Source organism: Pyxicephalus adspersus, chromosome 5 (genome assembly GCF_032062135.1).
Source record: "Pyxicephalus adspersus chromosome 5, UCB_Pads_2.0, whole genome shotgun sequence".
Classification (NCBI taxonomy): Eukaryota; Metazoa; Chordata; class Amphibia; order Anura; family Pyxicephalidae; genus Pyxicephalus; species Pyxicephalus adspersus.
This window is the reverse complement of record NC_092862.1, coordinates 110,085,519-110,229,697: the sequence shown is the minus strand read 5'-3', so window position 1 is coordinate 110,229,697 and position 144,179 is coordinate 110,085,519. Positions and strand designations below refer to the sequence as shown.

Here is a 144,179-nt window from a genome sequence, read left to right as displayed (position 1 = left end):
GACTTTGTTTTTGGAAAATCTATAGATATGGCAAAATAGTGCCTTGTATACTCAAATTACATGGTTTCTTTATGTGGACTCATACCCACGTAAACCCTTTTTATGAAGAAATTCTCATCTCGCTGTCCATTTATATATCTATATTAAATGAAACGTGGTGAATTTGTGTACAAAAATGGTTGATGAATCAAACATTTTGCTTTATATTCAGAATACTTTCCAGCTCTGAATGACCTGATAGGCAAAGTCAGTTAAAAAGGGAAAGGTGCAATGACTGTGGAAAACACAGTGAGGCTGGGCACACATGGCTTTTTATGCTAGTGCTACTACAATTGTCCAGGAATAATTGCTAGTGATTAGCAATTGATCACTGTAGATGAGAAACAATGAAGTCCAACATGTAGGAGTGATGAATTGCTAATGATCCTAGTATGCTCAAAATGTGTGCAATCAATTGCAATAAATGTATAGCAATCTCTAGTGGATAATCACAAGGCATTGTAGGCAATTGTAGTAGCCTGATCACACAGAATAAAATCTACCATGTGCGCTAAGCCTAACACACAGCAAGTAATCAAATTTAGAACTACTGCTGTCAGATAAGTAAAGGATACATTCTGATTGTTTGGGTCACTGTTGTTTATGCATTACATCCTGCTTTTTCTATTTAAAAAAAGCCATGGGGAATTTTACTCCTTGCTGAAACATAGAAATAGTCAATAACATGCAGACATTTTTTTATGCAAATTGAACTGACTTGAAACTGAAGCAATGAAACTCTGCTAGTATATAGTTTGATTGGCTCAGTTTCATTACTGCAATTTGCTTGACTTTTGCTTGTTATTTTCATATAGTAATATGAACATTTTTTAAAAATATATATTTATTTATATATATTTTTTTACCAGGCTTGTCACTTATTTGGAGGAGTAAATGCTTCTGTAGTGTGCCTAGAGTACAGCTTTAAGATTAAATTAATACAATGTTTGTATATAAATAAACAAAAAAAGGTTTCTGTTTTAAAGGTTGATAAAATATTTAGGACTTGGTTAAACAAAATGCTGTAGCCTACAGAAACTTTCCTAAGGCTAAAATATGTTGAAACTCACTGGTAAAAAATAAACTTGCAACTAAATAATGTCTTAATAATGTCGCTTATAAGTATTAATGATTCAGGAGAATTTTAAAAAGCATTTTAGATAAGAGCTTTAAAAACATGAAAAACATATGATTCATGTATTTTGGTTTCTGGATGAATAGGCATCTTTCATATTTTTTTCATGAGAACAAGAAAAATGGATGGATGACTCTAATTCAAGTCCATAAAAAGAAGTTTGCCATTATTATGCTTCAAGTATTATGCACACTTTTAACACACACAATTTTAAAATATATTTTATTTATTTAGGATTAAGGTTTTGTATTTTGTTAAAAGTCTTTTTACTATGTTTATTTATTAGAATAATGACAACATATCATGCTAAAGGCTAAGACGTGACCTATTATGCTAGTTTTACGTTGATCAAAGCAATGGTCTGTGTTGCTTGGTACAGACACACTGGGGACTTTCAGATATTTTAAAGAAATCCGGGCTTCTGCTGTGTTGCTTTGCCTTTCAGGAAGAATAGTAATACCTCCAGGTAAGCATGCTTAAGTTAATTTTTAGCTACTTGTGTCTTAATATTAGGAACTTATTTGAAAGATATTGACCTCACTTCACAGAGGTGACATGACATGGATGGAATTGTGGCTTCCCATTGTATGCAAAAAAATCCTCCAACTTTAACCTGATTTGCTAGGATTTTTGTGCTGTCTTGCTAGAAAATGTGCTGGGAATTTTTTGTATTGTTTTGCATAACTTTGCTGATTTTAAATTAACCAGAGTGGCTGCTATTGTTGGTTTGTTTGTAAAACTGGAGGTAAATTTGCTTCCTTTCATATATCTTACCTAATAAAAAACTGGAGTGACCAGGGGGAGCTCTGATGTCACTGTCCCACTGTCGCACGTCTGTGGGCCAAAGATTTACTGTTAGACTTGGACACTGTCACAGAGGAGCAGGTCACGTGATCCCACATACCCAACAGTGCCAAGTATTATTCATAAATGCAGAGAAACGACATGTAAGGAAGGGCAAGTAAAGTGAGAATAGGTGGACTACAGGATGACAAAAATGTCCTGCATTAGCAAGATGGCAGTGTGAATCTCCTTAGCAGGGATAAAGGCAGCTATAAAAAGGCACTATCTAAAACTACAAAATATATATAATTTTATTTACATAAAAAATGTATGTCCATACCATGAATATGCAGTTTCCATTATCAGACCTTATTGGTGTTTAACTTACATTTCCAGTTTATATCTACCTTTGTGGTGTAAATGTGCATGGCCCTGGTAATTAGGATGTCCGCCAATCTTTCTGACCCCTCCACCCTTTTTCATTCACCTTCCCAACACCACACATGACACCACCTCCCTTGGAAAGTGTCTGTAATTTCTGCCTTATTGTCACAAGTTAAAATGTAAACATTAAACAACTAACATATCTGTATGTTTATAAAAACATAACCATAACAGTAAATGCAAATACAAATTACCTTTAACATTAAGTCCAACCCATTTTACCTTAATACAACACCCTTTCATGTTGCAAGTCTTTGGAGGTGCCTCTCACCACATCATACCAACTGGGGGGCTGCCCCAACCATATATTATGTTTCCAGCCACAAAGGCCACACCGGCTCGAGAATAGGAGCACTACTCAAAGCCCCCTTCTTATCTGCCACCTTAAAGGTAGCCCAAATTAACCATAACCTTTTGGAGATCACACCTAAGTCCTGCCACACACACCATCAAAAAATGCCCTCTGAGGACCTAGACCACTTTTTGCCCTTCTCTTTTATACCTAGAAAATGGGCGGCCGAGAGAGAAGCTTGTTCCCTCACCACTATCTGACTCCCCCACTTCCTCCTTATTTCCCTTTTAAACATTTATTCTGCACCTCTTTCTAAACTTTCAACCTATGTACAGCCCCTCAAATGTGTAGGCTTATCCTGACCTACCCTGCTTTATCCATTTCTCCACCTGCCCCCCCCCCCCTCCTTTGCCTCTGGTTTATGTTTTTTGCCCCCTCTTTATGTGGGGCATTAACATGCCTTGCTTTAACGCAGTCCTTTCATTTTAAAGGGACTGTCAATGCACCCTAGTGCACCCCAAACAGTAATACACCAAACAGTAAGTCATAGTGCATGGTCTGTTATCTTTATCATGCAATCTTGTATGCAGAAAACTAAGGAATGATATAAAGTACCACAACTTTTAAAAATCCTAAAACATTGCAATAGTATAAATAATGAACTTATTGTTAGCTCCTACTGGGCAAAGCAGAACATTTGGAAGAACAGTTGACATTGCAAGCTTCTACTCACTCTAATGGCTTAGCAAATCCTTTCCAATGCAATCACATTTGCATGCAGTGGTAGTGACTGTGAATGAAATAATGTTAAGGATAAATATTTTAGGTGGTTTGTTAGAAATATATTGAAAATATATTTACAAAATATTGAAGACAACTTAAAATACATAAAGGCTTGGTATTGGTGTCTGTTATTACAATTAATGGATTTTTTGTAAATACTAATGGCATTACTCAATAGATCAGCTGAATTATTTGCACATACACATTTTTATTACTAATATAGTTTTATTACTATTATAGCCAGTTCACTACAGTTATTGCATAGATTACTTCTTAAATAATATAAGTCTCATGTTGTCGATAACACTGAGGAAAAGGAGACGTTTGTGGTTGTGATCAAATAATGTTTTTTAAATAATATGATTTATGATATAACAAAACTAGTTAATTGCCCATTTAATGTGAAAAATTCAATTTTAATTTCTTAGTAATATATGTTTACACGTAGTATTTTCATTTCTGTTTGTTATTCTTTTCTCTACAATCAAAAATGGATTTTTACATTTACTAATACAACATGGATCAGCTGCAAAATGATAATATAAAAAGCTGTGCTCATACGCAGAATTTTTAAGATGTGTACCATTCTGACCATAAAGTTTAGTTTTAGTCTCCTCACTCTAAAATACTTTTCAGATGTTTAAAGACTTGTCTAAATGCTGTTTGGCAAATTGTAAGCAGGCTCTTTTTGTGCTTGCAGTTTTTTCTTGCATCTACGCCCATTTTTGTTCAAAATTCAGTGCAGGTCTGAACAAATTTAAATTCACTATTTATACATAGACATTAATTCAATTCCAAGAAGTTACCAATCTTAGTTACCCATAGTTAGAACCTACCTGTGTTATCTTGCGTGTATGTAGTCAGCCCCAGGAATCAAGGGTATAAACTTGGTCTGGCCAATTTATGGATTTCAGTTATCATTATGTGGGAACAATTATTATCAGGGAACACATAATTATGTGATATAAAAAATTGCTTCATCTAAGCACACTTTCTAAATAAAAGGAAAGCTTCCTGCATGATAAGTCATATTTTATAATCAATGGCCAATATTTCAACAAATCTACTTTGTAAACTTATGAGCACAACCGTATTTAAAAAAAAATTAAAGTAACCAAAGGTGAACCATGTTTATAAATCTATTACAATCAGCTATGCTTTTCAACAACATTTTTTAAAAGTTTTCACTTTTAGACTTTCGTACCAGTTTTTCCATTTCATCTGTCTGTTTCTTTATTTACATTTTTGATCCATACAGAGTTGAATGAGGAATGGTCAGAACACGTGTCAGCTTTTTATTGATTTTTCAGGCACTGCTGAATTTTTGACCAGCTAACTAGTATTGGGTAAGTAATGGGTGTAAGACAGCATAGGCAATGACATATTGGGCCTGATTTATTTAAGCTCTCCAAGGCTGGAGAAGATACACTTTCAGCAGTGAACCTGCGTGATCCAGTAAACCTGGACTGGATCTGATCCAAAGTTTTAAACATTTGCTAACAAATAGCAAATAACTTCAAGGAAATCCATTCCAGGTTTGCTGGGACACCCAGGTTCACTGATTAAAGTGTATCTTCTCCAGCCTTGGAGAGCTTTAGGAAATCGGACCCACTTTCGGTGGCCATATTAATGCCATAATAAAAAAAAAGCTTAATAGAGTGACAGAAGTTCTGTTTCCCAGTTCTGTCTAAAACTATAAAGGTTCTGGCTGGGCCTATATTCTGGGACCTCCACCTCCAATCCACTATAAAGTTTCTAACTTATGAATCAGTGGATCGCTTTTCTGCAAAGAATGCATTACCAGCAATGGCTAGGGTGGCCATGAAATGTACAGAAAAACCATTGTGCTACAAACTAGGAACTCAATTGGCTAAAACCCAAAGTGGATTAACTTTTCAACCAAGATGTTAATTTGAAAATAAAATGAATGCACATTTAAACAGCTATCTGTATTTCTGATAATTATTTTGTATATGATTTGGAGTTTTCCTTTATGAGAAATGCTAAAAGAATAAAAGTGCATTTAATCCCATTGACACTTCTAAAACAAACACAATTTTTATCCTGTTAATAATATAAAATATAATGAACTGCATAACAAATAATTTATTTTTTCGTTAACAAATAACCAAGCCATTTTTTGCTTTCACATCTGACTTCTGCTCTGTTGACTGGTCCCATATGGTTGTAATATATGCCTCTTTGAAATGACTTCCTAATGGGACATGAAAAGCTCAGTGGCTGTGATACCCCCAACTGCTGCCGCCTGTTTTTGTAATCTGCACTCAGCAGTAGTTCGCTTCTGAAAACAACTGCAATGCCAATATTTTTTTTCTGCTAAAAGTTTTTTCAGCAAGTAAGTAAGCACTTTAAAAAAAGTAAATTACACTAGTTGAATTACTACCTATTACTATTTTTCTACTTCTAATAGAGAAACTTACAGTTGACATTATATGCGTTATAGCCACCAATTAAATGTTATTCCCTTTTTTATGATTATGAGCATGTATTTATCTTGAAAGCTACCTGTCAGAGGGTTTTAACATTTTTTTTCCTTAAATCACTAGAAACTTATGTTCTGCAATATCCCTCTGTACCATTTGAAAGCATAGAGCACATCATATGTTCATGACCAGGGTAGCTCAGAGACCTCCAGGCTGCCCTTCAGTGTAGGATGATTGGAAAGGACTATAGCAGCTGTATTATTATAAAGATAATATAGATTGTATAACCATATCTATATACTTTATAATACATACATAAAACTTATAGTATTTGTGTCAGCATTACCAGCTCAGAGTTATAGCCCTTTTAACGTCCAAAAGTTCTGACAAAGTCCAGCTTACGAACAGTTTATAGCATGGGGTCGAGCTTTCAGACACAAGTACAGCTACTTGGTACAAAACTTAGTGTCTGCACTTGCAAGCTGCCATTCCACAACAAGACAGACACTACTCTGATAATGATTTATTGCCCAGATTTTCTGTCTGAGAAAAGCCAGATGTATACCCCGGTGAAATAGGAAAATACTGCCAATCCAAGATCCATCTAGATGCAGGTTCTAGAGGTCATTATAATTTTTCAACATCAAGGACTTTTATTGTGAAACCATTGATATTGATACCATTGATAATTTTGGTCTCCAGACACACTGCACCACGTTGGGGCTGATATGAATTTTTTACAGACCATCCCAGGGCATAACCACCTGTTTATATGCAGCTGATCTTACAACTATGAGGACACCAAATCTAACATGGGTCCCTCAACCAATTTCCAAGACCACCAAACACCAATACCATGACTCCAACCAGGTGAACCTTCTCAAGTTTGAAAATATGGGTAAGGTAGCAAGGAAGCAACAAAACTTTTACTGATTTCTTTTCCCTCTCTCTTTGCCTATGCCATTCGTGAACCCTAAACCACCACCCACCAATCACTTAATCAGTCATAATCTAGACCTTAACCACAAACATTTTCCTTAACCCTTCTTTATCTGTCCCCTTTTCACACCCTGTCATTTATTCCCTGTGCTTATTCCTTTCTTTTTCTTCTTTTTAACTCTGGGCCTATCTTTCCTATACATTTTGGGGCTCATTTATTTGTGATACAGGTGGTACAAATGTGTATTTCTATGAATAGGTCTTTAGTCCTAATAAAGTCACTAACCATAACTTGACCATAGTGAATGATAATTAGCTTGACATATGAGTAGTTACAACACAAATTGTACACTTTTGATAACATTTTTACATATTTTTACTTACTTTTACCTTTTACAATATTATTATATCCACTTAAAGTGATTTGTGTTTAATGAGTCTGCTAACCCAGGACCTGTGGGATTATAAGTAAGAAGAGAATTGTTCAAGCCAGATTTAAATTATTAGGCCTGATGATCATAGCAAGGATGGGAAAATGCTGAAATTGTATCTTATCTATCAAAAAACTAATACTATTAAGTCCAGTTCGGGCTCTGTTTAATAAACAAGGAATCTGACATTCCCCCATTCACTCTCTCACTCCCTGACATTCCTTGGTGAGAAGCTTGCAGATCCATGTGTTTCAATGGCAGTAAATTATTCCCAGCAGGTAATGTTTAGGGAATGTCAGGTGGCCTGTTTTAAAAACAGAGCCCTTTAAATTTATGACCCCTCTAAATTCATGACCACTTTAAAGTTATGCTTTATCCTAGGGAAAGTATCTTACAGCTTTTTGGAGAGTTTTAAAAGATTGTGAATGCCTGCTGTTTACAATTTATAACGCCAACTCCAAAGTGGAAAATTTCTAGACAAGAATTATGTTTGTAATAAACAAAAACTTCATCATAACCTTTTTATGATGAATTATATACAGATTTATTGGTTTGTTGTACAATAAGCTCAGCAGTATTATTGTATGTCTCTGTTGTTGTGCCAGGTGACATTTATCAGTACAGTAAAAGTGTTATTTCCTCAAGACAATATTTTGCTGATGTGGGTATAGGAAAAAGCAAAGCACAAAGTAGGTTTAATATAAAATGAATCAGCAATACAGTTATCCTTTCAAATACTTACAGGTAAACCACAGTAAAACTTGACTTAGATTAAAGCACAGTTCATTCTTGCATAAAATTCAACAGAAACCAATCTCCAGAGACAATATTGTCTATTGTGACAGAGTTTCACTATGAATGTCAGGGAACGTGTTAAAAAGGCTCCAGAATAGAGAGGAGATAGCTCTGTGTAAGTTTCTAGGAAGAAACCAGGTTCTTTAAAGCCCTGGAGCCGGCCAAGGGAGTGAAAGGGTGGGTTCCATGGCCCAACCCAATTCTAACAGGCTAAATATGCAGGAAATAATCAGCCAGAGGGATCCAGGCTGAGAGTAAGCAGTCAAAGGCTGAGAGAGAGCCAGAGGGATCCAGGCTGAGAGAGAGCCAGAGGGATCCAGGCTGAGAGTAAGCAGTCAAAGGCTGAGAGAGTCAGAGGGATCCAGGCTGAGAGAGAGCCAGAGGGATCCAGGCTGAGAGTGAGCAGTCAGAGGCTGAGAGAGAGCCAGAGGGATCCAGGCTGAGAGAGTGATCTGCAAGAGTCTGAGGAAAGATGATCAGCACTGTGTTGCAAGATGGAGGGTGCTTAGGAGGCAGCTCAGTTAGTTCCCAGAGCTGTGGGGGAACAGAGCTCGGCCTTGCACCAGCAACGAATACATGTGAGTGGAACATGCTTGTTTTGTGATGTAAAGACTGCCTTGTTTTGGTTTTGCTTAAACTGCTTTACTGTTAGTCAGAGAGGGACTATCTAAGTAAAGGTATGTAGTTGCTCAGCCGAGCCATTTCTTTTGTTTATTAAAGTGCTAATAAATACACAGGCAGGAGCCTGCTGTCTGATTCACTGCTGTCTTCTGACCCTGTTGCTACGGGTGATCACACACTATATAGTTATTTTACATGTCTTTTTTGCAACATAATGTTATCTATGTAAAAATACACAGTTGAAATAAAGTGCAAATGATTGAATGAGAAATATTAAGTGACCAGAATTTCTGATATTGTTTAGCCATTCTAGCAAGTGAGCAACCAGGGACCAGGTGTCCCCAGATGCCCCCTTTGCTGTATTGGCTGAACCCAATGACAGGTGCATTCTACACCTTTTTCTCACAGTTCTCCCACTTATGAAGCCACTCATCCTGTATTGCCCTAGTATACTTCTTCCCCCAAACCAAAAGTTTCTTGCAGACCACAGGTTGGGGACCACTGCCCTTGGGGACAAGATACAGCCTTCATTCTCTCTCCTGCAGTAAACCAAAAGAATGTGTACCTGTCTAGCATTGCACCTAGTTGCAGGCCATGATTGTCTTTAGGGGCCATGCCAGTACAGGCAGTGCAAATAGAAAAGAGCTTCTTGGTACCTATTATAATTTTTATCAATATCACTGCACTGCAGGACATATATAGGTATACTGCATAACAGCAATAAACAGTGTGTCCATTTAAGAATATTGTTATTCTATTTGGTGATGTTCAGAGATGAAAGACAGAAAGGTTTTTAAGTTCAGGTTCTGCTGTTTAAAGGCATCCAACATATGGCTATCTTACATATCACTTGCTCTGTTTTCCATGTCAGTATGTCATAATTTATTCAGCCTACAGTGTGACAGTGATCTGATTGATTAAAGTTCTCCACCTGGGTAATCCAGCAAACATGGAATAGATTTCTTAAAATCATACCATTATTTAGCAAATGTTTTCAGTCCTGGACCAGATCCCTTACAGGTTTGCCTGATCATCCAGGTTCTCCCATAATAGTCTATTTTCTCTAGTCCTGGAGAGCTTTAGTAACTTGGTCCTGGTGCTATTAATGGTAATTCAACTACATATATTTTATGAGAAATAAAATTGTCTTTTACAAAAGTAAATCTGAACATTAATATTGTTCTTTTAATAATCTTCCAACCAATCAATTGCAGTTAACTAACTCTTTCTTTACCATCTGCAAACCTGATATCTTAGTAATTTGCTTGGATCTTAAAGTACTAGTTCTTTCCTCAAGCTGAGCTTGAGGAAAAAAGGTTTTTTGTTTTTGTTCATGTTCATCTTTGCTAACCAAAAAGTCCAGAGGTCACATACTGTCCATAACTCCCTCCTAGTGTGTCATTTTGCATAAGGATCAGAGCAATTCACTGCACAGCACAGGCTCACCAAGTTCTACCAAGTATTCTCCCTTCATATTTAATTGACAGCTGAATTTAGTTAAACAACAGCTAATAAATGAGCAGAAGAGAGAGGGGAAGTTAGGCTGGGCACCGTTGTTTATGAAGAAGAGAGCACTAAACATTTAAGCATTCTCCAACTGTAATAAAGGCCAGATTTCCCACAACGTCAACTAAGCCATTGTCAAGGGCACCATGGCCACTAGGAATGGAATTTCCTGTGGAATTTGTGCAACTCCTGCCCAATATCATCATGGCTTCCCTCCCATAATCATCTTTCTACCAACCAGTGTAGCCATGCTTCACTTGCAGTCACTGGGCTTGATTTAGTAAAGCTCTCCAAGGCTGGAGAGAATACACTTCCATAGGTGAAGTTGGTTGATCCAGCAAACCTGGAATGGATCTGGTCCAGGATTGAAAACATTTGCTATCAAGTAGCAAATGACTTCCATGAAATCCATTCCAGGTTTGCTGGATCACCCAGCTTTACTGACAAAAGTGGATCCTTTCCAGCCTTAGATAGCTTAAATAAATCAGGTCCAATATCTCTAAACACCCTGGACAGAAACCAAGGGGCAGACTATGTATGTAAACAGCTAGTGCACTGTGAGCAGATAAGTATGAGCACCAGGAGCAAGAGTATGATGTATGGAAGTCCTGGTTGTTACTGCAGGAGGGCAGTGGTGATTTTCTCGCAGCTTTAGATTTCAATAAATAACAGAAAAGAAGTAGCTGGCCGTCTCCCCACCCAAGATAAATATGAGCCAGCAGCCTCAGGGTGATCCTTCCCAAAATGCTAGGGTCATTTGGCATAGTAAGTATAGAAATCAAAATGGGAGCACTTTTCAAATTCTATTCTCTATCCAAAGCTAGAAAAAAAGTTTTTGCTTCACATAAACCTGAAGTCCATCCATAGCTTGTTCAGCTGGTTTATTTCGGAAGTTTGAAAAATATGTTACAGAACATACAGTAACAAGGTGACACAAAATGACAAAAAAATGAAATCAAACATAAAAAGGAAGAAAACATTAATAATTAAAAAAACTTTGCAGGGACACAAAAGAGATCAATACATGTTTGAACAGCAGCATGGCCAGCGTCTTGTGTCAGAATATAGCATTCTTTAAGCAGAACACATCACATGAGAAAGCTTGTGATCTGCAGTACATAAGTTAAAGGAGGCTCCGGGTCACATAAAATAGTATCTGATTTGGATCACATTCTCAGACATATCCATAGCTAGAGGAAGAGCAAGATAATAATGACTTGTCACACAATACCAGCCTGTCAACACGAGGTAATCCTAGATTAAACAGAGTAGCTACAGCATCACAAGATGACATGGAATCAGAGATGAGAAGCAAGGTTTCAGTTTTTAGAATAAAAGTAATATAAGAAATGGTAATAATAGAAAACCTTCAGTTATTTTATACAAAATTTAAAAATAGAAATTAGTTGTACAAAATTGCTACATTTTTTTCTGATAGCATTGATAGCACTTTTAGAAGCTACAGGTGAAGGTGGCTGCAATGTAACTGTTTTATATAGCGAAATGTACAGTGATAGGTATTTTTCTGAGCACACCTTCAATGGCAATTTTAATGACACAAGTTATCCTAGAAGTTTTACTATTATAGCCCATATAAATGTAAAGTTATATTAAAACTCACTGTACATGATATAAGAATACATTTAGGAAACTGCTGCTTTATGTTGATGTAATATCAGGAATCTGTCTCAAGTTTTCAATCATTGCCAAAAGTTGAATTATAACCAATCACAGTGTTAAAATGTCAGAAAGGGGGTTACCATCACAATTTTAAGCTAGCCAAAATAAGATTTGGTTGCATACACTTGCAAAGACATGGAGAGGCCTCAATTTTGCATCCATGCACCTTTAATAAGTGCAGTTCCTAACCTGACTGAAGCTACTATCATTGTGCAGAGAGAAGCACCCCCCAAACTGGAGGATTATCTGGGAATCTTCTATTTGGACATTGATGGACCCCACCAAGGTAAGTAAAAGTTGATAAAAAGGAACATTATATGTTTTTTTTTACCTTTGGTGTGATGTGTTAATTTCTTGCTTTAACATGTCTTGCAAGGTTGGTCATATACTTTAAGATGTCTCTCTAAGTGCAAAGATACCTAAAGATGTGCTCATTGCATCCCTAAATTCCTGGAGTGGTGGAACCATCCATAATGATCATGTCAGTCCAGCCAATAGGCCAAAGTGGTGCATCCAGGGTGCAAGGTTCCTTTTTCTTTATAGAAAAACAAGTCATCATTAATTAATATATTCTTGCTTTAATGCAAGGTTTCTACTGGCATTGCTACTCCTTCTATTAGATTTTAAGAAAGTAGATACTCTGCATTTACAATAGCCAACTGAAAACTGTTAATATCTTCTTTAACGCCCAGGCTGTTTATCAGGTTTGCTATCTGTTCAGTTGCAAGAAATTGCATTAGATTTACCAAAGAGAAAAATATCACTGTATGCAATTAAATAACATCTCTGGTAGAAAAGGACACAAAGTGACTGCCTTTGGGGAAGGGATATTTCAAAGAAAACAAACAAATGTTCCGCTCTGTCTTCTGTTTAGGATATTATGAAGCTTTGTGTTTATTTGTCAGATAATTTTATTCTAACCCTGACAATATTTTACACAAACAAATGTCAAAAAACCAAAGATGCACATTGCATATATACAGTGTTTCATATCTCTATGTCTAGAAACTTACTGACATTTCACTACAAAAAAAAGTTGGTTATCTTGGTTTTGTGTTATGTATGCAGTATGATAGATTTTAAGAATTTCAGCAAAAATGATAAAAAAAAATCTCTCTTTTTTTTGCACATCTATTCAGCTTTCCTGACACCATATACAAGTAACAACTTTATTTTTTCTCACCCACGAGAAGAAGAAGGAATCTTGGGTTTTAGGAGAACTTTAATGTAGCTTGTAGCCCAATCACTAACTTCCTATGTAAGCTTTAAAAAACAAATAAAGTCAAAATTTAATCTCTGCTTCTAAAGATTACCTACATCATTATATTTTAGAAAAAAAAAAACTATTTAAAAATAAGTGCATGAAAAGGTTAACAAAATTCATTTCCTCAACATTTCTAAGCCTGCACCTACCAGGGAAAAGTAGAAAAGCTTCCAACTGCCAAGTAAAAAAAACAGGAAGACTTTGCCTGACAGATGGACCGACAATGAGCAACAGAATTCCTTAAAACTCTCCTTAAGGGTATGACCAAACCATGCATAATGGCTGCCACACCTAAACACCTAATGGCAATTCAAGTATGGTATATGAAAAACATATGTGTAGGTGTCCCCAGTAAAACACAAAGGGTTTAACTTGGGGCAGAATCTCATCACAGATCTCAACACTAGAATTCATGAGCTACATTCTGATAAAATTAACCTTTATCTGGCAATAATGCTTACTTTACTATCTATTATTGGGCTTTGCATACATATATTATATATATATTTGTTTTTTTTTTTTGTTTTGTTTTTTTAAGCATTTTTAAATGTCCCCATAGAAAACCCCCTCCCCATCCTGAATTTCCCCAACAATTTTGGTGACAATACTATGTTCATGTGTTTTGCAACAAACTTAAAAAGTTGTTAGGGAGTTTAGAAATTGCTGTTCCCTATTATATGTTAACTTTAATTTACATAAAAACTACATACTTTTTTAAAACTTTTTTTTCTTCTTGACACATGTTCCTACATTACTCATGCCCCACCCTATCAATTTTACTAAATAAACCATGTTTATCAACTTCTTAACTAACTAATATCAGGTAGGAAGAAAAACATTACACATGCAATCATCATGCTAAGTCACTGAGACCTGACTAAGCTCCACAGCACACCCATTCTTCTGTCCATGGTAGGATACACCCTGTCAGTTGGAACTTTGATCTCCTACAATCATTTTTTAAATTCACATCTCCTTATCTTTATATTTTATCTTCTTAATTTTTCATTTATGATGCTAATCCAATAAAATTACATAGAGTAATGGGCACAAAAGTCTACCTCATGACTGTAAAGTAATGTACAAACTTCTTTAACATGGGCATGATGGCTAAAAAATATAAAAAATCAAATATTTAAAAGATTTTTAAAAGACCATAGTTTTCTTTTCAATGCAAACCCTTACTCAATGAATGAATGACTGCTAATTTGAAATGTGCCTAATACAGAGAGGTGCCAGGGAATTCACATAGGAACAAAAATGTTATTAGAGTAAAATATTAGAGTATTAGAGTAAAATAAAATGCAGACCTAAAGGAAAGTATCATTGCAAATTAGACTTTAAAAAGACACTGACAAATGTCCTACTTTGCCATGTCTAGGATGAATTATGAGACTGAAAAGCCACTGAAATGGGATGGCAGGACAGCATGAGACAGCAGGCACAGATGGAAAAGATGATAGACATCCTAGTTATAAGGTTCAGAAGGAATTATTTTAGTAATTAGCCAAGGAATGAAGCTGTGCCTAATGAAAGAAGAAAATGCAATGTTTTTAATATTACAAATACCTGATTTGGATACGTTTGACAAATAAATATACTATAGATAATTTCATTCATATACATGTATTTCTTTTCCTTTTCAATATATTTATTATAAAGTTGTGATATTGCATCCAATATAAATACAAATGTTTATTTATTTCCTCAAAAATATTGTTTGCATGGTTCTGTCCCTATCTGTATAGCATCAAACATGACTTCTTTTTAAATATAACTAATACAAATTCTGTACTACTTTACTTGTATCTAACTAGCAAAGCGTCCCCATACGACTTAAATCCTTATATATTGGCCATCTCTTATTCTTTCCACTTTGATATTTCTGTTTCTTTCTGTGTCTTTTTTGTCTCTATTTCTGTAGAAATCCCTAAGCCTTTATTAGATAATCATCTTTCTTCTCTACTATTTTTCAGATATCCTTCTGTCTCATTCATTCATCTATTGCTTGCTATCTGCTTTCTTTATTGCACTAGCTGGCCTCACAGCAGAACTAGTTCTACTTTTAAAATTTTTGGATCAGGCAGGGCAGGGTAGGTCTTGCCTGTGCATGAGTTACATTGTCCTGGCTCAGCCAATCATGATAACTGAAAATTGCATCAAAGAAGAGAAGATGGAAGAAGATGGCGTTGGTTTACCACTGTTTCTCTGACAAATTTCTCCTATTGAGATAAAGGGACTTTTCAGGCAACAAAATATTTGATACAATCACAAATATTGATTTAAACAGACATTGATTTATTAACTTAACAAAAATTACAAAATCAGTGAATATTGCGAATATATATATATATATATATATATATATATATAATCGACATGTCTGCTTAAAGGGATCCTTGAAATTTTGTTATTCCTTCTAACCAGTACATAAAGATTAATAATTCCAGCCAGTTAGGAAAATTGACATGATATAATTGTATCTAAACAAGCCTACTAAACACAGGTTTTGCAGATCTGACTCCTGAAGGTTTTCTTGATTTTTACACAGACTTTTTACAGCTGCTATCTAGGTATTTCACATATATGACATCAGGGAGGGTGTAAAAAGGCTTATAACAGCCTATGAACAGGTAATTTGTGACTGGATAGGAAAAGAAATTGAATAGATAACTTTATATATTACACTGTGGAGAACCCAATATTTTTATAATACATGCTAGGGATTTCTTTGCACAACTGAATGTTTTTGTAGGATCTTGCAATGCCATGCTCATAATAAAGGATGCCAAACTTTAGTTACTTAAAGCTTCTTTCAAGAATTCTTGTTAGGTTCCCATAAGATTTCATCAGTGAATCTGGGTAATCCAGAATACCTGGGATTGATCTTTTCTAGGTTGAAAACCTTTGCTAACAGAAACCCATCCAGGTTTGCTGGATCACTCACCAATGAAAGTATATCTTCTTGGAGCCTTGGAGAGCTATAATAAATCAGTCCTATTGTCTTGTGCATGTAGGGCACCATGATGACACCCCACCCCTCCAGGTGGCAGGTCCATGACCCCATGCACTCACAGAAAGTGAGGTAAAAAATGCTGGGCTTTGATCAGCCCAGAAGAGGACTGATGCTGGATGATTGGAGAAGTGGGCCTGCAAGTGCCAGCACTGAAACACTGGTGGTTATTGCAGAGCTGTACTTCATATTTGTTCTACAGCAGGACTATTTTTTTTAATCTTTTATACTGTTTTGCCTTTTTTTGTCTTTGCTGAGGACATTTTTTGTATAATTAATAATAGTAGTTTTAGATGAAGGACAGGTTTGTGTCACTTTGACAAAAGGAAAGTGTTTGAATTGTCACTTGTAGAATAACTAAAGTTTTATCTTGAAAAACAGCAGTCTAAATTCTTCACTAAATAGGATTCTTGTGCTACATGTGTAAAAAAAATATTATTTATATTAAGGATGTCTTTAAATATGTCATTGTAACACTTTTAATATTTCGTAAGGCAATTTGTGCAACAGCCTTAGTGGTAATTCATAATGTTGATGTAGAATAGCAGTTGCTCTTGCATATATTTTCTATAATTAATAGACTGCAGTTCTGATAAATGAGAATAATAGCATGTTTACTATTTAGCAGGATATATGTCTCTATGCCAGCCTCGACAAAAACTGGGAGGCAGCTAGACAGATCTGGTAGTAAATTGTCAGTCAAATGTGGAAAGGAATCAGAAGCAGCATGATACAAGTGATTTCCCAAAGATGAACAGATGGCAACTCACATCATTAATATAAAAAGTGAATTTTCAGCTTTTTCCATCCTTTTTTGGAATTACATAGTTTGGATGACCTTCAAAAGTCAGTAAATTGGACAACGGCACTCAGCTAGTAAAAGAAAAAAGTAGGATCTTGACCTCTGCAATCTGTTACATTGGAGGTAACTTGGCCAAACAACTAATTTGCTTTAGGTAATCCTTGGAAAATTGAATAATATCATAATTCATCATATAACAGAAAGTGTGAGAAAAAAGAGGCACAGATCTAAACATAATAAAAATCACTGTTGGAGTTATATTAACATAATAAAGCTTATATGAGGTTTTATTGTAATGTATGTAATTGGTCTTAGATCTACTTTAATTTATCTTGGAATTGTCTTAAAATACCTCTTTATTTTAATAGAATCCAACTTTCTACCCTTCCAGTCCAGGCTCTAGGCTGATATAGATCAGTAATGGCCACATCTTATACCATGTATCTTCATGTACACTTGTAGTGCTGAAAAAGATAAAGCCGAGAATTGTATCAGGATTGTTGAGTTGGAATGTGCACTGGGAAAGCAATCAACCTATGGTGGCTATTAGATTGTGACACACAGATTTAGGCACAGTAAAACTATAAATTATGAAATTATTAGTGGAATGTTTATCTCATTATATTTCCATTTCCATTTTAAAGGGTCTCTTTCTGGTTTTGAAACATATGAAATGCTAGTATTCTGCCACTAAAAATTCATAATACTCATCTTTCATCTTTGTATTTCAGAGCTGTATGCCTTCCTTACAAAGAAAAAAGGAAAAGGAAATTTACCTTGACTTCTCATTATATATGTCACCCATTGAATAGAAAGGAAGTGGAGTTGCTTTTCTTCATTTACTGACACCCATCTAATAGATAGGAAGTAAGGCCCTCCAGTAGGCACTAAGCCTGAAAAAAACATGACAGAGATTCTTGTTCAAATTTCCTACTATAGACAAAACTAACAAAAATATTTATCTTAGAGTTTGGCTTTAAAATGTATAAACTAATTCAGTGATTCCTGTCTTATTCTACCCTGCACCATTTTAAACACCTGTTTTGGACCCATGTCATAAAGATTACAATAATGTCAGAGTAATCACACGTCCACTTGGCTCTTGACTATATAAATAGCTTCCAAAAGTTGTAATGTGAAGATTACTGCATGAATCCTCTTAGTAGAATCTCAGAAACTAGGAAATCACATATAATGTGCTTTGAAAGCTGACTTACTATCAGCATTTGGGAAGGATAAAAAATCCCATGTAATTATACCGTTATACATTTAAACCCTATACATGAAAGCATCAAACTAGGGCCATTAAGCAGGCATTTCACACCTCTTAAAAACATGGCACATGTTCCTGGATCCTAATGGTTCACAATAAACAAAGTCTCTGAAGCAATTGCATCATGTTGTGCTAGTGTCAAAAATCAATGTGGCATTAAATGTTTGTAGCCATGTTCATTTGGTATTTTGTTCCCAGTGGATCTTCCTCTTACACGCTTCTAGTTTCTTTTTACACCTTTGGATTTGAACGATGCATATGTTTACAATGTGAATATTGATACGTTGTTTCATGTACATTATACATGCATAGATGTAAATACCAACTGGAAAAATGTGAACAAAATGGGAAAAGATTACCTGGATTGATAATTTCCATAAAGCACAATCCATTATTATAGTGTATAACACAGGTAACTAAGCCACAGGCATTGGCCCTGATTTATTAAAGCCCTCCAAGGCAGAAGAGGATATGTTTACATGTATCCAGGTCATGGATCTGGTCAAGGATTGAAAACGTTTGCTAACAAATAGCAAATGACTTTAAGAAATCCATTCCAGGTTTGCTGGATCACCCAGCTTCACTGATTAAAATGTATCCTCTCCGGCCTTGTAGAGCTTTATTAAATTAAGCCTATTGCGTCATTTGCCATGTTCCAACAATGCAAGACAAACCTAAGACATGTTCAGACATGTAGCATTTCACCTGCAGAAGCTAATTGAGAATAAATGGGATTGTCCAGCTTCTATTGATAGGCTCTCTGAAATATTTTTTTAACAAAGGATGGGTAACTCCAAAAAGCCCTACAAATTAACACTCCATATCCATAAAACCACAATTTATTTCAAACCTAATATCCAGCTGACATTTTATTGGCTTATAGAACGAGTACCCAGACAAAGCAGGAGAGATTGTTACCAGCATCCTCGCTGTATGCCAAACATCAACAATATTAACAAAGGATGAGATCCAAATAATTGTTTCCTACTGATCTAGTAACCCCAAAACATCTATGGTACCTGTCTTTTCTTGCTCAACATATGGTATCTGAGTTTAGTGAATGCTCACTCTTCAAAGGACATTTTACTTAGCTTAGTGAATGTGGTGATTGTTCACTTGGCAATTCAGTATCTGAAGGGCAACAATAATGTAGTTATAAATAATTTAGATGCAGTAATTGTACAAAGTTGTAGACACACTGTAGTGAACCTAGACGCAAGTATTAGGGTACATGACTTTTTCCATTATTTACTATGTTATATACTTTTTTTGTACTTGATCTCTAGCTGTGCATAACTTTGAGGAACTGCTATAGATACAGCTTTTATATGTACTATTTGCCTTTTGGATATTATAAATGCTACCCCTGTTGTTTGTAATCCTTTAATGTGCACTCTTAATATTTGTAGCAGAGGAAGACTGGACTAGGGCAGAGGAGGCATCTGAAGTTATAGATTTTTGTAAACTTGCCTTTATTTTGACATCTTCGCCTAAATTAAAAAGAAAAAAAAATCAAATTTAATCTTTAAAAAATATGTTCATATTTTAATTTTACTAAGCTCTAATTCTACCCACTTTGTATAAATATGACTTGTATGTTTATGAAGTATTGCTTCCAAAAATAATTTAACAATATGTATGTATAATAATGTGATTACATCTTAGGAAAATCTGACATTATTTCGGAAAAAAACAAAAAATGGGAATAGTTATTTAATAGGAAATGTATGGTTAATCAACAATGCTTACAGATTAATTTAGCTGTATGACCTTAACATTTTTCAGGAACGCAGTTGTCTATATATGTCAATATGTCAATAAATGTAATTTAAAGAAGGAGTTACAGGTAAACCATATTTTGTTGATAGCTATGTGTTTCCCAATTTATACATTACATGACAATTACCACCGAGTAACATTAATGTTGGGTCACGAGATCATAGTAAAAGGTACTTTTATTTTTAAAACCTTGATCTTAAAGAAGCCTGCATTGAGAAAAGTATATTGGCTGTAATTTTACATCACAGAGCTTATTGCTGAGTTCATTACTTTAAGTCATCATCCAATGGCAAATAGGCAGCAAGTAGGCAAATTTGATTTCTTAATCTGAATATGGTATGGAGGTCAGTAATAATAAAAAAAATGCACTATTGGTTTCACTTCTAATTGCTTCCGAACAATCTATAGCTTTTTAATTTTAAATAACACATTAAAGGCCAAAACTTTAATTGCCTTAGTCTGTAGTCCTGTGATTCCTTGCTGCACTAATTCTACTTATGGCACCTGGTCACCCGGACCTACCATTCTTGTTGCTCCTCACATTAACAACATTACCCTTGCATTGTTATCAATGCAGGGATATTTGAGCGATTGTTTGCCATGAAACTTGAAGCTGAATATTAAAAAGAGGAAATGCTGTCACTGGGTCACAAAGTATATTTTTTTTAAAAATGTGAAATGTTATGGGCACATGGTGGGATAATAAATGTCCTTTTTTAAGCCAAGATTCAGCTTTAAGTGATGTGTAGATTTGCTTACTTTTCTTTTCTGCTTCTTTAAAAGAGCACTCAAAACCCATCTATTTAAACTCACCTACCCATCTTCTTCTGTCTCCTAAAACTCTCACAACTTCCTACCATTCCATATACTTCTTTCTATCGTGTGATACTCCCCCCCACGTCTTAGATTGTAAGCTCCTCTGGGCAGAGTCCTCCTCCTCCAGTGTCACTGTCTGTATCTGTTTGTCATTTGCAACTCCTATTTAATGTACATCGCAGCATATTATGTTGGTGCTATAAAAATACTGGTTATTATTTTTATTAATAATAATAATCTTTAGTGCAAACTAACCAGAAATATTAGTATTACTGAAACCAAAATTCATATATACAAGCAGTAGAATTATTCTCCACTGATATACTCTTTTCTAATATAACTTTTCTAATAAAACCTACATTTGTTTATCTATGCTATACCTTTCAGAAATCATTCCTAATAAGCTTACTCACTTACACCAGTATTTTATCTTCCTAAGTGTGGCCATAGTATATTACTGTTAGTATATGAGTCTAAACAAATGTGCCCAAGAAAAAAAGATCACATCTTCTTTTTCCACAACTGTCCTTGGAGTACACATGTTGAGTTGTTTTATTTATTGCTTGCATCTTTACATCAGAACAAGCAACAACCATTACATGTAAGAGGAGATAAAACATTAAAAAACAACCATTGTTATATCAATTACAAAAACAAATACAAAGACATCAAGGGTTCTGTTTATAGGGAACAGGGAATCAGACATTACCTTATACATTCCCAGGTGGGAATCAATTACTGCTATTGAAACACATGGACCTGGAAAATTCCCACAAAGGAATGTTTGAGGGAATTTGTGATTCCCCTGTTTTATAAATAAAGCCTCAATAGTAGACCAATTTAACACATTAAAATAATAATACTAAATAACTACCGTGTTTCCCCGAAAGTAAGACCTACCCCGAAAATAAGACCTAGCACTTTTCCCCCAACCTGCCCTAATATAAGACCTACCCCGAAAATAAGACCTAGTAGAAAAATAAAAAAAAAAAATAAAAAAATAAAAGCAAACATAAATTAAAACAGTACTCACCGAGCGGGAGACAGCGGGCGTACACACAGCAGGCTAACACACAGCCGCACAAGCCGATGCTTTCCTTGTAGTTCCGGCTCCTGTCACAGGCGGAGTGATATTACATGCACTTCGCCTGTCAGAAGCTGAAGTGCATGTAACCAGGCTAGTTCTAGTGAGCCCTTAAAAATGTGTTAAAAAAAAAAAATTAAAATAATATACTCACCTGATACGCGATCCTGCGTGTGTTTCTGGCTGCAGCAGCGTCTCTCTTCTCTCCTCTGCCAGCATCGTGTCTTTTCCTGTTTGTAAAGCAGAGCGAAAGAAACCGGCACAGCGCCACCTGCTGTTCCATGTCCTAACTGCCGAACAGTGGAAAAAAAGCACAGAGTGATCAGAAGGGGAATTTGTAAGGGGAATTTGGGAATATGGTAAGTGTTTTTTTTCATTAAAAAAAGTATATAAGACCTACCCTGAAAATAAGACCTAGTGTGTTTTTGGAAGCCCAAAAAAATATAAGACAGTGTCTTATTTTCGGGGAAACACGGTAATAAAATAACTGAAAATAAGGTCATCTTAGACTTCTGAGGTCCCTTAACTTGACCTTTCTGATCATTTGATGTTAGTAACCACCTAATCCAACAATTCACAGTCAGGAATCAGATTTGCAATAATGACAGTGTCGCTGTCAATGAGAACCTTTCTCACTTCCTAATCTATATGACACCTTGTTCCCTGGGCAGAAGGTAGGGAAAACCATATACAATAAAAATTTGCTAGCATCTAACCTTTCTAATTCATGTCTTGTATGGAGCTTCATGTCTAGGGGCCACAGGCCCAACAGGCTTTAATTAACTTTAAGCAGGTTATACGTCCCCACACAAATTCCTAAAGTAGTTTTTTCCTTAAAAAAATAAATCAAACTTACTTTTACTTTTGAAAAACCCTTGATTCCACTGCAATTTATGTCCAGTGGGTCCCACGCTGTTTTTCTTACCCTGCTTAGACAGGACAGTGGACGCAGCCATCTTCTTCCAGCTTCTGTTTATGTCACTGCGCAAGCGGGAGATCGGTTGGCATGTCTTCCTGAAAATATAAAAAAAAATTGCAGATCTTCCGCTTCTGCAGTAAGATTCTCACTTTTTTACATTTTACAAAATTTTACATTTATACATACCTTTTTTTACGCTTAAGGAGGCCCCTAATGACACATGTCAGATCCCAGACATTGGACATATGTATCCCAGGAGACACCCGGCTTTCCTTCTAGTTTTTACTGTCATACCAGTAAAGGTGGAGAGGGAGGGGGTACTTTTTTACATGATACAAACGGGTTAGCCGGCTTATTTTGTAATGTTAAAAAGGTTGTGATAGGCCTGCTTTATAAACTTAAATTTGAATAAATTCCTAATAAACATAGTTTTTCGGTTTTCGTAAAATTACTTGACTGCTTTAAAAATAGGGTTGTGTTTATGGATCATATGATTACACTCTTCAGTTTCTTGTATCGTGACAGTGACAACAATGGTAATGACCATGAATAAGTTTAATTTTACTGTCCTTAGGCTAGGTGGCCCAAACATCAGAGAATGGCTGGCATTGTTCTATATTCATAGCTATTTATAATACAGGCAAAACTCAAACACTTTAGTAAACCTGACACAACAAACCACAGTCAATTGTTATGGTGCAGTCGACCAAAGTAAACCCGTGCTTTATCTATACTGAACTAATAAAACCCGTGGAAATGATACAACACCAACTATAAAATTCTTAAAAATCAGGGTATGGTGCTAATGCTGCCTGCTATACTAGCACATCATCCTCGTAATGAAAAACATAATTCCAGATTAAGATATCATTTTTTATTTCTTTTTCTTTTCTCGTCACAGAGTCCCTTTAAAAGAAAGGCTTTCTCAACCTATAGTATATGTCAAATGTTTTTGACAAAATTACATTTGCAAAGGCTTTTTACTTTCTTCTGATGTTTCCAAAGCTGCAAAGAGCTACTTATTTATATTTGATAAAAGGTTGCCGTTTTTTGTGTATCTTCAGCCCAACTTGATATTTACGTGATAACTAAGGTTTATGTTTTGGCTCGTTTTTTACCCTTTTCCATTCTTTCTTTGTATGTTTCAAAAACTGTGCTTTGCTAGCCAGAGTCTCCAGTTCAGTGCATTGAACAATGATCATAATAACGTGTATCCATTAAAGAAAAAGAATGACTCAGTCTTTCAGATCCTACAATGTTTTTACCTGACAAGGCAAATAATTCATCCTATTTGAAGATTTCTGCCTGAAGTCAATTACAGGAATGTTCATTGTTCAAAAGTCACATCTTTAAGTTTGCTTCTCATAACTGATGAGCTTAAAAAATAATTGTAAGTCTTCCCTCTCTCCTGACAGTAGCATAGGCTAATAATAGATGTTGGTTTGGAAACAACATACTGAACAGTAAATTATATCCTCTTGTGAAAAATACACATATCTAAAATCTTGTATGTATGGCATCACTGTCACTGTAACGAGCCAAAAGAATGAAGTGTCAGGAACCCAAATGCTGTAGCTCTTATTAGTTCAGCCAGTAAGTTTTCTTTCTGTAAACCTCATGATGAGATTTAAATAGATATATTAGCCAACATATATACTACATATACATATACGTTCACTTATTTTTTTACAATAATACATATTATTTATGTAAAGTACATATAACAGCAATTTTACATATCAATATACACAAACACATTTTTCTGCCATAAGTTCTGAACTTGCATCAATATTTTATAAACTGTTCAAGTTATCATGAAGGCCATCTGGTAAGCATCAAATGTTTATATATAATTGGTCTAGTTAACAATACAAGGTTTGTAAAACACAGGGGAGCTAAGAAATGGATTTGACTTAATTGGGAAAGCCGTCCCCTTAACTGGGCTCAGTACATGCTATTTTAAGACAATCTTTTCTAATAGTGTGATAGGTAAATAGTTAGTCAGGTTGAGGACATCAAGTTCAACCACTAGAGAAATAAACGTACTACAAACCAGCATATCCCAGATAAAACCCTATGGACATAGTTGATCCAGAGGAAGGCAAAAAACCCTTTTATAGCTTGGTTCCACTTGCTTAAACAGGAAAAAAAACATTCTTTTGTAATCAGATGTTCCCTGGAACAGTCCCTGTTGTCTTTAAAACGTTAATACCCAGTTATACTCTGTTCTTCTGGAAAAGCATCCAGGCAATTTTTTCTTTGTAAGATTTAAAGATGGTGGATTCCATTATGCTGTACATATTAGCAAGATCGGTCACCCAAACCCCACTCTGCACAGTTTCCTTCAATTTTTTGATTGTGATTGTGTAAGAAACTTACCTTTCCAGGCGGAGGCGGAGGGATCCGTACTAGCTGAACTACAGTTCAGCCAGGCGACATCCCCAGAATCCCTATGAAGGTGAACAGAGAAAGTCTTGTTCTCAGCACTCCTGTGGATGTGCAAAGTAGGGCACATCCCAGGGGTGCTGTGGGAAGAGGTGCACGCGCTACCACGCGTGTCTTTTGTACCCCCCGGGGGGGAGGCACTTGGCTGCGTCACTGCGGGGCAGGACATAGTTTGAATTACGTTATCCAGTTCAGTTATCCTCCAATCAAATGGCGCCAGGTGGTGCAAGGTCATTGGGCACTCTGGCCATTTAAGAAGAACCTGTCCTGAACACCATTGACCGCTATAAGCCTCTGTGAGTACAGTGTGCTTGGGTGCATTCTCTGTGTTGGTTCATATTAACCTGTTGTGTTGTTACCAGTAGCAACCCGTTCTGATACCTGATTCTGCCTAAACTCCGCCTGCCCTGATTGTTGTGACTACTCATGCCTGCTGCTTGCCCTGACCTCGGATTGTTCCTGAGGTGCCTTTGCCTTACCCTCCTGTACCACGCTTATCGGACTGATCATCTGTGATTAACCCTTGTCTTGTTTTATGACTACAAATAAAGCTTGACAAAGGATTCTTGGAGTTGGCTGTGGTTTGTGTGCCCAGGCGCATTACAGATTGCATTCTTCTTTTCCTCCAGACTCAAAGAGTTCCCTTTGTCCTTTGTAATGACCTTAAAGTGAATAGTTGTGAAGTGAGTCTTCTATATGGATCATTCATATAGTTATATAGGGTAATCATATCTCTCCTCAAATGTCTGTACTTAAGGGAGAGTAGATTCAGGAAGAAAAGCACTTTCAAGGGTCATCTGTCCTATATTCTGACATTGCTTTCCTTGCTTCTTGAGGACATTGAGTAGAAAAAATAGCTTAACCTCTAAATTATTTTACTAAATTATTTTTTGAGTAAACATCTGGGAATATCTATAAATCCGAGAAGTCCTAGGAAAGATTTTGGACGTTTGGTACTAAGAAAGATATTTATTGCATTCCGTATATTCTCATATAAAGCTTCAAGTTTATTGTTTTTCTTTTGGATTTATTATTAATTTTACACTAAGCATCCAACTTCATCGATAAATATCATAAGTAAATAACTGTAAAACTGCAGCTATATAATAATTGGCCTCCTGGCCATAAATACCTGGTTCATCTGAACTATGAATCAACTGCATAGACAGAAAATTACTGAACACATATCTAATCAAAAACAAATATATTGGACAAAAAAGGTGAAATTAGATCAAAAGTCACCTTTTAATTTCTTTACCATGCCAAGCAAGTTTTAGTATTAATATAATTGAAAAAAATAATATACATTACAATGCTTAGGTTTTCTTGCTAATTTTTTTTTTATTCTAAATTCTGTCTACAACACACTTATGTGGGGTTCCGGTATAAAATTAACTAAAACTACCCATAAGTTTAAATGTCACTATTAAATATATGTACACTTAATTGCTGCAGCAATCATCACTATAGAAAACTCTAATAGGTATAAAAACCCTAAAGGCATGTTATACTATATTCAGGTTATTCTAGTCATCAAATCTAATGCTTAGAAAGGTTAATAATTACCTCTTTAATGTCATGGCTGGACAAGTTTCTTCTCCCTGGGGTTGCATGGATGTTGTCCCTGCGGCTCTTTGAGGCAGGCAGCCCTTTCTGCTGTTCTTTGAGGAATCTTAGTTATATACTCTGGTCGTTTTTTTAGAGCAATTTATATTACATTTAATGGCTTTTCAATCTGCTCCAGAAAAAAAAAACACAAGCATACTCAAAATATAAAATTCCAATACAACCCTTAATATTTAACCTATCTGTGAGGTCAATTGTTTTATTCTGTGAATCAAGCTAAAAGTCTTGAGTAGAATAGTTACACGTGAACATACAATTGCTTCAGCCACACATTCAGGCACTATTGCTTGACTAGTTATTACAAGATATGATATGTACTTTCTGCTCTATATACAATTACTCCTGCTAGATTATTTTCTTTTCCAACATGCTAACTTTTCCTTAAGCATCCTCAGCTTTAGTAGACAAGATTCCCTATTTAGATCTCACCCTGATTTCACACTTGCCCTTAATCTAAACTAATGTATGTTATTTATTATTTTATGTCCTTATTTTTTTAAATTTAGCAACTTGTAAGTTGAAGTTTGCAATAAACATTATAATACATATTGATCAAGTCAGTTTTTATGGTACTAAAAGAGGGCTTTTTATGTGGGTCCTTAATTGTATCTATTAAATCAGAACTAAATTATTACTATCAGTTATTCTGTCCACAGGTTCCAAAAGAACCAAGCATTGTTTGGAAAAAATGCATGCATGCAAATCATCATTACAGCAGATCAACCTGTCATTTTTATTGTTTTTTATATAAATCTTTTTATTGTGATCAACTGTCAATACAGGTAGTCCCCAGGATACATACAAGATAGGGACTGTAGGTTTTTTCTTAAGTTGAACTTGTATGTAAGTCGGAACAGGCACATGATGAAGCCTTCCCCTATATTTTCTTTAACCATTAACCAAACCCACCACGGATACTTTTAATAAAACACATGCCAACTTTTTAGTTAGAAATTTGGCCATAGCAGCCCATTTTATTGCTATACCCATAAACGCAAATTAACACACAACAATATCAAACAATACCCTTTAAAACATTTTCCACGTGATATCAAACATTTAAAAAACACCAGTGATTCTCTTTTAAAATATAAAACAGTCCATGAGATTAACCCCTCAATTACCCCTTCCAAGTTGTTACCGCTCACTCAACAGGCTCCTAGCAGCTACTACACTGGCTCGGGAATAGTTAGCAGGTATCTTCAGCTCCCTCCTTGCTCACCACGACAACCCCGTGTCGTGTGGGGCTCCCCTTGCCAATAACTCCATACTGTAATTAGTTCCCTATCCCACCACTTGTCTGAAATTTAATTCTCATGGACCAACCAAAAAAACGCCTACAGCTGCCATGACTACAAAACAACACCAGCATAAATAAAGAGGGAGGGAGGGCAGGAACTTTTCCTTCTGAAGATTTTCCTCAACTGCCTCCCCCCCACCTACTTCTCCTTTATAACTGACCTCTAACCCCACCCATCAGACCACTATCTTCCCGCACTTTCTGACCAATCCTTTTGTTAATAAACAAATTAACCCCTCCCTTGTCCCTGCCTTCCCTGCCCACCCTGTCATGTGGCCCTTCCCCTATGTCATTTTTCTTATGCTACTGGCCTTATTTATTTTATTAAATGTAATTAGGACAGATGTTTGTCTCAACATATTATTGGACAGTGTGGTATTAGTTACTGTATACAATCACAAACAAGGCAAAAAAAAAACAAAGCAAGTTTAAGGAGCCTAGACATTCATTAACTTCTGGAGCAAGATGTGCTTTGATATGCATAAGGAAACAACTGCAGAGTTTGTCTTGGTCATTAAAGAGTTACAGAGATAAGATGTTGCAGATCAGCAAAAGACTTCTTCTGCAAGTCATGCAAACCACCCCTTCCCCCCATCAAGCCTCTGTCCTGCACACAAGCGAGCAGGGAAGCCCCAGTCGTATCCAGGAGTCATCTGTATGTTGGATGTTCTTAACTTGGGGACTACCTGTAGTACAATAAATTAATCATACATGATATTATTATTATTATTATTATTATTAAACAGGATTTATATAGCGCCAACATATTACGCAGCGCTTTAACAATAATGATAATGTGGATAAAAGAAAGGTTCTATTATGACCCCCTTTTAAGCTAACTACAAAGGATTGTATTTTTCTTGTTTTAAATAATTAAGAATACAAAGAAAAAGAGAAAAAATACAGATACAGTTACATATCTACAATCTACAATCAGAGAAACGTTATACAACCATCAAGATATATGGTTTACCTTATAAACCTTTCTAGGCTTTTATGCAATGTTTAGGTTCTCTACAGTGCTAATACTTCAGTGTGTGGTGGGTAGGGTTTTTCTTTTTTCATACCTAGGTAAGAATTTTGCCTAAGGTGGGATTCACTAGGAGCAGCACATATTTTGCACATTTTCACATAAACCAAAGTACCCAAATATAAGCAGTGCCTCTGATAATAGGATTTTTAAAGTCTGTTTGTCTTTTTTTTAAAGTTTTTTTTTTTTTTACTGATAAAAGCTAAAGCTAAGCAATTTAAAATCTCTAGTTTGCTCTCTTTTCTTCACTTGACAGCTTTTAAACGTATGTTTTCAGATATGAAGAAAATATCTTAAATCACAAAATACATTTACTAGCAGCCACCCTTTATAAATTCTGTATTACATGTATACATAGATCATACACTCTAGTTATTAGATTAAATTAAAACACCGCACTATTACTATAATGTAATGAAATTTAAGCTAAAAATAAATCCACCAAGTTGCAAACCGTAGAATATTAGATGTATTTTCAGACACCTCAAAGAAGGGAAGCAGAAAAATTCTGCTTCCTTCCTAATCCCCTGTGACACAGCTGAGAAACGGAAGGAAAATGGCCTCAAAATTATAATTTTCCTGCTTTAAAAAAAGATTCAGCAATAAGCTGAGAGAGAATTGATTAATATATGAAGTTTAGGAATAATGACTTTAATCATTATAGGAAATTCGAAGCCAGGGCAGCAACATTTATTTTGTTAACGAAATAATGACCGGTTTTAGCCTTGAATAATATCTGTTTCTTATAGATAGCCAAAAGCCAACTTGGCAAAATTCTCCAGGGAGTATATAGATATTCATTTATTCCATGAAAATGTACAGCTGTCACTGCTCTGCTAAATTTTGGCCGGGGGTTAAACTAAAAGGAATTTTAGGCCTGCTAAATGCTAAAGGCAATTTAAATTTTAATTTTGGATCAATTCATTCACATTTTAAAAGCACTTAAACCAAATGTATGCCTAGCCCATTCTGCTAATATAAGCACAAAGTTCTCGATGTTTTATGTGTTTGGATTGTTATTGACATCGATATGAATAAAAAACGATTTTACTGTGTACTGATATTCAACAAACTAAATGTATACATATATTTACTTTGAGATGTAAAGTACTCCCAATACCACAGTAAATGTAATATTTTACCATGTAAACCATGTACCAGTGATTATATCTTAAAACAAGCCAATTTTACACATCTACTAAATACATTTTTAAAGGATATGTATTATTTAGGGCTGCAAATACTAATATGTCCTGTACTTGTCTGTACATCCAATGTGTAGTGAAACTATCTTTTGCTTTGATTTAGATTTTGAAATGTTGCTAATTGCAAGATTAAAGTAAGACAGTATATTATAGTATATGTATTTTGAAATATAAGGTTCAGTGTTTCCCAAAGTATTTGTAAAGGGAAAATATGTTTTTTTTTTCTAGTTTTTAAAAAGTAGAGAATGGTTAGGGCTGATGTTCCTTGAACTTGTTTTAGTTCAGTTCAAATTCTAAATATCCAAATCTAAACTAAAGTTTACTTTGCCAACCATATTGACATGGAAAACTGCGGGCCCTTTACATGTACACAGCAAGCAGTTGCCCACTGATTATACTAACTACAGGACCTCACTGCCTCCTGGTCACTGGTAAACATGTTAAATACCTGGCAGTAAGCCCATTGTCAAGGTGGATGGTGGTGAGTGTTTTAATTTATTGGGACTCTGCTTTTTGCATATGGAGGGAACATGAGTTAAATTTCCAAAAAACCCAGCTTCTTTCTTAATTTCTTCTTTTAAATTAGAGGTCACCAACCTATAAATCACAAACTCTTTCAGGCTCTAAGAATTTATTTTCTAACACCTTGTACTGAAAACTACACTTTAAGGTCAAAGAAACAAAATTTGATATACCAGAGTAACAGCATGCCAACACACCTCTCCTTCACTGGTTTAAATTACAATGTTCCTTCCATTGATTAGTAGATGTCACCTCGTGTGAGCGAATTCCTATCACTAAATCACAGGTGCAAGCATCTTTCTTGTGACTCTGCTGTGCTGTCTAAAAGTTTGCAAAAGATTACTTGTGGATGGTCTCTGAGAATAGATTTAACCCCTACATGGCTTCAATCTGTAAATACAGTTTCCTATAATTAGAGAGCATTAATTTACACTCCAAATGTGAAAAAGCACTTTGTACCTGTGTGCTCTGCTAGTTCTGACAACTTACTGTCACTAATGACTGCAGATTTCAAACAATCGAAAACCATGGTTTCCAAATATGTGAACCCAATATCACACTCAATCATGGTGATAACATGCAGACTGGAGGTTTTCTTACAAAGCACTTTCTCTCTCTTTGTACTCACTATGTAAAAGAAGTGGGAACATTTTTATAAATAATTATAGTATAATACAAATTTAAAAAAAAAATGTTATTTGTTAAACAACCTACAAACCCAAAAATGGTGACTGCTCTTAACAATCTATAACTAGCTTCAAGGCAGGGTGAACAAGGAAAAGGCTTTTCACACAACACACAATACAAGGTTTCCTAACACATTAACCAGTGAGCTTGCAAAAAACCAAAACCTGACCAAAACTGAAAACAGAAGGCATGGAGAAACCACATTAGGTAAACCTGTTCTGATGACATTTGTCCATCCATCTTTTTTTAGAAAGCTATTCTCTTCCTTCCTGCTTCCTGCCTGTCTCTGGTACAGGAGGGAAAAGGAAAATTTTCCAGATAGGACACAGACAGCAAAAATAAACCAAAAAAGCGCCACATTAGTCTTGATCAGTGATTGCCAACCTTTCAGACCTCACAGACTAATAAATTCACCAAACTAGGACTGTGCATGCGTGGGGAGCCATGCGTGATATTGTGCAAAATATTCATTCCTGATCTTCCCATAATATAATATATAATATTAAAGTTGTGTTTATTTAAAATGTCTTTGGAAACTGTCTCTCTAGCAGATTAGGGTCATAAATTTCCCCTTGTCGGGTATTTTTTTATCTGACAACCAGGGTCCTTCCAGACCCTATAGTCACAACACCTGCTGTGACTGTCTGATTTTTGTGTCTGCAAGACTCATAGGATTCAGATAAGGCTAGACAGAGTGTCTCAGATTGAACTTTGAGCTGTATTTTGGAACCTATTTATTAATAGGCTTTATGACCCTAATTTACCAATCTGTATAAAGTAGTAGTTGCCTGATTTGTAGTCTATCGTTATGGTGAGCATTTTGAGACCAATAACTAGTCTCCTAGGCCTCAGGAAAGCCTGGAAACCATATTCAGCCTGTTCTGGTGAACCATAAGTCCCAGACAGGCCTAGTTTGGTCTCTGTGAACTCCTTATTTTGTGGTGATTAATAATCTGGGGGTGGGTATTTCATAAAACCTGTACTTTGGGAATTAATAATTATGGCTAGAACAAGGGCCTCTTGGGAGGGTGTACAAGCATCCTAATCTATGCCCCTCAGACAGCCCCTACCCTGCTATCATTGGATGGTCCTACCTCTGTTGTTGGCATAGAAAAAGCCATGTAAGTCTAGCAGAGGCAGCTCTAACATACCATCTTGTTGCTAAGGACAATGGCACTGACACATTGAGCACTTAAGGGAGCCCAGTGACTCTGGGTAATAACTTGGACTTTACACAGCAACCTGGACCAAGAAAAATCAACTCTACCTAAATATTATTTCAGAGTTTCCTTTTTGTTTTATGCTGTTGCTATAGTTCTGTTATTATTATTTCATTAGTCCTTATTTGTCTGTAGTGGTTTTTGCACTGTTTTTGTACGTTTTTAACTTAATAAACACTATAAAAAGTATAAGCTAAATCTCTAAATGCTCTAATTAAAAATAGTGTAACTTGCTAACCTGAAGACACTACTAAAAATATTGTGATTACTGAGAGAAGCAGAAACATACCTGTGGTTGCCAAGGGTAACGGTGCATCTAAGCACCTACCTGGCAGTCTACCTGTGATGGTGTGTGCGGCAAGTGGTAAGAGAGTGGTAAACCTTGATGGCCCTTCTCAGCCTGCTGGTGCCTGGACTGTTGCTGAGCGTGCTGGAAAGTCTATGCGCAGGGGTGCGGACTGAGAGGGCGTTTGTCACATGTGTCACTCAAAGGGGAAGAAGCCTCCCCCAAAGTGACGTCATGATGCCAGAACCTGCTCGCTCCCCCATCATAGACTCAGGATCTGCTTGCTAAATTCCAGGGGGGACCATACAGGTAACAGAGCCACTGACCACCAAAATTTTCTGGCAGACCACCGGTTGGCAACCTCTGGTCTTGACTATTCCCTACTCTATCCCAAACTTTAGGAGAAAACCTCAGTCACCTATTTAGGACTAATCTGTTCCATGCTGTACAAAGTTTAGTCATTTAGATTCTGGTAGTGACCCTCAGAAATCCTATTTTGTTTTCTTTTTTCAGTAGCACTAATTCCCAAGAGATGGAGTGTGCACTACATACTGTAAATAAAGAATTTGTATCACACTGCTAAATGTCACCTCTATATCTTGTTCCGATCTACAACATGAATCCAAATGAAGGAAACATCACAAATTCAAAGAAGCTGTATGAGGCATACAAAGGCAGTTTATAACACGGTTTTAGCTAACTTAAACAGGAGACTCAGAAATTGATTATATGTACTTGATTACACTGTAACATCCTATACAATTACAAAGACCTTTAAATAGCCTTTAGGGAACTGAAGCATTGATTTGTGCTGCTGTGAGGCTATATATTGAAATTCACTAAAAACTTGCCTGATTTTGGTTTTCAACTTGTGTCCAGCAAATCAATAATGTGTGATTAAACAGGAAGCTTAGCTTGCCAAATGACACCACTGACAGGAGCTGCAAGCCGTTGGACGTACTGGTTTGCAAAAATAGCTGCTACGACTTGATGTGTATGAGAGGTTTGCTAAAGATACGAAAGGGTCATATTAATGACTTGGTTACTCAATACGCACAAGTGAAGCAATTATAAAGTTTCAAAATATTAGATAAATAAATATTTTATGTGGTGCAATTGGTCTACATGTTTCCTGTAATTAGGGAATGATTGCAATGAATAAAAAGAGACCTTTGAACTCCCTGTCAATGTTCTTATATAATTCTTCAGGCCTGTTTAATAAGGCAGTACAGAACACAGTAAGCATATGCAATACAGTAACTATAAAGGCCTATTACATTTTAGTTTTTCAGATTTAGATTAGTAACAGATCATCTCTGATTTGCACATTTGACTGTGGTTGACAGTTGACAGCTGTACTAAATGGCTCACTGTAATCCCCCCCCATTCACTATTTGGCTGCCATGGATAAGTGGATAAGACTCTACATGCAGGGTACCATCCGAGGAGACAGTTTAGTGGTGCAAGGAAGCAAAAACCTCACTGCTATACATAACCTTAAGATTAGAAGGCCGACAGATTTCTGGAAGGGAAAATTACCTAGTTATTGAAAGTAAAAGTGAAATTATTTTTTCTCAGAAATTTGAGGTTTGATATTGAGCTGCTCCTACCATATAACTTTGCATTACTTCACCTCTCCCACATATACAATGACACTGAAATAAGGTGAAATACTTATCTTAAGGTTTGATCCCATGGGATTCTTTTCCAGTGTATTACAGTGCCCCAAAGTCACTTCTCTTTGCTGCTGTACTGTTTTCAACTTATAGACTTCATAACCTACTATGCAGGACTATTAGTCTAGCAGTGTACGTGTGGATGCTAAGGGGCAGCCACATTTCAGAAGAGTGGAGAGGAGCACAGGCAAGGAGTGGAGCAAGGTAAATGTTCACCTTGTCACCCCTTAGGGGAGATTTACATAGCAGGAACTGTGGCCACTTGGGTAGACGCTACATGCAGTGAGTCCCTGCTGCAACCCCATAGGGCAGGGGTGGGCAAAATTTGGCAGAAGGGCCGGGCCAGGATCAGATGGATGGAGCGCCAAAACGGGTGTCACTAAACGTGACGTCATGATGGCAGATCCCCGCCCATTCTTCCATCATAGATCTGAGCCTGCTATGGGAGAGTGTGGAGGTTGTTCTGCCCACTTCCCTGAGCCCTGAATTTGTACAGGGGACAAGCTTAGCGGACCACAGATCTACTTCATTTGAGCCGCTGAAGTAGAGAGAGAAAAGCCTAAGTATATGGCCTGGGGGCCGTAGTTTGCCCATGCCTGCCATGGGGAATAAATAGGGGCTGCTGCCAGATGTCACATGTGCAGAGGCTGGTTCTTTTTAACCAGTCTTTCTGTGCAAGTGCTCCAGTGGCTGGCAAGGTGCCAGCTGCATGGAGCCATGCAAAATCATATGAGGAAGGGGCAGGTGTGAACCAGACTTTAGGTAAAAGAGTATTTCAAGCTTGCAGTGTGAGGAAATCCCCAATACAAGATAAGTTTTAATAGCTGAAGGTCAGCTTTAATTACACCTGGGTTCCCTTCTTCTATAGAAGTTAGTGATAGCTTCTTTTAAACTATTTTCCTGCTTGTTACGAACTAAAAAAAATGTGATACTTCACTGGAATGGAAACCAAAACCATGTACTAGTTCCAGTTCCAGAATCTGTTTAACTTCACTGTGAAGTGATCTCTTTAGACATTGTTTAAACATTACAATGAGTACACATCAGATAAATAGTATATTGCATAATATTTATTCTGATTAGGGAACAAGTTTCCAAAGCCATGCTTTACAATTTTTATGCTGTTTGCATCCATCCATGACAGTTAAAGTAGCCTGCCTCTTACATCAAATCCTTCACTGCTACTGAAATTTGGAGATGTATTGAAGGGGAGTCATGAAGCAAAGCATGATTTATAGCAGCTTTCTTGGTTTCGTGGTTTCTGTTCCTAAATATAGCTCATTCAGATAAGAACATGGCAGTGAAAATATATTCTGATGCACTTTATACTTGATCTCATTTTCCTACCTAAGATCTAACTTTTTCAATCAATCTTAGATGACAAGCTGAGTTCAGTGTGCAACTTACCTGAAGACTGTGCACAAAGTAAACCAATTTCAAGCAGAAAAAAAGCTTAACGTTGACATGCAGGTTACTTTGGCTCTGTTTTATTTATTTTTTTCACAAATGATTTTTCAAATGTTTATATGTATTCCTGAAATGCATTAATATATTTTATTAAATATATTATAGAAGCAGGGAACACAATGGGTGCCGCTTCTGTCAGGTAAGAACAGGAACCAGAAGCTACAATTCACATAGAGAATTTTTGATAAAAGCTGCTGAATCTTGATTTCTGCAGTGACATTTGGATGTTTTTATACTAGATATTCTATACCATGATGTTACATTTTGGAAATTACCCTATATTCTTGATTCAATTTACCAGAGTAAAAATGAACTGAGTTAAAAACTGAGTAAAGTTCATTGTTCCTAATTATTTTTAAGCTGCAACATTATTATCATGTGTACTTTAATAATTAGTGCAAGAAATTAATGTTTTCATGTCCGTAACAAGCAACAAATCCTTGTAATAAACTAACTGGCAGAAAACACTCAAATGGAAGCCTGGGAAGCCACTTGAGACCTGGAAAAACATTTTGGTTAGTAATATCTGTATCCATCCTAAAACACTTTGCTTCTCATTTTATGATAGTTTATGTACTTATTTTATTCAATCAATACTTGGTATGTCCTGCTGAGACCTCATTTAAATTCAGACTACTTGTATTGTTTAGATAAGACTTCTTTGTAAATTTTTAATTGTATTTAGCTTTAAGTCTGAAAATGCCAATACAGCCTAACTACAGAAACGATGAGAAAAGTCCAATCAGAATAAAAACCTAAAATTCATTACATTTTTAAGGTTTTTTGTTCTACAAAAAAATGACCATAATTAGGACAACTTTTGTAGAAAAAAAGACGTCTGTCACTGGCTCAGTGGCTTGCATTCTTTCTAGCACATCTGGGGTTTGAATCCTGCTAAGTACACGGCTTGCATGGGGTTTGTATGTTCTCCCTGTATTTGCTTGAGTTTCCTTTAAGCAGTTCAGTTTCCTCCCACATCCCAAAACATAAAGTTAAGGTAATTGGCTCCGCCCAAAACATTTCCTTATATTGTCCTAATAACATATGACTATGTTGGGGACATTAGATTGTTAGCCCGTCTTATGGACATTAGTCCATGATTAGTCACATGACTATGAACTTTGTAAAGTGCTGTGTAATTTATTATATATATATATATATATATATATATATTTGCAGATGGAATTGATGGAACTAAAATGCAGATTCAATTACTAAAGAAAGTAGTTTGGGCTTATACTTTTAGACTTATGCTTAAACCTGTTTTATATTATATAAAAATATATTAAAAATATACTACATAATCTTTGATTCATAAATGAATATCTAACATAGAAGACACTCATAATATGGGATTTCCAGAACAATGGGTTTTCTTAGAACACAACATAAACTGTTCATCTGATTGGCTCTCTGTTCCTTACCTAAACCTCAGATGAAACTATATGGAGGGAAAAGAAAGAGGTAGGGATGCTTTTATTCATTCACTTGTGTGTGTTTATTAGACCTTCAGCTATAGAGCTTTGTGTTCAACAAAATGAAATACAAAAATACTTTCAGTCCCAAACATAAGAAACATGCCCTACATTATCTATTTAGTATGATTTTTACCCCAACACAGTTGTGTAGTAGAACTTTTAACAACCAAAAGACGATAATGTTTGTCATAAAATAATTCAACTTTTAAACCTGAGACAAGCAACCTGAAGATATCTTATTTTTGATGCCAGTAACCCACAATATACAAATGGACAAATACCTGTGCTCCAACTTTGAGCAGCTTTTATTTACATAACAAATCGAGTGCTAAAGGGTGTGTGTAACAAATACTATACTGACTTAACCCCGCTGCTATACACCCTACATATCCCATACATATACACCATACATATCTATGTGAATGCCGCTCCCTGCTGCAAGACTGCGCTCTGATGGTGTTAGACAAGAAGAGGAAGGAACCATGATGTCACATGACTGGCTGGAATAGTATTTAGAGAATTTGAGGAAATAGGTGTCGGCTTTAGGAAAGTAAGCACTGGGCCATGAAAGACTGGAGGGTGCAGATGTAGTAACATAACGTCATACCATAAAAAATAATAAAAATAATTATTCATTCACTAATTCTGCATGCTTGATAATTGCCCTCAAAATTGATCACTTGCAGTATGTAAATAATTATTTAAATATTTTGGAAGTATATTGTTTTAATATGTTATCATAATTATCATAGCTTAACCAAACAATGGCTTACCCAATAGGGGAAATCAGTATATTACAATGCACTCAGGACTCCTCTACTCATGTGAAGGAATTAGTTACTTTTGTCACCAATTAACACTGCATTTTCTAAATAAAGTAAAAAAATAAAGTAAAAAAGTAAAAAAATTTAATAGAAATATAAAAGATTCTTGCACACCTAGGCTCTTCTATGTCATTTCAATAAATCTACTATGTACATTATAAAGCCACATACATATTTGCATATTCAGGTCTGAGAAAATATGACCTAGGAAATTATTATATTTTGCTGATGAATCACTATCCCATGATATTTTTTAAGGGTGCAATGAAGCGTAAAAAAATTAGAATATATTTTCTGAATACAGCCAAGCGGTGTCCTACCTTGCTCAGACACTAATAGGAAGATTTTAAAAGTAAGCAGGACTTCAAACTGTGCCTTAAATTAGGAGGCTATTTATAGGAAACTGTGTTGAAGTACACTATGAGCTGGTTCAATACTAAATCAAACAGATTTTACAGAAGATGAAAAATAAGCCATGTATGAGACCTAAATGTAGACTCAGATATATACTTCTATTCATTTATTTATCTTGTTAGGTTTGAAAATGTTTGGCTAAAATGTTTGTTTGCATTTAGGCTAGAGCATAACTATGGCTGGGGGGAAGGGGGTCAGATGGGGTTAAATGCCAGTAGCATGGGGCACTACATTTCATATATCTACATTTAATTTAAACTTAGTGTGCTAATATAATTTCCTATTCTAAAAAAGAACATTTTCTTTCTACTTTGCTTTCCATTTTGCTATCCAGTATTTCAATCTATGTTACGGTTATGAAAACGAACAATCTAAACCGGCTTTTATTGAGAAGTAGCAGCCTAAGAGACAGAAGAGACCATTAGAGATTTATATAATACACGAGGGACTCAAGTTTGCACCAGGAGTCCAGTTGTTTTCAGTTTCTCCATGATCTCCAGGGTATAATGAGGAAGCCTCACTAAAGCCTTTGAGCCACAAACCAACTGACAAGTTTACAGTGAAAACGCTTCAATACACATTTTACTGTAGCTTACCTTCTATAAATCTATGAGTTACTGAATCTGGTGGCAGGGAGTTTTCAGTGACGCAAAGGAACGTGAGATATCTTATTTATGATTTCTAAAATACCTATTTTTTAAATGATTAACACAACCCCTCTATTTTAGTTAGGGGTGAATGCTACTGTGTTGTTAGCTCTAACTTGTACATTGCATACTCATCCTTCTCTTAGCATTGATGTACATTACATGCTCTTGAACAAAGTGTTTATTGTCTAAACCAGTGTTTCTCAACCAAGGTTCCTCCAGAGGTTGCTAGGCATTCCTTGAGCAATGTGTACTGTGCATAGAACATGAAGGCAAAGGCTTTATATAACCATGCCTTTAAGCTAAGTTTTAAAATAATGTAGTAACATTCTGCTATATGTCGTAAGTAAAATGCCAAGGGATTGGGATTTTTATGCTTTCCTATACATTTTGGTGTCCTTTTCTTTGACTATTAGTGGCATATTATAGCTGGCCTTACTGCATGGGTTGGTACTTGTAGAAGAGTATTTCTGCTAGCTGAGCTGACTATGTTTCTCAGTTCAAGAGAATATATTGTTATTAAATTGGAGGTAAAGTCCCATCATTGGCAATTTAGGTAGGTGGTTATGGCAAAAATGGACAGGCCATGTCCCTTCTTCAATAACTGCTCTTACCTAGCTGTTCACCATGCATCATCACAGATCCGGCTTCCCTTGTGCATGAAGGGAATGAATTCCTGCACACTTGCTCGGGAGTTCTTTCATTTTGGCCCAGCCAATCAAGATAATTGAAGAACATCTCAACAAAGAAAATAAGAAGGACGATAGCAGCATCCTACAATGGAACGGGGATAGGGGAGTATTGTGGGTATAGATCCCCTTTAATGTGGGCTGTTAAGAAAGCATATTAGTGCAGAGGAAGAGAAGTAGGATGCTTGGGTCAAGAAAAGTCAATGGAAGTCTATAGCCTGGGGATTAGCAAATCACACCTTCCCACTTATAAAGTGCAGTGGATAAAATGCCAACAACATTTTGCCTTTTTCTGATTTACTTTGAATTTAATGAAGACATTCAAGGTTTTATTAATAAAACTAAAAAGAAAAAAAGAAAAAAAAATTGTTTAGAGTACTGAACCAATGATTTGCAGGGCCTTCTGTGGTATCCCAAACATATCAGACAAGAATAGGGATTTCAAGGATAATTGAAATGTCATGCAAATAAACCATTTTTACAGGCACAGGACATATGTGTACATAGCCACATTTAATAAGGCTTTGGGGGAGCAGGTCAAATGTTGGAGATTTGCCTTAAAAGCCAAAATGCCTAAGCCATACTGTACATGTTATGGATTGGTATAGTATGTAATTTTTGAAACCGGTTGAATTTCTTAACTAATGTGACAAGATTTAATCCACCTCCAAATTTTTTAGTTTTACCCACATAAATTCAGTCTTGAAAATCTGAATTTTTAAGCTTTAAGTCTCCTATTCTTTATTGAGTAATATCAGTATGAATAACATTTTTTCAGATGCTTTGCATAGTAGCTGCAAAGTAGTAAAGCCGTGTTTCTCAAACAGGGTTCCTCCAGAGGTTGCTAGAAGTTCCTTGAACAATGAGCAATTTGTGATTCTAATTGACCAATGATCTTTTGCCATCTAAAAAGGTGGCAATCTTACCCCTGGCCAACATGGCATCTATCCTACTAATCACCACGCCAATGTGCTTTGAGTTGGAGATTTAGTAACTATAGGTAACTATAGCAGTTGTTAAAAAGGTTAAGAAACACTTTAATAAAGAATTCCTACTATTGTTTTTTGACTACTGTTTTATTGTTTTTTACTATTTGTTTTTAAGACTTATTTGTTAGTGTAACAAAAAACAGTGTAAATCAAGTTATTTTCATTTATCTGATAAAAAACTGTCAAATATTATTAGTAATAGTAATTTTACATCATTGTTATTTGTAAAGACAAGATGTAAATAATATTTCTGAAATTATTGCAGTGTTAAAAGCTTAGCAAGAATCCACAACTCTCTTTTGTAATGTTTGCAGAGCTCTTGCTTTTTTAACCTTTTATTTTATTATTTGTGAAAGTATAACATTAAAACATTCTAAATGTCAGATTCTAAGGGTGCAATTGAATTTAAGAGAAAATCCATGGGCTCATATAAAAGGAGCAATTTCATAAAGAGACAAGTGGCTAACACTGTATGGTATTATACAGACCTCTTGCAAAAGATCTTTACACAGGCCTTTTGTATTTACTTTAGCAAACAGTATCATAAAAGAAGTTGTCTTGATCACTTGAAATGTCAGTAACCTTCAGTTTTGCCCCCATACATATTTCTATAGTCAGTAGGGTGAAAAGACAAATATAAAGTATATGACTCTTGGGGAGAAGTGAATCTGCCTGAGTTTAATTTGTGGGGAGTTCATTGAACCTTGTTTGAAATTGCCAAAACTCAAATGTAGCAACAATTCCCACTAAAGTCTATGAGGGAAGATGAACATGAAACATTTAAACACAGCAGCATCACCCCAGTCATTTTAACTTAAAAAAAGGATTTTAGGTAGTTTTGGCTCTGACAATCTAATTTTCATATCAAGTGAAAATGGCAATTCTGTGCCCTGAATTAACTAGTAGCAGCCATAACAGATCTAAAAGTTAGAGGAAAATTAAGCTTTAAAAATTCAAGCAAAATCCCTTAACTCTGTACTAATAGGCTTGTTGCATAACCGTTTAATAGTATAATTTGTGAGTTTCTTTTTTCCCAGACTCTATTGTCCTAAAAGTTTTTTAAAAAGTGCCAATACAGAGTAAAATTTTTGGAAACCACGACCCTACATTCCCTGAAACCTTTCCCACTACCATATCCCCAATTTCTCTGGAAGTATTTACAATATAGACTTCAGATGTGTAACTGGAAGAAACTGTCTGAAGGCAGGACAGAACATAAGAACTTGAATGGGCAGAAAAGGCAGGTTTTACCTTATAATAAAAATGAGAGTGTAATAGTTGCTACAAATATTGTTCAGTGGCTGAACAGTATGAAAGCAGCATGTTTAGACAGCACAGTAAAAAAGGGAGAGACAAAGCAGGTTTTAGATATTGGAATCAAATATGTAAAAGACAATAGCTACAAATATTGTGCAGTGGTTGGACATGTGAAAAAAAAATATTGTCCCCCTGAATATGTTCTTTTCAGACACCAATCAGCTGAAGTTGTTCAAATGTTCAATGTTCAAAATATCCCAAATCTAAACACCTTTTCAGTCAACAAGCAAAGAAAATTTGCTGACTTAGGAAGAGCCACTATAGCAGGTAAATGCACCAAGTGGCAAACTAAATGAGGTGCTAACTGAAAAAAGGTAAAAATACATACACAGCTTGGAATGCACACTTTGGGGGAGCTCTTAGTATTACTCACTGTGCTAAAGAATCAGAAAGGGTTATTTATGGCAGTGGTCCCCAACCTTTGGGAGCTCACAGACCACTAATCTCATGGACTCCGGACCGTGCATGCGCGGGGAGCCGTGTCTCACTCAAAGAGGAAGAAACTCAGTGACATCATGATGCTAGAACCAGAGACACAACCTGCCCACTGTCCTGAGCCTGTGATGAGTATGGGAGACATGGGCTGTGGCTCTGGCCAGTGCACCAGCCAGAGCCATGGCCCACCTATCAGATGGGGCTCCTAAAAGTAACACCATAGGCTTGATTTATTAAAACTCTCCCAGGCTGTAAAGGATACAGTTTCATCAGTGAAGCTGGGTGATCCAGCAAACCTGGAATAGATCTGTTCCAGAATTCAAAAAATTTTCTAGCAAATGACTGAAGAAATCCATTCCAGGTTTGCTGGATTACTTAGCTTCACTGATGGATAGCCTTGGATAGCTTTAATAAATCAGGACCCATGTGTTTGCAATGCATATTTTGCCTAATGTGTTAGCATTTTTAAATACCTAAAAACAAAAGCTTTAGCCCTCCAGGTTAAAAGATACCTTATAGCACCCTTTTTGCATAGCATAGCATGGCATGGCAAAGCACAAAAAAATTAGGATTTTATAGTTTTCAAAGACCAACGTGTATAAATATATAAATATATATATATATATATATATATACTCACTAGCTAGTTAATTAACTAGACCCTTTTTGCTAGAAAAGTACACCCTGTTGCCTTCAAAATTGCCTTAATTCTTCATGGCATAGATTCCACAAAGTGCCAGAAACATTCCTCAGGGAATGTCCATAATGACATGATAGCATCATAAAGTCCAATAAAGCATCAATAAATCCAACCTTGCAATTCACAGATGTGCACTAGTGGAAAATCCTTAGAAGTATAGGCTTTAAAAATGTTTTATTCTTTTATCTTATCATATTAAAAAAATTACAGATACATTTACAATTAAATAAACAGTATACAACCATACGGAATAAGTAAAAATACAAGCAAAGTGCAGTAACTCAAAGCAACATCCCAATTCATGATTCATATTTTATCTTTTACTGATATGACTTCTGTAAAGGGAAATCTAATTGGATGCCATGGGTGACTGCACTCTACATATCACTATTTTTCATTGCATTACTGAATTAAAGAGTCTAACTTTAGTTAAAGCTTTGTTAATTATAAACTCACAGAAAAGATCAGTGTACACTACGATATGTTTCCTAGTAGTGAGAGTGGGATTGTGAGAAATGTATTCTGTTAATGTTTGGGCTGGCAAATCTTTTAGAGAAAACATGTACACATAACAAACCCTATTCAATTATCAATATACAGTATATATGAAACATGGGAGAACTTGCTTTGCATTGAGCCACCCTTTAATAGCACATTTTTGTACAGTTAAAGCCGCCCTGTGGGTTTGCATAACTCCCTTGTGTTCAATAGGATGCTCTCCCGTTAATCCATTCTGCAGGCATCTTCACATAAACTATCACAGGGACAGAGTAATCAGTTGAGCTATCCATTCAGGTGTGAGACATATTTGCAGACTTGTTTTATCCAACTTGCTTTTAGAGATGAATTAAATAATTTATTCCCATGCTATGTATTATACATAACAACTAAAGGTTACGGAAATCTGCTGTTTGCATGAGGCCAAGAAAAAATACAAGGTCAGGAAATGTGTCTCTTGTGTTTCTATTGTAGGACAGGTAGTGATGGCTCCTTCAATAATTTTACTTTGTGGCAGTCATCTGGTGTACATTGTATCCATATGCTTTCTACAAACAAAAATCAATCTACCTGCACCCGGAGTTGACTTTATTTGTTGTGTTCTCGGGCTAAATCTGTATAGTATATTTGGGACAACATTAAGTTCAAGAATTAATCACATTACCTGAAAGCTGAACTTTAAGCAGATATAAAAGCTGAAAGCAGCCTGGTAGTCAATAATCAAATGCAAAAACTAAGAGATAAGTAACTGAACTGATAAGTAAGAGATAAGTATCAGCCTATTGCCGTTCCTGTATAGCTGGAGTGTGAGAAACAACATTAAAAGGAGGTGATCAGTTCATGTGCTAACAAGAAGCATGCTGATAGGAAAAGAAAGCAGAGCGGTATGGAAACAAGCCAATCACTGTGCTGCTTCTCCTTTCACTAGCCAGTAGGCTTGGTGGGGCTGGCCCAGGACGACCCAGCATGCTGGCCATCAAAGTTACGGTATCTAGCGGTTGATGGCAAAAAGGGGCTCTAGGGGAAATCTAGAACTAATATAAATAAATTGGATTTTTGCAGCAAAAAGCAGTTTTTTTAAATCTTCAATTCACTTTTTCTCCTGGCATTTCCGGCTGGAGTTTTGTTTAAATCTACTTTGGGTCTGATTTATTAAAGCTCTCCAAGACTTGAGACGATAAACTATCATGGGAGAACCTAGGGGATCCAGCAAACCAGGGATGGATTTTTTAGACATGATTTAAAATTAGGTCAAATGTTTTCAATCCTAGACCAGATCAAATCCTAGTTTGCTGGATCACCAAGGTTCTCCAGTGATAGATCACCCAGATTTTCTACTTAGTCTATCTTCTCCAGTCTTGGAGAGCTTTAATAAATCTTTAATAAATCTGGCCCTTTGTGTTTACTGCACTTCCTTTGGTCCCAAACTACAAGACTTCATTTAAAGCCGAGGCCGGTACAGCTTTAAATGCCTTGACAGATGAAAATGTCTTTTTGCAGAGTGTCCAAATTTTTCTGCAGACCACCAAAAATTTCTCGCGGACCCCTGGTTGGCGGCTGCTGGAATGGAATGGTGTTCTTGTCAAACAGGGCCTTTTTAATGCAAAAGCCACGCTGCTCAGGCCTGCATTCAAGTAGAAAAAGCAAAAGTTTGACAAGAAAAACCTGTGATTAGCTCAAATGTGCTTCAATAAATTTTAAGATATGCAACATAAATTGTACGCATTACACTGAATGCGGAAGCTCACAAAAATGAACAGAAATGCATGCAGCATTGCATTAACAAAAAACAGTGCAGTACAATGCATACATGGGAACATCAGACTTTGCTCCCTATGCAATTTATAATGTTTTTGAATATCACTAGCTATGAGGCAATATTCTTATCGTTTGTGGCTGAGTTTAAGTGAAATCTCATTTCATTCTCAGTTTTTATCATTTCTCTTCTTTTTTTGTGTGGGTGTTGCTACCTAGCAACATTTATATAGGTAGGTCACATGTTACTCACATCATCCTCATAAACTATCCCTTAACAAAAAGCCCAGCTAGCAGTAAAAAAAATCCAAGTTTTAATTTATAATATGTAAATATGTAATGATAGCAAACACCAATCCTCAGCCCATGTAATCCTGCAGATACAGCTTCCTAATGATGTCCAGACAGTAAAGATAAAAAACAGTTCAAAGTGTAAGCTGTGAGAGCTAGCAAAGACATGTGAAGAAGAATGCTAGTCTATTAATACTCCAAAATCAAAAGCTTTAATAGAAACATGATTTGCCTTTTGCTATTTAAAACATATTATCAAAATGAATCAGCGACACAGCATGCAGGATCAGAGCCACTGAGCAAAAAAAACAAAACCTTAGGCATCCCTGGAAATATATCTGCAAGTAATAAAGTAATTTAATTGTTTTATTGGTAAACTATAACATATATCATATAAAATCACAAAATCACCATGTTTTACAAATGTGCAGGACAAAAGTAAGCTTAGATATATTGGTAATGTAGCTATTTGAACAAGAAAGAAACCAGACAACCCTCCTTCATTTAAATAGCATGTACAGTATTATAGTTTTATATGTTCTTGAATTCTACTTATACCTGAACACATTTAGATATAGGGATATAAATCAGTGTGATCCTCTGGTGCCCCCTTCTGTTCCTGGATGGAGTTGCTCAGTTGCAGACAATAAATAAACACAAGGTATAATGGAACTGTTTTCATAACTTGATAACTTTTCCTTTCACATGTTTGCTATACAATCACATGTACAGATTATCAGCTTTGACTATCGTTTACTTTTTTGATGCAGATAATTAGGAAAGTAAAGCTACGCTAAATCAGCATTTTAAGAAACAATATTTGAGGTTGATTGACTAAAGGAGTACAAGCTGTTTACTTAGTACTAAATGTAAATGTTAGAGAATAGGGAGAATCACTGTTCACTTTAAATAACCAATCGCGCCAGAAAAATTCTGTTTTTTACACTTCCATTACACATATTTAAGATGAAACCATTTTTTTCACATTCCACTAAACATTCATTTTTTTTAGGTTGAACAGTCACTGCTACATTATTAAATAAACTAAACTCCTCCTTGGTAAAATGTATATTCCAATTTCCACTTATCTTAAGATAGAGTCAAACTGTATTTACTTCCATCGCCCAGGCTTGTTCAAGAAAGTTTATTTTACTTCATTGTTTAAAAAAAAAAAGTGAACAATCAAGTGAACAATTAATGTTTCTTTAAAGCCTAAATATCAGAAGTAATGTGAGAAAGCAAAAAGTGCTCCCTGGTAGACTTGCACTGAGCAGACAGAGAGAGTCACTTGGACTAATTTTTAGTAAAGCAGAAGAATGATCGTTTAGATATGTAAATACAATGAAGTTGTGTTCACCCGTAAAAACCCAATTATATCCAGGGAATTTTAAGAATAAGTACTGTCCTTGTAGTTAGTTAGATAATAGAACAAAATACATTTTAATTTCATTCACTAGCTGAACATTCTCAGATTATCTAGTAGATCAGACCCATTGCATAGTATAAGCAAATCCTTTTAATTTATTTTTGTATTTTCACTATTTATTATTGTACAACCAAGAACAGCTGCCTATAAAAGACCTTGAGTGGACTACATGAATGGACTTTGATAATTGGGATCAATGATTTTAAAATACATAATGATAAGTGTTCTATGAAAAAGATATTGTAGCATCAGTAAGTTTTAGATTTCTCTGGATTCCTCAGAAATCACCCTTACCAATGCGGAGCAGGTAGGTCTATTATATGATTTTTTTACCTTTTATGATTTTTATGATTATTTACACTTTACCCAAGCATTTAGGAACGGTAAAGGTCCATTTGAGGCTGGTCACACTCACATATTGATTCGATGTTATACATTAGTGTAACTGAGGTCACAAGTTATGGTATTAAGAAATAGTGATTTCTTTAGTTGGGTGTCCCATAATTGATACTTACTTTGACACATTTTTAATTCTGTATTTTACGACTGGGAATTACATTATTCATCCTAAAAGTTTCATTTTCTTGTGGTAGTCATACAATTCCAAGGAGGATACCAGTGGAAATAAACCATGTGATACGCATCTGGTTCCATTCTAATGCATGGCTTTGCCATCTTCTTCCTTCTTCTCTTCCGTCTTGCGATCTTCAATCTTGATTGGCGGGGACGATGTGACTTCCCCGCTTCAAGGCCAGCAACAGCAAGGGAAGCCGGAATGTACCAGTTATCCTGACAACCAATGCTGCCAGGAGCAATCAGACTGATTACAGAAAGGGATAATGTCTGTTTTTTTTTTGCAATAAAGTTGCACGTTTAAAAAGTTGAAAAATAGAACTTTACCTAATTCTTTGTTGATGTTCCATATGTTTAAGAATAACATATACATTGTGCCTATTAAAGGGCACTGCCAGGCTGTAGAGCTGCCATTGAAGAATTGTTATGCAGGGGCAGGATCTGGGACACTCTTTCATTGTATGTATGTATTGATAGGTGTTTGGTTTTGTTTGCTTCAAGCAGGCTTTGTAATCTCATACAGGTCCAGATACTACAAAACCCTATTAAAGCAGGTCAAATGCAGCTCAAAAACAGGTTACCTGCTGCCCAAATGCAACTGTCAATAATTATTAAATAACTTTCATTGCGAGTGGAACTCACAATGCAAAATGTACCTAGAAAGGAGAAGATGTGCAGTCTAGTTTGTCTAGAAAAACACTTTCCTCGCTCTCTAAGTGCTAAGTGTTACCTTAAGATAGTTATTTCACTTTTTTGGCCCTTTTAGCTTTAACAACAGCAACAAACCGCTATAGAATATGTAGAACTCACCCCTGTAGGGGCAGCCAATTTTTACAGAGGTTCCTTCTTGTAGTGTGGCACAAGAAACACACAAAGGGTTGTATCTCAATTTTAACGGGTTTATTGTAAACCAAGACATACAAAGAGAGGGTTAGGGTAGCAGAGTGTCAAGATAACAGCAGTTCACATCCATAAGCATTCTATCCAGTCAACACTGAGAGCTGACCTTTAGCATCCTTGTTGAACTCTTAGATCCATTGTGAGCTGTGAGACAAAAATTCCTCCTCTGGAGGAATTTTCTATGTTTCCCAGCAGGATTTAAATGACAGTCCCAAATTCAGCACAAATGGCATTAAAGTACCTCTCCTTTGGGTCTCATCTTCTTTTGCTTCTCCTGGCTGAACTCCTTAACAACCAGGATCATTCCCTCAGTGGTTTATTCTCCAAACTTTGTGGGCTGCAGGGCTGACCCACCTGACTCTTATCTTCTTCTAGTAATCCAAATCGAAGCCCCCCTTAGCTAAGTTATTCACATATTTACCTTGTTCCAGAAACTCTTCTAAAAATGAGGCCAAACGTTACCATTAGCCCAAAAAGGGATGTACCAGGGCAGTGATTGGCTGCTACATTAATATGATCAGGTGCTTTACCTGCAACAGAAGGTAGCCAACCATCACTCCCTGAAGGGACTTTAATGCCCCCCTTTTCATCAGTATGAAACTTTTCTCCACTTCCTATTGGTTCAAAGAGAATATCAAGCGCTTCCCAATATGGGATTCTATTTCACAGCACTGGGCCAAACCAGAATGCGTCCACTGCTGAGCCAAGAAAGGTTTGAATACCGGACCATCCAGACTACAGCAATGTCTATTTCTTACAAAACTCACTAAATGTATGCTGGAAGCTGCTTTGAAGATGTTTTTTAACCATGCACACTCATTTCAGTAACCATTATATCCCAGCTTCTGAGTGAGCATAACAGTATAACAGAGACTCAAAAGTTCCTAGACATATGCATAGTCTGTTATGTTCTAAAATAAAACATGATTGGAGTTTCCTTTGCTTTGCTTGGGAACAATGTTAAAAAAAAAACTTAAAACATGTATGCAAATACAAAAGACTTGCAGTGCCTCTAGAACTGTCAAGGTAAAAGTATTCTGTTTCACTGTGATTGATGTCAGCACCCTGGAAACAGTAGGAGCAATGATCTGTTGTTCATATGCAACCTGAGCAATACTCTCGAAGATATAAAAAGAAACATATTATAATATATAGAGAGGAAGTATCTGGTAATGTAAATTGCAATGATAATAGAATATAACTATAAACATGTGCTACATGCATCATAGTTTGACAGACAATTTATTAAAGTCGCTATCAACACATCAGTATGAAAGCATTACACACTACATTTATGCAAGCGTAAGACATGTTCTAGTTATATACATTCTCAGTGAACCATTTAACAAGTTCCATTCATTACACGAAATTGGTCTGAGCTGTTGCTCTGAAAGGAGAGAAAAACTGACAGACTGCACAATTGTCTAATGCTTCAACATGATTTGCTGCAATTTTGGGCGCTTTCTAGAAAAGCTTGTCAGATGCAATTAGATGAGCAGTAATAAAACCTTAAGCAGATATAAAAAAAAAAGCTTTGGATCATAAAGAACATATATTTCCATGTATTAATTACCCAACCGTTTTCTAAAATGACAGATAATATGGAAGGTTGTACAGGCAGTCCCCAGGGTACATACGAGATTGGACTGTAGGTTTGTTCTTAAGTTGAATTTGTATGTAAGTCGGAACAGGTACATTGTTTTAATAAATGCAATTAGGACAGATGTTTGTCTCAATATATTATTAGGCAGTGTGGTGTCAGTTACTGTATAAAATCCTCAATGTGAGTTAATCACAAACAAAGCAAAAAAAACTTTATGGAGCCTAGACATTCATTAAAGCGTACCTAAACGCAGAAATTTCACTTAACATAAAAGGGTAGACAACCCGGCTCAGAGACAGATGCCAGGACGACGCGCAACCCGTTGAAAGACACCCCCGGAACAATTCACTGCGCTGCGGGATTGAAGGTAAGTGGATTTTTTTGGTTTTAGGCATTTTTGAGTTTAGTTCCTCTTTAACTTCTGCAGCAAGCTGTGCTTTGATATGCAAAAAGAAACACCTGCAGAGTTTGTTGTGGTCATTAAAGAGTTACAAGGCGCTGCAGAAAGCGCTCACCCCCTAAGATCACCAACAACCTCGGCTGTGTTTAGCAAATGATTTCTTCTGCAAGCCATGCAAACCGCCCCCTCCCCCTATCAAGCCTCTGTTCTACACACAGAGAGCAAGGAAGTTCGTATCTAAAAGGCGTCCGTATGTCAGATGTACTTCACCTGGGGACTATCTGTTTATGTTTTGTATACCATAATACAATTATAGATTGATGAAATCACCCTTGATTCGTAGTAAATGGTAATGGGCTTTAGTAATGTTTAACCTCCCCAGCAATAACCCCGAGTGTGACTAGGGGTAAAAAAAAGACGCTGAAAGCAGTAACTCCGAGTCACACTCAGGGTAGGTTAAACAATGTAAAACACTAGTAAATGGAGCCTTACCTGGTCCGCTGGTGTCCTTCTTCACGATCCCCATCCCCTCGCTTTCTCCAGACGGCGTCGTCTGCATCTGTTGAGTCACCAGGAGTTCCCATTGACGTCGGTATGTGCGGCCGTTGCATTGGGGGGGGGGGGGGGCGGGAATTTCAATTCTATTGGTACTGCATTCAATACAAAATACCTTTATTGAATGCAATAAAGTGGATTTATATGTTTAAAAGCAGTACATTGTCTTTCATGAAAATTTATTTTACAGTATATTATAATAGTATAATGAACCCACCCAGGAAGGTAAACAAGGGACTACTAATGAGTTTTGATTTCCAAACATGCCCATGGAATTATGGGTGATGTTATAAGCATAATTTATTAACGCTCCTAAATAATGTAGGAGATTGAAGATTGACCCAGGATTAAACATATTTGCCAACTAGTAGCAAATTATTTTAGGAAATTTATTACAGGTTTGCTGGTTGACCCAGGTTCTCCCATGGTAGTCTATCTTTTCCAGTTATGGAGAATAAATCAGGTCCTATTAGTTTATTTGTTCTCTAGCTATGTTAGTGTCTGGACATAGCAGATACAGGAAAGTAGAAGACATTATCTGTTAGTGGTTTTTGGGAACTGGAATTGAAAACACTGTTCTATCCTGTAATAATTAGACATTGTCATTCTTCAAAATGAACAATAGATGCTAGCCAATGAAAGCCATCCATTAATCAGGGACCAATGATGTATTTGCTGATTAGAAACTGCAGCAGCTATCTTGTGACAACTGATATATTGTATTTTGATTGTAACATGAAGTATCATAGAGAACCTGTACTTTAGAGAACCATGTACTTTAAGAACCATGAACATTAGACTGAGCATGTAAAAATTGATATAAGGAGTGACAAGACTATTTTTATCTAATGCAAAATAAATTATTTTAGCATTGAAGATTTATAGTTTTACCAGAGCGACGGAGCTGATGATATTTTACATATATGCACCCAACTAGTTTGTTGACTTTTAAATCTATTATCTTTTTGTAGTTGAGGAAGCTCTTGACCCGACACTGACCAGCATGTTCAATATGCATCAGGGTCTGGCAGCATTTGGAGCATCTGTGTTTTAAATCTGCATGTGTTTCTCAGTTAGATTACTCAAAACCTGGCAACTTTCCAAACTGTCAAGATATCAGATGGAAGCATCTGTTCTTCCATGGAAAAAGTGAAATCTGCCCGGTTTAGAAAATTATAACATTCCATGAACATGTATTGGGCACAAAATATTTACCAGCCTGCATTTTCTAATAAAAATTGTTTAAATATTCTCCTTGCTTTTACGTATAGAGACATGGAAGCTGTCTTTCATGGACTGTACTTTGGGTATGGTAATTACCTGGCTGACATTTTGATGCTTTGGCATTAATGCCTTCCAAGTGACTGATCTGAGACAAAGATAAAAATAAAGAGGTCTAACACTTTTTAACACCTATTTAAAAAGTGCTTGTTCTGGGTCAGACATTTTTTGAAGATAATCAGCAATAGCACACATCTTCCATTTTTTATGACAGTCTCTTTAAAGTGGAACTAAACCTTTTTTATACTTATCTGTCACATGTACCAGATGAGGGGATTTTGACAAGAGAGACAGCAATAAGGCAGGAAATAATGCTTACTGCAAAAGAGCCATCACCTGTCCCTTTCTGCAGTAAAACCTTGCCTGATCCCACATTTTTAAAGGTATACCTTAAGTTCCACTTTATTTTAATGTAAATTAACTAAATGCAAGATTCTGATTCACGGAAATGTGATATCACACACAAGTGCTACTTATTCCTGGTTCATGTAGTAGCAATCCAATAAAATATAAAGTAGGACATTATGCATACTAGGTAAATATGTGAAGCATCATTAAATTTTGTATTATCATTGTTGGCATCTGCTTTTTGTTGACAATGATATGACATTATCAAAGTAAAATGCTATTTGTATGATTTATTGTCATATAATTACTGGCTAAATGTATCAAGTTGTCACTATTGGTGGCGCCTGTTCTTCTACTCAATATGTCATCCTGTGTGTGATGTAGACATTTTCAACTTTGTTATACCCATTCTATTATCTTTATTTAAATTGCATTAAAAAAACAGGAACGTACCTGCTAAAATTGTTTCCAGCCTGATTTCACATTCTCAATAGAATAGAGATTTGATGTCATTAACACATTTAATATTTTCACTGGCTTTATCAATTTTAAAGAGAAGTTGCCAGATTAGGCATATTGGGGTTTCCATTTATGATCTGTATTTTCAAGTTCCAACTTGTTTATTTATTAATACAAAAGTAAAATGCTATACCAATCTGTTTGAAAGACTGTGTTCTAATAGATGTTCCTCAGGTTTTTCTCAGGTTTTCAGTACATTTTAAGTTAGAAGACCACTTCCACTTCCAGCTTTGATGGAAACATAGCGAGAGAGGGAACAAAGGTAGAAAGAGAAAGAAGGGCAGACAGAAGGATGGACAAAAGAAAAGACTGATGAAAAGCAAGTCACATATATGGAGAAAGAAAAGGAGAAGCAAAAGAAGTAAAGATAGAGAGAAAAGATACACAGATGATAGATTAAGAAACAGAGAAAATATAGGGAGACATAGAAGGAAGGGGAAAAACCTGAAAGAAAATTGACAGAATAGGGTAAAATGCAGAAGGATGAAAAAAAGGAATACAGACAGAAGCAAAAAGAAAAAGAACAGAAAGAGCCAGAAAATACAGTGAAGGAATGAATGTGTATCTCCATATGTGTGTGCATGCGCAGTGTGCATACACTGAGGTCAGTGCCAACACTTTTTTCTGCATTTCCACTATAAAACAATTTTCTTGGCTTTGGAAATGGAAGGCATAAGGCTTATGACAAATTACTTTAACGCTCCAATTTTTATACCAACATCATGCATTCCAGAGTTCTTACAGTGCTACTGTTTCATAAAGTCTGTTACATTTCAACAATGCTCTCTTATCTATGTTTCTGAGTGATTGCATTTTACAGAACTGTTTAGCACATATTGCGAGTCAAAGCAAGACGGAATTCAATAGCCCGTTCTGAGACTTACCAATAATGGGTTTTAGAAAGATGAAAAGGCTGGAGAAGCATTGATTCAAGTTCACTTCAAATCTGACTTCAACAGGGAACCTCTATTCACTCAGCAAGAACAGACTGGCAAAAGGAATGACGCGTTCTTTATTTAGTCCTCATTTTGATTTTGCAGACAAACCGTCTGAACAATGTTTTTTTCCCAGCAGTGGAACTGGGTAGAAAAATTTGGCTGAAGGAAAAGAAATGATTGTGCCAATGTGCTTATAGATGAATGAGCTCCACACAATTATAAACAGCAGTGTACAAAATCAAAAAAGACAAAATAGAATAGGTTTGCTCGGATTTGTTTTGCTCTCGAGTCTTGATGTATAAACATTTCAAAAGAACGCTGATTAATCTTGCTTGATTTACCTTAGGTTTGTGCTCCATAAACATTATCAGAAGCATAAATGTAACAGCTGTCAGCGTGAAGGAGTTTTGCAGTTTTCTCAAGGAATTCACAAACAGTAAACAAGCAGCTTTCACTTTTACAACATACAGGTATGATAACAAAATAGGACTCTATGAGCAAAATATACTATAGATGGCAACAAGCACATTATTCCAGCTACTAGCGTCAAACTGGCTAGTTCCATTTTTTTGTACCCCTCTGACTCATTTAGCAGTTTTGAAGTTTTACATTTATTTTTTTACTTTTTTTGCACTTATCTATGTCTGTGGAGGATGTCTGTTACTGTGGGGTCGTCTCTGTTACTGGTGGGTTCTGACATTGGGACTATCGCTTATGATGTGGATACATGGGAGATCTGTCACTTAAGGTTCTGCTACTAAGGGGTCAGCCACAACACTTTTTACTGTCACCTATGCTAGGCTAACCACCACCCTTCTCACTGATGTTGGGGTGTTTTTTGCTTTACACCACCAATGCTGAAAAGGATACTTTAGGTGGCTGTGTCTCACACACCGATGACCCATGAACATTGTGTAAAATATTACAAACTATTTGTGAACTGTACTTTGTGCATTTTGTTCTGTGTTGCATATTACTGAAAGTTTGCAACTATTTTAATGAAGTTCTTACTTTAGACAGGGTCAGACAATGAGGCTAATTTATTAAAGCTCTCCAAGACTAGAGTAGATAGGCTATCATGGAAGAATCTGGGTGATCCAGCAAACCTGGAATGAATCTGGTCCAAGAATTGAAAAACTCCCCACCATAGCAAATAATATTTTAAGAAAATCCATTCCAGGTTTGCTGAATTACCCAGGTGCTCCCAAAATAGTTTATCTTCTCCAGTCTTAGAGAGCTTTATTAAATCAGGCCTAACGTGTTTAATTAAAACACTTTATGTGTATATATGTCTGGAGGCTCTTGGACAACAGTATTTTGTCAGTAAAAGGATTGCTGAGAGCTAAATACAGTGCATACCATCAGTAGGCTTAGATTTTTACACCTATTTAGCCACACAGGTCAATATTTAACTCAATGTAGCATACGCCCTTTTTTCAGCATCATTTGTTTACTTTCCTCCCCATGTGTCCCTCTTTCAAAAGTTCTGATATTGGAAGTTTAACAAACCCATTTAAGCATTTGGTCATTCTTATTTTTGTGCCACTCACTATTTGAATTTTAGAACCATAAAGGAGGCAAATTATGTGTTCTGGGTTTTACATTTTGTTTATACTGTTTAAATACTGCTTTAGGTTTTAGAATGAGCTTCTTTAATATTTTGGCTTGTTGATAAAAAATGTGCTCTGACAAAAAATCTTGTACAGTTTGTCAACTCAAAAATGTTTGGGTGGCTGGCAACCATGCCTTAAGGAGTGACAACCAGTAGACCAGTTGGCTAATACTTATGTTAGCAGTGTGTTCTCATAATTATGCTGAGGAAGACCCTATTGGGAAGTTCCTACAAATCCCTGATAAAGACAGTTGAAGATGGATCATCTTTCTTTGCAGAGAATATCATAATGAACAAGAACCAGGTGTATCATATGACATTTATTTTAAACACAGATAATCCAGCAATAGAAGGGGGTAAGGGGTGAAAAGTAGGAAGAAGAATGCGTGCCTGATATTTGGTCTAAAATTATCCATTGAAAACAACTAAAGTAGATACACTTTGTTATTTAAAATACTGATTCATCTTTTTTTATCCTTTTTTCCATCTTAGTACTGTATATTATTTCGAAAAGGCTGCATGAATAAGCTTACAATCTAAGAGTAGGTCTGATTTAACTATATTGTAGTGACAACTAAAAGTAAACCTATAATGTTTATCCATGGCAGATTACATGGACATATTTATTAAAATATGTAAAAATGTAGAAACAAATAGGCAATGTACAATGTTAAGTTTATCAGGAGCTTACATGGAAAAGGGCTGCTGATCAGCCTGAGATCAGTTTTAGGTAATATTAAGGTCAGCCTGAGGTCAGTACAGGATTATCTTGGAAAGCATTTGAGATGAAAAAATAGACAAAGCAACATAATGTATCATAGCAAGAACAAACACAAATGTACATGGTTTTATAAAAGTACATTCAGAAGCCAAACATTGCATAGCAGATCTTTTAAAAATAATTTACAAACATAAGTAAAACTGTATATTTAGGATTTTTTGCCCTCAAAATGCCATTTGAAAAAGCATCTCAGTTTACAGTTGGGTCACACCAGTAGATGGCTCTGTGTGCTCATGTAAAGTCTATAACAAACTTTAACATTGAAAACAAGAGACATGAGTTTTGTTACACGCATTACATGATGAGACAGCACCATGTACTGGTGACCAATAATAATGCACAATAAAATTTTAGGAGCAAAAGACCTATCATAACCAAATCAGAAGCAGTAACCTGTAAAAAGAGGAAAAAGTTCTAAACCACTCCCACTGGCCTGATTGGTCAGTAATTTTAGTGCTTTTTCTTCTCTTTTACTGATGGTGACAGTCTCCCATGATCCCCGGCAGTCTCTTCTTTACAGCTGCAACCCTGGAGAGCCAAGGGGGAAGGACCAGAAGAGTTTTTTAAAAGCTAGGAGATTTAAACAAAAGTGATAACCAGACTAATCAGTATAACCTGGGTTTATATCATCCATAAGCCCAAGTAAAAATGTGAATTTAAATTGTTTTCATTTTTTAATAAATGTTTAAAAAAAAACACGCCATGGATGTATTTATTCACCTTACTTTATTGGCATTCCTGTTGATTACGGTTTTGAACATTAGCAGTGAAGCCGTCTACTCTTTCTGGGGGGAGGGGGACAATCCTTCATGCCCCCCCCTACAGTTCCCCCCCCCCATGGTCCTAGAGACAATCCTTCACGGTTATTATCTTAATTGAGTTCCAGAGAAAGTGGACATTAATTACGAAACACATTAAACAATTAACAATTGAGACTTATCTATGTATTTTGTAACATTTAAATATGCTTTTTTTAATAGTTATATGCATGTTTTTGTAGAAAACAATTGAAAGTATGTAATTTATATGATGTGTACTAACCTGTGTATATTAGTAAAATGTTAGCAGCGATGACCACATTTTGTGCCCTAGGTTTATACTCGACTGAAAGCATTTTTCTACATTTTCAGGTAAAACTAAGTACCTTGTTTTATATTCAAAATCATTTTATATTCAAGTGTATACAGTAACTCACAATACATGAAAATAAATCTTGCACTTGTATGTAAGTCTCACCCTTGTACCCTTGAAAAAAAAACTTCAATGTAATAACTGAATAACACCTGTAATGGTAATGTTTAATGCATTTATTCCTTTACATTGCATATGATTTGTTTCAATATTTTCTACACATATAAAGTGCACCATGTCCTTCCTGACAATGGAGTTAAAACAATAGCAAGCAGCAAAAGAGCTTTAAAACAATCCTTACTTCACCACTCTATTTGTGTGTGCTGTAAAGTAATTCATTCTAAAAAAAAACTAAATCAAAAACCCTAACAGTTTACCTTTTTTCCTAACAGTTTTACATTACATTATGAATGGCATGTGTCTTGTTTTAAAGCTTTTATTGCTTAGTAAGAATATGTGGCATCATATACCAGCATCATTTGTCCAGCAATACAGCCCTTGGTCTGCTCCATTCATTCCTTGATTTTTAATCGTGGAGGAATTTTTAATCATGAGAAAGTCTGCATAAAAAATACAGTCCACCAAAAAATGCCTAGCCTGACATTGCATCCAGTTATTTTGCTATCTACAATGTTCCTTCCAAGCTTGTAATGATATTGAGGTAGGTGTTGTGGTGGTTTCAGAAAGCACCCTGTCAGCTCCTTATACCAGCCAAGGTATTCTTATTTTGAATAGATAATCAGAGAGCCCTAGTAAAGAAAGGTCATTGGGTCTGAAATGAAGCTATGTCTTAAAACACATAGGCATTATTTCAAAAATTAACATATTGACAGGGGGGGCCATGGAAGGCAAAATATCAGCATAATAAATTTCAGTTTTAATTCCAAATGAGCACACTGATTATAAAATAGACATCATCTCACTAAATGAAATCACGTAAAGAACACAAAATATTAAAATGACCTGTTTATTTTGGCATAGGTAGGTCTGGATGATAGACTGACATTCAAGAAAGTACAGAGGGATTTGTGTACATGTCATCTAGAACGCTCCTTATTGTCTCCACAGACACTTCTCCTTTTGGATGTCTTTTTGCTGCCATATCCCACAGTGTTTCAAAGTGATTATCTGGAATATGAACACCAATGTTGCGTAGTATCTGGGCAATCTGTAAAAAAATATATATTTTACATGGTTAAAATCTATACCTGGGCTGAACTTAGGGGCAAACTATTGCAAATGACAGATAACTTTTTAAGACTAGTCAGGCTGAACCTAGATGGAAAGATACCTAAAGCAATATATACATAAAGATACATAAAGCAATATATAGCCTATTGCTATAGTGCTGTGACTCGCAGCACTTATCTCAGATAGTAGGCCTAAAAAGGAACCAAATTTGAATTTTGCTTTTTGTAGATGATTTGTTCCCTAAAAATATCCAATTATGTGCAGGCAAACAAAATTTTTAATAATATAGGCTAAGCTGAGCATCCAGTTTGCATTGTGAACACTATCCCTTCTTTTCATAAATCAGCTTCATTGTGTAGATATGGATTTAAAGACGTACCTCTTCTCCTCAAAAAAGAAAACCTGTTACATTTTATATGGATGTGCTTTAGCCATTTTAGTGGAAGACATCTAATATCATCTAGCCTGTTATTCATGTAGCCACCATGATTGAAAGAACTGAAGTTCAATCAATGTCAGGTGCAAGCCAGGGATATCAAGGCTTGCATTGATTGAACTTCAGTTCTTTCAATCATGGTGGCTCAGCATCACATATGGACTGTTTTCAGGCATCACAAAAAGAAGCACAGATACCTAGTGATAATATCAGTGGGTATTTAACATAAACATATGTAAGCAATAGTTTTGCAAGACAGTAAAACTGAGAATGATCTAATATGCAAACTTAACCACCAGCCTGCAAAATCTTGTTTACACCCCCAATGTCCTCCCAAGATCAAAAATGGTATTTACAATTTAGTGCACACTACTTTTTATTTTACAGTGTGGAACAGCATCATGAAGAAGAACCCAGTAATCAGACCTATATCTTCCAAGTACCTGCTAACAATGTTTTCAACAGCATGTTTTACTTCCTTGCTAAAAAAAACATGATCCCTAAAACATTACTTCAATGCTTAGTTGGTACTTTACCTCTTCCTTGGGACGTGATTTAAAAAAATCACGTTCATAGACCATATTCTGTGTAAAGATGGAAGGACAAAGTAGTCCAAAGGCATTGGATTCATCTCCATAGTTCTTCCTATCGCTAATCCTGCGAAACCGAGGTGGGGCAATATCTGTTCGAACAGTAGGAATACCATAGGTCCTATAATCTGAGTGAAAGAATAAAATCCAGAATCCAGAGTCAATAATCATGACCAATTTTAGGACAGATGCTTTATAGATAATGTGATCAGAAAGGACTGAGAAATGATCATGTGATGTTTATATGTAATTGTAGAAATATAAAAAGTTGATTTACTAAAGTAGTTTAGGTTGTTCATCAGGAGTCACATTATCACTTAGCCATCTGTTCATGTTCAAGCACAAACCATTTTTTTTTTCTGACATTATTTTCCATATTTCCTTGTTTTTGGGTATTTGCAAATACTTTTTTACGATGAATAAATTATCCATTGCAAAGTGAAAATTCTCTCTGCTAAATTAACAGATTAAACTCCCTTGGAAAGTGAATTCTTATATGTCTGAAGAATTCAGGTACCATACAAGTGAAATCCTGATACGGAAATATTGCTTCCATACATGAACACAAAAAGGAAATCCAGAATAAAAATGTAATAAATCCCAGTTCACCAGTTCTTGTTGTGTGTGAACTAGTTTTTTTCAGGCTTATTTGTACCTGGTGATCCTATTAACAACATACTACCTGTCCTAGGGTGATGATGCTTAATTATTCCACTGTATCTGTAGAGGAGAAATGTTGTCACCCTAGGACAGGACTTGTATTAGGACTACAGAAAAACTTCCACTCTCCTACTCTCCACAATTCCATGACCCCTAAAATACCATTCAGGTCTATGGGCAATCCCTGCTATAATTAATATATCCATAGCTCACAGGTAATTGGCTTGTTAGTCGTTGGGAAGAATGAGGCCCTGACGTGTGAGGCACAAACTGTTCATTGCTCAAGGAACCTCTAGCAACCCCTAAAGGAACGTTAGGGTTCCACTGAACCCTGGTTGAGAATCACTGCCCTAGGTGGACACTTTCACATTTAGACCTTCTAATGTTCAGCTGTCCAACTATTTTTGTCAATCCGTTGTGCGAGTGGGGATCTACATGGATTGTTACACTTATTCAAGCACTGTTTTGTTTATGGTTTATGTGAGACTACAAGTACTTTTGAAGGTTAGGTTATACTAAAAACAGCTATTGTAATATCTCTCCTATTTTGGTTCATTTTTCAGAACCATATTTTCAATGTAACTAACGTGTCTAATACTAGAAAGTTGATTTACTAAAGGTTTTAAAACTCTTTACATAATAAATTCAGTGAAGATTCAGTTATCCCAATTGTGTAGAAATATTTTTTTTTTGATGTACCAATAGATGATATAGCACTTACAATTAGAAGTTGGAAGAGAGACAGCTGTGCCAATCCTAGAAGAAGATGTTTGGTAAAAGTCTGGAGTCTGATTTCCTTTCTTTAGATTTTTTGTGGTCTTTTCAATCCCCCCTTCTTCTTTCAAAACAATATCTTCAGGTTTCAATAGGTGATCTATAGGGAAAGTAGAATTTCTCATTTATAGCCAAAATCCATTTTTTGTTGTTTTTTAGCACAGCCAAAGTGTCATTCAAGTCAAAAACAAAAAATTGTTTTGTGTCTTAATGATACATTCTTTCTATCTTCCAAAAATATGTTCATTTAGTCATTTAGCCATAAATACAAGATAACCTTTTCAAAGAGCATATGCTTCTTGTCTGTGGTGGCAATTCATGCTCCATTCAGAATGTCTTAATTGGTAGACCGCTGAACCAACCAGTGCAACACTAACATCTTTGACACACAATGGGAGAAATCATGGGACAGGTAGTTTCCTTATAGGCAGGAAGCTCACAATGAATAACATTAAAGCTTTATTTTAAACTTTAACGCCAATATCAGCCTGCGACTGGCACACTCCTTCTGGATTGCTGTGAGGAGCACAGATGGCTCCAGTCTTTGCACCTAAATCTAGGGACGTAGCAAGCTTAGCAAGATGGATGCTCTATCCCAAGGTTAAATAAACATTGTCCTCATTGTCATCTTTACTTACCTTGTGTTAGTATTTTTTCTTCCAGTTTTCCAATTGACATTTTATCTTTCCAGGTTAAAAAATTAGCAAATTCTACAAAGTTAATCAAACCATCCTTGTCTTCATCACAATATTCAACAAGTAAGTCCAAGACATTAGAATCAAGATTTAGGCCAAATGTAACACAAGCATCTTTCAATTCTTCTTTATCAATCTTTCCGTCACCATTCTAAAAATAAATCACAGGTTTTCTGGGTAATAAAGAATATTTTTACTGATTTAGACCATTCATAACATATATTAAAAAAATACAATAGGCTGTATATAGTGTAAATGAAAAATATGACTGATACAGTATGTAATCATATTAGCACTACTTTTTGCTGGTGACTGCTGGACTATAGCAAAAAAAGAGAGGTGTAAAACATAGTCCAGCACCAGACCTCCAGAAATGACTTGCAGAACAGTTTTCTATTATGTAAAGCAGAGAACTGCTCCCACTTCTAGGAAGTCATCACTTCTGTGTGATGAGGGAGTAAGGCTAAGTACACATGTCCAATAGTTCTCGTCCAATAATCGTCTCAGGGCTGATTTCGGACAAGAATCTTGCGTGTGTACAGTGCTTGTTGTCCATCGTTCAAATCACTGTCCTGGTGTATCTACAGATGATGAACGATGAACAGTTGTAATGCAAGTTAAAGGGAAAGAGCTCAGCGGGGTGCCGCTCAGTCATTCTTCCCCTTCCCTCCCCATAGAGCTGAACAGTGCTATACAAGTATGTACAGCACTCGTTTATGCATTGTGCAGTTGTTTGTCGTGGGAAAATTATTGTGAAAGATCCTTTCCAACGACAATTATTGCACGTGTAAAGGCCTAAGATCTGGACCTTGCAACTCAGCGGTTAACAGGGGCACAAATTTAGGTCTGATGAAAGTGAAGCCATTGTGAAAAAATGAAATGTAAAATTAAATATCTACCTTTTACTAATTGTTAAGCAGCATCATTTATTTATTTACTTTTATATTTCTAGCATGCAGATTCAGGCATAATGTTAAATATGAATTTAAACTTGGGTATGGTACAAACATGACCAACTATATCATAACATTCACCTTCACTAATGTGATGTTACATACTCATTATATATACAAAGTCCTTCCATTCGAAGCACTGTAAATTTTAAAATGAAGACCTAAATAAATTATACAATTTTGTAGATACAATAAATGTGGATGCTTCATATTAAACATTATGCCTGAAAAATGACATTCTTTCAATTGTGGATACATGTTTGTTACCTGACTGGTGTGGTTTAGTAGTCAGAACAGGTAATTTTTTTGCCCTTCCATACCAGAGTTTACTACAGATATCATTCTTAGTGAGTATAGAAGACAGGAGCTAGAGGTGCATGAAAAGAGTGCTAGTCATTTGACACCATGATATTCACCAATGACTAGCAAAAGCTGCAGAACTTACATGGAAAATTCTGGAAGACCCCCAAATGACTTGCAGCCTAAAGAATACTTGGGAGATACCGGTAAATAATATCTTCTATGTTATGTTGTCTATGTAACCTACTATGTAAATCAAATGAATAAACCCTCATTATAATATACTTATAACATAGGCATCCAGTAGTAAATAAAATAAAAAGCATGGTGACCTGATAATATGGAAGCTTATCTCAACAGAGTTCCCTTTGACTGTATACATTAAAAAATGAAACAGAAAAAAAAATGTATGAGGACTTTTTCCTTAACCTCTTTAGGTTTACAGCAACCCCCCTACTTTTTAATCCTCTTGAAAGTCAGCTGAATTTTCTTTTATTCTCAATAATGGTTTATTATTATTTAATATTATCTTATGCTTTCTACTGAATGTTGCCATAACACTGTTCATTGATTTTGCAATTAATATACTTAATAATGTATAATTGTAATTGGCTGTAAAACAATATGTGATATTCTCTTAAGAATACAAGCATTGAGGGATGCATTACAGTTAAGCCAGCAGCCAACCTTGTCATAATGCCTAAAAGCTTCCAGTAATGAGCCAAAGTGATGATAGTTTGCTTTCTTCAAGTGTTGCTGAACAGCTGCCAGGATGGCTTTTTGCCTGTCCTTACCGCGCAGGAAGTCTTTGGGTGCTCTATTGTGAAGAATATCCCCCACTCCTGGAAGAGGAGAAAAATTAATTTTTTTGTATTTATCAAGTACATATTTTTTTTTCAGTTAAACATTCAGTAATTATATACAACTATAAACAGTCTGCACAAATTTGAAAGTATCAAATGGTATAGGATTGTTTATATGGCTGTCACTCAATAAAATAGGTAGAATCAAATGTTTTTTTTTATGTTTGACAGTTGTGTAATTTTACTAGTTATATATATTTTATTTACAATTAGTTCATGGTGTACCTATGATAAAAAAAAAGAAATCTAACAAATGCTGTTTGACTACTGTATGTCATGCAAGAAATGAGGGGGATTACTTTAGGAGATTAGTCTTTAAATTTAATAAAATCACTGAATCTGGCAAAAAATTATAAAAAAATAGGAGCATTCTACATCAACATTTGATTTTTTATTCCATCCATTTGATTGACCAATGCATGCAATGCACCAGTTAATGGGATTGTTTCCTGCCATTTACAAAAACAACCTGGCATTACTAATTGTTATATTGTCAGAGAGCATTCTCATTGGCAGGTGGATATTAGGAAGTGCTGTGGGTGCATTGCAGTAACCAGATAAACAATCCATATCAATATGAATTAAATAACACTGATTACCTAATTACAATGACACCAATCAAGCGGTAGGATTTGTTAGGTGGCAAGTTATGGTGATATACTGGCAGGAAAAATGGAAAAGTGTAAGGATCAAAGTGACTTTGAATTGCCAAAGTGACTTTGAAGGGCCAAATTGCAATGCATAGACAACTGTGTTGAAGCATTTAAAATAGTGGGCCTTCCTGGGTGTTCCTGGAATTTAATGCTTAGTACCCATCAAAAGTGTCTGAAAAAATGACAATTGGTGAACCAACACGGGAGCCACGATAGCTAAAGACCCATTGGGCATGATTTATTAAAGTTCTGCAAGACTAGAGAAGATAGACTATCATGGAGAAACCTGGGTGACCCAACACACCTGAAAAAAAATTAAAAATTACCTAAATAATAGCAAATGATTTTAAGAAAATCCATTCCAGGTTTGCTGGATCACCCACAATCTCCAATCATAGTCTGTATTCTCCACAACTTTAAAAAAACCCATGAGGGCCCCATGAGATTCATGGTGGGGGATATCCCATTTAGACTAATCCCACAGAAGAGATACTGAAGCTTGCTGTACAATTTGGCATTAAGAAAAAGGTGTCAGAACAAACATTAAAGCTTGAAGCATACAGGGGGACTACATAGCTATAGACAAGTCAGACTGCCCATGCCGACCCCAGATGATTGCCAAAAGCATCTACAATAGGTATTTAGGAGTCATAACTGGGCCATGGAGTAATGGAAAAATGTAGCCTGTCTGAAATCACATTTTCTTTTAAATCGTGTGGATGGCCATTTGCGTGTGCACCTTTTACATGAAGAAAAAATGGGAGCTTGATGCAATGAGCCTGATTTATTAAAGCTCTCCAAGGCTAGAGAGGATACACTCAGTGAAGCTGGGTGATCCATTTAAGCATGGATTTACTAAAAGTCATGCTACTTGTCAGAAAATGTTTTAAATCCTGGACCGGATCTATTCCAGGTTTGCTGGATCACCCAGCTTCACTAATGAAAGTGTGTCCTCACTAGAGAGCAGGCTGGTGGAGAACCTGCTGTTATTATATAGGTGTCTGTTTAGGAGCTGTGTTTATGACACTGGGATGACTATTACAGTATTAGGCAGGTATATATTGTTTTTTCAATGACATTAAAAAAGTCATGTATATTTGTGTATAGAAAACAAGCAGAACTGACATTTAACATTTTGCTAAATATGTGTTTCTCGCGTATTAGTTTGAATAGTTATATATAATTAACAGCCAATTGTTATGCCTTTTACATCTGTGTTCTTCCTAAAGTTCTAAACCTGTTTATCTAACTTGACTGCACTAAAATATAATTTAGAATATTTAATTTAAAAACATATTTGAAAAATAAATATTTTACCATATTTTTCAGGGCGAACAAGAATACCAAAAGTATGATCAGCAGGAACATTCAAGGTATCTGCAATACTATGGAAAAAACAATCATTTATTTTATTAACAAAGAAATAAATAGCTCAAAAATAGTAAAATATACAATATAAACTAACCCTACACACAGTAAACCTTTAAAATCAATTGCATTTTTTTTGTATTACACCAGAATGAATTAACCAAGTCAGACCTAGCAAATACAATTATCCACTAAAAGAGGTTTCTGCTTGTTTCAGAAGTTAAGTTTTTTACCCATTTTGTAGGAGGAAATCTACTGAAAGGTATAATTAACACTGTGTTGCTTCTGACATACCAACCTACTTATTCGTACTTTAATGATTTCTATTGCTACTGGTATTCGCTAACGCTTTTGTTCATGAATAGAGAGATCCTTCTGGGCAAATCAAAGAGGACAAAATAGAATGCTACATTGTAGCTTACAGGACATATAACCTGTTAGGTACAGGCGTTTCAGAACAGAAATAAGAGAGGAAAAAATTGTAAGTCCCCCAAATGTCCCTAAATAGATTTAAAGAGAAATAAACCCCTTCTCAGATATAGCAATGATCACATCCTCAAGCAGGGAATCTGGATGAGCTTCATACAAATGACCTATGTCTGTGTTTTTTTTATAGCATAATACAGTTGAAGATTGCAAACTCATCCTGAATTATAGAATGAGCAGAGTAATGTATCAAATTGAAACCTACAAAATGTTTGGCAATGCAAAAATGATCATTGAAATTCTAAGGCTTTATTCTAAGGGTGTGGTTTTCTTGTACAGCATATTTAGAGCTGTTTATTTTATTCCATACTTTTGTGGGGTATATTAGTGTGTTAGATGTGTAAACCTTACATTATTTTTTTATGAGGCTAAGTTACCCTCAAAATCCAATAAAGCTTGTTGCACCCTTGAAAACTATGAAAAGCTATCCTAATTTCACCTATTGACTCCAATGTATTATAATTCAAAAATTTAGAGAAATTAAAATTTAGTTTTACGCCTGCCTACCTGCAACTGGTAATAATAATTATAAAAATAACCACGAAATAATAAATATTTAATACCCCATTAAAATATTTTAAATGTAATATGTTATTTATTATTTTTATTATATAATTTTATTTTTTTTTATTAAAAAAAAAAGATAAATGAAATATACCCATCATAACTGGTGTGACATTCAATATTAAATGGGTTGATTTGTTTGTTTGTTTTTTCTCTAGCCAGCTCTTATTTTGATGAATAATGCTGGTTTTACAGTACTTACGGGTCAAGAACCTTCCCAAGTTGATGTTGAGTACGTTCACGAAAATCATCAACCCTTTTAGAAACTATGTTTGCACCTTCATTCCTAAAAAATAGATTCATGCATATATGTTTTAGAGACTAACTATAGATAATTTTTATTTAGAGAGACTGAAAGTACAAGAGATAAATACAATATCACTTCTTTACAAGCTCTCTAGCAGATACTAAGAATTCTGGCCATTATCTTTTGATTGGCACATCTCTAATAAAGATCACAGCTAGAAAGCTTTTTTCTTTTTTTCTCTTTTCCACCGTATCATATGGGAGTTACTGAATATAGCATTATATAGAATTTTATCTTTTTGAGCATACCATATAGTATTCTATATAAAACTCCTCTCTCCCCTCTTCGTCTTTGTCAAACAGGATCAATTGATCATCCACCAATTAAAAGTCTCTAAAGTCCCCTGAGGAAGCCAAATAGCGAAATGTGTTGGGATCAGAGATGGCTGTACCACTTGTGATCACTTAAAGGGACTAAAATAATTAACTATCACTCAGCTACGGCCACTATTGTTTACAAAAACGCTATAATTATCTGTATTTTTTATATTTTTTCTACCTGTAGAATGTAAACGTGGTTTAAATTGCATGCCAAAAAGACCCTCTTTGCCTATGTTATATTTAATTGTAAATATATGATTTAATGGGTTGGCTTAAAACTAAACTAAGTTATCAGAAAGGAGTTTAGCTTTTCTTCTTTTCTTTCTACTATTTATTTATAAAATAGAGAATCTGACATTCCCTCAAGCATTCCCTAGTGAGAACTGCCATTGAAACACATAGGCCTGGAAGATTCTCACGAGGGAATATTTGAAAAAATGTCTGATCCCGTTTTATAAATATAGCCGATTGATAGCTGGTTAAGGCACTTATCACATGCCTAAAACCATACTCTGGCATTGGGTAAACATTTAAAACTTATCAAACTGGGCCTGTATTGGGTGCCAAAATGCTAGACAAAGGCTTAGACACAGATTTAAGTTGAGAAAAACTACATAATTATCAAAAAAAGGTTAATTTTTTGGAAATTGCTACTGTTACAGAATTCTTGAGTTATCTACGTGTTAGATGTCTGTTATGTCTGTGAGAGAAACAGTTGTGCTTGTCTAGGGTGAAAATCCAGCATGTGTTCAGTGGTCCCTTACACTGTTCATAATTCCACCATGGCAGATTGGTGAACAACCAGGCAAGGACGACTGATGTATTTTTCCACTGGAAAATGCATCAGGGTGCTGCTCACTCATCTTCCCCCCTTTCCTCTCCACAGAACAGAAAATCGCTGTGTATAGCACTCCTACAATCTCTTGTCACTAGAAATGATCACAAAAGATCGATTCCAGTGACAGAAATCTGATGTTTATCTGACATCTGTACAGGGCTTTAGGGGGTTAGAACAACTCACTGATGTGGCCACCTGAAAACAAGGTAATATGCTACTAAATGTACTACTATTATCATTTAGAAAGCTGCATAGGCAATTGTTCAAAACTACACTGTCAGTGTGAACTCAGCCTTACCAATGACACACAGATTTGATGTCTAAGTGTAGTTCAGTCATCATTTTAGCAACAGCAGCAATCTGATACTGCAGAACAAGCTGAAGGCCAGAGCTCTGATTCTTATATCTAACACCGGTAGGCTGAATCGCAGCTCAAAGGTTTTAATAGCTTTAAAAAGAAATACTAAAAAAGTACATTTCAGTCCTTTTCAGTACTTTGTGGCAGTATGTTCCATCCACATGCAGGTTTTCTTAAAAGCTGGACTCCAGGCAAACAGCTAAATACACATAGCTATTTTATCAAAAACGTTGTTATGCTTTTCATTCAGTTTACACAATCCTACACATATAACAACTTGTCTTTTCATCTGATTTTTTTTTATGTAGTTAAGTAACATAATCTGGTCACAACTTCTTTCCCTGATTGTAATTAAACAGTGAAAGATCAGCAACAGACTAATAAATTCATGGTTGTGTTCTCTCCTCCTTTCAGCATGTTCTTTGCCAGGATATGTGCATGCAGAACACCTCATTGGCTCCCAGTGCTCCCTCTTCCTTGCCTAGTCTAGGAGTACTGCTGCACGGCTAATATCCTAATACAAAGTCAGGTTATTGCAACAGGCGAAATAAATAGAACTGAATTATTAATATTAATGTACACAAAGCCAAAACAACGTAATGATAGCTTTAAACATACATTTTAGGGAGATTATTAGATTAAGTACTTTTGCAGAACACTGTCCTGAGCTTTCCCACATTGCTGCAGCTACTATATTTGCCTCTCTCTGTAGGCCTGATTTATTTAGGCTGGAGAAGACTTCCTAAGTTTTACCCTTGTCTGGTTGACTTGCCTTGCTTAAGTGACCTGTTCACAAGTGAAGCTCGGTGATCTGGCAAACCTGGAATGGATCTGGTCCAGAATTCAAAACATTTGCTAGCACATGGCAAATGACTTTAAATAAATAAATTCCAGGTTTTCTGGATCACCCAGTTTCATATGAGTGTATCCTTTACAGCCTTGGAGACCTTTAATAAATCAGGCTCTGTGTCTTTATTAAGATATCTGCATGTTCATCTGGCTGATCACCATCTCTAGCCAGTCCAAAGAAGACCCTCCATGCCTCACAAGGACACCTGAACAGACCATTTGGGAATGATGCTCAAGGTACTATGTTTCACAATATTATGTACCTGCTGCAAAGCATCTCACAGTCTGAAATCAAAGTAATTGAACACAATCAATGATACCTACATTCGGATTTGTTGAAGCCACTTAAGGGATCTTGCAACATTTCTGCCATCATTAAAATGAGGTGTCTCAATTCCAAATGGTCTGTCCTTTTTGTATTTCACCCAGTCATATTTTCTGTCCCTTTTTTCACCTAAACAGATAGCAAGAAATCACATTAAATCAAATCCTTGTAAAATAATGCTACCAAAAAGCACAATGATATTTGTGTATGACCTAGCAATATCTCCTAAACAGACCTCAATTTGCTGTGTGGATTTTCCAGAATCCACATTCAAATTCAATCAAATTTCATTTCTTTTAAACAATATTTGACAACCTTAGCATTTCTCAGTAATAAAATATCCTGTGAAAAATAAGTAAAGCACATAACAGCACCATTAGTTTTGTTGTAATACTCTTGTGACATTACACTAGTAATTCCAAAACATGACTAAACTAAAGCTCAACACTAAACAATTGTTTTATTTTTCAGTGTGAAAGTGTAGAACCCCTGATTTAACCCCTGAATTTTAACTGATGTGTCCCCTTTGTGGAACTCTCCTATCTCTCCTGGACTGGTCTCTGGAATCCATTGAATTTTGGATTGTTGGATTGAGAATAAGGAATGATTAGAATCTATTTTAGGTAAATATTAAATTTTTGTGCAAGGGTCACTTAGGAAGTTGAGAAGACGTCAAGCTGTATATTAATGATTTTGTCAATCTAAAAATTACTTGTCCCAAAATACCAAGCAAGGACCTGTTGTGATCCTCAACAGAGTCACAGTGGGGACCTTTCTTGGTATGTTGGGGACATTAAAGTTAGATTGATGACACCATCAAAGTGTGGTTTGGCTTCTACTCGGCACAAGTGAGTGGAGTGCGGATAAGTTTAGGACTTCCCTGCACCTATTTACAGAGACACTGCTACAGTTACATGAGGCTCTACAGCAGTGATGTTACTAATTGTCTTGTATAATAATATGTAATATTTAAATCATTTAGGAAGAGGTGGCATCAAAAAGGAATCAGGTACTGAATCTTCTCTACTTGCAAACATCTACTCCGTGGATAAATATTTGTCATTGTCATTTCCCTTCTTTATTTAGCTGTTAATTTGTGTGCTTTAAAAGACAAATGATTCTGACTAAATTTAGGTGAATCATGCCCTTTTGGTTTGGCCAGCTCATGGTATGTTTAATTAAAAAAATTGATGTTCAAACTAGCAAATATTTGAAACATAAAATTGCTATAATAAATTGTTTTTCACTCACCAACATCGTAATCATTATGTGTGACCACATAAATTTCATGTCCTTTGCGTGCTTCTTCCTCTACTTCTTGAATGCTTTTAGAAGGATTAATAAGTACCCCAGCTGATAAACCTAAACTCACAACAAGCAAATAATGTAATTGTTTATAATAATTTAAAACATATTGAAGATTGAGATAGTACAGTTGTTAAAATAAAAAAAAAATACAACAATAATCAAGTGATGATTACCAACCTTTTTCATTCTTCCTCCCAAATGTCATTTCACCAACATTAATGGTGGGTGGAAACGCTGTTGTCTGGTCATGTGATTTTCCAAGTGGTGTTCGTCTATGACTAGAATACAATGACTCTCTCTTCTCAATTAATTTTTGTTGAAAAAATGTGTTGGGTGGTACATTTATTAAAGCACCAGCCTGAATGAATGAAGAAGAGATGGGTGAATGATATATACATACAAGTACTACTTTTATAACAAAAAGAAACAGCTGCATATACATGCTAGATGTTAGGGGATGCTTATTTGTCCGGCTATTCCATGCTGTGCACCATTGCAGTTTCAAACACTGTTTATTCTGTCCAGCGATTTCATTTGCAGCAGTAAGGAGAACTAGGATAGCAGCCCTTGCATCCCTTTAGCCGTGCAGCCTGATATAATCTGATATAATTTATGGGCATCCCCAGCATCCATTTTTAGGGTGTACACAACTGAAGGGGATTTTAGAGGCAGATTAGTTCCTGGCTCAGTCTTGCACTGCCATTGGCTGCTGTGACTATATAGCCTTTCTGTTCCCAGTCTCTGTATTCTGGACTTGTCTCTGTTAGAATCTTGGTGCTGCATTATCTGTGGGCTCCAGGCCTTTGCCAGCCCTTCCACAGACACCATCCCTTGCTCACTAAGTCCTGGGGGCAACTGTGTGCTGGGAAACACAAGCAATCTCACGAGGCTGAGGTTGCTATAGGTGAAGGGAGCGGTGTTAGATTGGGGGACTGGCGTCTGGTGAGTACTGGTACTGACCAGGGCCTTACATTAGACCAGGGGTCGGCAAAGTTTTAAGGCCACTAGGCCATTTTTGGGGTGGGGGGAGCACACTAGGCCGGACCCGCTCTAATGGCTCTGCCCACCAACAGGGAACGCCCCCTGAAGGGAAATCCCTCTCCTCCATATGCATTGCGGAGGAGAGGAATTTACCTTCAGGGAGCTTTCCCTATTTACCGCGGCGGCGGAAGTATCAACGCCAGCTGCAGTAAATAGGGGAGCCACAGCAAGGGGGCAGCACCGGATCTCCGGCGGCTCCGGTAGTTCCTAACGCCTCCTGGCCAATCCACTGGCAACCTGCGTCTCCGCATTAAGCCGGATCGGCCAGGGGCCGTTAGGCCGGAGTGAACTACCGGCTAGGCCGTGTCCGACCTAAAGGCTGGAGTTTGCCGACCCCTGCATTAGACCATAATTTTTAATATACAAGTTAAGTACTACAGATGTAAGAAAGGGAAAAAGCTAAACAAGAAGGATAGATGAAAAAACTAACACTAAGGGCTCTAAAACAGGGAATCAATCATTCCCTCAAACATTCCCTGGTCACTAAAATTTGAGGTCTTCTAAGGAGTTGTTTAACGCTGGACTAGATCCATTCTTGGATTGCTAGATCACCCAGGTTCACCCATGATAGTATATCCTCTCCAGTCTTGAAGAGCTTTGATAAATCAAGCTTATTTTTTTAACTGCACTCACCGATACTGGTTGGGGGAGAGGTGTTTTTATGCACCAACACAGGAGGAAAGGGGATGAACAATGTTAGATAATAGGGATGAATGGTTTGTATGTGACTTACATGTCAGAAAATAAATGTTGTGACAGTACAAAGTATGTACTTTGTAATGCTGGTTTTTGGCTATGCTATGATACAAAAGCACTGCCAAGCTACTAGCACAGAGCAGAAAAAAACTCAGCAACATCTCTGTTCCTTTATTAAAATGTGTACCACCATCAAAGAAACTGCACCACAACTGTAAAATGTCTTCTTCAATAGAGGTAAATTTCTATCTTCTTCTCTCACTGTCTATCCCATCCTCATCAAGAGCTAAAATAGGAATGAGGAGAGGAAACGTATACAGTATGGAAAGAGGGATAGCTGTTTTCTGTTGGATCAAAATACAAATTTTTACTACAAAAATGTGCATTTTTTGGGAAGAACAATCCAGAAAATTAACTGACCACCCATACTTATGTTTACAGGAATCTTTCCGAACGCATAAACCTGTTTTTTTTTCAGGAGGTATGTCATGGAATGCTACAGTATTTTGCAATTTTAAACTCTGCATATACATTTGTGGGTGGTACATTACAAACCACTGGTACTGATATCTCTGTTCCCATGTAACAGCTTGAATGCAAACTATTTTTATATTTGGTAGATCGGATCACTAGGTTTTTTGAGCTGAGGTCATTTTTTTACTTAGGTCCTCATCAAAAGACTAGACTCAAGTTAAGAATCAACATTTGTTCAGTATATACAATACTTACACTAAGTGATGGACGGGTGCCGATACCATGTATTATGTAATTCTCCACATTAGGATCATTTGCTTTGCCATAGAACACTGTCCGAGCACCAGGATTGGAGCGTCTAGTGTTCAGAAACTTCTGGACAACAGGAGGGGTTAAAGGCTGTAACAGGACAAAAAATAAAAATATTAATACTGTACTATGCATTATTGTACTATGCCAGTGTTTTCCAAACAATTAAATGTGTACCTGTAGGTGGACACAATAAAATACAATATTCTAGTGTCATCAAAACTTGTCAGATAGACAGTGATTTTCAACCACTGTGCCGCGGCACACTAGTGTGCCGTGAGAGATCTTCAGGTGTACCGTGGGAAATTATCCAATTACCATTGGTGAGTGTCAGTGCTGTAGTGACTGGCAGAGTAATGTAATACTCTTCCATGTCAGTGGGTGGCAGTAGGTAGCTTAATTGCCTTGTTTATTATTAGATACAAGAGAATAAGCCACAGAGTATCATTTTGTAACATTTTTGATTTGTGGTGTACCGCAGGATTTTTTCAATGTAAAAATATGCAGTGGCTCAAAAAAGGTTGAAAAACACTGCTCCAGGGAACACTGTAAAACTGTTATGTTGCACAGACTTTCATGTGTTCTTATGGATATTTTGGAAAATACAATGTACTGAACTGAATACCGGCAGTGGATTTAGGCAGGACATTAGAATATTTACAGTACAATTGGCAGTAAGATTCTGCAAAACTGAGAAGGTGATACACTGTTCAACAAAATTTTTCAAAATTACTCTTCTCCAGCCTTAAATAAGATCTGATTATTATAAATATGTCATCTGCACTAACAGAGAGAATGCAGAGGTGCAGAAAAAACATAGGGAATAATATAAAAACTTTATTTTCTGCAATTTCTGGTAGGATTTCATCACAGAACAAGTCCTGGACAAGCAGAGATATCGATCAAAACAGTGGCTGCGTAGCACAGGGAGTCTATTTTAATCCTCAGTGGCAAAGAGGACTGAAAAATTTGATTAATGCGGGGACATGCATTTTCCCTGTAGCAATAGCTAACATTACTGTATGCACTTTTTATGTCCTCTACATGTAAAAATAAATAATATAAATAGATACTTATATATTATTTATTGTGATTTTAACATAAATAAAATACCAGTCTTTACACAATGCTTTTAATCCTATACTGTGGACTGCCCTAGTTTACACATTATGCTGTACATCACACACTGCACCCCCCCCCCCTACACACACACACATCTGTATAATATGCTGTATGACATAATAAAGGCCACCTAGTTCTATACACTGGGCTAAAAGTCACAAACTTAAAACGGTTCAGTTCTGTATAATTTAGAGTAAGGTACATAATGTGGACTTCTGTGTACTGTGTTGAATGTTTCATGTTTTGAAATATACCAGTCTGTACACTGTGCTGTATCCCACATACTCCATATTGTTTTTTTTTTCTTTTCAGTGTATTGTACATTACATACTGTGGACTATCCTGCTCTGTAATTCATATACTCCATATTTCCCCAGTCTGTAAAACAAACACTATAGACCAGGGATGTCTAAGTGCAGTCTTTAGGGGCCAGGATCTGCAAACATTTTTAGTACTTTTTATTACTTTAGTAATTTTTATTACTTTAATGGACAGCAGTAAATTTAGTAAGGAGTGGTTTACAAGGAGTCCAAATATAAGTGTTTGTGGACCTTGTGAACTGGAGATGCCATGCTACAGACCACTCTTTTCCTTACATTGTGCTAAAAGTCACACACTATAACATCACAAGGGTCTGCATACTATACAGTGTGTACCATACATGTGATCATGCTGTCAATAATGTGGCGTTCTGGACTATTCAAGTCTGAATTCTCTTCTGTATTTCAAATTCTTTAGTCCAACACAGTCCGAACAGAGTACAGGTTATACTTTGGGCTACTCAAGTCTGTACACTATACTGCATGTTACATATTCTTGTCTGCAACTGTGCTCTATATAACCTACCTTGGGCCACTCCAGTCTGCGTGACTCTGCATTCTGCATTCTGCTAATGTCATATATTCCAGTCCACCCCAGACCATACAGTGTGCTGTAAGGTACATACTTCAGATCATCTTGGTATGTATGCTTTGCTTTATGTAACATACTCAAAACTGGCCTGTACTCAAAAATGAACTATGCACATTGTGATATATGTATAATTTTTTAATCCACCCTCATAAACTACAGGCTGCATCACTCTTCAACAGTGTTTTGTGACTTTTTTTAACATGGCAGAACCTCTTGGAATATCCTTTAGGTTTTCAGGGAACCCTGGCAATAATTGCTATATCCTCAACTCACAGTACGTTACTGTGGTGGTCAGTAGGAAGAAAGCCTCCTAAATTGCTGGCCATTGGGAAAGCAGCCACCTTTACAGATCATTGGTATTTGTTAAACTGACCTGGGGGTCACAAACTGCTCATCGTTCAAGGAACTCCAAGAAATCTCCAGAGGAACCCTGGTTGAAAAACACTGCACTTCACTGCATTGTACACTGAATACTCAAGACTTCCCCAGTCTGTGCACATTTCTGGTGAACACATTTTTATCACCCTAGTCTGTATGTTGTACTATATGTCACATTCTCTTGACCATACTGCTCTGTACCTAGTGTAATATGTTACAAAACTCCAGATTGCCCACCTTTGTATGCTGTGCTGAAACTTACAAACTCTGGCCTGCGCCATTTTGTATGTTGTACAAGACTATGTTACTTCATAGCACATTTCATTGTAGTATTGCCATTAAAATACACAGAAATCAGTCACACCACTAGCAACATGCATTGACTTGCAACATGCATGAATTTCACCCATTTTTTCAACAGGAACATGTCTTCCAATAATATATTTGAGAATAGAATAAAACCTTTGATTGTTGTAACTGAACACAGCACTTTCCTATCTCCATTTTTATAGGTAAGCCATAGAGCTGTCTTACAGCACCAAGCATACAGAATTTACAGCACACAATATTTTTGTTACACAGTGATAAATACAAATTGTCACACGCTGTTCTTTAGGCATCTACAAAATACACATTGTGTTTGGATAATAACATTATTATGCCATGTTAAATTGTTGTGTTTCTCTGTTCTCCTGCATAGGGAAAAGGATAATGAATCAAATTCTGCATAAAATGTAACATTCAGATTCTTGCGGGCTCTAGCTGCTTATCTTGCTATGTGAATTGACGTGTTATTTTTATTTTGTAGCTGTTTAGAGAAGAACTTTTATTGTGAGGCTGCATTGTTTACTTGTCTGTTGTGAGCAAAAGAAAAGGAGAGTAAGAAGATTGAGGACTAGACTATCTGGATCAATGTGAATAGATTGTCTGCTTTCAACAGGATGATTCACATCTAAAGATATAAAAAGTCACTGATACTGTAAAGCTACATACACACGTCAAAAATTTTTGTCGCCCGATAATCGGCTTCAGACACAAATCGGGCGAGAATCTGGTGTGTGTACAGCCCACGTCGTTCATCGTCCATGGATCCGTCCTGGCGGATCCTTGATTAACGAACGACGAGCAATCCTAATGCAAGGGAAGGGGGAGAGTGTGCAGCAGGGTGTCGCTCCGTCGCTCTCCCCCTCCCCTCTCTATAGAGCAGAACGGTGCTGTATGTACAGCACTCGTTCATGCATCTTGCGGTTCCTATCGTTGGAAAGGATCGTGAAAGATCCTTTCCAACGACAAGAATTGCATGTGTGTATGCGGCTTTACTGTAAGAGTTGCATAGTTGCATGTGTGTATAACACATAAGTGGTAAAAGCAAGAATACAAACTGCCATTTTTCTGCCCCCTAATCTGTCTAAAACATCACAGTCAGATAACACAATTTCTTTTAGACCTACTAACAATTATGTAATGCATCTATCTAAATCATCAGTTGAATTTAGTTCCAAACAGGTAAACCTGTAGGTGGGTGGTGACACTGTAATATGACCCAACTTTTCGGTAACCACCCATAAACAGTCGTGTGGTTACTAAAAAGTCCTCCCAGCTAAAAGGGGCTGGGGGGAACACTGAACTACACAGATGTCGGAATATCAAAATAAAATGTCCAATTGGTTTGAAATGTGTAGCCAATTTGGTCCTAACAACATGTATCCTTGTTTCTTGATATATTGGACAGACTTTTGTTTTCCTTTTTGCTTCTCTTTTAGATTTAGATGTATATTGATTGATGTGTGTCACTAATAGGATAATGCTGGGATCCGACAGAGCAAATGTGACCAGCAAGGTGAACAACCCCCCCACCTGCAACACTTGGGAAGGTCACATGCTTTACTCACTTGTTCTTTTACACAACACAATTCTTTGCAGCTGCAACAGAGATCCCTTTCAGATTAAAATTTTAAAAAACTGCCCAGCTAGCTGCTCCCTATTCAACTACTATGGGTTTTTTTTGTCATTCAACTGTGGTGCAGCTCAGTGTGGGTGAATGCGGTGTGTTTTTTCCACCACCAGGCCAGAATCGCCTGTGCCACGGTCTACCATAGCCACATGCAAATCTGTGCAAAACATGGTTCCCTTTTGATAGTGCAGTTGGGCCTGCAGTAAAATGCTGCGGCCAACCACAAGTTTGAAATGGCCTGTACTACTTCTGTGGGTTTAAAGGTAATGAAAGGATAGGAGAATATTAAAATTATTAATTTTCCACTAGTGACTTACCTAGAAATGTCTCCACATACATGATAAAATAAAAAAATAAAAAAAAACATATGAAACAGGATGCATAAAAATCTAAAAAAGTCAACCAGTACTGTTTTAGGGTAAATGCGGACTTAATAATTCAACATTTGTGCTTACTGAAAATATAATAAACTTTCCATTCTAGCTTTTGCTGTCAGCCATCGTGTTGTGCTGTATTGTACATCTGTAACCTTAATTTTTGATAAATATTCATCATTGTATTTGTTTATGTTTATTTCAGCAGATGGTAATTTCTATTTGCAGGAAATAAATTGTAATGCTGCATCAATCCAAAAAAGAACAAGTCAAGAGATGTAAAAGGAAAGGAGATGAGTACAAATGAGGACATTTTAGAAACAACTAAAAAAAAACAAAATGCTTTCAGGGCAAAACAAAGCAAAAAAAAATGCTCTCAGTGAAATGGAACCATATGCATCTGAAAGTGAGCGAGACATTCCAAATGAAAAGAAAGAAATAGATACAAGTGCATATCTATCTGGAAGGGAAAATAAAATTCAAAATAAAGGACACAGAAACAAGTACACTTACAGTATATCTGAAAGAAAAAAGACTCCCTTTCCTAAAGATAAATTCTGGATTAAAAAATCCCTGCATTGGAGTCCTCCTGCTTGTTGTATCCACAGGATGATAAATAAGTTTTAATATTTACTTTCATTTCTACGTGGCAACTGGTTCTTCCCTCTTCTCCTCATTGCTCCAGGTTGTAGATGGGCCCTTGGCCCTTCACTCAGCAAAAATAAAAAAAAGCAGCAAAAAGGAACCAGTCACATAGCATGGTGGAAGCCAGCTGGAGTGAGGAATAGGAAGGTTTGTATTACAAGTAACACCTCTACCCCCAACATCCTTGCAATCCCAGTGGATCCCAATGCAGGGGTTATTTTTGCCAGTTGCCAAAAAAAAAAGAGAAGCAAATTCTCTACTCTAAAAACTGCTCAGCAGGCAGAAAAAAATGGGAGTAATTTATACTCTATGTTATATTAATCTGTATCTGTGCTATAATCAGTGGCTTATAGCTGGTCCTCCATTGCATATAATTACACCAGTAGCACCTACTTCTAATGTCTATATTATATTGAGTTGTTTGTTAGATGTTACATGGCATAACCCAGTGTCCTAAAATAAGGAAAATGCCTAAGCTTTTGGAGTTTGTGAAAGGGATACATTAGGTTATTTCTGGAGGGTTTTTAGATTGTTTTAGTCCAACCCTCTGCTGACACTGCATTAAATCTTTTTGAAACAGAAGTGTATGAATGTTAATGGTTACAACATTCATATATCAGGTGTCAGTCCCAGTTATCACTGGAATATACAGTGTTTCTTGCTAGAATACGAACAGGTCAACATAAGCCTGACAGGGTGAGGTTGAGGCAGAACTATCAACATTTTAGGTTTTCCACCATTTATTTTGCTCCTAGAAGCATCCAAAAGTATATCTAAGGTGGTATGAAGATTGCAGATTGCAGTGCAACCTAGGTGTAGTGGTGTCAAGCCTACACTGATAGAGAAATAAGGGAAAGCATTTGAGATGTTACAAAGTTTGGTTTTCGATTGTGAAATTTTTGAGAGGGTTTTTTGGTTTTGCCAATATAAGAAAATACTTAAATCTAACAAATATGTACCTTAATGTCATGCTTTTCCCGTATTACTTGATGTAACGTATCGAAACAAAATGTCCAGGTAATCTTTCTTACCCCTACTTAGGTATCTGAAAAAGTTAATTTGTAGTGGGCCACAAATACAAAAATGCAATTGTAAAAGTAATATTATCTCAAAATATTAGTCTTTGTTTATACATTCTAATTCAGTTTGGTGGATTAGCTTATCCTACCATTGGGAAATGCCAACAAAATTGCCAGTGAATAAACTGAAACATTTCTGCAGTTTGTGTCATAAGATGTCAGTTTACCTTTACCTTCTTCTTTCTGTCTACCTCTAGACAAAGTTTGACTTCTTTTTTTTCAACTTAAATTTTAGGTTGTTGACTGAGATAATGTTTAGGCATCAAGAAGTTCCCACAAATACCTGTAACAGCTTTCAGAGCTCCAACTCCATCCAGAACTCACCCAACTCTTCCCATCTTCATACATTCCTACTGTTCAATATCAATGGATTTCTCAAAGGCCACAGGGTCTATAGGTGTATACATTATATACCTGTAAACTAGTCTACAATACGTTAAGTACAAAATTTAACTATAAAAATGATGATGTCTTGGTGCCATTGACCCATACACTGTGGCAGCTGTGTTATTGGTTTATTTTGCTGGACTTTGAAGGTCAGTGCAATATTTATATCATTTATTGTGTTAGCATGCAAAACAATTACCAGTTTTGTGCTGGGATATTACATTGAATTCATACCTAAATAGTAATTTGGTTCCTGCCTTGTTACATTTTGGGGTAAATATATTGTTAAAAAATGATCTGCGGTATTTGAAACCTTACTGAGTGACACACGCAGGCCGGACCACGTTATCTCTCAGTTGTACAGTATGCTTGCCAAACTTTCAGCCAATAATGCCCCCACATATACAAAATATTGGGAAGCTGAATTGGGATCCCCCATATCCCCCATGGAGTGGGAAAAGGCTTTTATATTGACTCATCAAATGGCACTTCCATGTAAGGCCCAAGAGACCAACTATAAAATTTTATCCAGGTGGTATATATGCCCGACTGATTTACACCGGATATCCCCCTCTTCCTCTGATGAGTGCTGGAGATGCCATGCTCAACGGGGCACTTTGGTACACATTTGGTGGGATTGTCCCGAAATTCGTAGACTCTGGGACCAGATTACTGACTTATATAATAAAGTGACTGATTCGGATATAACAATGTCTCCCAAAATGTCCTTACTGTCTATTCTTCCTGGATCTATAAAAGCTAGTAAATGGGATGTACTTAGGCATTTTCTAACTGCAGCTAGGACAATAACACCTAGAAAATGGAAACAATCCACAGCGCCATCCATGAGGGAATGGCTTGCAGAATTAGAACAGATTCAACGTATGGAGCTATTAGTTGCAGAAGATGAGAATAAGATGGAGCAATATAAACTGACGTGGTCCGTATGGGACTGGTTTAAGGAATCGCCCCAGTTCAAATTGATGTGGCCTTGAGCCTACAGAGAATCGATGACACGGAAGAGTTAGCTTTAGTCTTACGGGCTTGCGGAATAGGAGAACGGGCGAATATTGGGCCAGTCAGGTTCCCCCCCACACTCTCCTAAGTCCATACCCACCCCCATTTTATGGTTTTTCCCTCCTGCTTTTAAGTTGTACAAATAGAGGTCTCTATGACATATTCAGGTTTATCCTGAGCTGGCAAACAAGACTTATGACAAAGTTCTCATGGTTGAATGCTTTTTATATATTTTATGTTCTTTATAAGGAAAATAATGTTTGATACAGCATTTTTGGCTATATATCCCCCCTCCGTTTTTTTTTTTTTCTCCAGGTTTTTCTTGAATTCCCTTGGAGCTGCCCCCAATATATACTGTTCATGGTTTACGTATGAAAAGCGACATCAGTTCTGTACTATCTTCTTGTTTTTATGGAGGTTTAACCCCTATTATATCTACATTTTGTCCTTTTTCTTTGTATTCCCTTTTTTGTCATATTTATGTTTGTATTACTGAAAAGTAATAAAATGATTGAAACAAAAAAATGATCTGCATGGATCATATATATTATTTTTAAGTTGAAAATAACTTCGTGTGAAATGATATCCTATGTAACAAAGTATTTGTATTAATTTTGGCTCATCATGCCTATAAAGTATCCATTTTTAATATTAGGAAATAACATGTTACATGTTTCATGGTACATGGTAGCCTGCATCCAATAAAGTGAGAATTAAGTTTCATTATGTGACATGGGTAAGACAATTTTGTGCTCTTTCCTTACCCTTGGGTAGACCTCAGTCAGACAGCTTGCTGCTCTCTCTCCAGTAGGAAACAACTTCCCAGCCTGCAACATAAATCAAATCCAAAATTGAATCACAGAATAACCCATATGAAAAAATGCTTAATTAACAATAACTTTTATTGTTTCTGGTAACTGCTAACCTGTATTATAAAAACTGGAACCCACTTGTGTAGAAATTTAGGTGTAAAATTAAGGTGTTTTCAAGTATCTGCATATCTAAATTTAAACACAAATCCAAGCAGCAGTATTATTGTGTTTCGCCTTCATTTACCAGAAAGCTTTTTGGTGCCTTTCACTCCACCCCACATTTTTGGAAATACTGTCTTTCAGAAGATGTAAAAATATTAAACACTGCTTTCTGTGTACAACAGTAAATTGTATTAAAAGTTTATCTTCAATTAGGCTTTTTTGGCACAATTACAGTAATGAATAAGTACTTTTTAGATCTTGCTAGTGATTGGAATCAAACATCCATGTATGTAAATTTGTAATGTGCCAGAACACACTAGAGGCACTTTAACAGTGGAAGTAAACTTTAAAAAATTAAAAAAAAGGTTAATAGGCAGGTTCTTCTGTCCCTTCTGCAATAAAACAATGACCGCTTTTCTTTAACATTGAGCCTGATTTAAGAAAGCTCTCCAAGGCTGGAGAGAATACACTTTCATCAGTGAACCTAGGTGATCCAGGAAATCTGTAATGGTATTCTTCAAAGTCATTTGCGATTAGTTAGCAAAAGTTTTCAATCCTAGACCAGATCCATTCCAGTCACAGAACAGAAAGAGCAGAAACCTGAACCTTGAGAGTGCTCTGTTCTCTACAACTCTACCACTGTATTTTATAATTGTAGAGCAGGTCACCAGTAGGGATGAGCCAGAATGCCTCTAGCATTCTCGCACAACTTTCTTTGAACTTGGTTGCCAAAATTTTGAGGAACCATCGGAAGATAGAGGAAATTATAACAGGAGGATTCACAGGGGATTCACAGGATTCCCCGGGAAACCTCCTGTTTGTGATCCCCGGGGCACTAGAGGTTAATTAATTCCCGGGGCACTAGAGTTTCTCCTTTGACGGGCATCTTCTCCATGATTGCAGCTGTGGCTGCATTCATTGAGAAGAGTGTGCGATCCCCGGGGCACTAGAGGTTAATTACCTCTAGTGCCCAGGGATCGCAAAGGATGCATGATACAGCCCTGGAAATCCTCCTGTTTGGCGAGAGCTCGACCTCTCTGCGAATCAGAAGGCCGTTCTCGCTTAGATTTTCGTTAAGCGAGACAGGCCCGATTCGCAGCGAGATCGAACCTAATATTCTCGCTCGCGAATCCCTATTCACCAGAAAGTGTATCCTCTCTAGCCTTGGAGAGTTTTCATCAGGCTCATAATCTAAAATTTAAATGGAATACCAATAATTTCCTAACATACAAAATAGTATTTACTGCCCCAGTCAAACCTAGGGGTGTTAAATGTTACCTAAATTAAATGTTGTTTTTCAATCCTAATATACATCCTCGGAACTGAAAATTCTAACCCTAGACAATGTTTTTTCTTCATGTCCTTTGGTAGTTTTCTCTTTATTTTCTGTCTGCAATATGAAACTCTTTTATGTAATGTGAGCACATAACAATGGATAGACTAGATAACATAGATATTTCCTCAGGATTACTACACATATGAGCAAATTGGCATGCTATGATCAGGATACTCAGCAGCCAACTCTTCCCAAACGGTAGTAAGTTCTGAAAGTCATTTACGTTTTATAGTCTTGACTGATATACTGTATATCTATAATGTGGCTCTGAGCACAAAGAGTATATTCATTTATATAAAAAAAAGATTTAAAACTCTGCCAAAAAGATCTTTTGAGCAGCTGCTGAATGTAAAGATTTTTACAAGGTACCTTTCAATTTCTAACCTTTTCTATCCTTTCATAGATACTGTACAATGGTTAGATTTAGGAGGTGGTTCAGGCTGCACTGTACGCCTCAGGCACACATAACTAGAAATAGTAACAAGGTATAAATGATTAATCAGTGAAAATGTAATGGAGAGACTGACCAGTAATGGTCTGACATTTATCAACCTTGTCTACTCCTGCTCACTCTGTACCAGGTGTACTGTTAAAGTTTGATTTTAATAAGTAAATGCCTTATAATCCATGATAACTCTTCACATATTTTTGCAACTATTGCCTTTTCTTTTCTTGGGGTTTACCCGTTTTTAAACAGAATACACAAGGGAATGGGTTGGAAAGATATTAATTTTTTATACTATAGGCCTTCACTTGATATGTTAGGGCCAGTCCACCAAAATGTGTTATTTAAATTTTGGCAATTGTCAAAGAAAAGCCATGAATTATTGGGCCTGATTTAATAAAGTTTCCCAATGTTACACTTTTATCAGTGAACCTGGGTGATCCAGCAAATCTGGAATGGATCTGGTCCAAGATTGAAAATATTTGCTAACAATGACTTTTAAAAAGTCCATTTCAGGTTTTCTGGCTCACTCAGCTTCACTAATGAAAGTGTATGCTCTCCAGCCCTGGATAGCTTTAATAAATCAGGCCCAATGTCTCATAACTATAAACTTAGTAATTTTATAGGATCTTTTGTTCTGCCTTAAGGGCCAGAAAGACATATTTAGTAACTAGCTATGACAGTGGAAACAATTTCCTGCGGGAATGCTTATGACCTTCTCAAGCCCTAGATCATATTTTATTTTGCTTATGGTTTCTTACTATACCAGAGGAAAGGAGAAACGAATACAAACAAGCCCACAATTTGATTATTTTGTGACCTCAGTCCATCAAGGATCAAGACGTGAAAAATAGAATGTTAGAGCTTCACTACATTTATATGATAGAAGCCCATAAGAGCAACAAAAACTCCAACACATAGAATTTGAAGAATGGAAGACAATCATGTGACGTGGGCATTTATTCTAACCAGTTCCTGTGATTATGGTGCAACATCACTGCAGCAATGGCTATGAAGTATAAGTACTATGCCACGGCTGCTACTCTACTACTGAATTTATGAACCTGGGTACACCAAGAGAAGTCCAAGTCACATAACCATTAGTTATCATACTGTACAGCTTAAACATTGCTAAAAAAAAAAACACTAAATGAGTTTGAAATCCTCCGTTGGGGACAGACCCAAAACAGCCATATCGTCCCAGGTAAGCATTTACCTAGACATTGTGATTACTGAGAGCATACTTCACTTTCTTGTCCATAATTATCACAATGCAAGTCTGCTAAGGGTAGCAGGGAGGAGGAAAAGAAGTGTGCTGCTTATGCGTTTATTATTCTGACAGGTAAACTCAATAATCAGGAATTATCATAGAGCTATTGCTATATTGTTTTACTGTGCCAGAGAATACAATGTGATCCAAATGAATGCAGCAACTGCATTCTCTGGCAAAGTAAAACAATCTCAATAGGAAGAAACAAGAACACATGAGAAGAGCATGCAGTAATACGCAGTGGATTGATCTAAATAATATACTGCATATTACTGCACTTACTGCATGCTCTACTCATGTGTTCTTGTTTATTCTTATTGGGATTATTTTTTTTTTTTTCAAAAAAGTTTGGCCCGCGACTTGGTCTGTTTTTTATTTTGGCCCTCTGTGTATTTGAGTTTGACACCCCTTGTCCCAGATGAATGGTTGCGCTTAGTTCAGAATTGCAACTTTTCTTCCATTGCAATAAAGCAAAAACAGTAAGACTGTGCGAGTACATAATTAATGTTTGCTGCATCTTTAATGTAGTGTCCAGCATACACGGCTTGTATAGAGTCCAATGGGAACGTATATTAAATATCTGTAAAATGTTGAATCAATCTTATAAAAATAGAAGGAAAAACTGCAGTACAATTTCCTGTATTGTACAGACATTTACAGTATATATGTGACCATACAGGAAAACATGCTTAAGACACGGATACCAAGGAATCGTCAAATCAAAGGGCACTGAAACCCTAAAATTGAGAAAAGTTCCTAAAATTAGAGCAAACAATGTAAACCTGCTTAATCCCAGGAAAACCCAGAGTGCAGCTCCAAAGAAACAGCAAGGAAATAGAACGAAACCAGTGAGGGCTCCATCTAGTGGACAATAGATAAATCTCTATATTTAACAAAACTATCATAGAAGAATAAACACTAAAATGATAAAAACTAATAAAATCAGCATACTAAAAAAAATCAGCAGCCTCCCTCTCATCTAATTAGTATTTAAAGCCTGTCTATGGAATAAGAATTATCTCATGCAGCCATTCTATTAAGATTCTGCACAAAGTTATGTTACAGCAGAAGATAAGGCATGCAGGGATAAGGCACCATTTCTGAGCGCTACTCACAGAACGGACATGAGGGGAGCGATCTACAAATCTCCCCCCATAGATGTGAGCCGGAGATTCTTCTGTCAGGACGCCCATTCTATCCTGGGATAACACTCTGCACACCCAGCGCTTCGGATTGTTTACTGTTACCTAGCAACAGAAGGGGGAGGTCACGTGCTCTGCTCTGCAGCCTGGCTCGTGTTACAGTTTCCTAAACCTGACACCCATACACTGGGGGCTCTCTACCTGACACCCATACACTGGGGGCTCTCTACCTCCCATACACTGGGGGCTCTGTACCTGACACCCATACACTGGGGGCTCTACACCTGACACCCATACACTGAGGGCTCTACAGCTGACACCCATACACTGGGGGCTCTTCCCCTGACACCCATACACTGGGGGCTTGGTACCTGATACCCATAACTAGGGCTCTGCACCAAAAACCCATACACGGGGGTGGGGGGTGCTCGGTATCTATGACTATGTACTCTAGTTTAAACTAGTAATGTGTAAATGCACATAGAGGTAACTTTTGATGTGTGTATTTACCCAAATGTAGACAGGGGTGGATGTAATAGGCAGTGCACTGCATACAAAACATTCCTTTTGAATACTTGTCCTGTAATGTGTTTTCAGTGTTGCTGTTATATTGTTTATGATTGCAGTTTGGGACAATGCTACAAGTGATGGGTATAAGCAATGTTAACTCTATGAGCCAGCATATTCCCTTAACGTGCAGCTCAGCACATTACAGGACATATTTATCATTTCCAAAGAAATGTATTGTCCCAGTTTACAAAATCTTCTAGAGATTAAAGCACCCAATATCAGTTACAATGGACATTTTTCTTTTAAATTTGGCAATATGTGTGCAACAAACAGGTAATTGTGGCAATAGATGGGCAACAATTGGGCATTCATTGCAGTACATGACAAACAAATGGACAATGCATAGGCAAACTGTAAGGACAATTTTAGTAACTCCATCATCCACTTCTACTTACGTGTTCTAGTTGCAGACTGCGGTCTCTGTTTCCCTCTGGCCACAGTGCATTATTCTCTTTTGAATACTCCAGGATTTGGGTGATTTTGTGTGCCCATTTATGTACCCATATGAAGATTTCTCAATGACAACCTAAGGGATGGGTATCCAGTCTCAAGCAGTTGTTACTAGGGGTGATGACTGCCACTAGGCTGGTTTGTAGCACTCTTTCAATGTTCCTAATTTAGGGAAACCTATTGGCATACTCAATAGTTTCATATACGATTAGATATGAATGCTGCTGGGAGCTGTTTCCTAACATATACAGCAAGCAGTATTCCTATTGGTTGGTGGTTGTAAGGCTTAGCACCTCCCCTAACAGTCACCATCCAATGAAAAAAACAGCCAGGAGCCGGTTTTTAATGTATATAGAAGGCCATTTTCCTACTGGCTGGTAATTATTGGAAGCAATACTGACAATCAACCAACCCTTCCATACTCCATACAAGACTACTAAAAAGGTTTCAGCTTTTGATGTACTTAATTTAAAATACAAATGATACTGATTCAGCCCAACTTCAGCTTAGCTCCAGCCAGCTAAATTATGAAAAATCGTGTGATTTTTAAGTAAAAAAAAAAGAAAAACAATCCTCAAACTCCTCCAGAAGTTTGAATTTGAGAAATCCAATATTAAACATAATTTCCTTAATAATATGGCACAAAAAAAAAACAAGTTCAGTACTTATTTATTATTCCTATATTGTCACAGGTTGCTTCCTATATTTTCTGCAGAATAAAAAGGTCCCCTGATCCCATTTCATAAAAAATAATATTTACCCCATAAATGACAATTATCCTTTACCGTCTGGTTGTAGTGTAGGCACATAGCCGGAAATTAGTGTTAATAACAAAATTAAAGAAATGCCTTTTAGTTGCCTAAATATTCAGTGGTCACCTGACTGTTATAGCACTGACCGGACCTGGGTGGGGGTTGAAGCTGCAGTGACTTAGCTGCCCACTTTTAAACCTCCCTGCCCAGGCTTTCTTGCAATATTTGCACTGTTGGAAAGAGAGTAAAACGTCTACCCGGCTCTTAGAGCTGACAAGCAATACTGCCAAAGTAGAGGTGTGGCACAGGGGGTGGCAACACTACTATATCATTAGAAGCCGGGTGTTTAGTGTGGTCACCCTAGACCAAGGACAACAGAAAAACTGAAAGCATTGACTGGGATCTCTCTATCAGTTTTCGTTTTTTGTCTAAAAGTACCATTCCCAAAAAACTGGTAAGTGTATGGCTGTGCTAAATATATGTGAATTATTTTATCTGCAAAAAAAAAAAAAATGTACAATTCTGTTCAGCCATTTGTGAGCGTCTGCCCAAAAAGATAATTAGTAGCAGTTAGGTGATATAGGGAGATGCACGGGTTTAGAGAAATAGGGATTTTACGTTCTTCACTTGTGCAATTCAGCAAAGCTTTGGAAATCAGAAATGTAGAGGAGTAATATTATATTGATATTTTAGTTAGTAATGTTAGAAATTTGCCTGGTGTCATCTCTCTAGAGATCTCATTACCCTAATACTGTTCCCCAGTAAAAACAAAATAACACACTGATATGTTTATTTTCAGATTCCCTGGAGGGGATAATGAAAGTGATCCTTGCCATTCTTTTTGCCAACCTGTCCAACAGTACCTGTCCTTAGAGGTTCCTGTAATTTATTTATTGATCCCTTGTCACTTCTCTCTATTGGTAGCAGCATTGAAAGCCTGTATAAAAAGTCACTTTAGCTTCCAGTTCTAATCTTTAGTTAGATTGTATATAGTAATATGATGCCATCATTCTCCTTTCCTAATTGGCTGGAATATTTTTTGCTTCTGTTGACTAAGCCAGATCTGGAGGTTGATGGTCCTGACTGCAGAATATTGGAAGCTTCTGGACCACACAAAACAATGTAGAGAAATTACAGTGTCTGCCCTGTTACTTTAGCAAATCCACATCAGGTTCATTTTGTACAGCTGCAGAAATTCATCCAGTGCGGGTGTGATGGCATTTCGGTCTTGTGGAGGGGGTCAGGCAAGATAACAAAGCCTTTAGCCATGGCTGGACCAAGAGCTAGGCAAACACATTGGACAGTATAGGAGGAGTGGGTTTGAAATGGACAGGACCTACATCTATGATGTTCAAGTAGTTTGTGGGCTCATAAGGCCAACTTTAATCTTTAAAAAAAAATAAAATTAAGAACATTAAATCATTAGGGGCAGCATGCATTTCTCAGTGGCCAACATTCTCACCTCTACAGCTCTGGGCCCAGGTTAGAATATCTGCCTTGACACTATCTGCATAACGTTTGCATGTTCTCCCTGTGTTCACATGGGTTTTCTCCAGACACTTCAGTTTCCCTCACAACTCCAAAACCACACAATTAGGTTAATTGGCTTCTCCAGAAACTGCCCTTGGTACATGTGAAATAAGCACTACCAATCTTAAGCAGTGGTTGCTGGGCACAATGTGGATGTGTGAGAATACTAACAAACAATAAATGTTGGAGATTTCAATATACCGGTAACTAGATCAAAAATGTGCGCTGACATCTTACAGTGTTATCTGTCTGAGCGGTGACCCCGAATGTGGCTCGGGTTAAAAAAAACAGCTGATAACCGTAACCCTGAGCCACACTCAGGGTAGCTAAAAAAATACAAAAATAAAGACTTACCTGGTCCCACCGGCGTCCTCCAGTGTCTTCCTGGTCGGATCCCATCCTCGGGACGTGTCTTCTTTGTCCGATCTGTCCCCTGGAGAGTGCACTGATGTTTCCCAGGAGTTCCTGGTGATGTTGGTGCGTGCGGGAGTGTGGAGGGAATTTCAAATTATTTTGTATTGGATTCAATACAAAATAACTATATTGAATCTAATACAAAGTAATCATTATATTATATATGCTACTGTACAGTTATATTACAGGTTTCAGTATTTTTGATTTATTTATGCATTTTTAACAAGTTTTTGTGATTTTTTTAATTTAAAGTTTATTATTAAATGTATTACATTTATTAAATAATAAACATATTTTGGTGAGTTATGCCTAAGAATTACAGGCCTACAATGTAAAATACATTTTTATGAAAGACAATGTATCGCTTTTAGCCATATAAATCCAGACAGAAATTAACTGCCCAGGAGGTTAATTTGCAGTAAAATGCACTTTAATGATGCATATAATGGCACTAATGTATGCAGCAATAACTAAAAGAGTTTATAAATAACACTGTATAACTGTTTGTAAAATTGATGGACACAAACTTTCAGGCACAATGTGGACATCATAGGTTCCTATTAATATGCCAGGAGTGCTGCTTATCTGGACCCTTGAAGCCGCTGGTAATGGACCTGAACATAGCCAAAATCAGAATTTAACTGTCAACAAACAAGACAATAAACTGTTGTTTTCCATTAAAAAGCTTTAATAATATGCTTAGAAAAAAGAAAACAGTTATTGTACAATATACAACAAAATATATTGGAAGAGCTAAAGGGAAAAATGAGTACAGATGCATACAAATGCAAAAAAGTACAACAGCCAGGGCTATGGTAAAAGAAAACACAACACAAAACAATGCATAACATCAGAAACATATCAAAGTCTAAAAAAAACAAGGCATATAGGGGTGAAATCAGTGGCCCAGGCAAAACAGGGTAGTTAATCTCCAAAAGAAAAAAAAAGGAAACCCCTTTGTCACAGCCTACTTAGGCCAACGCCAAAGAAGAAAAGAAAGACTGGGGGAGGGGGGAAATGAACCAAGAAAAGTGGTTCAGAAAATAATAGAACAGGCAATCCTGGACGCCCTAGTAGGAACTTAGAGCTCCTTCCTTCCTTATGGGAATCTGCCAGTCTACAGCCACAAAAGCTTAAAAGCTTTACCAGAACAAGCTTGGATTAAAAAAAGTTAGTGGTCAAAAAAGATTTTAACAGAAGAGTTGTATAATGCTTACCAAGAGAAAAATCTTCAGCAGCTGGTCTTCCATGATTGTTGGATATCTATGTCCCATTTGGCATGCATTCATTTCACCCACCAGCTGATACCTAACAAGTCCCTGCTGAACAGTGGTGACACAGCAGCCAGGACCACAGCATGCAGGAGGGACTCAGACATGTAATAATCGTGGAATTGTTATAGATACTGAAGATCCATTGGTGGGTTTAGCTTTTTAAAAACCCAAGTGTTATACTTCAATAATCATTTACGTCCTAGATTGTAAGCTCTTCGGGGCAGGGTCCTCTCCTCCTCCTGTGTCACTGTCAGTGTCTGTCTTTTGCAACCCCTATTTAATGTGCAGTGCCGTGTAATATGTTGGCGCTATAACAATTCTGGCAAGTCCCACCCTGGCTCAGCTTCTCTCTTCTTTATGGTGCTCACTGTAGCATCCAGCGCCGCCATCTTCATTCCTCCATTCTTCATTCTTACGTCACCCGTTCTCGCACTGCTGAGGCGTGAGATCAGGTGATGTGTTTTCCTGAAACTGTAAAAGAAAAAAGTGCTGATCTTAATGTACGAGTGAGATTGAGCAATTTTTTTTTAGATTAAAGGAAAGGCCCTGATGACACATGCTCAATATTAGACATGTGCAGGAGCAGCCCACAGGCTCCTGGGATATGTGATGCAGGTATCCCAGGAGGCTACAGGTTTCCTCTTTACCACTGGAAGGGAAGGGAAAAGTAAAAGTAAGGGGAAGGAAAGGTAAAAGGAAGGGAAGGGAAAGGAAAGAAAGGAAGGTAAATAAAAGAAAGGGAAAGGAAAGGAAAGAAAGGAAAATAAAAGGGAAGGAAATGCAAGAGAAAAGGGAAAAGAAAGGGAAAGGAAAGGAAAGAAAGGAAAATAAAAGGGAAGGAAATGCAAGAGAAAAGGGAAAAGGAAGGGAAAGAAAGGTAAAGAAAGAAAGAGAAAGGTAAAGAAAGGAAGAGAATGGAAAAGAAATGAAGGGAAGGGAAAAGAAATAAAATAAAAGGAAGGGAAAGGAAATAAATGAAAGGAAAGGGAAAGAAAAGAAAAGAAAGGAGGGAAAAGAAAGGAAAGGAAGGGAAAAGAAAGAAAATAAAAGGAAGGGAAAGGAAATAAATGAAAGGAAAGGGAAAGAAAAGAAAAGAAAGGAGGGAAAAGAAAGGAAAGGAAGGGAAAAGAAAGAAAATAAAAGGAAGGGAAAGGAAAAGAAAGGAAGGGTAAAGAAAGAAATTATTGTACAGGAGCAGCCCACAGGCATGTGATGCAGGTATCCCAGGAGGCTACAGGTTTCCTCTTTACCACTGGAAGGGAAAAGTAAAAGAATGGGGAAGGAATGGAAGGAAAGGTAAAAAGAGGGGAAGGAAAAGTAAAGGAAAAGAAAGGAAAGAAAGATAAAGAAAAAAAAGGAAGGGAAAAGAAAGGAAATAAAAGGAAGGGAAGAAAAAAGGAAGGAAAAGAAAGGAACAGGAAAGGAAGGAAGGAAGGAAGGAAAAGAAAAGGAAAAAATGGAAAGGAAGGGAAATAAAAAACAGGGAAGGGAAAATAAAGAAAGGAAAAGGAAGGGAAGGCAAAAGAAATAAAAGGTAGGGAAGGGAAAAGAAAGGAAGGGAAGGAAATGGAAATTTTAATGAATGGTAAAAATGCGATGACAGCTCCGCCTTATTCCTCAAAGCCCTTTGTAATTAGCAGGCGGGGCACCGCTGTGCCGCCTTTATCAATACTTTGTTATAAAAGTTTCTCATCTCAGACAGGTAAAATGAATGTAATAATTTATTGTATAGCCCCCAGAAGATATAGCAGTGCCCGGCACTGGCAGCCCCCACCACCCTGACCACCTTCCCATTTCCATACACGTAGCAGCCCTCCAAACAGAAGCGAACTATGTACATGCAGCAAGTTTGTCCCAGCGGCTTCCCGTCTGTGTGGTGACGTCACCGAGGTCATGTGATCGGGCCAGACCGGAGCAATCGGGCAGCCCAGGAAGCTGGCGGAGCAGGGTGAGCCAGGACAGGAAGCCGATCACCTGATATGAATGTGACTGGCCGGCGCCCGTGACTGTGTGCCCCGTGTGTCCGGTAATAGCAGGGAGCCGGGGCTGCGCTGTGTGAGGTGGGGGGAAGGGAGGGGACAGCCGCTGCTGACATGGAGGTGCGTGTGTTGTTATTTACATGGCGCCAAGCGGACCTCTAGTCCACCACCGGAGCCCGGGGTGCTCAGGAGACAAATGTCACCCTGTGTGTCTGCTGAGATCACTACAATCCCGGGAAGGCCGGGGCCCTGGAGACTGAGGCTGTGCTATGAGGCCTCAGGCAGCAGCTCCACCTCTGTATACATTGCATGGTGTCAGCCAGCTTTGTCCTCATCCAGAGGGGGATTGTGATCAGGGAACTACAGACACACAGACGTCCATGTCTGATATGAATAGATGTGTTTATTATCAGGGTGAGATCACCTGAAAACCTTCCAGGAGTGTCTGTGATCTCCACAGCTGGGCCAGCACCCCTTACTTTCCACTAACCTCCAGCTGGATTTAGGAGATGACACAAAAGTTGGGTCACAGTTGAGGGTCACCACCCGCCTACATCTTCTTACCATGCAGGTTACAAAATAACATTCTGGGTAGAACACTCTATGCATTCTGTTTACCTGTAAAAACTCCCATTGTGCTGACATTAAAAGCCCCAAGACTTCTGTTGGCTGGCAGATCTGATGTCAACAGACCTGGAATTGTGAGACTCCATATTCTCCTTCACTCCAACCCCTAGCAACTACTTCTTAGATTATGTATGGAGGGGTAGAGGAGCTAGGCCAGCATAGACAGCCAATAGCCACACCCAGAAATAGAGGGAGAGGGGCTGATTGCAAAATTGTCCCTTCCATGAAAGCACATTCAAAGCAACAATGGGAAAAGACTGCACGCACACAAATGTTTTTTGTGTGTTTTATCGGTCTCTTTATTATCACCATGATGGGCAGTGAGCCCCAATTTCTTAAAGGGCGGCACCGTGCTGTATTGCGACACTTGCAGGGGATGCCATTGTCTCAGGACAGATTAATAGGAAGGAGATACAGAATGTAGCCGGGGATTGGAGATGTCTGGAAGTTGGATGGATGATGCTGATCCCTCTGTTGTAACATTCAATGTTAGGACTTGCAGCCCTCCAGATAGAAAAGTATTTAGAGATCTCTTTGTAGGGTTTTTTGTTTATTCGCTTAGATTGCTGATTTCTGTAGTGGTTGTAGAGGCTGTACTGGGTTTATAGCTGACCTATACTGGTATTCAGGTTCTTGTTGTATATAGGGCTAGATGGATTCGGAGTACAACTTACCTAATACATCACAGTGTTTAACCCAGACATTTTTTTTAAGCCGGGTGGGAAGAATTTGTAGGTGTATGGCAGCCCCTGCATTGTGACCTATCCCTTCAGTAACCACCCAAACACAGCTGTGTGGTTACTGAAAAGTGCCGGGTGGTGAACCCGGCTAAAAGAGTCTAGGGAGAACACTGCATCACTCCCACTACAAGCCATTCTCTCCTGGGCATCCCAACACTGCAGATTTTGGGTGAAGCCTTGGCATCATCTCATGCATGGTATCAGACCTGTACTATAGCGGGTGGGATCAGTGGGGGAATCCTGGAAATTACATTCCGGTCTTCACGGAACCCCTGCAATATTTACTATATCCCCAGCTCACAGTACATTAGCGTGTTAGTGGGAAGAAAGCTTCTTACATTGCTGGCCAGTGGGAAGAATGTCACCGTTACAGATAGCCAGGAAGATCATTGGTGTCGCTTAAACTGACTTCAGAATCACAAAATGCTCATTGCTCCAGGAACCCCCAGCAACCTCTGGGGGAATCTTAGGGTCCCACTGTTTGTCAAATACTGCTCTATAGGGATACAATACAATGCAACCCGGGCACCTGTGTGTATATACGCAGATGGCTGTAGACTTAATCAAAAATTTGCTAGTAGGTACTGCTAATATTTAGTTTATATAGGGAAGTGGTTGTAACAAGAGATACAATTGATTACACTTTGAATTAGTAAAATGCAATTAAAAAAAGCAAAACTAACCAGTTGTGCTGATCAGATAAGATCAGAGAGCCTGATGTTGTGTGTAACAGAGGATCCGCCATGATAAATCCGTGTGTCAATAGCCTTTCACTTTTGGTAATACATCTGCTTATATTTTACACACCCAGTGGTGCCTAGTACTTGGTTTAATTTTCATGAAAATGTAACAAAGTGTCAGTTGATCAAACTGATCAAAGAAACCTGAGTGTGCATTATTTAACAGATAGAAACTGTATGTGGTAGGTTGTATTGATCTGGTTTGGTCTTTTTGTAGATAAAAGTTAGTTGAAAGCAGTTTGAAATATATAAATAATGTCTTTAAAGAGGGTACAAGGATACTGATAAAAAAAATAAACTGCCAGAGGTTTTAACTATTCCCTTACACTATCCAGAACTTTAAAAGCGCACTTAGGTTCTAAATATACTTTACTTTTTCAGTACCATGGACAAAAAATACAGCTCGTGTACTTTCATGGCAGTAATTTTATAACTGTACCCGGAGTGTGCACATAAAATAGTTACATATTGTAAATGGGTAGCATGAGCAGTTTGTCCCAAAGCTTGTTACAAATAAAGACAAATGCAGATTTGGGTACATTGAGACACTACACCTGGTAAATGACTCACAATGGGTCATTTATTAGGCTGTCATTTATAGAGTTTTTATGAAATACACATACGAAAGATTGACGTAGAAAAGCAGCTGAAACATCGCCAAAGAATGTAAACCTTAGAGGAATGGGTTAGAAACGAGCTCTGTATGTCGGTAAGATTGTATATAGGCATTGTGGAGAATTTAATCTTCAGACTTTACAACTAGGAAACTGAAGTCACAGCTCTTCTATTTACCTCTTGTGCTAGCAGCATTTTAATGTCAAGAATCGCCATTTGGTTTCACCAAAACATTCCCTAGTAGAGAATTATTACTGCCAATCAAACACATGGGCCTGGAAGAATATCCAGCAGGGAATGTTTCAGTAAATGACCAGTTTTGTTTCTTTAGAAATAGACCTCCAGTGGTCTCTTGTGATCTATAAGGGGTGATGGGTTGTTTAAAAAATAAGCCTTACTTCTTGTTAGGGGCATGCAAAAGCTTTAATGGTCGGGGCACAGGTCTAATTTAATGTAAATATCCTATAAATTCTGTTACAGGCCATGGAATGTGCTTGTTCTCTCAATATCAGTAATGTTTGACGTACAGTGTGATAAGTGTGTGTTGTAATGCACCATGAGACTTGTTCTTTGGCATTCTATTGATCTTTGTTCTTTCTTGTGCATTCTATTATTCACCTTGTTGGGGACGTATAAAGTGTAGACATTTGAGGGAGGATTTACACACTTAGTATGCCTTTACATGGCTTTTACTTTCATTATCAACAGTTGAGTTGCAATTTTCATCATCGGGCCCCATAACATGCTAGGACTCAACCCAGATTTTTTTTTTAAGCTGGGTGGCAAGAAATTTTAGGTGAGTGGCAGCCCCTGTATTGTGACCCAACTCTTCAGTCACCACCCAAAAACGGCCATGTGGACACTGAAAAGCGCTGGGTGGTGCGCCCAGGTAATAGGGCCTGGGGAGAACACTGCATGCATCCAAAAATTGACAATACACGTCACATCCTAGCTCAAACATGAACAGTAGCTACTCTGTATGCATGCAGGGAGGTGTGAATAGGTTTAAAAAAATAATTTGTTTCCAAAACCAGTTTTATAAATATAGCAGGTTACATTCAGTCGCTGTGTTATGGTAGCTGGGCAACTGCTTTATAAGTTAATGCTTTTTTTTTTTTTTTTTTTTAGTTGCAAATTTTCTTTAGATCTCTTGGGTTGCATGAAGAGCTGTTGTCTTTTCTTCATGTTTACATTTGAAACAAAGCTGGAAAGAGATTTATTTGCTTTTTCTGAAGCAACTGGTAACATTTTCCACATAGTGTATATTTACCTCACCAGTTCTTTGTGTTTCAGAAAGGTTCTTACAGTTTAACTATATGGAGGCAATGAGGAAATTAATGGGTACCTCCATTGAGCAGTTAAGGGAATATTTCTTTGTTTTGTGTACAAACCAGTTAATTTTGTTCATCAAGGTGTATGGAGCACTAAGACTACGAATATGTGAAAAAGAGTTACGCTACATACGCATGTCAGATGATTCTCGTCCGATAATCGCCTCCGGGCTGATATTGGACAAGTATCTGACGTGTACAGATTCTCCGTTGTCCGCATGAATTAACAAACAATTGTAATGAAAGTGAGGGGGAGAGAGCGATGAGGGGTGTCGCTTTGTCGTTCTCCCCTTCCCCTCTCCATAGAACAGAACAGTGCTGTATGCGCAGAGCTTGTTCATGCATCATGCAGTCTTTTGTCCTTGGAAAGGATCGTGAAAGATCCTTTAGAACAACAAAAATCTAACGTGTATACCCAGCTCTAGGCCCCGCCTGACCAAATGGATTGTTTACGCACCAATTTTCATGGTTTTAGTAAATTGAAGGCAGTTTTACGTTGGCAGTGTTTGCACCATTATATTTTATTTGCTGGTTTTACAGTTGGCAACAGCCATTGGTTGTCTCTAAATGTAAACCTGTCAAGACAAAGGTAATTGATAACTATAAACAAATTTTATTCAACATTGCACAGAACTCCAACATTTGCACTGTTGTAATGGTTTATGTACCTAATGCATACTTTCTCTCAACATTCGTAACATGAGGGAACCCTTGGATTAAGTTTCCAGTCTTGGGGAACCCCTTCAATAATTACTATACCCACCAATCACAGTACATTAGCCTGGGGGGGGGCAGTAGGAAGAATGCCTCTTACATTGCCAGCCACTGGGAAGAATGTCAGCCCTACGGATAGCCAAAGAGATCAGTGGTGTCATGGTTTGGTTTCTTTTGAAAAGTCAGTTAACTATAGTTTTGGTAAAATTATTTTTCTTTGAAAAACTGATAATATTTTATGTATACACACCTAACATTACTGGTTCTACGTGGTGAGATAAGGACAATCATAACACCATATAGATCTACTAGGGCACTGCAGCTCTTGTACATCATTCCTACCACGCATATGTATATCTTTCAATATTAAAAATAGATGCCAATAATAGGTGGTAAAGCAGTTTAAAAAAAAAAAAAACATTTTGGGCAGTATTCACCTCGTGCATCATCAAATGTATTTATTTTTTTGTGTTCAGTTCTATTACTAACCCCTTACCTGTGCATGTTGCCACTGAGAATATCTTTGTCAGTATCAAAAAGCACATATTTCAGATATAATATTTAAAAAAAAAAAAAAAAACAGGATTTGTAAAACTTACAGAACCTGCTTGTTTTACAGGCGACCCAGTGTTTTTATTACCACTTGTTGTAGATAAAATGTATTGTGTCAAATGCATTTACCAATAAAAGACCTGCAGGCTCCAGTGTTCTGCTTCACTGAAGTTGGCAAATATCACAATGTCTTTTGTGAGCTAGGAAAGACAATAGAGAAATCATTGTAATTACTGGTACTGCTGTGGAATTGTAGAGCTGTTACAGAATTGAATTTTTGTGGGGGGAGGCATGTGCAGTAATATTACAGAATTTTATAGAAAGCATGTAGCCAGTGATTATTATATGCGTGATTTTCTAGTTATGATTTTGGCGTGATTTTCTAGTTATGATTCGGATGGTTTGTCTGAATTAGATTTTCTTGATCCTTTTAACATGGAGGAACTCTTGAACTAACTTTCATGTCTTCAGGAAACCTGTGCTATAATTACTATATCCACAGCTCACAGTATATTAATGTGGTGGTCAGTGGGAAGAATTCCCATTACATTGCTGGCCAGTGAGAAGAATGTCACCCTTACAGATACACAAAAAGGTCATTGGTATCAGGTAAACTGACCTAAGAGACACAGAATGCTCAAGGAACCACTAGTAACCTCTGGAGGAACTGTAGAGTTCTATGGAATCCTGGTTGAGAAATACTTCCCTAGATACTTCTCAGCCTGGAGATTTTTTAGGCACAGTGACTGGCTAATTACTTCAGTTTATTTTTGCATATCTTGTAAGCTTGCCTTTTATACATATATGCTTCATATATCTGTTCTTGCACATTTAGTAAGTGTCATCATTCAAATTCCTAAGGCCTATAGCAATGATATTTTTGGTTTCAACGTTTATTGAAAATTTTTGTAAAACATAGAAATATTAACAAATCCGATCGAGAACAATAGACATAGAAAGCAAAAATAAAGCATTTATCTGCCTTACAGAGTATACATAGAACGTATTAATTAAGCAATGATACTTTTGAATTTAATGTAGCCATTGTGTTGATCATACACAGTGCATAGGCTTGGCCTTTGGTATAGGGATTAAATGGATTGTTTAGGCAGGGCCTCACATTACATACCTAATTTTAGGTCTGGGAGAGAAATCTAAAGGAGGTTATACAATGCAATGGTAAATTGTATGACTAGCTCAAAATTGAAGGTGTATTGAAAGTATATTTAAACAGACCCTGTTGGCATTTGGAGTTTCTAATCACAGTTTATCATAATTTATGATATAAACACAAAGGAGATAACTGCAACTACTGATTATATTGTACATTCACCGTTACTTGTTTTGAGCACATGGCTTTTAAAGGTCTACATGTCAAAAACCCACCCTGACAAGTGTTCTGTGCTTCCTGAATTATTTATTCCTTCTCCTGTTAACATGCCATTATGCTTTAAGTCATTTATAAATATTAATACTTTCCATGATTTTTTTTCTAAGAAAGCTCTCTGGAGAGAAGGGTGAAAAGAAGGACAGGTTTTGCAGTACTACAGTTGCCTGTGTTCAGTCAGAAGGGCTGTTGGCATCCGTAAAATACCTTCTGTTCTAGAATCAACTTTTGTTAGTTCTGCCATAGCTTTAAATAACTAGATTGTGAAAATTTCACTGATATGAATATTCATGTACTTTTTTTAGGTAGGAAATCATTATGCAATGCTATTCGATATTCTCAGCCCAACCACATATTGGCTTTGCCAACATAATATCCCTCTAAGGGAATCATAGGGGTGTCATGCAATGGTTTTACACTTTTGAATCTAGAACATAGGAGGGAGGTGTTCTGTTGTTCACAGGGGGTATAGCTTCTAACACAAGAGTGCACACAGTAACATATGAATTCATAAGATCATCAGTTATTATTTTTGCATTTATCAAATAGATACAACAAAGCACTTGCAATGGTGAAATTAAAAAGACATAAGAGAGTTCATTATTAAGGTTGATTTACACTTTTAAGGTTTTTTTTTTTTTTTTTTTTTTCCTTTTTTCATCTATTGGGCGGAGGAAATGTTGTACCTTAGCCTCTTGCTAACTGCATTTTTTTAGTATGTTTGTAGTGTACTTAGAGGTTGTCTTTTCATCAGTTAGCAAGGGATCATGTTAGTTTACTTGCTCCAGTTTCCTACTCTTCTTTATTTTTTTTTTTTAATGTATTTTTATCACAGCCCCTCTACATTGATGCTAGCTTTCCAGATTGTAGTTATGTGCTGCAGCCATCATCATCCATACCTAAGTGTTCTGTATCCAGGCCTTGCTGGACTGCATGATGCAAGGATAGCATGGGAATGATATTTGGGCTCTGGGTTCCATGTAAGGAGCTTTCTGGACCCAGTTGTAAAAACAAGCTAGCTACAGTGCATTTTCTGGGTTCTAACCCATTGGCATTATCTCAGCACTTCTCATGTCTGAAGAATTAATCTGTAATTAGACCATGGTGAGTATTGGGAACTACCTTTGTTCCTAGGTCACTTGGTACCTTCAGTTTTCCCATTTACTTCCAGTTTTCAGTGGAATGGTTGGGACTGAGTGCTGTCATCATCCTCTGGGCAGACTGTCACACGCAGGCACTGTATACTTTCTGTGATACAACATGAAGAAGCTTTTCTTTGCTGCTGCTTCTGTTAAGAACTATATGGAACTCGGATCCTCTGATCATTTCTGCTTCCCACCTACAGTGACATTGGTCACCTCTGGCAGTTTGATCTATGCTACCACTTGTCTGGGTTTGGTGACTGTGTGAGGCCTGGTACCATGAGCCTTGACTACATGGTCACATTATGTCTTATTCTAGACACAAGAAATGGTTCCTTATCAACAGGTGACCCTGTCAGACCCTGGTCTGTGACTGTTTACTCCATGACTTATATGAATCATGCTACCTTGGTGCTGATAATTCTCTCTAGAGCAGGGCGTGTCAAACTCTGGCTTGAGGGCAAAATCTGGCCCCCAATGTCCTTTTTTTGACCCACAAAAGAATCCTAAATATGAACTGCAGCTGGCCTGCCGATGCATTGAAATAGCGCCGCTACTACAATTCCTGGCATCACTCGTGTCTATAGACCAGCGGGCTCTCTGCCTATGCGTGGCCCTGCATTGGACTGTTTTATAGACGCAAATAATGCTGGCAATTTTAGTAGCGGCGCTTTTTCAATGAAGAGGGAGCGGCCATTCATAAGATTTACCCCCGCATTGGCCGCATCTGGCATTTCCAGCTGTACTTTTCCTTGCTGCTCCAAGGCATGGACTTGAATGGTTGAATTTTCATAGAAGAATATTGTTGTTGTTATTATTGTTAGCCTGTGCAAAAAAGGTTATCATTGAAATTTAACTCAGAAGGCAATAAATAGAAAAAGAGGCATAGGATTTTTTTCTTAAATAAAATAAAAAAAATATTTTTTATGCCTCTTTCTCCATGAAAGGTTGTTCAACGTTGAATATGAAGCAAAACCTCTTTGTTTCCATATGAAATAGGTTTATATCTAATGAGAAAGAGAAAAAATTTCCTCTATTTTTTTAATAAATTTCAAGGTTGCCCCGCGACTTTGTCTAATTGTTTAATTTTGGCCCTCTGTGTCTTTGAGTTTGACATCCCTGCTCTAGAGGATGACCGAATTGATGGCAGAGGTGAATTTATTGGGTCAGTTGCATGCTGAGCAGGCTTATCACCAAGTACATGAATCTTCTAATGGAACGATTTATGTTCGGGTAACTTGGTGAGACCTAATTTCTGTATATCCTAGGCTGGTCTATACATAGACTTAGTCCTTACTGGGGAGTTTCTCTCGGGTAACTTTTCCATTTGACACTAAGAGATCTACATGTGGATGTCTCTAGACATGACTCTAGTCATGTCTGTAATAAGTTCTCTGCACAACACAGTGATTCATTGTGATGGTGGAACATTATATTAAACCACATCTTGTCACCACATTGCATATCAATCATACAGTGGTAAAATACATACTTGCATAATTAATCCTTCAGTTTACTAAAACAACTTTGTGTTCCTATTGTACTGCTGTGTTGGTAAAGAATATCTAATGTAGGCAAGTGCAATTACTTTGTTTCCTGGAAGCAGTCCGTATGGGCCGATTTATTTTGTTTATTGTCCAACTACACCACACCTTACCCATTTTACCGATTAAATGCACACCATTGTCTCATTTTGTGCATTAGTTGATATCTTATGTGACTGTATAAAATGTTTTGTAATAAAGGAGATACCAAGGGATATTTCTTGATTTTTTTTATATTCAGTTCCTTGTCTTGTCATGATGAATAGTGTATCTGGTTTTGGCACACTATTTAGATTTTTTGCTGCATGTGCTTTATAATCATATTGTATCGCCAAAAAAACCCATCCACCTCTTCTATACCTATTTTTTAGGTCTGTGCTTTATTTAAATGTCGAACAGGTTTTGTGCATTTGGCTTACAATGTAAAATATTACCATGCTTGTTTTATTAATTTATTGTTATTGTTTTTTCATGACATTGTAAAATAGTTCATTCCACCCAAAATGAAAACAACCCTTTTGAAGCTTCAGTGGGACCGAGCTTATGCTTAGCAGCCATTTTTCCCTCTTGGATGCACAATCTGTGAAAATATTACCAGAGCTTGGATAAGTTTATCAATTAGCTTTTCTTAGCAGCTGGTGGTTTACAATCCCAGCTTTTATTGTCCACTATAACAAAGATATCACATGAAGGCTTCAATTAGAAAATCCCTTTAGCATGCTGATGATTATTGCTGTGTATGTATGTATGTATATGTATATATAGATAAAGATATATATATATACACACACACACATACACTATACTGTTAAAATTATACTACTCTATATTATTCAGATTTGTCATAAATTTAGTTATTCAATGCATGCTGATGCAGAATTTATAGTTCATAGATTCTACAGAATATCCACTCCCTGTGATAATTCAGCTCCATCAAGTCTAAGCTGCTATTAGGGTGGTTGTATTAAGTGAATGTCTTTACAAGGTCCATCGATGACAGTGCCAAACAAAAGCTGCCTCTATGATGGTGGGCACTTTTTATTTGATGTACAGTGCCAGGATCCAGAAACAATTGCATTGGCAATACTTCACCACACTTGGAAACAGGGCTGTTGATGGACCTGGGAAGTTAATTAGTTGTTAGTTCACAAGGTAGGAAAAAATAATAGTTTTGGGTGGGGGAGTGAGGAGGAAGAATGGTGGGAGTGGAACAGTTTTTACCCAAAGATAGGCTTTTTAATTAAATGCATATTTTATTTTTATTGAGTGTATATTTTAGTTTTTATCCTATTCTTTATTTCTTGGTTTCAAAAATTGACATTCTTTCTTTTCTGGGTGTTTTATGTTACACCCAATGCAGAGTTTAGATTACCAATAAAAAGAACTTACATTAACTTGGTACAATACAATATGAGGACAATAATAATAATTATTACTCTTTGAACCTCCTGAATCAGAAATCCAGCTTCACAAGTATCTGTCCTAGCTTTTCTATCTGGAACTTGATGAAAAACTGTTCTGAACTGTAGTTTTGTCCCACTTTCCTTCCAACTGTGCCCTCTGTTAAAGAGCATAGTATATGGCACTCCTGTCTGCAGACACCTGGTATCCCACTGACTGCCTTATAACTGATCTGTGTGATCAGGACTTCAAACATGGCATCTCATCTACTGTCTTCTACAATTACCATTTAGGCAGAGCTGTGTGTTGTAATTTTAGAATGAATGTTTTCAATGTTGAGTTGGTAACATTGCAGTGATGGTCTGGTTCCACTTGACTCCAAGAGCAGGCAAATACAAGAGATGATCCTTAAGTTTTGCATAATATGTTGGCACTATATAAATCCTATTTATTAATATTAATGAAAATATAGATTTATGTAAATTGTAGTTCTTATTCAGCAACTAATATGTTCTATACATAGTACATAGGTAAAATTACATATATATATATATATATATATATATATATATATATATATACACACAGCACATAGAAAAAGATTGTGTGTTTGTGTGTATGTGTATGTGTGTATATATATATATATATATATATATCTTACATGTGCAACGTGACATGTAAGGAATTTGGAGATTAAAGCTACATACACACTTCCAATTATTATCGTTGGAAAACGAACGACGAACGTTCATGCGCGATATATATGAACGATCGTATAGCACCGATCCTGCACATAGAGTTAACGACACGATCGTTCATAGATATTATACACACAATAGATACGATCGTTTGAACGACAGAGGAACTATGTGCACGACAGTAAAGTGAACGGACGTTCGTTCATCACGCATGCTCTGAACATGGACGATCAACGAACGACCGTACACACGAACGATGTTCAACGATCGTCGTCCAATCCGATCCGTCAGTCCGGTCGTTCGTTTCCAGCGACTTTCCTCGTTCGTCGGCGTCGTTGGTTACTTTTTTACCAACGATTTTTTGCCCAATCGATCGTTCGTCGTTCGATTGGAACGATAAAAATTGGAAGTGTGTACGCACCTTAAAGGTGCGTACACACTTCCAATTTTTATCGTTCAAAACGAACGACGAACGATCGATTGGGCAAAAATCGTTCGTAAAAAAAGTAACCAACGACGCCGACGAACGAGGAAAGTCTTTGGAAACGAACGACCGGACCGGCGGATCGGATTGGACGACGATCGTTGAACATCGTTCGTGTATACGATCGTTCGTTGATCGTCCATGGTCTGAGCATGCGTAATGAACGAACGTCCGTTCACTTTCCTGTCGTGCACATAGTTCCTCTATCGCTCAAACGATCATATCTATTGTGTGTACAATATCTACGAACGATCGTGTCGTTATCTCTATGTGCAGGATCGGTGCTATACGATCGTTCGTAGATATCATGCAGGATCGTTCGTCGTTCGTTTTCCAACGATAATAATTGGAAGTGTGTACGTAGCTTAAGGCTTTCACCGCCTCAAGGTTTCTGATAATCTTTATTGCTATATTGCAGACTTGTTATTAGACAGTATATGAACCATATTTATGTATTGAAATATTACTATAATTACTGTTCCCTTCATTTTCAGGACATTGGTAGCTGAGAATGACAACTTAATTTTATCTTTGTGCCTTCAAGCTGTTTTAATAAGTCTCTGATTAAGCCCTGTGGCATAGTTTGTACAAATACTACAGTGATGTATTTTCCCTTCATGTAAAATAATATGCATGGTTTTAATAGGATTAGTGATGTGAAAGCACAACTCTTTTATTGTCTAAGCTAATGTGTTCTGTGTGGGGGCAGCATTGTGTCATCCTGACTATTTCAATGGCATTACTGTTACTGAAAGTTAGATCCTCCTACACCAGCCAGTGAAGCTGCTTTGGCTGCTGGAAAAGTCTGCCCTATAGTGTAACTCAAAGAGGTTGATCATATTGGTTTGTTTTATTTACCCATTCCTTAATTGAAGTGCTAGAAATGTCTGTATGGCTGAAAAATGTGATAAACATTTACTGTGGCAGTTTGTTTTATTTTTTTTACACATTATAGTAGTAAACTTTAATTTTTAAAGCTTGTAGCGGTTAAATTCAATCTCTCTCATAGAATGGAGCCCTAGATAGAAGCAAAATCATGACTGTGATTATACCACCCCCCATTTCACCATCCAAAACCAACAAAAAGTTTTGGCTTGGCATAATGTAGCATTGAGGACAATAAATATTTGGCACAATAAATGAAAATTGCTATCTGAAGGCTTACATTTTCTTAAAAAAAAAAAAAAAAAGTCTGCATCTGATCACTCAATTCTGGAGTAAGTAATTTAGGAGCTAATTTAAAATGCCCCCGTCTCCTGCTAAATGCACCCTTTAGGAGGAAAAGAAACCAAAATAAATTTGATTCTAAAGAAAACAAAATATTAGCAAAGCAATATAGTCAGAAAGCGCCCCCCCCCCCCACACACACACACAAAATAAAGGGTATGTAACAAATCCCTAAACCCTGATAAACCCTGGATTGGTTCTTGGGAGGGGTAATGCACATATCAAAATGTCTTTAGGTATTGATGTCTGTCTGGACCACTGGGCATTCTTAGGCAGGCTTCATTTACATACAGACCACCCTCAGTATTGTCCACTTGTGATGTTTATCTTTTATGGTTGAATCAACTAGAATCCCATGAGTGAAAGGGGTGGGCAGGCCAAGGATAATATGGGACCCACCAGCTCCATTCCAAGATCCAGCTAGATTTTAAACTGCTTCACCCTTAATATAAGCTATTGTGGCAGGAATTTCCACGGCTGCTGACACTAGACTTGGCCTCCACTAGCCACTTCAACTAGGAATAATGGAAATGCTGATGAAAAGCTGAATTTTATGGTGTTAAAAGGTTAAGAATGAGAAAAAAAATTAAGTTGAGAGAAAGAGAAAAATTGGGGGCAAATTGACAAGAAATTCGTTGTTGAAATGTTAACAAGTCACATTAATAGTAGAGGAAGGTCTTTGGTACAAAACAAAATAAAACAGTATAGTGATTCATGATCCATTATCAAGTCCTAGGTATAGGAACCTATCTCCATACAAAACTCCTCTGAAATACTACTTAAATCATTAATGTCTCATTGCCTGACGCATTTTCTCCCAACCGCCTCTTCAGGGGTAGATTGAGACCAAAGTATACTAAAACCTAAATTAGACTATTTTTGGTCCCCAGATTTGAGAAACAATACTGTAAATTTTGTATTTCCTTTTTTTGGTAAATGGAAAATAGGAGGGCTGTGCTGTTAGTGCAGAGGAATAGTAGCCCAACATTTTAATGTAGCCTGTAAAATCTATGTATTCTTCTGTGTGATCTTACTGTTTTTTTCTTTTTATTTACAGATTCCCAAAAGGATCCCTTAAGTAATCCCTCAACGCCTTTTCTTTGTGGACTGTTGTAGACTAATCCATAAGACTTATCTGTCCAAATTTTAAATATGGCTAATCGAGGAGGAGCCACAAGACCTAATGGACCAAATGCCGGAAATAAAATCTGTCAGTTCAAGTTAGTCCTCCTAGGAGAATCTGCAGTTGGCAAATCTAGCCTAGTGTTGCGCTTCGTAAAAGGACAGTTTCATGAATTCCAAGAAAGCACAATTGGAGGTTAGAACACTATTCACTACTGTTAACTGTTTTATACTTTGAGTATTACTATATAAATACAAATTTACAATATCATAAGTATATTTAAAAATTTACATTTCATTTACGAATCATCTTTTTGTCCCCATTGATTTGTGTTGGTCTCCTTGGTAGTCCTCTTCACCAACAGACCTCTAATTACTTTTTTTTTAAAAAAACTGTATTTGTGTGTCTAGCACCTTGGTCTAAAACTATGTCATGTTCATTATTTTATGTTTATTAGTGTTATAGTTATTAGTGTATATATAGCTTGTTATGTTAAAGTTTTACAACTTTCACCTCTTTAGTCCTGTGCCTTCGTAATATGACTTGTAACAGATTTATGTTTATTCTGGTAAGTGTCTCACAATCTGCTACATCAGTGGTCTGTGGTGGTAGAGCTACGTAATGGTCAGACCCCACTGCAGCATTCTCATCCCCCTTTAAATCTGCTTGCTGGATCCATCATTGCATTAAGCTTTACTGCACAGGTGCTCTAACTGTAAAAAGTAGAAGTAGGACTTTGAAAACTGTTGTTAGATTTGCAGCCAGACGACATTGGAATATTTTTGTAAAATAAATTGGGCTTTAGAATGTATTGAAGCCAAAGAACAAAAATGCAGTGGTATGTAGGGAGTTTTCCCCGTGTTTCTGTGGGGAAACTTTCTAAGGAGTTTCTAAGGAGTTTTACATCTACTTAAAATAGGAAAGGGGGGGGGTGTTCTATAATTTATAATTAGGAATTGATGATGGTTAATAACGTGGAGATTTTAGTTCGGTACACATGAAGTGACAAGGTCACTGGATTTCTGGCATCATCTACGGGATTTTTTTTTTCTGTAGAAGGAAAAAAATGTACAAGGTCGGAGAACAAAAAAACTAATGTAGCCACAAGATCTATGGACTGATAAAGTGTAGCCTGTTAAATAATTTTTTTGAGGTTCATCATCAGACAGGGCAGCTCAGTTTGGCCTGCTTTTAAAGTGAAATGAAAGTTGCAAAAGTGTAAAGCAGAGTATCCATGTGCATGTGACGCTAATTACTCTTGCTGCTTTCTTTATTTAAATGCAGGTTAACGCCTTCATTAAAGAGTAATATTAGTCTCACTATTCAGTATGATATTTGAGAGTATATGGTCTTTTTTTCTATTTTTGAGCTTCACATCTGCAGTATTTTTTATCCTAAAAATCTAGTTGCTATATTAGATAACAACATTGACTTCTTCCATGTACTGTTTGATGTGAAATACAGGTCTTTGTTGATGTATATTGGATGGATCCAAATGGTACCAAGTTCTTTTTGTTTTAGGTGTGTTTTATCAGCTGATAGGTTTTGCTATATCATTGTTGCTCCTACCACTCCTATTTTTACAGGGACGAACAAAGCATTTAACTCGCTGCGTTCAAACCTTCCTCACCAGTCACAATATTTTCCACCAGGACGACCAGATCTCCTCTGCACACCTAGCGAGTGTGCTAAGAGGTCTTTTGTCTTTGGTATGACCTTTTAAACAAACCAAAAACCTACTTGTTAGGAAGCAAACACATTACCTAAATGTGCATCTAAGCCAGTCACTGTGACATGACTTGTTAGTGTTTGTGTAATAAACTTAATCTAAGCCTTCCTCATTATATATGACACATATTCAAAGTTTTTAACATTTAAACAGTTGATAAATTGTAGGTAAAATGAAAATAGGCTTTTGATAAGGTTATAAAACATATAGTAGTTACGTAGTATAAAAAAGAAAAAATAATAAAAGAGAATAAACCACCCCTTGGCCATCTTGAAGATCTTCAAAAAAAAAAAAAAAAAAAAACATCATTTTTAATCTGTATTTTTTAATCTGTATGAAAAATTAATGTCAGATTTGTTAATAGTGTATCTGGATTTCACACTTTGAAGGAAACAAACAAAGCACTTTATGATGACTATTTTCTGACGTTTTCCCTTTAATCAAAGTTTTATTTGGCAGTAGTACATTTTTGCTGACTTGGACTCCATGTATCTAAAAATTGCCCTGACACCACAGCCCTGGTCACATGACTGTCCCATACCATTCTCAGTCATCTTATTTCTGCTTACAGTATGTTAGCATTGTGGTGAGTGTAAGAATGTCACCCTTACAGATAGCCAAAAAGATCATTGGTGTCACTTAAACTGACATGAGTGGCAAAAGCAATATCTTTTTAAATGTTGTAGCAAAACTGTAAAAAAAAGTCAGCTTTCAGTAATATCCCCTTGGGCATCAAACACTATACACCAATTGTATCCAGGTAATCTGGTATTTCTTGATGTGGGGATTTTTGCCCATTCTTTATTACGGATCATAGTTAAACTGACCTATTCTTGGGCTATCTTGCATACTTGATTGTATCTACCTATTCAACAAGTATTAGATGTGGAGGTTTCCGTGAAAGCCATAGTATATATGCGTTAACATTTGCACACATGTTCTTTTTATAACAAACTACAGTAATTGTTACTTCACCCTTGTGCTAAAATAGCCAAATCTGTTTTTGGCCAGGGAATCCTAAACCTATGCATGCAACATTATCTGTATACTAACTTGTTTTTCCTTTAGCAGTGATTGTAAAACCAGTTCTGCATGTCTCAGATTAAGTAGCAAATAAAAACCACATTCAGAATCTTGTAAATAGTGTGTAGAATAATTATTGCTTTTATATCCTTTGGTCTGCTGTGTTGCAGCCTATGTTATTAAACAGTATTAAATGGGGATTTATCATGAATAATTTTCTGTTTGATCATCTGTCATTGTAACCCCTCATATAGTCCAGTGCTGTAAAACCTAAAAAGTAACAAGTCACTGATCCAAATGTAAGATAAGGATCTGCTTTTACCTGTAAAAATATATTGGCTCTATTATAAACCTAGAGCACATTGCAGCCGTCAGCCAACATTCAAATCGTAATCAATTAAGTGAATGTGAATAAAAAGAGCCAGACCCTTTAATAGCCGGGGCTCCTTCTTGGATAAGAGACGAGGGCAGCGAGTGTGTGCGTTCCCCTTGCTTATAAAATTTCCTCTTCAATGTTGTTTGCCAAAAAAAAGAAAGAACACAGAATATATGTAGCACACTCCCCTTCCTTACCTTATGGCAGAAAGCAGACCCCCGTCTGTCCCCAACAGTGACAAGAGCTATCATTTGGGCAGAGGGCCACATCCCCACAACATGGCTTTAGTGTTGTAGGGATCTGCGGGCAGGGACCTCATGGGAATGTGGAATCCCACTTTAATTGGTGGAAATGTCTCCCTCCTCACCCTGGGAAAAAGTAAAGGGGTACATAGTACCCCATACGCGTTAGGTTCAATAACTGGCCAACACAAGAGAGAAAATGTGTTTATTGCTCTGCTCCTTTTATTGTGTAGAAGCAATCCTGCAAGGGGTTAGCTGAGGACAGCAGCTCTTGTGTAATTCGCTGAACAAATGTAAACAATGAAGATATAAATTGCAATTGCTGCAAACATTTTTAGCTGCAATAGCAACAATAATGATGAGATTCTTTCCGGTCACATCCCAAAGGTTCCTTATTGGATTGGGATCAGCTGACTGTGAAGGTATAGTGTGAGTATAGTGAGCTCATTTTCATGCTCAATCTGTTACATTTAAATGATGCTCAGTTGGTTCTGAGGAGCCAAAAGTGAACCAAGAAAATATCTCCTACACCATAACACCACCAGCAGCCTGAATTGCAGTAAGATGGCAGTTGTCATATTCTGACCCTACCATTCAAATGTTGCAGCAGAACTTGAGACCCATCATACCAGGCAACATTTTGCTCAATTGTGTTGAGTCTGTGTGAATTGTACCTTCAGGTGCCTGTTCTTATCTATCAGGAGTGGCACAGTGTGTGGTTTCCGGTTGCTGTAGTCCATCTGCTTCAAGTTTCGCCATGTTTTGTGTTTAGAGATGCTCTTCCATTTAAACAAGTGGCTACTTGAGTTACTGTTGCCTTTCTATCCATTCAAACTAGTCTGGTCATTCATTTTCCTTACAACCTCTGGCTTTAACAATGCATTTTCATCCAGAGAACTGCTGCTTGCTGAATAATTCCCTATAAAATGTAACATTGAAAATATGCATTTAGAAAAAATTTACTGAAATGTATATATCTGATTATAAACCGATCTGAAAGTAAACAATTGTACCTACGTTTACCTGAATAAAAAAAAAACAGGAAAATACTTTCACTTGAGTAAAAACCTTGGGTGGATAATGTGTCTGTTACTGCTAATATTGAAAAAAAAAAAAATTGATGGTTTATACTTGAGTATACATAGTAAAAAAAAAAAAAATTCCTATGCACATTTTTAACTGTAAATACATTACTGTGTTTCCCTGAAAATAAACCCTAACATGCTAATCATGCAAGGGTGAAATATAAGCCCTCCCCCGAAAGTAAGCCCTATCAGTTTCTTCCGAGAGTGTGGTCACGTGGTAGGCAGAGGGATACCAAGAGGAAGGCGAGAGCAGGAGATTTTCAAAGCACTGGAACAAGGGGTCAAGAAACCGCAGGGTTAATTATCCTACCCTGGTGTGACACTACAACTTTTATAGGAGGTTGGTGGAATCTCTTTCCAAAGGGCCCTTGCTAGTATTTCAATCATTAGCAGCCATGCATATTTATTGATTGATTTTTTTTTTATTTAGATTTATATTGGTTACTGTTTGTGGTCAACAAAGCTTTAGAAGTTTTGTTTCTTTATCTGCTTGTTAGTCTATTTTCTTTTTCTTGTTATGTTGCACTTGTTTCCTTATGAAGCTGTGTTTTATTTTTTTCATTAATCATTTTTGTCCATTCTTTTTCATGACTTCTTGTATATAATGTAACAGATTTTTGTACATGCATAAATTTAGATTTTTTTGTACATCCCCTGAAAATAAGCCCTAATGTGATTTTCAGAGGTAAAATTAATATAAGACCATGTCTTATTTTTGGGGAAGCACGGTAGATACTATAAAAAACAGATTTATGCATTTGATGAAAGCCTTTGTTTAGGCTATTTTTTTATTATAATTTCTGTGTAAAATTTAATAAGGCCATGTTTCTTTCTTCCCATTCGATAGCGGCATTTCTTACTCAGACTGTCTGCCTTGATGATACAACAGTAAAGTTTGAAATCTGGGACACAGCTGGCCAAGAACGATATCACAGCCTAGCTCCAATGTACTACAGAGGAGCTCAAGCTGCAATAGTTGTATATGACATCACAAATGAGGTACGTGAGCTTATCATTGAACTTTCATATTTGGAATAATTTGCCACTTATATGTGTATGATAAAAAATAATAGTAAAAAAAAAGTCAATTGGTATACCATAAATAAAGTTATGAAATAACAAGCACAATGCCAATAACAAAAAACATTTTTGGACTAACCTACTAATGTTTTCTTGCATATGTGAAGCCAAATCTATATACAAAAGAGAATGACTTTGCATACACAGGGCAATCAGGATCACACACATACGAAATTGCAGACCCATCTAAAAGCCCTTTTAAAATACTGTCACTTTTGGTTGCTTTGGAATGCTGCAAAACAAGGTTTATTCTATGCTCTGTTAAAATATTTGCCAGTATTTGGTGAAAATAATTCATACATTTACCAGTATTTGCGTGGCAACATCCACAGTTTGTTAATAGCGTTGTTTTTGTCACGTATGACCTTCCATATCCTAAGAGGACTGCAGTTAGAGTGGATCTTGGTTGTTAATATTCTTTCCTCAAGTATCCAAGGTCTGCATAATTAGGATATGACAGTCAAAAAACTGTATGTAAAGTTACCTCAGTGAAAAGGTGCTGACAACTTTCTTTTCAACCTAAGTGACTGGTAAAGTCTCTTGTGTCAAAGCTATGGGTCAGTGAGCACTTGTTTTCTAGCATAGTACAGGTATGTCACGTGTGTTCATGGATGGGCATGAATGACATTGCAGCACTGTGAGGGCTACAGATTATACTGCTGTCATATGCAGTAATCTTGCACAATATGTAAAACTACTACTGGGAGGCCCAAGCTCTGCTTCACTTTAAGTGTACACATTTTCTGTCAGGTTTAGTGCTAAGATATTCACCACCTGTTTCCTTTGTAAATCTGATGGGTGTTTGAGACTCCTTGTCCGGACTAGTGAAATCTTTTGAGGTAAACTCCTTGAAATATTGTGTCAAAAACAACCAAATGCTGCCATACTACGATATGATAGGTTCAGAGCAGCTTAATCATACCAATGTCTGTAGCGCAAAACACATTTGATGTCTCATTTAAAGGTTACAAACTCGCATTAAGGTGCCAATAAAGTCTGACTTGTTTAGAATTTGGAAATGTTTCCAAGGTTTACCATGTTCAAACAAAGGAGCACCATTACATCTGCTCAGTTAGCTTTGGTTAGTGAGAAGAGGGTAGAATTGTGTTGGGGAAACCCTTTTCTGTTTATATCTAAACACTGTCCTAGAGGCAAATTCAGCCTATGCCATGTTCTGAACACATAATACAAAGGGACCTCTCTGTTTTCAAGTAGTACTATTATCTAAACATATAAAAATGCCTATATACATAATTGTGTGTGTCTTGATTCCAGTCTGTGTCTCATTTAGGATTTTTAGAACTAAAAGGGTGAACTAATCGTATCAACTCTCATTTCAATTTAGTATAATTTCAGTAAGCTGTTATCTGTCGTAGTGTAATTTACACCTGCATTTACTTTGCCTTCCTATATTAAGCGCAATTATAGACAAATATCTATTTGAAACACATAAAATACATAGGATGAGTTTTACCTTTCAGACAGATTTGTATTTCTGTCCATTCATTCCTGAGATTTGCACAACTATGTCACACTTCACAGCTAGGTGTTCTGAGAGGGAACTGTAAAGTATAACATTGTGTTTGACTGTAAAGCATACATAGGGTGCACATGGTTGTCTTATTAAAAACACCCAAATATATATTATTTGTGTTCTTTTGGTGTATATCTCTACATAATAAAGGTTGTAATTCCCTTTTAATGTCAGCTTGAGCTGTGACTTTATTCCTCAACAAAGTCAGAGTGAATGCACAAGTGATGCATCCTAAACCTAAAGTCTCCTAAATAGAAAGTACTCTAGCACGGTCTCCTAATTATGAGGGTTACGGTTGATATCTCTAATCATTTTTGAGGTAAGACCCATCAGAGTTTCTAGCGTATATTGCAAGTGGCATAGTAATGGCCATTGAATATACTAACAAGAGAGTTGACTTGTGTGGAGGCTGTGTGTGGATTAATAGCAGGGTTTATTTTATTCACCTTTTGACTATAAATCACTTTATTTAAACCCTGCTGCCATACACAATCATATAACCTGGAATTTGAAATTAAATATGTTTCAGGAATCATTTGCAAGAGCGAAGAACTGGGTGAAAGAGCTTCAGAGACAAGCCAGTCCCAATATTGTGATAGCTTTGTCTGGTAACAAAGCCGATCTTGCTTCCAAGCGTGCTGTGGACTTTCAGGTAAGCTTTGCCTTTACTGTATAATTCATATTTAAAATCCATTTTATACCACTCACCTAGCTAATAATACCTTTACCATTTCTGCAATAGAATGTCTTTTGAAAAGATAAGTAATTGCAGTGTTTATGTCTCGGGATACATCTACATGTAATACAAAGCTGTGATTATAAAGTATAATTACTATTTCTGTCAATCCTATCTTGTTCATGCCTAGCGTTCCTTTTTATTTCAGACCGTTATAGTTGATTTTACTGCTTTTTTATTGTGGTAAACCTGCGTGGATAGATCCTTGATGCTTTTATGGTGTTTGTGATTTTATCTGATGTCATTATGTACACAATAATGTTTTAGTTCAGTAGATTGTGTTACAGCCCATTATCTTAAATAACATTGCAAGCAGGCTTTATCACTCGGGAATGTAAACTGACTTTATGCCAAGGACTGGTTCCACTCCAGGCATAGTGACTGTTTACGTCAGGGACTTTGGGCCATATTCTCTGTCTGTACAGATCCCTTGATGAGAAAAGGGTTATTAGCAAAGAGAAAAGACAACTTTTTTGATCCAAGTACTTGTGTGCCTCCTATAAGCAAATAGATTGATAAAGTTATTTCTTGAAGCGTTGGTCAAGTGGAGTCCAGCTACTTTTTTCTTGGGAAGCAGAGCATTTATTAGGGGTACAGAAGTAAAGTGTTCAAAATGTCCTTAAATAGAATAAAATGGAACCTGGTGATCAATCAGATTGTTCTCTTTTATTCCCTTATTACTTTTTCCTGGCTTTTTATTCATGGGCCACAAATATTTTTAACTGAGGATCTCCACGTTTTGAAGTTCCTTTAGGTGTGTGTGTGTGTGTGAATATACATAAATATTTATTTTTATTATCCCATTAGTATACAGTCTTCTCCCCAGACCCTTTTAGCTAGCTTCACCACCCAGCACTTTTCAGTAACCACCCAGCTGTTTTTTAGTAGTTAATGAAGAGTTGGGTCACAATACAGGGGCCGCCAGCCACCTACAATGTATTCCCACCCAGCTGAAAAACATCTTTGGGTTGAACACTACAATATAAAGCAAAACACTATCTCAAAGATGTCCCTGTGTCTAAAACCTACATGTAGCAGTATTTTTTTGTTTGTAGCAAACAAGGCTTGTATCTCTACTGCAGCTTGGCCCATGTAGACTGTCAAAACAGAGCTTGTACATATACACACTGAATGTTGGACCCATTGGCAGTAGAAGTGCACCCATTTAATGTATACAGACGTATAGTTAAATTATGCCTGCCAAACACAGGCATTTGTATGAATGCTTTTGGGCTTCATTTCAGAACTGTTTGGAGGCTGCCTCTCTAGTGTCAAAATCACCTTTTACACTGGTCTCATTATCTTGTAGGTACATGTGCTGGGCAATACTGTTCATCTGCGTAAGACAATAGTTGCTTTCAGATTGGAATAAATTTAGGAAATGGCAAGGACGCTGGCATGAAATCGGCTTTACAGTTTTTATTGGTGATGCAAAATCTGTGAATGTACTGAGACTACGTCTCAGTCCTACTATTGAATAGTCAGTGATGAAGCTTTAAATATAATATTTTACAGGAGGCTCAAGCTTATGCAGATGATAACAGCTTGTTGTTTATGGAGACTTCAGCCAAGACATCTGCAAACGTGAATGAAATATTTATGGCAATAGGTAAGTAAGGGGAACTGTCCCCAACAGAAACACAGATCACAATTTAAACACATACCGCTAAGGTCCCTTTCTTTAGGTGAATTTGGCCTTCTGTAGATTATAATGGTCATTGGTCATCTTGGTTGCTTTGGGTCTGGATGTACCTACAGGCACCAGCAGAATTCTTTTCAAGACATATTTGCTTTTCTTGCTTTGTCATTGATTAGATATGGTCAAAAGCTGACGTTAATAATTTTCCTTCCCTGTTTCCTCCCTTCTCCTTTTCGCAACTTGCCCTAACATTTTTCTTTTTACTTCTTTACATTTTGAGTCTTGCCGTTCAAATGCTCCTTTTAAAAAATAATTAAGGTTGTCTAGGTGGATGTGTTTTGTACCCAAAAACGTGCAATGTATCTTACTTTGTGTATATCTAAAATAACACATTGTTGCAGTCTGATTACAATTGAATAATTGGCCAGAAAAATAAACTTTCCATTTTCAATACACATCCTATTTTAGAGCCATTTAGAGCTTTGTTCTCTTAAAAAAGCAGGCAGGTCATAGCTCTTGGAAGGCGTCAGCTGGGGGCTGTACATAACTTTCTGAAAACATCATATTACCCTGCCTCAACATGTATCTCAGGTACGCTCAGCCCATGCAAACAATGGAATGGCATTTGAAAGACCAAAAAGTATGAAAATACAATTATGAGTGGATGTCAGCCTGGAGGAGTGGGTGATCCTAGGCAGACTGCAGTTGCATGCTAACTGTCTTGGATGACACCTACATGTGATGGTGAGCCTCCGTAATTAAATTGTAAAATCTAGTCAATAAAAGGGGCAGGCCAGAGGTAGTCAGGCTGGTGAAGAAATGACAAGATGATGCTGGATGCCTTTCATCCAGTAAACAAAGGGGGTTCTGAGTTTTTGCAACCTAAAATGAAAACTAAGCAGTTTCACTACAAAAGAGGAGTTTGTATAGCTGTATAGGACTGAAAGTAAGAATGGAATCCAGCTTTAATATATTTACACTTAATCTACTGTACTCCAATTTTTTTTCTCTTTATTGTCACAGCTAAAAAGCTTCCCAAAACGGAACCACAGACAAGCGGAGGCAACACGGCCAGAGGAAGAGGAGTAGACCTTACCGAAACTGCACAGCCTAGCAAAAGTCAATGCTGTAGTAACTAAGCCTTCATGTACTTTTAAACTGTATTGATATTCTTCTGCTTCCTAATTGTTAAAATAACAATTGAGTGTTTAACCCTTTTTCAGCCTCGGTGCCGACCCTCCAGCGCAGTGTGCTGCAAGTCCCCTTGGTATTAATGACATTAACATGGCCCAGCGAGTCTTTGAACATACAGAGACTTGCAGTGTGGTCTCACTCCTAATACTGAGTTCTTTAAGTGCTGAATCTGGTTTTTAACATGCATGCATTAATTTTCAAAAGCAGTCTTTGTGTAGTAAATACACTCTTGATATTGAAAAATGAAATTAAAGACAAAAAATACCGTCGCCCAATGTCGGACCTTGGAAATAACTAAAATAACTTATCTGTGATGAATTGCAGATTTGTCTGATTAGTAAACTGGTAATTTATTAACCCACAAAGAAACCTTTTAAATATTTTGTTCTAAATAAATGATTTTTATTAAAAGGTAATGGTATAAAATGGTTTCAGCTTCCTCACAGTATTCATCGAGATTCACTTCCTCTATAAGTAAAGTGTACATTCCGCTTCTTAATGTATAACAATCAGCCACTAATTGTTCTGCTTCTTACATAGAAAAATAGTAAACATAAACTGTTTGCTTCCACCATTGTTTTCTCAGTAGATCTTTTTGGGGGACAGACTTGTTTTATTTTAAAAGCAACTCCTTAAAATCATGTTTGAATCCTGTGAGCTTTATTATTCAAAGTGATTCGAGATGTAATTTTTTTTTTTTTCTTCATGGAACACAGAACACTCTTGTATCCGTTAATTCTGCTTTTATGGGGTTTATTTTTGTCTTTGCCCAGTACAAATACAATGTTCTAACAATTATGTGTACTCCATTTAGTTCTCTTAAAATTGGATGGTAAAATTGTATTGTAAATAGGGTACTGGATTGTAGTCCTCATTTATGTTTAATATGTTCTGTTACTTGTAAGATTTGGTTAAAATTGTACAGTTACTAAAATGATGAAATAAAAAAGCTAATGGTTTTCCTCTACCTTTCTTTTCTTTCTTTCATTATATTAAACCGGTTAGCAGACATAATAAAGGATGACAATTATGCATAATGCACACTGGCCTCTGTATACACTCTGTATTAGAAAACCCTTTTGTCCGTGTTATGGTGCTTTACATATTTTTACTTACTTTTACTCTTAATCTTTACTTTATTAATTTTTTTTTTAAATTGTGGGGTGATAAGAAAATTGAAATTCCTTGTGAATATGTTACCATAAAATTGTACACACTACTTCCTTGATTACTGAATGTCACATTAATAATATTATCTAGTATTTATATAGCATTTACCTGTTTACCTGCCTATTAGCTGCTCTGTTGAAAAAAAGTCCTGTTCAAAGTGTAAGAATTTAAACTAAAACTATGGAATAAGTAAGAAACCTGAAAACCTGCCTTCCAACCTGCTTTAGAGAGAGGGTCTAAAGGCGAAAAGAGAATTCTTTTTAGAAAGTTTATAATGTTTAATTCCTATATACAAGCTGTCTATTGATGCAATAAAGTTATCATTACTTAGTACTATGTTGATCATAAAACGGTAATTCTTAGGAAGCTATAGTTTAATGTTATTCGTATACTTGGTAATAAGTGATCTATGGTATTTGGCTGAAAACCAGGAAACCAACTAAAAGTTAAATGCTCTACATTTTGTGGTACCCACAGGCCCTCTAGATACCAGCGCTAGCTCCTCAATCACCACTGCAATGGGAGCACAGCTTTGTTAGCAATGCCACTATTTTTAGTCTGCAGCCTTTTTCAGGAATTTTTTTTTTTCTGATTACACAAGCCCATTTGTCTCACCGTGCTTTCCATACCTCTTCAGGTGGTACTTTAGCTTAAATATCAAGACAAGCTCAGACACTCTATACTTCATAAAGCATGTGGATATCTGATTCTCATACCTATATGAGTTTGATGAACATCCCATTACAAAACAATAGTCTTTTTCTTATTACGTTGTCTCTTTGCCACCCCTTTGCAGCCATACCAGGTTCCATTCTTCTGGGATGGCTCTCCACAAAATATTGGAATTTATGCTTAACCTGAAGTGCGTTTGTCAGATTGGGTGAAGCTCTACTGACTTGCTGCAGTGTTCGTGAGAAGCTGATGCAATAAAAGCAATTGGTAAGCAATTTCAATACAATAAATTGGCCTGTAGAAATGAAAGTCTGAGAGAAGTTCAGTTCCATTCAAAAATATACCAAAAAACTGATTGTAGATAACTAACTTACCCTCTAGAAAGAAACAATTCTGCACGCATAATGTTCATTTTAAATTATGTTCTTTCAGCTAAATTTAATTTTTTTTTTCAAGACTTGAATTACTGCACTCCTGGAATTTCATTTTCACCATATGGTGTGAGTGTAATCAGATTAAGTGAGAGCCTAAATGTTTAAAATTGGTCTAGATTTTCCTTTATGAGCATTCCACTTTATCAATAGGTCATGTCCTTGTAATTCCCAAAAGTAGACTAGGCTACCGGCTGTAAAATGTGTTTGGCCTTTCTGTAGCACCATTTTTACTTTATGGACACTAGCTATTCTAATCAAATTTTCATTTTATTTTTTTTCTACACCAAGGCTATAAACTTTATTAAAAAATGTATTTTTAACTTAATATTAACCTAAAAACATAACCCTAAAATATACTGACTGTTCCACTTTCTTTATGAAACACATACCATGCTAAAAACCTCAAGTAAGGTAAAATTATTATACAGTATTAATATATAGCTCTGAGATAGTACACAGCCTTTTACAAAGTACTTTGTCATATCACTAACTGTCCCTCAAAGGAGCTCATAATCTAATGTCATTAATATAGTCAATTTAGGGGGAAACACGTTAACCTAACTGCATGTTTTTGAAATGTGGGAGAAAACCCACTCAAACACAGAAAACCTGCAAACTCCATCCAGATAGTGTCCTGACCAAGATTCGAACCTGGGACCTAGCACTGCACCTGAGTGCTAACCACTGGGCTACTGTGTGTCCGATTGTTAGTTAGGAATGTAATAAAAAAAAAAAAGATCTAGAACAATTACATTTCCAAACCAAAATTGCTTTCTTTAAATGGTAGGTCCAGCAAAACAGCTAAATATACAATTGAAACCTATTCACAGAAACTTACCAACAAACATATCTGACAATCCATTCATCCTGCTGACCTAAATTCTTTAAATCTGCAGACCTAGTGCCACTGCCCCACCTACAGATTACTGTTGGGAGTTACTAACGATATCCAACAATTTTAGCTCCTGGGCAGCATTAAAACACAGATTTTATTACTTTTAGTGAACATATATAATGCAAGATATATTTTTTTTCATTTCAGGGTTGAATATATGCAAACTAGTGCAATGAATGTAAATAAATGAAAGTGTTTATGAATTGGTTTATTGTTTGCTAGTCAACACTGTGATCATTTTAAAAGGATTTATTAAAATAGCATATAAGTATTAAATGTATATCCAAATGTGGTTTTTAATCTTCCAAAAAAAAAAAAAAAAAGTCTCATACATTCCTGATGAAGGCACGTTGCATGGGCATGTATTGCTGTTGTCACCATCAGGAATCTCAACCTGCTTTCAAAGTGAGAGACATACAAAACACAGAGACCTTTCTAAAGTTACACAATGCTATAGAAAACAAAATATCACCCAGCTATGGTTTACATCTCCTTTAATAACATGGAATCAGATACTAGGGTGATCTACAATTTAGCTTGGACACATCCAGGTAGAAGTATAAGACCTATTGTAATGTTTTGCTGGGATCCTGCTAATACAGCAGCCTTTATAATCTGCTGACAAACATAAGCTGTAGCCTCACTGCGTACGTCATCTGTTAGGAGAATGTTAGCATTGTTAGACTTTTCTGTTCTGTTTTCACAATCTGAAACGCTGCCTAAAATTTCAAATCTTTTATTTTCATCTTCAAGATAATCAGACACCTCTACGTTATTTTTTTCCTGCATGTTATGTTCTTGAAGGTTTTCATTGGTGTTATCTTTTGGTTTAGTGTTAGGTGGGTGCGTTGAAAATGCTGCAAGTAGGTTCTGTACCATTGTGACAACTTCACATTCTCCAAACACTTCCCACAAGCCACTTGATGCAAGAATGAGAAACTGGCACGTGCTATAAACTGGAATAGAAATTGTGTAAGGTGCTGGGATGATTGAAGTCTTCAGTTTTGGGTCACCATGGAAACCAAGTCCTCTAGTAACTTTGCTGCATCCCTCAATTAACCCACAGTCCTCGTTAGCGCTGATAGATCCACCACATTTAAGGACTCGTTGCATTTCTTGAGAATTGCGAGTGCTGTGATCTCTAGTAAGGCAGTAACTTTTACCATTCCTGCATAAAACTGCTTTGAGGTTTCCTGTAATAAGAGATTTTGGTGTAAAATTAGCAAGGGAGGTTTTCATATAATTTTTTTTATTCATTAAAAATGTTTATTATTTTAAGATTTGGAATAGCCATTTCATGCTATATAAATGCATATAAACATCATGAGAGATGAATGAGTAATAAAAAAAAAAGGTTGTACAAGTGGCTCACCTGATTAACCTTGTGATCAGCATCAGGCAGTCGAATCAAAATTGCTAAGGCACAGAATAAACTCCCTGCTCCAAAAACATTAGTTCTATACTAAAGGAAGGAGCAGATACTTCTGAAAATCCAACATTTCCTTTTTTGTTCCTGCCTTGTCCTGCCTTTGAGACCCTCTTTTTTGAAAGCCTCTTTAAGGGCTCAACTTTTCATCGTTTCATAGTAAGTCTGGTTTACATAAGTCCGTCAAGTTCAACCACTAGGAAATAAACATATCCCTGATAATAAAACCCTATGAACATAGTTGATCCAGAAGAAGGAAAAAAACCCTGGTACAAATTTGCTCCAACAGGGGAATCTTTTAAAACAGAATCTAACATTCCCTCGTGGGAATCAATTACTGCCATTGTAACACATGAGCCTGGCAGATTCCCATGAGGTTCAGATTCCCTCCTTTACAAATGGAGCCTTATATGTTGATTCTGTGGCCTCTAATGGAAAAATTCTGGGAAAAATCCTAGTGCTTTGAACAGCCACACCTGATGACATACCTGACTAAATCTAAACCAACCAACCATCAACATAAACACTTTCTTATTTGAAACAAGGCGTTCATTTATGGTGAGTGACCACAATGACCACACCCCGATTTCCCAAAATTAGTTTTTATTATTTCTCAACTTGTTTTTTATTGTATTCAATCCCTAACAGGCATCATCAGTATCCTTTTAGGACCAGCTAGGAAACTCTACCACTCAAACTCTCTTAGATTAACTCCAGCATCTAGAATCCAGATGACTTAGTTTTTCCCTCTTGGACCCGCCTTTTTCAACATTTTTATTCTGATGAACCCTTGAAATAATTCAGGTGTTGGGTAACTCCTGCTATAATCAATCAATGGAAATATTGCTGTTTACATTAATTGCCAGGATGTCCCCCATACAATAGTGGTGAGAATGCCACCTTTACCGACAGCTTAAAAGGTCCTTGTTTTTGTTTGTTTTTTTGCAGCTGGACTGCCAAGAGGTATTGGCTTCAGAACTACATTGGCACCATCCTCTAGGAGTTCAGTCAGCCACAGCTCAAGATACCCCAGGCCACGTCTGAAAGAATCCTTGAGAATGGCTTTTTTTGATAGTTCTAGAGATCATGCTACTCAGTCTGCCAAGAGACAAGAAAAATGTCCACCTGCCTACTCTTTTTTCATCTGCTAGCTCCTTTGAGGGTAATGGGGCAACAGGTTGAGTATGACATCCCATTATTCTTTTGATCATTCTACGTTATCACTAGGGATGCGCCTCTGGCATTCTCGCAAAAATTTCCTCGAACGTCTGATGGTTCCGCGAAATTTCGGCAAACCGATTTCGCGAAACCATCGGAAGATCGAGAAAATTATAACAGGAGGATTCACAGGGGATTCCCTGGGAATCCTCCTGTTTGCGATCCCCAGGGCACTAGAAGTTAATTAACCTCTAGAGCCCCGGGGATCGGACAATGTTCTCAATTAATGCGGCCCAGTTCCACTGCGATCCCCTGGCAATAGAGGTTAGTTAACCTCTAGTGCTCCGGGATCGCAGTGGATTCTCAGAGCTGCAATCATTCTTGCAGCTCTTTCCTCAGCCAAAAAGAGAGCACTAGAGATTTTGAATGGGGAAACTTGTAACCCATTTAACCTCTAGTGCCAGGGATCGCACACTGAGCTGATCAATTAGTGCAGCCGGCGCTGCATTCATTGATCAGCACAGCCCACAATCTTTTTTTTTTTTTTTTTTTTTAAATCGAGCTCGATCTGTGAATTTACACCGGCTATTCTCGCTTACAATTTCGCTAAGCGAGAACGGCCAAATTCGCCTTGAGATCGAGTTTTAAAAACTTGCTTGCTCATCCCTAGTTATCACCCCATTCTGTAGGATTTGCCAGCTGGCATTAATAACTACTATGATGTGTTTTGTGTATGACCAGGCATCATCCCAGCTGTACCTGAAACATTTCAAGCCAGACCTATTAAGCAGGTGAGGTGTTGAGACAATGCTAGTTGGCTGTTCTCAATTTGAAGGATATGCAAATCTACAGAGTGATATGTTAGAAAAGATCATTGCCATCCTAAGGGGTTTTTGGTATGGTTGGAAGATAACTAAAAGGCCTCCAAAGATTATTGTTTAAACTCATTAAGCAGCCACTTGCACAGCATTGCTGAATTGAAAATTTAAGCCAAACTATCTTGGAACAAACTGTTATTCCACTGTCACTAATCCCAACATAAGTACTTTATTTGGCAGTCAACCTGAAATCCTTAATACCAGAGATCAAGTGGTGCATGTTAAGTAAGAAAGCAGAATATTATGTTCTTTCAGCCTATACTGAGTCTCTTCAAGGCTAATTTGCCACTTCATTATCACATTTGTATTATCGGTGAAGGAAAATATATGAAATGCATTAACATGAACCTTTTCCCCAAGTAGTGCTTTCTGCGTACTTCCTCCTCATAGGTCTAGAAAATGTAAAAGTTCAACAATCAGCACTTAAAATGTTTATAGAATGTGGGCAGATAGAACAAGTTAATTACCAGAAAAAGAAAAAGTCAGAATACCAAAACATGGATTTTAAAGTGGACCACAACTCAAAAAGTTTAAGTGTGCTATGTTACTGGTAATATCTAGACATGTTAGTGCACCTCATGGTATGTGAGCGTGCCTAGACACTGCTCTGCCTATAACCTTATAGCTGCAAATCTGCAGTATGATAAACAAGGAACTGCTACTTGACTGCTAGTCTCAGGTTATTTGGGTTAAAGTTTAGTGTAGCCACTGTGGTGCTGCTCAATTCACTTGATGGAGGTTCTGATAGGAGGAAGAAAAGCCCTGCTACTCTTACAAAATCTCTTCTAACAAAACCTTCTATGAAGCTGTCACGGGAGGAACAAAAAGAAATACTATCAAGCAGTCTTTCTCAAACTTTTTACCCATGAAAAACAAATAATTTTCAGGTTTTCGGGAACCACTACTAAAACAAAAATCCTCTTAAACTAGTGGCCAGTGGAAAGAACCTCCCCTCCTTCCCGCCATGGAGGCTAGGATAACAACTTTATATACATACCTAGAAACCATTAGAGTCATGAAGCCAGCTATGCCAAGTGGTGTTGGCCTCAGAACTTTGCAGGCATTATCAATTGGCAAGTCAATCCGCCACAGTTTAGGGAACCCTTAGCAACCTCTGGAAGAATCATGATAGAGAATGACTGCTATAGAATGTGGTTTGAATGAGCACTCTAAGAACCCAGTGACACCGGTGGTGTGACTGGTTGGCAGCTCCCAGGCAAGTGCAACTCCATGCAAAATATGGTTTCCAGTCTCTCACATTGGGCTTGATTTATTAAAGCTCTTCATGACTGGAGAGGATACACTTTTATCAATAAAGCTGGGTGATCCAGCAAACCTGGAATGGATTTCTTCAAAGTCATTTGCTATTTGCTAGCAAATGTTTTGAATCCTGGACTAGATCTACTCCAGATTTGCTGGATCACCCAGCTTCACTGATGAAAACGCATCCTCTCCAGCCTTGGAGAGCTTTAAAAAATCAGGCCCGTAACTTGAATAGGGGAGGATGGGATTGCAATTGAGTCTAAAAAAGCCCCTAAATCTATCATCCAGGATGGCTCATTAAGCAGCAGTTTTAGGGCTTTTGGTGTGAACAGGCTTTGGGTGAGCGAGGATTTCACAGAAAAATATCATGCATAAAAAAATGTTCAATTCATACTATTTTGGAAATAAATGCCCTGATGATAGGGTTTTCTTAAATTTTGCAGGTGTTGTTGGGAAAGGGGTATTTAGGCAGCATCAGAGTTCACACACAGGGCTGGCAATATTTAAGCCATGGGGAAACATAATTGTGCTAATTGAGAAAAGAGTCTCAAATTTCAGGTTAAAGTAAAAATGGTAAATAGGACAAACTACTGGCTAGGCAAAAAAAAAAGTGTAGACATTGCCCATGATAATAGGTGTAAAATACTTTTTCTCCTTTGAATAGAACTTGCTTTTAAGAAGTAAAAATGATGGTCTATTTAAAGCCACATTTTTATGTAAATTACAATATTGTAAAATCTTCAATTTACAAGGAACATTATCAAACACATCCTGATTTTAGAAAAAGGAAATGCTTGGAATAAAAGAACATTTTCAGTGTCTATTTTTTCCACACATTACACATATCATAAACGTTCAAGATCAAAGTATTTCCTGAGAATGGAGTGTGGAGTGTCTCAAGCTGCAGAGGAGATAGTGAGACATAATGAAAATCGCAGAAAATTCTTCACTGCGAAAATTGCTGGTTAATGGAATAATCTTTTACATGTGTTAGCACAATTTGTATTCTTTCCGCTTAATATTAGACTTTAATCCACTACCCTTTAACCTGCAAACCTGTCGATTTCTTTATTTCTGAGTTCTAGTTTTCCGTTAGTAAATGTATACCCTGTTGTGGTAAAATATATACTTGGACAGAAGCCTGGCTTTGCCATTTCTACACAGACGGTGTGGCTTCAATATTTTTTTTTTTTATAAAAACTGCAAACTGAATATTACCTTTGAAGAGAAATAACACAAAAAAATAAATACAACAGTAATAATACCAATCATATTAAAATAATAAATTGAGATTTTTTTTTGTTTCTTTTTTATGTAGTACACAAGAAAGATCAGATTACCCTAAATCTAAAAAGAGGGGTCTTTTGATTACATAGCATTTGTACCTTTCAGGACTTAAATTTTATTTGACCACATCCCAATATGTTATACATAGGAAAATTAACCTGGTTTCCCTTAGGAAGCCAAAATTTTAAGGACAAACTCATATCATCAAAGAAACCATAAATAAAAAATCACATTACATTTTATTTGTGAACACCATATAAAACCTTACAGTACGCAATTATAAAATCAAACACTTGCTGACAATAAGGTACTCAGAAAACTCTCCAAAACGGGATATTCCAACGACTTCAATACGTTTTGCGGAATCTATGTCTGCTTCCTCAGGAAGAGGAGATCTACAAATAACAATTGGTTCTTAGTGCATTTAATCAAAACATGTGCATTAATCATTTTCTTTCTTGTAATCACATTTCTTTGAATTCTCAATAGGTTGACAATATTTATCCCAATACAGTAGCTAGAAAAAATAATTTTTTAAATATTGTATTGGGATAAATATTGTCAACCTACTGAGAATTCAAAGAAATGTCATTATAAGAAAGAAAGAGGTTTTCATTAGGAGATTTACTGAGTACCTTATTGTCAGCAAGTATTTGATTTTATAATTTTTTACTGTAAGATTTTATATGATTTTTACAAATAAAATGTAATGTGGTTTTATATTTATGGTTGCTTTGATGATACAAATTTGACCCTAAAGGTCCCCACAAAATGTTGGCTTCCTAAGGGAAACCAGGTTACTTTTCCGGGGTCTTTTGATTAACAAAAATAACATTATATATTGCAAGGGGCAAAAGTTTCATTGTATCTCATATACATTGAGAAGACAATTGGAGTACAGTCATGGGTATACAATTATTTAAATATTTGGTCTATTGGAAAACAGTCACATGAGGTCATATTAATATATATGTTTTAATCAATCCTAAAATCCCAATGAATTTTGCAAAACTTGTTTCTTCAGGGGATGTAGGTAGTCAGATATCAAATAACTCATAATAAACAGTCTTTTTCTGTGAAGCAGCCATCCCAAAAAAAAAGTAATGGGTACCATTTAATTAGATTTAGGGAAATTTTCTTGTAATGTTAAGACCAAAACACAGATTGGAGATGGGGTTCAGAAAAAATAGACCCCAGGACTCATGGGTGTATAGGGAGAAGAAAAGCACATGGGACAGATTTGTCAAAAGTCCTAGCCTGGTGTGGAGTACTGCGTCCCACAATAATAAAAATGCTGCTGGCTTTTTTATGAAGTATCTAAGTTTTATTTATATATATTAGTTCCTAGTAAACCTGTCCTTAAAGTTCTTGGTAATTTTTATTTAATACCAGTTTAAACATTTTTTTCCTGTCCCTCCATTTCTTACCACCAAGGTGGTAAAGACTGATGGTGATATCACAGCCTCCTGGGATACTATTAAAGCTCCATTTTATAAGGAACCTTCAAATATTCTCCTACATGTACAGTGTAGACTAGGATCGGAAAACCACTGTGCCCAGTTACATCATTCACTAAGCTGAGTAAACAGCATGGAGCCTTCCTTTTTTTAATCTTTTACTAAAATGTTTACAGATAGCTAAACAAAGCACACAAGTTCTGGCTTCAGACAGCTTTGTCCTGGTAGTTTTTGGCATGAATCTTTTGAAATATAAATCCTGCAGCTTCCTTAACTTTCATAACTGTTGCAATGATTTTTTTAACACCTAACATTACTTTTGCATTATTATCTAATACTTTACCTAACCCTATTACACTTAAACCATTATGTATTCCCTTACACTTACAAAATATGTCAGGGCAAATTATTACAAAAAAAAAAGGGCAGTACATCTATGTAGGATATCCCGTTACCTTGTGTGTACAGTACAGACAGTGTTTTTTCTGGCAGAAAAGCCATCAGCTCCCTAGTCATGTTCTAGGCTGACAACACACGCACTTTTGTGGATTAAGTGGAGTCAGCTATGCCTAGTCTACCTTTCCACAATTTTTCTCTATTTAAATATCCACAATATAAAGGTGAATAATTCTGTAATGCCAGTCCAGGAAGGCTGATTACTTTTTGATACAACAAGAGAATTGTGTACGGGGCATAGGGCAGATCTGAAATTCTGACAAGATCAAGTTTTTGTGTGCTTATTGTTCATTGTAAGGGTTTGCATACACTAATATTAATATTAGCCAATATTTATATAGCACCAACATATTCTGCAGCACTTTACAAAGTCAGTTGTCAATATTACTAATAATCTCCAAAGGGCTCACAATCTAATGTCATTAATCTAGGCTAAGGACAAGTCTAAGGATACCCCTTACACTTAGCTCTCAATCTAGACTTAACAGGCCCCAAAATGAGACATTAAGACTTAACCCTCCTACCCCCTTAATCCAATACTAACCTTGACTCTAATCCCTAATTATTAATATCAACCATTTTAAAGCTCCAGTGGTGACAGGTCCACCCTCCAGTCTTTTTTTCTCCACTAATTCTTTTCAATTATTGGATGGTCACTGTTTATGTTACTCCTGCAAGAGAACTTACATGGTCCCTAGCATCAGGCTCCATTCTTGTTAGGAACAAACCACATACATTTCTTGGTGCATGCCTTGAAATCTTCTGGGCTTCCTCAAGGTTTAACATATTAAATTGTTGATTTATCCCAGCACTTAAGCTGAGAATGTATACGAAGGTGAATTTTCTACAGAACAACAGAGCAATCAGCTTTTATTTGGTCCTTTTTAATTCAAGATATATATATATATATATATATATATATATATATATATATATATATATAGCTGAACACCTGCTTGGCACAGTGTATGTTGTCAGGCCAGGCAGTTGGCAGGGCTTGCTGGAGGTGTAAAACGCCTGCCAGGCACTCTCTTTAGAAGTCTGTGGAGACTCAAACTTCCTGTCAAATGCAATATGAAAGGATAATGAAATTAGATACACATTACTGATTAGGAGCATAGTAATATTTTAAAACAAGAAGCTGTCTAAATCCTTAAATACATCTTATTAACAGTGTTAGCTCCGTACTTTGAACAGCAGAACACAGCTAATAATGTAGTCTGGAAGCTTTAAAATGTCTTTATCTGGCAGTACATATTTCATAAAACAGCATAAGGGAGACTTTTTGATTACAGGCGGGGAGCATGTTGGATCAGATCTGTTCAGCTATGACATGCTAGACCTGTCACCACTAAATATAGCAAAAGAAAACTAGGCAGGGCTGACACAGCTCACATAAAAGTTACAAAAGCTTACATTTACTGCTCTTTCTGACGCCGCCACCACCAACCTCTTTTTTCTTCCAACATTCACAGGAATCTGATGACTTAACACCTACTAATGCACCCATATGTGCTATTTTTAATAATATAACTAAACCCAGTAACAAATATGTAATATACTGTATCTTACTATTCCTTAAATGTCGTACATGGAAAAAATTGTTTTTTTAGGCTTTTATTTTTACCTGGTTCTCCTGTTAGTGACACATTTTACTGTCCTAAATGCACTGTTTCTATTAAGGAGAAACTATGGTTTGGGAAGTGTTTTTTTTTTAAACTACAGAACACCTCTCAACTTCCCTACAACAGGGGGGTGGGGATATGTCCTCTAATTTACAGAACTCCTTTGGAACTTGTTTTACTTTTTAGTATTGGGGAGGGTTCCCTTGTCAATTTAAGAAATACTTTATGTTCCTCCATTAGGAAGATTTCTCCTTACATTTTGTCCCAGTGACCAGGAGAAGTGAGAGGATTCTCCGCAGTGAGTACATAGAAAGCAACATTGGTTACCCCAGAAAACTTGGCTATTTTAAAGACATGGTAGGTGGTGGTAAAGTGCCTTAAGGAATATTAACTTATATATAAAAATACATAAATATATATATATATATATATATATATATATATATATATAATCATAGTAGTAATAAAACTTTCAAATCACCCCACACCACTTCTAAAAAATGTAGATGCATTTGCTCTCCATTGCAGACATTCTGTTCAGTTCCATCAAGAAACAGGGAAACACTAATGGGAACACAAACAGGATATAAATATTTACAGAAGTATAGCTTTTGGCCAGACTTTGTCTTTGGCTAAAGGTCGTACTTACCAATATTAGCTATATGTATCATGCCAAGTCTTGTTTTGTGTGTTTGTGTTGCATTGTGCACATCTTCTGTCTTGTCACTGGTACGCCCATCCAATAGACAGGTGACAGCAGTGCACCCACTCCACCGTGACTTTGATCCCTCTCCTCTTCCTAACTGCAACATTCTATCTATGCGCCAGAAAGCTTTAGCATGTGCTACATGTATACCTTCAATATTACCATCTTTAGCTTCTCTTCTTTTCTCTGTTGTGAAATTTTCCTCTGTTTTCTTGTACTCCTCCCTAAAGACTGTATCATAAGAACTAACAAAGACCTTTTCTTCTTCAGTCAGTTTATATGATGGATCTACTACTGACATATGATCTAATAATAAAATGGGAAGCTCCACTGCTGTAGTACACGCTGCTGATTTTCCATGATAGCCATCGAAAATGCCAACTAAACAGGTATTTTTTCTTTGTCCATAGTTATTAAAAATGGCAAATGAGTCTTCCATCTCACTTTGCCAAGACGCATTTATTTCGGAACAAACAGCAATAGATCTTACAATATCATTGTTTATATCCATTTTATAAACTTGACACGTTGCTTCTAAAGGCATGTTCATTCTATTAATATTTGGTGTTAAGGAAAGCATTTTTTCTTTTAAAATTTCAAAGGAGTGATTAATCTTTTGGCATTCTCTCTGTTTATATTTAAAAGATGCCTTGATACCAGATATTTTTTGTTCTTTTTGGATGATGAGGCTGGAAAGGACTGGCGGATTGTCACCTCTTTTATAGCCCAGTAAAGAAAAAGCTTTATGGTGTTGTTTGTGGCGTAAAATGTTACACGGGTTGATGCGTTCTTGGCATATACAGCAAGTAAACCATAAATCCTTAATATGAGATATTTGGTCTTCTTTATCATCTACATTCTGCACATCAGTGTTCAATGTTTCTACAATAGTTGGCAACATTAAGTTCTTCATTCTAAAATGCAATAGATGAAATCAGTTCAGTTTAGTAATAGATACAAAAAAAGAAACATTTCTATTTTGAGCATCCCTAACACATATTTAGTTTAAGCTTTCAGAGATTTGGCGCTTCCAAAATATTTGTTAAAAAGACATTTGCTATAGTGTATATCCTTGTAGTTTATACGGTATATAAGGGCTATGTTTAGAAATCAAAGAATTCAACATTCCCTTAATCATTCCCTTGTGAGAATGAATTACTGCCATTTCCATGAGGGAATATTTGTGGGAATGTCTGATTTTTTAAATAGAGCCCCAAATGAAAGCCAGGTATGAAATCTTTGCTGTAGCACAGTGACAATCTCAAATGATATATACAGCATGATTTTACATATATGCCAAATATAAGGGCACCCCACTATTTACATCATGTATATAAGCCATTTTTGCTAGAAGTTCCTTGAACTGATTGATCCCCAAATTGATCGATCCACAATTTTATGTTGGATGAATAAATTTTGGGATTCTGGGACCAACACCACTTGGTAGAAGCTAATTGTTTGACTCCAATGATGTTTTAAGTTGTCTATAATTGGTGGTATTTTACTACCCATTGACTCCCAAAAAATTGCTTTCATTGATGGTTACCTGACACCTGAATTATTGTAGGGGTTCCTCAAGGGTAAAAAGGTTGAGATAGGGTGTTATATATTTTGCCACTTTAATTTTTTTTAAATTTTTTTATTTTTTACAAGTGTAACTAAACTCTAGAAAATAACATTTGTAAAGAGAAAGGTCCTTTATTGCAGAAGGGATTGGTAATGCCCCTTCTGCCATATAATCTTACCTACCTGATCACAATTTTTTATATACACGCACTTGTCCTTGATCCAGTTTCTTCCTGGTTTTGACCCATGGCTATCTTAGTTGGCCTTGCCAGGAAAATGTAACCTCCCTGCACTGACTTCATTCAATCTCAGCAGCTGCAGGGGAATGAGGAGCACAGTGGTTTTTTGACAAGAGAAGACGATGGCAATATAGTAGCTAAGTATGTTTTATTGCAGAAGGAACATCGCCTGTCTTTCTGCAATAAAGCCCTGTCTGATACCAGATTTTGAAAGTGGAACTTTAGTTCTGCTTTAAATTGATTGTCCTACACAACACATTCATTGTAGGCATATAGTTACATCGTTATACAGCACCATATCTCCTAAATGGCATGTGGTGTATAAAAACAGATTTAATATGTGCTTGTTAAATAAAGTCAAAATGAAAGTCTCTGCAAAAATATCTCTTTTGTTTAACACACTACAGTGGGCATTAATAATCTGAAGACAATCCTATGTATTAAACAATGCAAGTAGCAAAGTGCAGTAAGCTATAGCAGTCAATCATAATTCACTTTACCAAAGCCAAACCAATACAAAATAGAATCTAATTGTTGAGTGCTACCGTTTGCACTTCACTTTTGTTTACACCTGAAGATGGCATTGACAAATGTGCCAACATTTGAAGGTACTTGAGCTAAACAGGAACCAATTTGGGGCACCTGATAAATATGTTAGAAAATTAATGAGTTTGTACAATAATAAGATTAATAGACATTGAAATAAAGTATACAGTAACTAAATAATAACTAAATAAGTGCATAACACTGCTTGCAGTACACATTGCTTTTTGACACCCATGAGTTCCTATGATACATTAGGTAAATATATTCTCCAAGAGGATGTGTTAACAAGGTAAACTCACCTGTAAAGTAAAAATAGCTTTGTCTCTTTACCAATTTACTGTGAGGTATAGTGCAGGTAATGGGTTTATCTTGGTGTATGTACCTGGGTGTTTACCTGTTACTATAGTCACTGTAACCTAGGTCACAGACATACCTAGGAGCAGCCTGGTTATCACATACACACACTGAAATGTACACTGCGTCTTTACTCAGGTAATACTGACTTCTCAACAAGGAAAACAGGGCAATGAAAGTCATCCATATTTTTTCCCATAGGATCCAAAGATTATATTCTATTTTCAGAGACCTCAGAAGTTGTATTCAGCATTGAATTTCATGGGTTGCTCTAGAGTAGGAATCCACAACCATCGGTCTGCTGCTCACTAATGGCAATCTGACAGGTGGGCCAGGAGAGCACAGAGACCAGCAGTGGTCTGCGGCTCTGGCCGGTGCACCCCCCCAGCAGGGTCAGGAGAAGGGGACCCACTGGCCAGAGCTGCGGACCATGTCTCCTGTACGCATCGCAGGCTCAAGACGGTGGGACACAACCCGCCCACTCTCCTATCGCAGGCTTAGACCAGCGATGGGAGAGTGGCCAGGCTCTGGTTTCTTCCCCTTTGAGTGACACACGGCTCCCCGCACATGCGCAGAGTCTGTAGATTTAATTGTCCGTGAGCTCCAAAAGGTTAGGGACCACTGCTCTAGAGTCATCTACTGATTGAATGCTGCTACAGAAGATGGAAAGAAGATTACTTTTGTTAATCACAATTAGGAAGGACAGTTTATTTAAAGTTGTATTCCACTTTATAAATCTTGGACCAGACAGGGCTTTATTGCAGAAAAGGACAGGGGATGTCCCATCTTGAATAAGTATTCTTACCTTCCAGATCACTTGTTTCAGCCGTTAAAATTGCTGAACTGTGCATGCCCTGCACATCCCCACCAAATCGAGATGGCCGAAAACAAGAAGGAAAGGAAAAAGTTAGTTGCGCCCTTTACAGAACGGAGACAGGTGAGTATAACAGGTTTTAGTTCTGCTTTAAAGCAACCAGTCATGATAAAAGTATTGAGGCTACCACAACCTCTGAAAATTTTAATTGTCTTAACTGCTAGTTAAATCCAGGCCAAAAAGTTCTGAAACATCTCAAACTATGTTGTCTTGTGGGAGGCCAGCCACCTAATAATAGCCGGGGGCCTAGACGGCAACCATGGTGGAGAAATATTTAGTCAATGTTGTAGTAATGATGTCTGATTTGTTAAAGCAGAACTAAGGTGAAAATAAAAAAATCACACTTACCTTAAATCCCGCAGATCCCTGGATGACGCTGGACCTTTCCTCAATCTGGTCCCGCACCGTCCCTGATTTCTTCTTTGTCCCAGCACTGGGAAAGCACCGGGCACCACCATCTTTATTCTTCTTTTTCAGTCTTTTTGCAACGTCACCTGATCTCACACTGCGCAGGTGTGAGTTTGGATGATGTAGCCTGCTGTAAAGGGGAAAAAAAGAGAGCCAATCCTACTGCGCATGCATGAGTTCGACATCTCTTTACCTTTAAGGGAAAAATGCCCCTTTTGCACATGCCCAAAACCTTTTTTATTAAAAAAATAAATAAATAAATAAAAAAAAGGGTATTGAACTTAAAAAAAATTATTAAATAAACTTTTTACTTTACATACAAGGGTTGTCTAAAATTTTATGTAATTTATGTAATTTTTAAGTAAAAGTGTTGAGTTTTAGTCCACTTTAAATTCTCAAAATCACCGCACATTTCTGCAACTTCCAAATAGTTCTAAAATAGATTTTTAAAAAGGTAATAGTATTTTAATGAAGAAAGAAGACTTTTTCTGTCAAAATTAATTTTATAATTTCAGTTCTGTTCTGTGCTGCCACAGATTCTCAAACTCTATCATGAAGGTTATGGAGCTTTTTCCCACCAAAGTCCCTATGCTTCACAAATAAATAGAACTCTCCCCAAAACTTGTTTGAGCTTCCAACTCAAAAAAATTGAGAAACCAACTGATTCATTTGATACTTTTATGTTTTATGGCTCAGTGGATTGGGAGTCTGACAATGTTTCCAGGTCCTGTGAACATGGCAAACTTGAATTGTAGATGTCTTTTTTGTAATTAGCAGGGACAACCTCAACCTCTAAATTATTTTCCTAGTATTGGGCTATTTCTATGTCCTCAAGTTTTTATTTTGCCCAGTTGACATTTTGTTTATCCCTGGTTAAAGAGGATGATTTTTTTTATAAACCACATGGTTATTCAACATATGCACGCCTTATTGGCTACTGATGTAGACCCAGTGTTACTGTATGTCATGGTTGTTTCATCCTATTCTGTGGATTCTGTGGCTCAAACCCTGATAAATATTTAATTTGATATTTCCGATGCTGCAAGTCTCCTGCTATTCATGCTCACTAAAGCTGAACAAATAGATATCACTTCTGACCATACTATTAAATCTTTGCTTTCCTCAAAGACAGCTTTTCTTAAAGCTTCCAGCAGAGCAGTTTTATTTATTGGCCAGTTTTTACATTGCATTTCTAATGTCACAGGAGCATGCTGGCTGACTTTTGCAGGTATAGCAGAATTAGTTCCTAAATGATCCATATGAATCACCCAATGCATACCCAAATTTCAAACTCTTCCTTTAATTTGGCACTCAATTTATTTATGTGTTTAGGCTAAATATTGTTCCAAAAAATCATTTGTAGACCTGACCTGAAAAGAAGGCTTGTTACTACCTCGGGTCACTCTTCCCTCTAAAAAGCAATATGTTCACCATTGAATACTGGAGCCCCCACAAGCAAACCTTTGGATATAATCCTGTCTCAAAGAAACAATAGGATGTAGAACTATATTTCTGGAGGATGGATAGGTGATTTTCTTCCATGTAGAAGAACAAGACAGCTCTTTCAGACCCTTCCTGAGTTCTATACTGGTTTATCATACCAAAGAGATTCAGATTAGAATATCTTTTAGATATAACAAACCTAATCAACCAAATACCAGGACTGGAGAGGATACACTTCCATCAGTGAAGCTGGGTAATCCAGCAAACCTGTAATGGATTTCTTAAAAGTCACCTGCTATTTGTTAGCAAATATTTTCAATCCTGGACCAGATCCATTCCAGGTTTGCTGGATCACCCAGCTTCACTGATGAAAGTGTATCCTGTCCAGCCTTAGAAAGCTTTAATAAATCAGGGCCTTTGAGCAAAGTTGAACGGGCTAAAGGTCACAGCTGGCCTAGTGCAAACTAGTTCAGGTGTGACAGGCATGGTCAGTAGACAGGTAAAGACAAGGTCTGCCAAGCAGGATTCAGCAACAGGAACAGAAGAATAAGCCAAAGGATAGTTAGGTTGGTAACAGGATTGAGAACATAATAGTTACAGTTAGGTCCATAAATATTCAGACAGAGACAACTTTTTTCTAATTTTGGTTCTGTACATTACCACAATTAATTTTAAATTAAACAACAATTTAGATGCAGTTGAACTGCAGACTTTCAGCTTTAATTCAGTGGGTCGAACAAAAAAATTGCATAAAAATGTGAGGAAGTAAAGCATTTTTTTAACACAATCACTTTTCAGGGGCTCAAAAGTAATTGGACAAATTCAAAAGCTGAAAATAAAATGTTCATTTCTAATACTTGGTTAAAACCCCTTTGCTGGCAATGACAGCCTGTAGTCTTGAACTCATGGACATCACCAGATGCTGGGTTTCCTCCTTTATAATACTCTGCCAGGCCTTTACTGCAGCGGCTTTCCATTGCTGTTTGTTTGTGGGCCTTTCTGTCCGAAGTTTAGTCTTCAACAAGTGAAATGCATGCTCAATTGGGTTCAGATAAGGTGACTGACTTGGCCATTCAAGAATATTTCACTTCTTTGCTTTAATAAACTCCTGGGTTGCTTTGGCTGAATGTTTTGGGTCATTGTCCATCTGTATTATGAAACGCCTCCCAATCAATGTGACTGCATTTAGCTGGATTTGAGCAGACAGTATGTCTCTGAACACCTGAGAATTCATTCGGCTGCTTCTGTCCTGTGTCACATCATGGATAAACACTAGTGTCCCAGTGCCATGGCAGCCATGCACGCCCAAGCCATCACACTGCCTCCGCCATGTTTTACAGATGATGTGGTATGCTTTGAATCATGAGCTGTTCCACGCCTTCTCCATACTTTTTTCTTGCCATCATTCTGGTAAAGGTTGATCCTGGTTTCATCTGTTCAAAGAATGTTTTTCCAGAACTGTGCTGGCTTTTTTGGATGTATTTGAGCAAAGTCCAATCTAGCCTTTCTATTCTTGAGGCTTATGAGTGGCTTGCACCTTGTAGTGCACCCTCTGTATTTACTTTCATGCAGTCTTCTCTTTATGGTAGACTTGGATATCGATACGCCTACCTCCTGGAGAGTGTTGTTCCTTGGTTGGCTGTTGTGAAGGGGTTTCTCTTTACCATGGAAAGGATTCTGCGATCATCCACCACTGTTGTCTTCCGTGGACGTCCAGGTCTTTTGGGGTTGCTGGGTTTTCCAGTGCTTTGTTTCTTTACCTTGATGTACCAAACTGTAAATTTTGCCACTCCTAATATTGTAGCAATTTCTCGGATGGTTTTTTTCTGTTTTTACAGCTTAAGGATGGCTTGTTTCACCTGCATGGAGAACTCCGCATGTTGTCTGTTCACAGCAAAATCTTCCACATCCCCCCCCCTCAAATCAACTCCAGGCCTTTTATCTGCTTAATTGATAATTACATAATGAAGGAATAGCCAACACCAGCTCATGAAATAGCCTTTGAGTCAATTGCTAATTACTTTTGAGGCCCTGAAATGAAGTGATTGTGTAAAAAAAGGCTTTAGTTCCTCACATTTGTATGCAATCTTTTTGTTCAACACACTGAATTAAACCTGAAAGTCTGCAGTTCAACTGCATCTTAGTCGTTTCATTTAAAATTATTGTGGTAATGTACCAAAATTAGAAAAAAGTTGTCTCTGTCCAAATATTTATGAACCTAACTGTATAGGTTTAAATGTATGGGTAGGTAGCACGTGCCAATGTGACGATACAGGTCACCCGCACAAACATCACCGCTAATAAATGCATGCCTGCCAAGTGTTCTTTTGACCAGCTTATACAACCAACATTAAGGGGTACATTTTACACTTCATGACCAGGATGGTCATAACAATATGGTTTACAAATCTCATTCTAGTTAAAAAGCTTCTTCTAAAGCTGTTTCAAAAAGAGTCCCTTTGGAGGACCTCAGAGATTGACAAATTACAGTTTCAGAGCAACCACAAGGAATGTCCTGCTGACAAACTGTTGCTGGCTGGCTGGCCAGCCTACTGAAGGAAAAATCAGTTTGCAGAATTGCTGTGGCAATAAAAACAGAAGAGGGGCTTCACACTTAAAAAAAAGGTGGAGAAGGGAAAAAAAATAGTTATTTATTTTTTACTTTACATAAAAGGATTGTCTACGTTTTATATTAAGTTAAAATGTTGGTAATAGGTCCACTTTAAAGGGAGATACATCCAGATTGTAATTCCTATAGACCAGTGTTTCTCAACCAGGGTTATTTCAGAGGTTTCCAGGAGTTCCTTGTGCAATGAGCAGTTTGTGCCGCTCAGGGGAGTTCACCTGGCTATCTGTAAGGGTGACATTCTTGCCATTGGCCAGCAATGTAAGTGGCATCCTTCCTGCTGATCTTCACACTAATTTACTGTGAGCTGTGGCTATAGTAATTATAGGAGGGGTTCCCTGAAGACCAGACAGTTATTTCAAGGGTTCCCCAATGTTAAAGTTCGAGAAACTCTATTATAAACTGTTTAGAACCCGTGATTCCCCTTCTGTAAGCAGTAGCAGGAGATTGGGGACAGCAAATCCTTTGTGTCTGCCTTAAGATATAAGGTGTGGCAGGGAGTGTACCCCCAAGCTCCTGTTCTGTGTTGCAGTTTCAGATGAATGCTCTACCAGCTCAGGGCTGTCCAAGTCCAATTTTTAAGGGTCAGGAAAATTCATCAAGGTGATTTACAAAGAGTCAGAAAATTATTTTTATTAGTTACCGGCAGCTGTGAGCCCGTTTTTCATTTACACATTGAATCCAAGCTTTTGCCCCTGTTGGGGACAACTTGAGGTCCTCTAAGGGACAGTTATTGGTATAACTTCACCTAATATACTAGCGCTATATAAATACACAATAATATTATACCATTATTGTGCTGCATGGGTTGCCCCCACATCCTCTGGTGGTCCCAAGGTACAGCTTCCTTTCACTTCCTCTGCAGGTCCCCAGGTACCCCTTCTTCTCATTTCCAGTGATGACCCCAAGTTGCCCCTCCTCAATTCCTCTGGAGGGTCCAATGTACCCATTCCTCTTCCTTCCACTAGTGGCCCCCAGTCTCACCCTTTAAAGATCTATGAAGTAATGAGAGACATAATTTAGCCTTTAATGTCTTGTTCCCACTATGGAAGCTGCTTTTCTGAAAACACAACTCTTCTCGGTTCACGTTGGTGTTCATTGCATTGGGGCAGCTTGTCAATGATATGGGCTGCCTAATAGCGCACAGCTTTTGAAAAATCATACATGGCACATATTTAAAGGTGCAAATCACAGCATTAAATTACTGGAAATTGCACTGCAGAGCATTGGCAAGGTCCCCAGTGTTGTCAGTGCTGGTGACATGAGGAGCGGCAGACATGACGAGCAGGGATGAGGTGGACAGTGGAAATGAAGGACGGTGAAGGAGGAGGAGGAGGAGGCGGTGATGTGCGGCGGCTGCCTCCCTGCTGGGGGAGCGGCTGTACATCTCGTCACCTCACACACCGGAGGGGGGAGGGGGGCATTCTCCTCCCCGGGCAGGGTCCGGTGCCATGGCGGAGGTAGAAGGAGTCTCCACAGTGGCGGCCCCCCAGGGCTCTCCGGCCGGTGGAGGCGGCAGAGGAGCGGAGAGCCCGGGCGGGGGAGGTGCGGGGGCAGCGCCGTTCAAAATCGCTGCCAAGAAGGGCCAACTCCGCTCCGCTCCCCGGGCCAAGAGACTGGAGAAACTCGGAGTGTACTCCGCCTGTAAGGTAACTGACACCGACTGACAGGCGGACACAACACTGTGACAACCACACCGAGGACAGGAACAACTTCACCACAAATGTGCTGACACAACAGTGTGACAACACTCCCACACTACAAGACTGGGGACACAACATGTAGTGTAACACTGACAGCAACAACAACCGCAGCACAAGAAGACTAATAAAACAACAATCCCAGAACTGCCTGGCCAGGGACACAACATGTGATAGTGTGACAGAAATCTCACAAAATTTAACACAGGGACACAACATATTACAGTGTGACAACAATACCACACACTACAAGACTGGTGACATGTTTTAGCGTGACAACAACCCCACACATTATGAAATTGGTGACACAGCTAGTGTAACATTGACAACAACAACGACAGTGTAACACTAACCATGACACTAAACCATCACCACAAGACAGCTGACACAGCATCTTACAGTGCAACACCGAGAACAAAGTCAGCACAGCAAGACTGATGACACAACATGTTATATTATGACAACAATCCTACATTACAAGACTGGTGACACATAGTGTAACACTGACAGCAACAACACCTCCAGCACTTCAAGACTAATGGCACAACATGATATATTGTAACAAGTGACAACAAACTGATGACATAACGTGTTAGTTCAGCAGACCCATACACTACAAGATTGATGAGACATGTTATATAGACACAACAATACCATGCTACAAGATTGGTGACAGAAGTTGAATTGTAACACTGACAGCAACAACACTCCCAGCACAACAATACACCTAACACCACATGTTATAGTGTAACACTGACCATGACAACAAATATCACTTTAAGAGCATCCTATGATGTGACACTGACAACAAATCTAGCACTACCAGACTGCTGACACAACATGTTATAGTGTAACACTGACAAGAAAACTTTTGGCACTTTCAAACTGCTGACACGACATGTTCTAGCATGACAACAAACCCGGCACTACAAGACTGATGACACAATGTTATATAGTTTACTATTGAAAGTGTCACTCGAACCAGAGCCGCTGATATTGAAACAACAACCCCACACTACATGACTGGTGACACAATTTTAAGTGTAACACTGACAGCAGCAACAAACTTAGCACTATATTATTCTTAACCAAACATGTTAATGTGTAACACTGGCCATGACAACAAACCACTACTGCTGGCACAACAGGTAGTGTAACACTCATAGTAACAACAAACTTAGCACAACAAGACTGATGACACAACACGTTATAATGTGACAACAATCCCACACTACAAGACTGATGACACATTATATAGTGT

General features: G+C 37.0%; 4 protein-coding genes across 6 annotated transcripts in view; 2 read left to right on the top strand and 2 right to left on the bottom strand.

Annotated features, from left to right (window-relative positions):
• Nucleotides 1-59,363: 59,363 nt before the first annotated feature.
• On the bottom strand, nucleotides 59,364-87,893 carry EFHB (EF-hand domain family member B). Its single transcript, XM_072413449.1, has 13 exons — nucleotides 87,777-87,893; nucleotides 83,401-83,463; nucleotides 74,715-74,858; nucleotides 72,426-72,606; nucleotides 72,192-72,302; nucleotides 70,940-71,069; nucleotides 68,146-68,229; nucleotides 66,843-66,910; nucleotides 64,697-64,851; nucleotides 62,700-62,907; nucleotides 62,009-62,161; nucleotides 60,574-60,755; nucleotides 59,364-59,578 (listed from the first exon to the last, which is right to left on the bottom strand). Exons 1-13 carry the CDS (start codon nucleotides 87,852-87,854, stop codon nucleotides 59,417-59,419), a joined length of 1,719 nt encoding a protein of 572 aa, XP_072269550.1. The 5' UTR covers nucleotides 87,855-87,893; the 3' UTR covers nucleotides 59,364-59,416.
• Nucleotides 87,894-94,652: 6,759 nt separating this feature from the next.
• Nucleotides 94,653-120,702, top strand: RAB5A (RAB5A, member RAS oncogene family). 2 transcript variants are annotated; one of them, XM_072412424.1, is made up of 6 exons: nucleotides 94,653-94,741; nucleotides 109,032-109,292; nucleotides 114,400-114,551; nucleotides 116,696-116,818; nucleotides 118,418-118,511; nucleotides 119,565-120,702. In XM_072412424.1, the coding sequence occupies exons 2-6, from the start codon at nucleotides 109,127-109,129 to the stop codon at nucleotides 119,678-119,680; spliced, it is 651 nt and encodes a 216-aa protein (XP_072268525.1). In that variant the 5' UTR covers nucleotides 94,653-94,741; nucleotides 109,032-109,126; the 3' UTR covers nucleotides 119,681-120,702. The 2 variants fall into 2 exon arrangements, with proteins under 2 accessions (XP_072268525.1, XP_072268524.1); XM_072412423.1 differs by having other exon boundaries at nucleotides 94,675-94,819.
• A 2,403-nt stretch (nucleotides 120,703-123,105) lies between these two features.
• Nucleotides 123,106-135,892, bottom strand: PP2D1 (protein phosphatase 2C like domain containing 1). Its single transcript, XM_072412422.1, has 3 exons — nucleotides 135,813-135,892; nucleotides 133,106-134,076; nucleotides 123,106-124,099 (listed from the first exon to the last, which is right to left on the bottom strand). Exons 2-3 carry the CDS (start codon nucleotides 134,073-134,075, stop codon nucleotides 123,432-123,434), a joined length of 1,638 nt encoding a protein of 545 aa, XP_072268523.1. The 5' UTR covers nucleotide 134,076; nucleotides 135,813-135,892; the 3' UTR covers nucleotides 123,106-123,431.
• A 6,671-nt stretch (nucleotides 135,893-142,563) lies between these two features.
• Nucleotides 142,564-144,179, top strand: part of KAT2B (lysine acetyltransferase 2B) — a 54,266-nt gene continuing 52,650 nt past the window's right edge. Inside the window, exon 1 of one of the 2 annotated variants that reach the window (XM_072412420.1) lies at nucleotides 142,564-142,867. In XM_072412420.1, the coding sequence (XP_072268521.1) occupies nucleotides 142,670-142,867 (198 nt within the window). In that variant the 5' untranslated portion in view covers nucleotides 142,564-142,669. The remainder of the gene's footprint in view (nucleotides 142,868-144,179) is intronic. The other variant, XM_072412419.1, reaches the window with a different exon arrangement.

Bases quoted from the DNA above. Each gene is read 5' to 3' on its own strand.
- EFHB (XM_072413449.1), bottom strand. From the start codon at position 87,854: ATGGGCGTCCTGACAGAAGAATCTCCGGCTCACATCTATGGGGGGAGA. The intron at 64,852-66,842 runs GTAAAATATTTA...CTCCTCTTCCAG, and splicing joins TGTTCGCCCTGAAAAATATG to GAGTGGGGGATATTCTTCAC. The intron at 59,579-60,573 runs GTAAAGTACCAA...ATTTTTTTACAG, and splicing joins AATCACGTCCCAAGGAAGAG to ATTGCCCAGATACTACGCAA.
- RAB5A (XM_072412424.1), top strand. From the start codon at position 109,127: ATGGCTAATCGAGGAGGAGCCACAAGACCTAATGGACCAAATGCCGGA. The intron at 114,552-116,695 runs GTACGTGAGCTT...AATATGTTTCAG, and splicing joins TATATGACATCACAAATGAG to GAATCATTTGCAAGAGCGAA. The intron at 116,819-118,417 runs GTAAGCTTTGCC...AATATTTTACAG, and splicing joins AGCGTGCTGTGGACTTTCAG to GAGGCTCAAGCTTATGCAGA.
- PP2D1 (XM_072412422.1), bottom strand. From the start codon at position 134,075: ATGAAGAACTTAATGTTGCCAACTATTGTAGAAACATTGAACACTGAT. The intron at 124,100-133,105 runs GTAAGTACGACC...CTCTTATTACAG, and splicing joins GATACATATAGCTAATATTG to GAAACCTCAAAGCAGTTTTA.